At 46.7% G+C, this 143,609-nt stretch overlaps 6 protein-coding genes across 17 annotated transcripts; 4 read left to right on the top strand and 2 right to left on the bottom strand.

Annotated features, from left to right (window-relative positions):
- The first annotated feature begins 9,630 nt into the window (after window positions 1-9,630).
- LOC119463412 (uncharacterized) lies at window positions 9,631-28,710 on the top strand. 11 transcript variants are annotated; one of them, XM_049655990.1, is made up of 5 exons: window positions 9,631-9,865; window positions 14,120-15,572; window positions 23,631-24,418; window positions 24,548-24,700; window positions 25,088-28,710. In XM_049655990.1, the coding sequence occupies exons 1-5, from the start codon at window positions 9,841-9,843 to the stop codon at window positions 26,395-26,397; spliced, it is 3,729 nt and encodes a 1,242-aa protein (XP_049511947.1). In that variant the 5' UTR covers window positions 9,631-9,840; the 3' UTR covers window positions 26,398-28,710. The 11 variants fall into 11 exon arrangements, with proteins under 11 accessions (XP_049511947.1, XP_049511948.1, XP_049511946.1 ...); XM_049655989.1 differs by having other exon boundaries at window positions 9,636-9,865; window positions 24,548-24,829; XM_049655984.1 differs by having other exon boundaries at window positions 9,636-9,865; window positions 24,548-24,958.
- A 5,360-nt stretch (window positions 28,711-34,070) lies between these two features.
- LOC119463413 (peroxynitrite isomerase THAP4) lies at window positions 34,071-47,996 on the bottom strand. 2 transcript variants are annotated; one of them, XM_049655993.1, is made up of 4 exons: window positions 47,453-47,996; window positions 45,549-45,636; window positions 42,198-42,305; window positions 34,071-42,127 (listed from the first exon to the last, which is right to left on the bottom strand). In XM_049655993.1, exons 1-4 carry the CDS (start codon window positions 47,777-47,779, stop codon window positions 41,985-41,987), a joined length of 666 nt encoding a protein of 221 aa, XP_049511950.1. In that variant the 5' UTR covers window positions 47,780-47,996; the 3' UTR covers window positions 34,071-41,984. The 2 variants fall into 2 exon arrangements, with proteins under 2 accessions (XP_049511950.1, XP_049511951.1); XM_049655994.1 differs by having other exon boundaries at window positions 34,071-34,120.
- A 284-nt stretch (window positions 47,997-48,280) lies between these two features.
- On the top strand, window positions 48,281-76,360 carry LOC119463410 (uncharacterized). Its single transcript, XM_037724260.2, has 5 exons — window positions 48,281-48,510; window positions 51,749-52,121; window positions 55,431-55,647; window positions 60,157-60,375; window positions 74,668-76,360. Exons 2-5 carry the CDS (start codon window positions 51,793-51,795, stop codon window positions 75,376-75,378), a joined length of 1,476 nt encoding a protein of 491 aa, XP_037580188.1. The 5' UTR covers window positions 48,281-48,510; window positions 51,749-51,792; the 3' UTR covers window positions 75,379-76,360.
- Window positions 76,361-87,601: 11,241 nt separating this feature from the next.
- On the top strand, window positions 87,602-104,411 carry LOC119463409 (uncharacterized). Its single transcript, XM_049655575.1, has 6 exons — window positions 87,602-87,662; window positions 89,205-89,601; window positions 92,642-92,762; window positions 96,448-96,552; window positions 100,109-100,333; window positions 103,124-104,411. The coding sequence occupies exons 1-6, from the start codon at window positions 87,605-87,607 to the stop codon at window positions 103,787-103,789; spliced, it is 1,572 nt and encodes a 523-aa protein (XP_049511532.1). The 5' UTR covers window positions 87,602-87,604; the 3' UTR covers window positions 103,790-104,411.
- Window positions 104,412-116,069: 11,658 nt separating this feature from the next.
- LOC125939862 (uncharacterized) lies at window positions 116,070-124,153 on the bottom strand. Its single transcript, XM_049655365.1, has 4 exons — window positions 124,124-124,153; window positions 121,453-121,695; window positions 119,048-119,442; window positions 116,070-116,202 (listed from the first exon to the last, which is right to left on the bottom strand). Exons 1-4 carry the CDS (start codon window positions 124,151-124,153, stop codon window positions 116,070-116,072), a joined length of 801 nt encoding a protein of 266 aa, XP_049511322.1.
- Window positions 124,154-139,378: 15,225 nt separating this feature from the next.
- Window positions 139,379-143,398, top strand: LOC125940329 (uncharacterized). Its single transcript, XM_049656385.1, has 3 exons — window positions 139,379-139,645; window positions 142,271-142,411; window positions 143,071-143,398. Exons 1-3 carry the CDS (start codon window positions 139,526-139,528, stop codon window positions 143,344-143,346), a joined length of 537 nt encoding a protein of 178 aa, XP_049512342.1. The 5' UTR covers window positions 139,379-139,525; the 3' UTR covers window positions 143,347-143,398.
- Window positions 143,399-143,609: the final 211 nt, after the last annotated feature.

The raw sequence follows: 143,609 nt of genomic DNA, 5'->3' as shown, positions 1-143,609 counted from the left end.
AGCAGATAATAGTTTCATGCTACAAGTTCCAAAAATGCCGCAGAAATTCTGAGAATTGTCTACTAATGCGTAAGCATTCTTTCGCCCGGTGTCAACTTCGCTTTTGCTTACGTGTTTAGCTGCATGTCTACCCATCGCTACCATGTGTTAACTTGACCAATTATGCATTTATGTTGCAGATATATCTTATCAACTGAGCTGAAACGTCGTCACTACCGGTAACCAGGACAATGATAACCCGATCTTCAAAAAGGCGAATCAAGATAAATCGATTGTCTAGTGTTGCGCACTAACCGCAGCTGAAAACAAGTAGTTCTGTCGGGTTGAGTCCCTGGTTAAAATTGCTACTGCGTTTTTCAATGATAAATCTACGCGCAGAGCGAAACATTAAGAAGCAGTCGATACATATTTACGTTTATACGGCTTGTTCAGGTCTCCTGATGTCCGCACAGCATGCCTCTCGTTGACGGCAGCCAAGGAACTCTCAAAAAGCTTAAGCTCATCGTGTGACTTCAGGTAGCCATGTGAGTAGCCGTCTTCATGATGATGTAACCCTTGGAGGTACTTTTCAATCACCTTCTGTTGGTCAGGAGGCTCGCTCATCGTTGCATTCCGCGCTTTTACAAGCGAAACAAAACAACGCGCGCCGCGAATATGATACGCGCGCCAACTTCTCGCTCACGTGGAATCAGCCGAACTGAGGCGCCGCACACCGACCAAGCCGCCAAACAGAGAGGAAAAAAATAACAAGTAAAAATTACTCCATCTCCCGCTAAAGGGAACCATGTGTGGATCCGAAGCAGCGGGGAGATGGTTAGCTTGAGCGGGAGATGGTTTCGCGGCAGCGGCCCGAGTGCTAATCGCGGCGCTGCACAGGAGAGAGAATAGGCGCGCGCGCTCCGTCATTTTCATACCGCGGAACTACCGTGGCGCCCCCAGCGGAGTATGCAGCTGTCGCACCACCTGTCGAGCGCGCCACTGCGGATTCCTAGTGGAGAGAAAGGGGGGAGCGTAGGAGAGGAGAGAGAGAGGGGGAGGGGACGCGCATGCGCTGTGGGGGTGTGGGACGCGGGAGCGACGGATGGAGCCGCCGGCAAGAAATGCTTCGCATTTAAAAGAAAATGCTGATACGTCATCGAGGCGAGGCGCCCCTGCACGGATTTGTTGTGAAAACAGTCGCACCCCAGCTTCCGGTGCGGCCACCGGCCACAGCGAAACGACGAGAATGCTGCCAGTGAAGCTCTCGCTACAATATATGTACCGTTAACAGCGAAGCTTAAGCCAGCCGTAATTTGTGATTCGTGGCGCGTATCAAGAAACTACCAGGAAAGAAAAGAGAAGAAAGATTCGAACCCGCGTACGCCCGGTCCCAAAGCGAGCCACGCTTGCAGAACATGCATTTATGCGAACCATATGATTGATGATGATGATGATGATGATGTCCTCAAGATTGGCTCGTACCCACTTAGGGGGATTGGCCAAGAATTGAGCACCTGAACTTTTAGATATGGATTCTGAAACTACAGTTAATGTGCAATTTAGTAATCAGAACAGACAGATTAATTTTCTTAAACTGCATAATTTATAATATTAATGCCATGAATTAAAACTGAAATATCTCTCAGAGAATTGTAAAACTAGGGATTTAAAATTTTATTCGTTCTGTTGATTGAATGAAACCACAAACGGCATCAAATACGTCCCTGTGGCTAAAGCCAAATACCGAGGCACCGAAAGTGAGTACTGTTTCTGATGTTAAATTTACCCCTAATTTAGCAAGCGGTATTTCAAGAAGTGTTTTTCTTTGTAATTTATACCGACGACATATTAAATAATAGTGTTCTACGGTTTCTATTTCTAGGCAGAATTGACACAGCGGCGATATCGCCAGACCAGCTCTGTGTAAATATAGGATTAATGGTGGGACACGGCAACGTAATTTTGTAAGGATTTCTTCCGAATGTCTTGATAGACACCAATGAAATTTCCACGGAAATTTTAGGCGCTGAAATTCAGTCCATGATGTTATTGTTGCCATGACATCTCTACGAATTGTATATTTCCGATATCTGATCGCTGTTATTTGTGCCACCACTGGAAGGACCGATAGTATCGGTCCATTCAGGAATGCTCGCGCTAATGAATCGGCCATGTCATTGAAATGTAATCCGCAGTGTCCTGGTACCCATAATATTTTTATAAGATTCAGCTGGGGGGGGGGGGGGGGGGGGGACTAATGTTAGAAACGTCTTTAGAGCTGGTGAACTTGGTGAAGCTGTAAGCGCAGTACAGACAGAAAGGGAATCTGTTATAATAACCGCGCAGGATTCATTTAAAGGGAGTTTCCGCAAAGCTAGAATCATTGCTAAGAGCTCAGCTTCAAATACGGGAGTAAAATCTGGCAGTCTCAACGAGAATGACCAGCCAAGCGAAAGCGAGAAAATGCCTACGCCCGCCTTTTCGTCGTTCACAGAAGCGTCAGTGGCTATTATGTTAATTGTGTGTACGTGTGCAAGGTAATCTTGCAACATATTATTTAATAACCTGACTGAATGAAACTTTGGGTTCTGAGGAAAATTTTCATCGAATTCAATCTTTAAATTCTGATTTGAATCATATGATGGAATAACGTCTCGAATTTTTACATTTAAACTGTCTAATTGCTTTTGTACAAAAATAATCTGTGGGGTGTGAAAATGATTGGGGGGTGTGAAAATGTGAATCTGTGGGGTGGCCAATGAGCAAAAAAGAAGGAGTTTGGATCGTTTAAAATAGATGTTCAGATCGTCTAACTGGAGAACTGTAAAATTTTAGAAATGTTTGTATCGTTAAGATGCGCAATCTGCAGGGCAATGTAAATTTGGCGCGCTTCCTGATAAAGAACATTGTTTGCTACAAACCTGGGGAGTCCCAGGCACAGGCGCAAGGCTTCACGCTCAAAAAAAAAAAAACCAGAGGCTTAGTTTTATAAGCAGGGCTTCCCGAGAACAATACACAGCCGAATTCCAATAGTGGACGCATGTACATTTTGTATATCATTATGAGGGCTTGCCTACATAGCCCATATTTTCGGTTTCTCAGTCTGCGTAGTAAACCTAAAGCACGCTGAGCCTTAGATGCCACGTTTTCTATATGTGGACTCCAGTTGAGTTTTCCGTCATAAATGATACCTCAATATTTAAGAGACTCTCCCTGCGGAATGTTTTCTTGATTATAAAATATAGAGACTGAAACCGGATCCATAAGTGGGAATACCAATATTGCGCTTTTACTTCCGTTTAATGACATGCAAATTGATTGAAGCCATACCTCAAGCATACTCAAGTATCTGTGCAATTTTTGGTATAAAGAATATATGTCGTTGTCGGCCGCGAAGAATGCAATATCGTCTGCATAAACGTAAACTTAAAGTTATGGGGTTTTACGTGCCAAAACCAGTTCTGATTATGAGGCACGCCGTAGTGGGGGACTCCGGAAATTTAGACCACCTGGGGTTCTTTAACGTGCACCTAAATCTAAGTACACGGGTGTTTTTGCATTTCGCCCCCATCGAAATGCGACCGCCGTGGCCGGGATTCGATCCCGCGACCTCGTGCTCAGCAGCCCAACACCATAGCCACTGAGAAACGTAAACTTGCACGTCCTGACTGGCTGGAATAGAGCTCCTTAATATGTTAAATAATATTGGAGATCGGACTGCTCCTTGGGGGACACCACGAGTCTGTTTGAATTTAGACGAAGAGCAGCCATCCTTAAAGCAATAAAATTCTCTTGGTCTCAAAAATTCTGCCAACCACGCAATAATATAGCCTGCCGTGCCGAAAGCTTCGGAAGAAGCCTTAAAGGCCCAAAAGAAGCTCCTGTGGGCAGTGGCGCACCGACGAGGGGGGGGGGGGGGGGCATTCGGGGGTTGTAACCCCCCCCCCCTGAGGCCGACTTAACCCCCCCTTTTGTTGAACCCCTTTTCTTTCCTTACGCATTTGAGTACTGCAACTGAGATGGAAGACGCGCAATCGTGTGCACACTCGCAAAAAGCGCATTTTTTTGACAATTTCCCGTGAAGAAATCGAAATTGGTGCTGTTTAGATAGTATTGGCAAACTGTCGACCCCCCCCCCCCCCCCCCGGCAGAGATCCTGGGTGCGCTACTACCTGTGGGACTTGAAAACGTGTGGAAACACCTGGACCGGCTATGCAGACTCCAGAGAAGTATACATGAAGAGCTTCTGAGGGACCTCGCCGCTGTCAGTGTGTGCTTCCAAACTGAGCACTCCGTGAAGCCAAAACGCATGTTCAGCGCAAGCGTGTAGTCGGTACGTAGCGCGTCCGGATCGATGGTACGATGGTACAAATATTTATTTTATATCAGGCAGGCTGATGTTCAGCATTCAGCGCGGACATGTGGTCGTGAATGAAGACATGCCTTTTAAAGTTGTCCAAACCGTGGACAGGTGCGGCCTCTTGGTGACCTTCACAAGGTGCAAGATTCAAGAAGTGCTCGACAAGTACGTGACAATTGCACGGATACTACATGGAGCCGATAAGGGTACAACGCGCTCATATGTCTTACGCACTGAGCGTGCAAGCATTGGTATGTCGCAAAACATTCTCCTTATGCACATTCACGATAGCATATATGCAATCCGCATCACTGCCGTGAAATAAGGTTATACATTTTTTTTAGGATTTAAATGGGAATGCATATACAGAGGGAGGTCCCATAGTCAACAGACTTCACAAGGAACCTTCCGTTAGAGATGAGTAGAAAAATTGTCACAGTTTCACCCGAAAAGCGAAGCATCAATAGCGATAGCAAATTAGTAGAGAGCTATACGGAGTAAGGATAGTAGTTTTATCAGCCGTATAAACTTGGACATGCAACAGCACCAGCACTGCGCAGAACTGTTGTCGACGCCGTCGGCGTTTTGCCCGCGTTCGCACCGAACGCGCGCGGCGTTGGTGACTGTTTCCGGTGCCTCTGGGGGCGGCTCGGAGGTTTTCGACGAGACAAGAACGGGACATTCGTCGAGCAGCGTCGGAAATCTTACCCACCTTCTCGCCTTGCAACGTTTTTATATAAATACGCATTTTGTGCCGCAGCCAAACGTCGCCTCCCCTGCCTCCCTCCCGTCCCCCCACGGCCTTTCGCGCGACGGAAGAAGTGGCGTTTGCTCTCTATATATGGTGATCGTAAAGGAGGAAAGAGACGCTTAATTCTGCAGCCCTTCAGGGAGCACGGCGCAGAACGCGCATTTGCTCTCCGACGTGCGTTCGCTCCCCGTGAAAGCGCGCGTCCCTCGCGCCCTTTCACTCGCACATACAGCGTCCGGAGCGCGGCGACGATTTCATCGCCTTTGACGTCATACGGAACCTCACGGTGACGGCGACGGCAACGCCGACGGCATAAATCTGCTTTGGAGTGTACATATAATTGCTATCGCAATAATAAGTAAATTCAAAGCACTATATGCCACACAAGACACTGCTCAAAATGAGATAATATAGGTAACACTGTAAGGTATTTTATTAACACAAAATAACTCGCCGGCTACGAAGAAATGAGCCCAGACTACCCCTGCTGCCACCTTACGCAAAGCGGCAGTAACTCGAGTGTTGTCACGTAATGCGTGGCGCATTGGCGAAGCGGCGCTGTTTCGCAACCTCTCCTTTTGAGAATTTGAGGCGCGATTGAGAGAAATGGCAGAAAAGCGGTGGGCAAGGAGAGTTTTCAGTTATTTGCACGTGAGGAATGTTCACACAAAATGGAGGAAGCTGACCAGAAAATTGTCAATCAAATATTTGGACTGCAGGAGGGGTGCAAACCAGGAAACTGCGGTTAAGAAAAAGATTAAAGAAACATAGGGGGTTCTATGGAAAACAGGAATGCAGACGAAATCAGCACTGGGAACATACAGAACTTTGAAGCAAGAAATTGCCAAAGAAAATATCTATGATAATTCTAGGGGAACCTCTTTGTTGTTTGAAGCCAGGACGGGAGCATTGCGGACTAAGATGTACCGAGTCAAGTACCAAGGTACACGTTGTGCGGTGCGTGTGGAGAGGAAGAGGAAACGGCTGAACACCTCATTATTTTCTATAAATGGCTCAAAGAGACACTAAAGGCAAATATTATTTCAACGTGGAATGTTAAAATACGTTCACGGAAACCTCGAAACGGTTGTTTCGTGCCAAGAAAAGACTTACTTTATGAGAAAATGTCTGAAGCGTCCGCGTACCTCTAGCGCCATTCAAATCACCCGCCCTCCCGAGCGAGAAGTGGTGACGTCATGGTCTCATAGTGACGTTGTGCCGCCGGTGAGTATGGTAAAAACAGGAGCGCTGACTCCGCCGCCGCGCAACGCATTCGCTCGGGACAAACCGTGTAACGCTAAATTAGTCATCGTGTAGCGCAATCTGTCGAGGTGCGTGGAAAACACTCAACAGCTTGCTTCCATGTGCGCATGCGCTGAGTGGCGGAGGCCGGTGGCGACGGCAGCGCGGAATCGGCAGGGCGGCACGCGTATAGCTTGTCGTCTGCTAGAAACGTGGGCCTTCGTCCGCCTCAATGTGACAGCAATAAACAGAAAAAAATATATGCGCACAAATAATGAAACCGCAAATAAACACGCGGTAGCGCTTTTATGCATGTATGCGAAACATTTTTACATGTCTTTAGAAGAAACAGACGATAAATGATGTCGTACAAAAAGACACAACAGAAGTACTTGTTTTTCACTCCTCAACGCCTGCACGGAAGCGAAGGTGCGAAATTTTCGTCTTAGTCGCTTTGTTTACCATGTCTGCAGTATGTTTATTCATGCCTGACGGAACAAGGTATGTTGATACTTGTGCGTGAAGAGACTGAGCAACAGGACAGTGTTTTGTTCCCGGCTGTAAATCTGGGTATGGCAAAGGACGCGACAAGTTTTCGCTCTTCGCGGCACCATCTGATCTGCAACTACTGCACCAGTGGCATCAAAAAATTCCTGAATGTAAGCGAGCGCTTAAAGCAATGGACAAAATATGTGCGCGACACTTCGAGAAGCAGCTCATTTTTGATAGTTACTTCAGCAAAGACAAAGGCGATGTCCTACTAGATGTAAAGAAAGTGCCTCGACTTCGAAGCGGAGCCGTTCCTTCAATTTGTTTAGGGAAGCCTGGCGTAGCTCAATGATGCTGAATGCCAGGAGGAACCAGAAGACGCCAATGCGGAAGGACGGGAGGAGCTCAATTTAGATTTGTCTACAACTACACACAGTGCAGGTGCCTTTCCTTGTCCAGAGACATGCCGTAATGGAGAGAGAAAGAAAGGGGGGGGGAAAACAGAAGGAGGTTAGCCAGTGTAAATACCGGCTGGCTACCCCATGAATTCTCAGCCTTGCCTTCGAGATGATTCTCCCAGTTATGCAGACACATAATCAGAGCTTCTCTTGTGAAATAATAAGCAGGAAACACTGGCAGGAATTCCCAATTATTATGTTTAATGAGAATGTGGCGATTCTGCTCGCAAGAGAACAGGGCGACACAAAAAGCACCGCGAGAAACAAAGAAGCAAGCGAAGCATCTTAGCACTTGATGCGTGTTCTGATAAAAAAACGTGATAATTAAACGTCAGCTTTTGCATAAAAGCTTCTTTTCGCTGTCGTCTGTCATTGCTTGAGACCACCCGAACTGCCGTTATATCGCCTTACCATTTGCTATAGTTTTTCTTTCCGTCTTAGTTTGCGTAATTTGTTTATTTTCTGTTCCTGTGCCTTGTAAAGTTCCCTGTAGGCCACCTGACAAATGCCCTGCATTTGGCCTTATAAAATAAATTAAATAAAATGATACAAGACTTGTTTCTCCTGCTAACGTCACTTCGTGAACCGCAAGAGCTATGCGCGCTACAGGCGTCAGGGCGTGCGCAGAGCAGGCGACAAAACGGATAGGCAAGCAGGCGCCGCGAGAGAGTCCCGAGTTTATGTTTTTTAGGCTTAGCTCACCCGCGCCTTTGCTCCTTCGGTTTGTCGGGCCCGTCTCTCCGCTCCAGAGTTTTTCTTCATTCGTAGCGCCATTTGGCGAACACGCTGTGAAGCAGGAACCGGTGTTTCAGAATGTGTCCTTTCCAGACGAGCGGAGTCGCCGCTCCTGTCTTATCTTACTCCGTGGGTAAAACTCGTGGAGGAAGAAAACATTTTTTCTACCTCCATGGTAAAACTATAGTGCCTAGAATATTGGCCAGTATATTCTAGGCACTATAGTAAAACTAGAGTGTACTGGACAATGGTATTCTAGTACACTCTAGTAAAACGCCGCCCTCAGACGGCGCTACGGCTTTTTTGAGGAAAACGCAGACGCGCGGCCAGAAACAGCCAAGACTGAGCCGACGGCAGTGCGAAAGTATGGCGGAAGAAAAAGCGTGCGCCGAATTGTAAACATGATGATCGTCGACGCTCGTCGCAATGGACCTTGTTGACGACACTGACAACAGATTGGCTCGCGATGCCGGCCTCGATTTCCGTTGAGCGTGACATGCTGCTGGGGGCTCGCGCTGCCGGCGTCGTTGCGTACTACGACGGCGGCCTCGACACCGGCTTCTCCGAACGCGATAGCGCTGGTCACCGTCTGGACGTGCCATCGCGCGGACCGTTCGGGCATACCACGACATCACATGGACGTGGCATTCTCTGAGTCTGCTGCTTGCAATTTCAAGTGCGAGTTTGGCGAGCCAGTAACACCAGCGCAGCAATACGCGATAACGGAACTACTGAAACTCGAAAGCGCGCGGCGCAGAGTCGAGCGAAAACGAAACCTTTACACCACCCATGTCGTTACCAAGGGTAACGCCAAAAAGTTATTTTTTCTAAGAATCTAATAGCAGTAGGCAAGTAGCATTTTCATCCGTCTTATAATCCAACGAAATGATGCTTTTAATCCGAGTGGTTGAGTACTAGTGCCATATTTTTTTTTTTTTTTTTTTTTTTTTTTTTTTTTTTGAGGAGTGCCTTCGTCATCGGGTAAGTACCTAAATTTCCCTGGGGAGTCTCTTATCGTGCCCTGCATTTACCTCAATTTCTGGATTACTGAAGCTCTGTTCGCAATTATATTGACGCCTTAGACGTTCTAGAGCATTACTCTATCACTTTAGCTTGACTTTTTATTTGCCTTTAGTGTCCCTTTAACCCTACAGTGCAAAGCAACGGGGCTGATTTTTTCAACGCATTGGGTTTTAGGGACAGTGGAGGCAAAATAGACTTTAAGCGGGTAGAAATAACCAAACGGAGGTTATCTGATTGGTGGCTAAAATCGCGGCAGGGGTGAAATTTCACCCACCACAAAATACAAAATGTGTTAATAGTCACGGCTAGGCGGCGTCTGCCACCGCCCCATTTAAAGGATTCAGCCTCATCCATCAATCCATCATGATCTACCACCGTGCGCGAAACTATTTTTTATTTTTTATTTATTTTTTTTTTTCAGGGGCTTTAACCGTGACTACCCAATGACACGCCCAAACTTTTCTCTGATATTTACTATCACCTTTTCACCTAAGAAAGTGCATTCAGCCAGAATTTTTTTTTTTTTTTTCACCCTTAGTAAGGTGGCAACAATCTTGCTTCAGCTGTGCGGCGGCTTTATTACTCCAGAGTGTTTTTGCTTCGGTTGTAGCCTGTTGCGTAGTTTTGTGGTGCCTCCAGCCAACGCTCAGCATATGTAGTTGTGGGATTTGTTGTGCCAAGTTTGTGCTTTGTATTTTCTGTGGCGGTGTTGTCGTGTATGTCAATGGTGGTGTCGTGATATTTGTACATAGTCTCTCGTGTTTTGAACTTTTGACCGTAATCCGAAGCGGTAACACCGTGATATGGCCCCTTCCCTTCGCAGCTCAGGTAAATTGCGAATGTTTTCGTTTATAACGCCACAATTAGTGCCAAGAGGCTGGTGCCGTAGTAGTTGGTAGAAGTGCTACATCGATTCTGCGCGGCACGTTGTGACCACTTCCTGGAAAACGTGCCCGTGTCAAACGTCTCGGTGCTACCAAAACTCACCAAAAGCTATCACTCGGGTGTTATCTAAAGGCGGTACTGGAATGCCTGGTTGTTACGATGTAAAGTTGCGAACAACTTGCCGTCGTTTCGTGTGGTACGCACGGGCAAAATTTGTGTAGCTCGAAAAGGAAACAAACTGGCCTATGTTGGTCTGCACTAAAGTCATTGCGTTTCGCATCAAACGGCGCGATGGACGTCACAAGATGTATCTGCTGCGCCGATATAAAACGACATAAAGATGTAGACAGCTGATATATTGGTAGAGCGGTTGGATCGATATGTTAAAAATTCGATGCCGGTTTGCCAATCAGTATGGATTGAAGAGGATTAGACCGAGCCATTTCTGAGTTGATATATGCAGTCACAAAGCCGTTGCCCTAGCCCGCCGATAAAAACTCGGTAAAGCGGCTGTACCGGGTGCGCGAGGTATTTGAGATCACAATGCAAGGCTTCATGCAGAGAAGAATGCCTTCAGCAAAAATAGACATATTTTCACCAAACTTTGGGAAATACTTTTCTAACAGTTTATTTCCACAATTACTCAATATATCCGCCATCCACAGCAATAACCGATTCAATTCGGCTTCGGAAACGCATGCATGCACGGGTCAGGTGGTCCTTAGAGATGTTGGCCGTTGAGTCAGCAGTGGCAGCCTTCAGCGAGTCTTTTGTATTATGTGGCTGTCCATTCGCCTCTCTCTCAATGATGCCCCAAACATAGTAGTCGAGCGCATTGAAATCTGGAGAATTAAGAGGCCACAAGTTGGGAGTGACGTGGTCTTAGAATTTGTCAGCCAACCACTTCTGGGTGACGCAGAAGTGAGCAGACGATTCTCCTGAGTTTTATTGAACATGAATTGCCCCCTCCTCATGACATAGGAATGGTACCTCAAGTCCTCGTGCACAGCAAGCTTGACAGTCGACTCTGCAACTTGGAACTTTTTTGCAATGGCCTGCATTGACTTGCCTGGGTTGTCACTCACAATGACTTGCAGTCGCCGGAGAAAATCAGGGGTTCTGACAAAGTCTGACCGCTGACTGTGCTTTTTCCTTTTTGCCACAGATGCCATGTCACCGTCAGAACACATCAGTTCTGTCTGCACCTTTTAAATGAAAGACTTCGCTACATTCAGAAAGGTGGCAATTTTCAAATCGCTGTCATGTGCGGCCAGGGCGACGAGGGCCGCATGGGGCATTTAATTTCCTGCGTCAACCTGTACGATTCCATCTTTTAACTGACAGCGCGGTATAAATCATAAGGGGTCAACCAACAAGCAGCTGCACGCCTAGACAGATATGATGAGTCTGCTGGTGTCTATGGCAATAAGGAATAGTGTTCTCAAATACCTCGTGCACCCGGTATATCATAAATAGCTAATTTAATCCCTTACGCCATGACGTGTGTCATCACAAAAACGCTGCAAGGATAAACATAACACCTACTACATTATTACCGCTGGCCAAGTTCACTTACTGCTTGGGAACATCAGCAACCCTTCAGCTCTGATAAGTGCCGTGAATAATAATAAGCCGGTGACACAGGCCCTTTTGATCACGATTGACCCCCTTCTGCAGCTTGCACAAAAGGGAGCCGATCGCGATCGAGCCCAATCGGGATATTTCTTGATCGCGGTCAAAAATGCCCTGTGCGAATGGGGTATTATTAATTTGCGTTAATGTGCCGATAGTGAGGTGTTGCGTGCATAGAGGGTTGGGATGACATGTAACCAATCAACTAGCTGCAAGTAGAATGCTAGTCCAATTTTGTTTTTATATTATTTTCTTTATTATGTATATATATATATATATATTTGGTGCCATTTTAGCGCATATTTGTGCCTTGCATAGATCTTGTTCCTATCCTGTTGTGTTGCTGCAGCCCATGTTGCCCACACATGTCGCCACCAATCTTCTGGAATGCCAATGTTTTCTACCCTTTACATATGGGCAATGTTCAATAGCTTGGTAAAGAAACTGAGGTTTGTGTTCGATAGCCTCTTCAAGCTGTGTAGGGATGTGTTAATCAAGGCTAAGTACCCACGGGTTACCCTAATCATGAGAAGTAAATTTTAAGATGAAAAAAGATGGGCCGCACGGTTCGTACACCTTCTTGAAGTCCTTGAATACCTTTTAATTCAGAAAAAGAGATTCAAAGGCCCTTAAAAATAAGGGTGCTCCATGAATTCCTTGAAAACTGAGGTTGGGGGCGACTATTGAACATTGAAAGTAACAAACTACATTTAGACTGTGCCATGAACATTGTCTACCGAGAAATCATTCCCGATGTTTCGTGTTCAGAGTGTCGCTAAGCGATGCAATGTGGCATCTCCACAGCTGCCTGTGACAGGCTTGTCTAAATTACTGCTGCCATCATGGAGCTAGGCGAAGCCAGATCAAGTGACGAAGCCGTACCACTATTTTTGTTGATTGCTAGTTGGCTCAGACTGCAGCCATCATGGCTCCGTTTTTGGGCCCTATACGCTGTAGAAACTTACTAAAAGTCAATTTCAGGATTTTGGCCGTAACGCGATGAGTATCCTCTCAGCTGAAGCCGAACATCACGCTAGAAGATAATAGACATCATTAAATGAGAAAGTAAACTTCGGAAAGCAACCTGAAGAGCTTGAAGCATGTGTCCAACTCAGCAGCTGCTTGTAGCAGCAAGATGTAACAATTAAGAAGGATGTCTCACTATTTTCGAGGGTATGTGTACAAATAATGTTTGTTTGCCCTCCTTGATTTTTGGCCTTTGGCATCCTTGAATTGATTTTGAGTCGAATGTTCTGTACAAACCTTGGGCTGGTGTTGGCATACGACAGACAGTCTGGCCTCTGCGTGGACCGGCATGCAGATTTCACCGAGTGCAGTCAAGATTGTTGTCATTGCAAAGCCTTACTTCTTGCACTATGTGGTGTTACATTCATATAATTTTTTTTTTTTGTTTACAATGCTGTAAGTCAGCCCTACTCGAAATTTCAAAAAGCTGGGTTGTGGTAGAGCACATGGCAGGCGTTGGCCAAGTAATTGATGGCTGCTTACCTATATGCTCAAAAAGGAAAATATACAGTCAATGCAATTTACCATTGTCTATATGGGGATGAAATTTTGAGGATAACCAAGAACCTTAAGAAGCTAAGGAGTGTATAATAAGCAGCAGAATGTAAAAATGATGTGTAATTTTAAAGAGGCAGGAAGAAAGTAGCGTAGATTACAGAGCAAATGGAAATGGATAATATGCTGTCATCAACAGAAGTGGAAGAGGCAATTGCGAATGTAAAAAAACTATGCAGAACCAACGCACATATTGGTATCTATGCGAAGTGAAGTTATCATGAAGCGATTAATCAAACGCGATAAATTTTCCAATTTCATTCCTGCATCTTTACTGTAACGAATACTGACGTGTGCATGTGTTCTCGTGCACCCGCGCTACACGATGTGACACACTCGTCGATCGTCTCAAGGAGCTAATTGGCGTTGGCTCGATAGAAGTATACATGTGATTGTGACCTAATGGTTGTGACCACATTGATTGTGACCTAATGGAGCATCAAGCTGCTGTGCTGAGGGACTATGGTTCGATCCCACCATCGGGCACGTAATGCAGTTTTCGTTGCAAGTGTGAGCTGTTCAACAAGACAGCAGCAGCAGCCAAGATCAGGAAAGTGTTGTAGGGTTGGCAAAGAAATCCTCACTGTAAAACAAGATCCCAGTACAAAATGCACAAGTTCCCATATTGACCAAGTAGTGAGGAGTGGTAAAAGCGCATCATGGTTGTAAGCAGGGGCGATGCATCCTGTGGCATTTCAGTATCCTTGTCTCAAAATATGATCTACTTTGTGCACATGACGTGTTACAAATTAGGCTGTTAAGTTGCAGTACTCCGAGACCTCAGCATATATTTTGCATGTTTTTTGTGTCTCTTTTATACAGAGTGCTTGCACTCTTTTTAGTGCATGTGATGGTACATATAACGGTTATTCTTGGTAACTAAAGAGTCAACGATAGAAGTAGAGAAGACAGTGTGTGTTAATGTTTGATTCCGTTTGTCAACAAATCAGTCCCTCACATTCCGAATGCTTTATTCCTATCCAGCGAAGGTTCCCAGACGAGCGGCACGACTTGCGACTGCCAGGATAGAGCAGTCAAGCCTCAAGTATAAGTTGCTAATCAGACAATCGCAGTGGCCGAGCAGCGGAGATCTTTCCAGCCAGAGAGGCGTCCAGCCTTCAAACCTGCAACATGCCACGCAGAAGGTACCGAGACCTACTGGTGATTCCTCCACTCAGAAGGTTCCCAAAGCCGTTGGCAGTCATCTCGAAAACTCCGACGATGATGTTGATGTCCCTGCCCAAAGCAGCAAGAAGCCAAAGTCACAAGAATCACCTGATAGGGTGCTGCAGCAACCTGTGCTGAAGTCAGACACCGAATATTCTGATGATGTTGACGACCTGGTCCAAAGCAGGAACGCTAAGTTACAAAAATTGCGTGATACAGTGCCAAAGAAACCCATGTCCAAGTCAGACGCTGAAGAATCTGATGATGTTGATGACCTGGCCCAAAGCAAGAAGCCAGGGTCACAGGAATCACAGAAGGTGCCACGTAAAACCGTGCTCAAGTCAGACACTGATGACGTTGCTCACCCAACCCACAGCAAGAAGGCAAAGTTACAAAAATCATGTGATAGGGGACCACAGAAAACCGTGCTCAAGTCAGACACCGAATACTCTGATGACGTTGACGACCCAACCCACTGCAAGAAGGTAAAGTTACAAAAATCAAGTGATAGGGGGCCACGGAAAACCGTGCTCAAGTCAGACACCGAAAACTCTGATGACGTTGACGACCCAACCCACTGCAAGAAGGCAAAGTTACAAAAATCAAGTGATAGGGGGCCACGGAAAACCGTGCTCAAGTCAGACACCGAAGACTCTGACGACATTGATGACCCAACCCACAGCAAGAAGGCAAAGTTACAAAAGTCATGTGATAGGGGGCCACGGAAAACCGTGCTCAAGTCAGACACAGAAGACTCTGATGACGTGGACGACCCAACCCACAGCGAGGAGGTAAAATCAAAGAAATTGCCTGATCAGGTGCCACGAAAACCTACACTCAGGTCGATTAACAGAGCCAATCGCGGCATGCAATTAAGACAGCCTGGGAAGGTAGACCTTAAGAGATCCAGCAGGCTTGCTGGGAAGCTGAAAGAGCCACAGAACACTTGCCTGCAATGCAAACACAGCCTAGGGGAAACGGCACAAACTAGCAAAGGTCATAGGGCAACGTTCAAGCCGATCAGCAGCAGTTCAGGCATCATCCAGCAGAGATCCAGCAGGCTTGCTGGGAAACTGAAAGAGCCACAGAACACTTGCCTGCAAAGCAAAGACAGCCTAGGAGAAACGGCACAAACTAGCAAAGTTCATAAGGCAACGTTCAAGCCGATCAGCAGTTCAGGCATCACCCCACAAGCACACGAACAAGTTCCTGCTGGCATCTGGCACAGTACAACAATGACCATTGGGCTGCCGCTTTTTAGGAAACCGGAGTAAGTTGATAAACTATTTTAGATTACACTTTTGCAGCATGCTTCACGAAATGTCCAAAGGGACACATAAACATGAGAAAATGGAAATGATTGCTTATACAGCCAACCTCATAAGTTTTCGGAGCAAGGAAAATGATAAGTTAAATTTTCTCACGACCTCGCTACAGAGTCTGTAACGTATGTCAAGAATAGGAAAATTGTACGGAGAAGTATTAACTTTACCTTTCGGTTTGAGGATGTGTGCCCAGGCTGTGGTAAAATTTTGATTTTACTCACACCCTGTGTTCCGAAAACTTTTGCGGGGGGGGGGGGGGGATGCAAGGTGGATGCCTGCTACATCCATCTTGCAGTTATTTGGAAGCCTTTGAGTTGATTGTCTGTTGATCCAGCAGTAATACAAAAATGTAAAGGTGGCTTTCTAGTTTAGCTTTGACAGCAGCAATGCTGATAACTGATGTAAAAGTTGAATGTTGCCCAAGTAATCGTCATTTCAACAGTGAGCAGGTCACCCTGATGATGGGCAATGATGTGTTGCGAGAAAGCCGCCTTACCATTTTGAGAGGGTTTCTTAGCTGCACCCATGGGCTTTCAAGTTCATAGATAAACGCAACGTCCATTAAAGAGACACCAAAGCTGTCAAAGGTGCTGGAATATCTCTTTGAGGATAGCATGCTTTCATAAACATCAAATCAAAAGTGTGTCAAATTAGCGCCATTTCAAAACATTGCTGCCAGGGTCAGGACCAGGTTGGTCCGTACTCCTAGCATCTGCGGATTATTACCGTTACTACTATTAAAACGCTAAAGGGTCCTTGCTAAAGAAGCCTTCCAACCATTCTTTATGCATTACTACAAGTTGCAGATGTAGTTAGAGCTGGTCATCACCGGTTTGCTCCATGCTAACGGTCTGTGCATACAGCTCGGTTCACTTGTGATCGCATAGCCAACTTGTTTGAAACTGTCTGCCATGACCTATCATGAACATTGCAGATGTAGCCCTGTAAAAGTTCACTCTGCTTCTTGGTGATTCTCAGCAAAGTATGGCTTCTGTGATTTTGCTCGGTATGGACTTGTCTGCTTTCTAGTACCGTGCTATCCGAAATTGTCAATGGTTATTACTTTTAGCCAGCACATGACCCAAGATTATCAGAATCGGTCAGTTTTCATTCAGTGCACGGACATAACTGAGCTAGACAGAAGCATGGAGTTTACCGCAAAAATTATTAAAGGGAACTCTGTCACTGCTATCACTCAGCTCCCATTGGAATAATGGTTAATACATGGCTTTGTCTCATCTCCATGCTTGTACGGCTTCGTATGTTCTTGTGGCATTAGTTATAACACCTTATATTTCTTAACTTCTCAAGCAATCATACTTTTATAAACATAGCAAGGTAACAAGTCTCTCCGCGCACGCATTAATTGCAAATGGCATTCAAAAAGGCAATATTTTGTTCACAAATAGGTTCTGTGGAAGCCCCCTAGGTAGCTTCATGCTGCAGGAGGGTGGATGACAGTTTTTTTCCTTTCTTAACATTTTGTTGCATATAATCAGTTTGCCAAGTCACAAAGTCATCCTGAAGGACGAGGTTTATGTGCTCTATATCACACGTTCACAGGCAGGCTGAACTGCTATGTTCGCAGCTCACATACCTGCTATCGTAAGGGTGCCCTCTTGTAACCTTTGTTGGAAATTCTATATAACAGGAAGTAGTCAGTGAGTTACAGTAGTTATCTAGTTGAGCAGTGTACAGCAGATGCAGATTTTAACAAACAAGCAACCAGATTAACATATGGTTGGAGTATACTTGGCAAACTCTACCTTGTGCTTGAGTAACAGCTTATTATTGTCACTGAAAAGGAAAGAATATATTTTGGTGTGTTATGCCAGTAACTAGGAAAGCTAACCGTGAAAACTTTAAAGGAAAAATTATGCAGGTGTGGCACAGGTGTTGAAATATGTGTTAAGCGAAGCTTTCCTGAAGTGGTTAATTAAATGCTGGAAAGCTAAACGCAATGTGTGAAATTGTGTTTTACTTTCATCCTATGCATTGTGCACTCTCTTGCAATGTTTATACACCGCATAGGTCCGAACTTTGATGTCATGCAATGCTTACCGTTTGCAAGCGATGCTGAAGTGCAGACAGCAGTTCATGCAAGCACACACTGCTAGACCTCGACACAGTGACACCATGAGGACGAAGCGATGTTTGATGTTTGTCGAAGGAAAAGTAGTGAGGAGACGTGTACGCAGAGAAAAGAACAATGCGAGATGCAGTGGTAAAGTTGACTTATTATTTGTCTGTCTAGCAACTGTAGCCAAATCGATACTGGCCTGTGGACATGTGTGCCCGCACAGATGTGCTATGCGATGTTCTGAAAGAGCTATGTGGCACAGGCATGAGAGAACTATACATTATCTCGATTAAGCTCTTAGTACCTATGTAGAACCAAACAATAATCGGCGTGTCGTAAGCTCACGTCAAACGGCAAGAGTAGAAATCATCCCATTGGCGTCACACAATCGTTGTCACCGTTGCTTTGCTGCTATTGTAATGCACATGCTCACGTCAGACACATAGCAACTTGTCTTGCACAGACATATTGGTCCACCTGGTAACGCGTTGCCTAACCTCAAACAATGCTGGCTAGCCAGTTACTCGCAAAATGGTTTGCATAACATCGATTTCACAGTGTGTGGGATCTGCTTCATTTTTTTTTCTCTTGCCAAAGGTTTCATCCTCTGGCAAACATTGTTGTAAATCAGAGGTTTGGAGAGCACTGCTGGCACGATATCCAAATGCTGACAAAAGTGGCAAACGTTCGAGGAGATCAAAGCAGGACCCACAGCCATGAAGCCTATAACTTAACTGCGCATGTGCAGCTGTTAACATTGACGCTATTGGACAGCGTAGCATCTACAGAAAACTGCGCACTGCGCTGTTCACGTTTCATTTCGTCGTGCTAGCACGATGTCACCAAAGTCTTTTGGTAAGAGGATGCCAATCATTGTGACTTTATTCGCCGATAATAGGTTTCATTTGTCAGTGGACAGTGCAAGAGGATAGTTCTGGAACATTTTTGTTCACGCAAGGGTGTGTTTTTCTTTACACGCACTATAGACATGCTGAAACATGAGGTGCCACATGGATGTAATCCTGAGTGGTATGTTGCTGTGTTAAAAGGGGTAGAAGAGTAGCAAGCAGGCATATTAACTTTTTTTTTGTTTTGCCCTGGGTGGAGCGACATGGCAAAAAACACATAGTGACTGGGTGCTCTTGTCAATAATGTCAGTAATTATCACTTGCCTGTGTTGGGATATTCAGGCTGCTGTGTATGTTGACCGACAAGTTACATGTGCAGTAGCGGCCATCAACGTCTCAGTGACTTATTCACGGGTCCAATTTACTAAATGTATGTGCTCAGTGGCTGTCCTTTCTTGTTATACATCTATGAGTTTTATTATGTACCATACTATATGTGAGGTTTGGCAGGAGGATGTGTGACTGTGTGTGTGTGTGTGTGCGTGCGTGCGCGCGTGTTCGTATAGTAGCTTATAACTGTTTTGGACCATATATTATTCAGGTTCATATGATCCAATTGTTTGTGGTACAGTAAGCTCCCATTAAGATGAACTTGGTTAAGCAGAATTCGCAGATATGCCAAACAATATGGGAACGTTTGGTTGGTTTTCCATAGACTCAATGTAAAAAAAAATTCAGAGCCCTTCCCCTGTCGAGAAAATGAGGGTAAGCGAAGCTTGTGGCAAGATGACGCTGTTGCAGGCGTTTCGCTTCATTTGCCCTAAACTCGGGGTTGGCGGCTGACATTTGGCCCAACATTGCACTCTCGGAACTCGGGGGTCCACGGCTCTTCGCTGACATTTCCCCTGGGCTTTGGAAGCCCTCGCGCTATAATCGGCACGTCGACGACGAACCCTTTCCCGAGTGAGTTCGCGGCGCCGTTGCTCAAATGCAGCCTGCTCCTTGGCGGAACGCGCCATGTGATGCCTTCCCATCCGGTCGCTGAAACTCATTTGAGGCGAGGGAAGCCCAGCGGAGCATGCGCCAACCCCCTTTCCTTCCCTTTCCCACACCGAAACACACCAAACGACCCTGATTGGTAGCACGCGTCATGCGACCCGGCACCGGCGCAGCTTTCCCCACACCTGCTCGGTCTTCCTTTTCTTTCCTTCTTTCATTTCTTCCTTCGTTCTTTCGAATCTTTCATTATTTCTTGTTCCTGGCTCATACCTGCATATTCAATGCGGGTATGTGCCACACGTGACTTTTTGCCCGACTACGCCGCCACCGAAATTTGTAATGCAATACAAGCTTCGCTTGAAAAATTCCACTTATACAAACCGCGCTGTACATACTCTTCGGTTAAAACAAACTTTCACAGTGACCACCGATAATGGCGATTCTGCGCAGCACTGATCGCAGTCTTGGCGGGACATCTGCGGGACTGGACGGAAAGAAAAAATTATCTCTTCCTGGTGCAAGGCAAATTCACGCTGTGGAGGGAGGGAATGAGAGAAGTGAGAAAAAGAAGGTGCTCACCTCTGTGAACTCTCTACGAAAGAGCTCGCAACAAAAAATACCTCGCAGCCTCCACGCAGCATCGAATGCACCTCAAGTACCTGGGGTGTGTTGGCTGCATTCCTTCAGGTTCTTAGTTTGTCCGCTTGGATAAATTTATGCGTCGTTTATTTCACAGAAACGTACCATATTGTATCAGGATATGAAAATTTCCCAATGGGTCCGCAACTGTTGCCATGGCCCAGTGGTAGCCGAGCGTGGTTGTCTTGGCTTTTATATCCTCCAAGGGGGCATGGCTGCGTTAACCCTGCGAATCAAGTTAGTCGCTCATGTCAAAATCATTTATTGAAAAAGAAGACACTGCTTAAATGCACATAATGTACTCGCAAGTCAAAAGAAATCACATGCTGCATTGCTAGTATATCACTAGCATCGCTCTGTGAGCCGCCAATTTTGTTTTCATAACCTGCAGAGCGGCGGCGGCCGCCGCGGGTTCGTTGGCCCGTTGTCATCCCGCAGTGAATGCTGTCTCATAATTCCTGATACGATACGCTTCCTTTTGCATGCTGCGCTCCTCGTCCCATGAAGATACGCTGTGCATTGTGTTCACCTAGTAAGGGCAGCCATGTCTGGTCAGTCGAGCTTTAAAAGAAAACCTATTGCGCTTTCAAAGTAGGCGTAAATATTGTCTGAAGTAATTGCCGGCAAGCTATCAAAGACTGAAATAGCTCTCAAGTTTGGAATACCTAAATGTACGCTAACAGTTATCGTAAAGGATGAGGTTTGGGTAACCACCGCTTTACACGATGGCAATTTGGCACCAAAGCAGAAGATGCAAACGGCTGCGCACAAGGACTTGGAAGACATTCATCTCGCCTGGATGCTACAAGCTTGGTTGGAGCGCCAATAAGCCTGTTCACAGCATTGTCTTGAAGGCCAAGGCAGAGGGAGTTGCACTGCAGTTGAATGTTGAATTTTCGGGCAGCAATGGATGGCTCGACCATTTCCGCAAAAGACATAAACTGCTTTTTTTCGGTCTATTGTCAGTGAGGCTGCCACCATCAGTGAAGTGACCTGCAGCGGCTGGAGGCTGACAAAGCTGAAGGACCTTTTGAAGGAATATGACCTTTGCAACGTCGACGAGACCGCGCTGTTCTATCGGCTGCTTCCCCAGAAAATGCTCACACTTGTTAATGAAAGCAGCACAGTGGGCAAGCATAGCAAGGTTAGAGTTACCGTTCTAGTTGGCGCAAGACAAACTGAAGCTGCTAGTTATCAGCATGTCTAAAACGCCACACTGCCTCAAAAACATGCAAACACTGCCAGTAACCTACATGGCTAATGCCAAATCATGGATGACGCAGTCAATTTTTTAGCAGCGGCTGCGTGACATGGATTGTTGTTTCCTGAGACAGAAGGGGAAGGTTGTGCCCCTGGTCGACAACTGCCCTGCGCATGGTCACGTCACAGACTTAAGCCATCCACATGGAGTTCTTGCCCACAAATATCACTGCGAAGCTCCACCCTATGGAACAAGGGAGTGATAAGCAGCTTGAAGAGACGCTATCGCCGATCGCTTCTACAGAGAATGCTGCTTTGCATGGAGAGCAGCAAGGTGTACCCAGTGAATCTCGCAATGTTCTGCACCTGCTAACAAACACTTGGAGCCAGGTGACCGAAGCGACTATAGTTAATTTGTTCCACCATGCGAGGTTTGCGGTGCCTGATCGCTCGGCACGGGATCACTGCGATGATGACATGGACGAGGTGAGCCTGGTTTCCACGCTGGGCAGTAAAGCTGTTTCTGTAGACATGAGTGCCTATGTCAGCATCGACAAAGGCATGGCAACCTGCAGAGCTGGCACCGTAAGCACACTCATGTAAGAGGTCCTTGAGGTGCTTTAGAGGATGCTGCTGAAGACGACGAGGACACTGGCTTGGCGCCTGCACCAATTAATTACATGTGATGCAGCAGATGCCTGCCTAAATTCCTTAGTGCAATTTTTTTCAGCAGCACGAAGGCACCGAAGGGTTTTTAAGTTCACTAGGAGAAATGGGTTCGTTTGTGCCAGCATGCCGGTTTGCGCAGCAGCAGCAAGAATGCATCACAGATTGGATTAAACAGAGCGAGAGTGCTTGAAGACACTGTTTTCAAACATGCAAAGCCAACTAAATGCTGTTTTTGTAATTACCTTCCTGTTGTAAGGCTATCGTATTCACTGTTTTCAAGTAACAGGTATTTGGACGTACCTGGTATGTTGTTCAAAGCTAAAGTAACTACAGATTACCAACCTTTGTAATTTCAGGGAGCACCACTACAATGGGCAACAACAATCAGATTCTTAGGTGTAATTTTTCATGAGAGCCTTTCATGGATGCCCCATGTCGACTAGCTAAGAACTGACGTCTCCAGAGCTATTGGGCTAGTAAATAAATTAAGGCACTTCCTCCCGTCAGATGCCAAGCGACAAATTTATTATGCCCTTGTGCACTCACGCTTCACATACTCTTCTCTGGTTTGGTCGAGACCACTGAGACAAACTTCTTATTTCTCTTTATAAAAGCGTGCAATACGAGCAGTTGGAAGCATTCCCTGTACTGAGAGCATAATTCCGTGGTTTAGTTACGATAACATACTACCAATAAACTAGAACTGTCACTGGAAATCATGCGCCAACACAGACTTAATAGAAAAATATCAGGTTAAGCAAACACCATACGAACTTCGAGAAAATGTAATATCGAAGTCCAGAACACATACCAATTATGGCTTACAGAAACTAACATCACCAATACCAGAAGTCCTGAACAAATACCCCAATATAATAAACAATTTAAGAAAGTTAAATAAATATTACTTTCCTAGGTCCAGGTTTTTTGCTGTATGTTGTATTATAGATCTCATTTTGGTGTATGATATGTGTTTACTATCAAAATATGGTACAAGTGTAAGATCGTTTTATTTGTTCTCCTCCTTATTCTTCTGAACAGAAAAATTAATTGATGTATTTGCATTGATGTATGTACCTCATTGTGATTGTATGATGTATAACAAAAAAAAATGATCACACTGCTGCAGCTGTTGTCTGGGTGGCACAGCCTAGTCAGGCACTTTCTGGGCCTCTTGCTCTGCCTCCCAAGACAGTTTGTATAAATTGTCTTGAATAAAGAATGAATAAATGACTGAATGTTGCCACTTTTTTGGGGGGTGAGGGGGGGGAAGGGCACTTTTGATAAGCCAAATTTCTGATTGGACGAACAAGTTTTCGCGATCCCTTCAAGTTAGTCGTAAGGGGAGTCTACTGTATTTGTACCAATTACACATCTGCAGTCCCTAGAAGATCTTAATGCGAGTTCTTTGCATTTGGTATTATAACTTGAAGATCTTTGTCCTGCAGTTGACATCATACAGCTGGCAACGACCGTTATGGTAGATTGTCAGTAGCATTCATGTTGTACATACACCATGCTGTTATTTAACACACCCACATTTCTCGTTTTGCTTACTCTCACTGCAGTGGCAAGACGAGGAACCGCCAATACAAGTGCTCCGTGAAAGGATGCCCGCACACCTCCAATGATCATATCGGCTTCTGGCTCTTCTCTCTCCCCGATGAAGAAGATGAGGCATCACTGCATTCTGCATGGCTGCAAAGCGTGCCTATTGACTTGGATATCAACAGGCCACTCAGCCCACGTGTGTGCTTTAAGCACTTTGACGTAAAAAAGGACTTTGTGTCGGTGTGCAAACGTATGGTTGGACTCAAGCCAACCGCTGTCCCCTCCAAAGTACCACGAAAGGGCCACCAGAGTCAGTCCATGACAGCTGCTGAAGCAACACAGAAATTAGAGTTCACAATTGACACTGACGTGGGACGTGGATCACAGACCACTACAGCCACTGACAGGGGAAATGAGCTTGAGTCGACTACTGTGGTTGCAATGAACCACGAATCTCGACCTACGACTGGTGCAGGAAAGGGACAGGAATCTGAGCCCGTGTCTATTGTTGGCACAGCGCAGGAGTCGCAGACCATGACTGCTGCTAGCATGGACTCAGAATCACAGTGTACAAGTGCTATCACTTCTCCCCCAGAATTAGCATCAGACAGTAACTCAAAGTCTGCAGCTGAATCGTGGCCCACTCTCCAAGCTTCTCCAGCGCAGTTGACAGGGGAGAATTCAGGGGCAGGACAGCTGAAGAAGGATGATGTTTGTGCTAGTCCAGTATCAGGAAGTACAGAGAGTACAGAAGCAGCCAAGCACTGTCCCACAGTCATCACAGAGTCCCTTCTTCAGACAGAAGGTACAAACACTGGAACCTGCGAACCTCTGGCCTCTGACAGTGATTCGAAGAAATGTGGAAGTACACAGAGTACAGAAGCAGCCAAGCACTGTCCCACAGTCGTCACAGAGTCCCTTCTTCAGACAGAAGATACAAACACTGGAGCCTGCGAACCTCTGGCCTCTGGCAGTGATTCGAAGAAATGTGGAAGTACAGAGAGTACAGAAGCAGCCAAGCACTGTCCCACAGTCGTCACAGAGTCCCTTCTTCAGACAGAAGATACAAACACTGGAACCTGCGAACCTCTGGCCTCTGACAGTGATTCGAAGAAATGTGGAAGTACAGAGAGTACAGAAGCAGCCAAGCACTGTCCCACAGTCGTCACAGAGTCCCTTCTTCAGACAGAAGATACAAACACTGGAACCTGCGAACCTCTGGCCTCTGACAGTGATTTGAAGAAATGTGGAAGTACAGAGAGTACAGAAGCAGCCAAGCACTGTCCCACAGTCGTCACAGAGTCCCTTCTTCAGACAGAAGATACAAACACTGGAACCTGCGAACCTCTGGCCTCTGACAGTGATTCGAAGAAATGTGGAAGTACAGAGAGTACAGAAGCAGCCAAGCACTGTCCCACAGTCGTCACAGAGTCCCTTCTTCAGACAGAAGGTACAAACACTGGAACCTGCGAACCTCTGGCCTCTGACAGTGATTCGGAGAAATGTGGAAGTACAGAGAGTACAAAAGCAGCCAAGCACTGTCCCACAGTCGTCACAGAGTCCCTTCTTCAGACAGAAGATACAAACACTGGAACCTGCGAACCTCTGGCCTCTGACAGTGATTCGGAGAAATGTGGAAGTACAGAGAGTACAAAAGCAGCCAAGCACTGTCCCACAATCGTCACAGAGTCCCTTCTTCAGACAGAAGGTCCAAACACTGGAACCTGCGAACCTCTGGTCTCTGACAGTGATTCGGAGAAATGTGCCCTTGAATCTGTTCCCATGCAGGCCACCAATGGGTCAAAGCCGGAGGAACAGAAGCGAGATGGTGCCTGTTCTTTGGCCAGTCACGGTCCCGTTGATGATGCAGGCAGCACTACTGCTAGCCATTGTGCAAGCCCAGAAGGCAACCGCGACTCTGATGTCGATTCGAATGTGTGTGGGCTGCCGAAGTGTGTTCCTAAGAAAATGTGCGATGCTTTGACTCAACCTGTTTTAGTTACTGACAATGAGACACAAGATGCCATGCTCAGCAAATTACAAATTGACTTAGAGGCACCGCCACAAGTATCAAAAGATGCTGTAGCATCCTCTGTATCTGTGCAGATGTGTTCTACAAATAAGCGTGCTGATGCCAGCAATGACAGAATGGACAAAGAGGGAATGAAAATCACCACTGAAAGACACAATCTTGATCCTCAACATGTTAAAAGCGATCATAAAAGCGATGCTTCCATCACTGCTATCCGCACAGCTGCCAAGGTCCACCCCACATTAGATGCACCAACAAAGCCACTGCTTCGAAAAGAAGTCACAGTGTCTAATGTAGCTATGCTGAGCCGTGGTCCCAGCAACCTTGTTCATTCCATCAACAGTGAGATGAAGAGAAATGAACAGGACGGAATTTGTAAAAGCAGACTGCCGAATTTTTTTTCGCAGAGCTATGGTTCTGATCGAAGGGATGACAGGCATGTCTCGAGCCATGCCTTCAATTTGCCTGTTGTGAAAGCCGCAGTAGATGCAAAAAGCTGGCCAAATGTTTCCGAGGAACCCAGTGCATCTTGCTCAGCCATCGTGAGGCACCGTCCCGACTTCCCTGGCGGCAGCAGTACTGATGAAGCAGAGAAGAGTAAACCGACAAATCCTGCCACTGCAAGTCATCTGTTTGATCCTTCCCAAGGGAGGTACGTTCTCAAGAAAGAAGTCTTGCAAGATGGTGATGAACTTGGCATGAGCGCTGTTCTGTGCACGGTCGTCTGGGTTCCCAAAGGAGGCGCCAACTGATAGGATAGGATAGAAATAAAGTTTATATGTCCAACGGTTATGGCTGTTGGTGCCCGGGGCTAGGCTGCCAGGGGTCCATCGCCGGAGAAAAATCTTCCGAGATCCTCGGCAATAGCCCTGGCCCGCTGGACGGCCCACTCCTGGTGCTCGGGTGCCTCGCTGAGGAGGGCGGCTTGCCATCTCTCAGTGAGGCGCCCGCCTTCAGAAGGTCCTGCTGTTGTCTTCTGCCTTCCTCTTGGTGCTTCTTGCTCATGGCGTTGACATTCTCAAAGCGTATGGGCCATATGAGCCCGTTCGTGCTCACACCAGGGGCAGCCGGGCGATGGGTGCCGCGCGGGCCACAGGCGGTGCAGGTGGTAGGATAGTATCGTTGTAAATGTGCCAACGAATTCTAGCATCAAGTGCCTTAAGCATACACTCTGTTTCAAGCGCAAGTAAAAAGGAAGAAACGGCTATGTAGAAACAGTAATAGAACAGTTCGTAGCACATGTAGGTCTCTGTGACCAACGAAGCCAAAGCCAGAAGTGTTGACGTGTTGCAAGTCCCTTTTGTCGTTTGTGGACATTGTTAAATATGCCTCGAGTGCTTGTGTGTGACTGCTGCAATATTTATTGTTATTAATGTGTGCGTGTGTGTTCTGTCTTTGGACACAAACATCACCAGCCTTCCAAACCTTGTGATTGTGCCTACATACAGAGGCATTTTGTAAACTCTGCATAGGAATCTGTTGTTCTTTTCAAACAAGCATTTCTTCTTGTTTCTGGGGTTTTACGTGTCAAAACCAGTTCTTATTATGAGGCACGCCGTAGTGGAAGGCTCTGGATTAATTTTGACCACCTGGGGTTCTTTAACGTGCACTACAACGCAAGCACACGGGCGTTTTTGCATTTCGCCTTCATCGAAATGTGGCTGCCGGGATAACAAGCATTTGTTGCATTATGTGCGTATGCAGAATTGCCATGGTGGTCCTCCCACTGCTGCAGTAAAGACTAACGTAAAAGCACTTCAATTGCAGTGCTAGTCGAACGAGGGTGCATTGAGGAAACATTGTGGTTGCACATCCATTCAACTGGGACCAGTAGAACTGCAGGTAGGAACCTCTATGCATATGAATGTACTGTTGGCATCCAACATTCATGGGACACATGATCTGCGCTAAAGCTGAATCTTTGTGGACTTTTGCAAGTCTGTAGGTCAGACTTGCAGTCTCCAACAGTACTGGAACTTGCTTATACAGCTTAGCTGTCAATAATGTATCATTTGTAAAGATTGGCATGCATCTGTGGAGGATTTTTTTAATGTGACGCATTCTTTGCCTCATTCCAGGCACTTTGCAATAGGTACAGCCACCGACCAATAATTTGCACTAAACAAGGACTGGCAAAAAGTCGAATAATCGGGAGTCTGTAATGCCGGATTCACCCAAAAATAAGTGACTTCGTTCCACAACTGGCCAAAAAAGATGTGCTGTAATCTCGGGCCGTCACTTACGGGGATAACTTCACGTTCGCGTGACTAGCGCAAGGCACATGGGCATCTACAAGCTACAGAATTCTCGGCAGTGCCAAGCAGGTTATTGCAGCAGAGAAGCTGCTGCTACCTGCCGACCTGTCCAATTGTAGTCACGTGAAATATCTCAAAGATGAAAGTATCTTCCAAGTGGTCGTCCGGTTACACAGTCCAAGTTCGTCAACACTTTGATACACCCACATGTGTTTCCCTTTCGCCTAGACTGTCCGTGGCCGTGATTTTCTAGCAACGCCTTTTATACTGTTGAATGTGAAGCATTTCTTGGCAAACATTTGCCGCTTTGACAGTATCTATCTAGCCGCCTACGTCTTGGTGCTCTCGTGGTCGTTTCGTTAACTTGGTAGGCACGCTGCTTCGCATAACATCGATTCCCACAGGGCGTCGGATCTGCCGGCTTTTTCTTTTTCACACTTTTTGCACTTCGTCACTGGCCAGAGCGACGTTTCGCACACGTTATCATTGGAATCAGCTGGCCATCTAAAGAGTAGCATGTAATCGAGCGGAAGGCGCTGTTACAAAATCACAGCCCTTATCTTGACCATTGTTATGATGTTGCTACAGATACCTGCCGCGTTGGCTCAGTCAGCTAAGGCATTGCGCTGCTGAGCCAGGAGGTAGCGGGATCGAATCCCGGCCGCAGTGGCTGCATTTCGATGGAGGCGAAATGCAAAACGCCCGTGTGCTTGCGTTGTATTGCACGTTAAAGAACCCCAGGTGATCAAAATTAATCCGGAGCCCTCCACTGCGGCGTGCCTCGTAATCAGAACTGGTTTTGGCACGTAAAACCCCAGAAAGAAGATGTCGCTACAGATAGACGAAAGTACTGTAGTGCATGCACCGCACTTTCATTGGCCACTGCTATATAGACTAGGCTTTGCTAGTTTTGGTATGGAGGAGGCGCTGGCGACATGGCTGACGACTATGCTGGCAACGTATCAAAACGAAAATGTCTCTATTTCTGCTCAATTCTGTGGCTAAATTAGCACACGGTCATGTAGTCGGAGTCTGATTTATCACACATGCTGTAAGGTGTCTGAAAGTTTGGTCATCCTTATACATTAAGTCTGTGGTCATTAAGTCTGTGGTATTAAGTCTTATACATAGTGGAGCTGTGGACTAATTCCATGGCAGTGGCAGTTGTGGACTCGGATTCCTATGCTGCCCCCAGCAGCGGTCATGGACATATGTTGTAACATCAGCGAAAGCCGTCGACTGTGGTTCCTGCCCCATGCCAGCAGTACCTGCAGACTTTGATTTTTAATTACAGACTTTTAATAAAAATTTTAATTACCTGCACTGCTTAATAAGTGAGCTTCACGTACAACACTTTCTTTTTCTGTGATGATCCCAGTTTCTGTCTTATTTTTAACTGCATTGCAAAACGAGGTGCAACTGAAAGAAATTAAGCCCGTTTCATGCATGTGAAAGGTGATGAAACAGTGGAGCTCTGCAAGTGTGAGTGTATAGCGCAGTAGGGTGTGACGCTTGCCTTTTGGCCGCGAGTACCCGGGTTAAAAATCCCGCCTCTCTCTTTTTCTCTGTGCGTCTCTCGTTCTCATTTTCTCTTTCAAGTGCCCATAGCAAGTTGTGTTACAATCGTTAGTACTCCCAACGAGCCATATGATTGCATTGTTGCTAGGCATGTTCTGCAAGCGTGGGTGTATAGCCTAGTGGTTATGACGCTCGCCTTTGGACTGTGGATGCCCGGGTTTGAGTCCCTTATCGCAAATAAATTTTATTACGTTTTATTTTATTTCTCTTGCTCTCTGTCTCTTTCTTTCTCTCTCCTCATTTCACACTCTCTCCACTTCGCTTCAAACTGCGAACACCATCGCTCCGTAGGGATCAACCTCGACCTTAAACAGATCCGCTGTTAATATGTTGTCCGTGAACTTGGCTGAGCTTGTTCCACTGTACAAACATTTCCTGCACGACGACTTGTCAATATGCTCCCTTTCCGACCCGCATTTTAGGAATTGTTAGCTGATTTATGATCTTTTCAATTAAGACTTCCGACTTCTATATACTTTTCATGCAGTTTATTTGGTTCGTGTTGCCAATGTTCGGGGGTGCAGGCACTGTCAAGCCCAACAGATGCCGTTTCTTCTGTACCCACCGTCATTGATGCTGAAGTAAAATGATTGTTTGATTGGCAGGTGCGGGAAAAATGAGCACAACAATGTAGTCTCTCATCACACCGCATGGTAAGGTTGAAGAAATATCTGCCTAGTTCACTGTGACATGTCCATGCATCACAGCACCCGATGGAGTCGCATACAAGGCACTTGGAAACCTTGGCCAAAAAGCCCGCAGTGTACTTTTGGAGATATAACGATTCCTGGCGCCAAGGATTGATTCCTTGCGAGTGGAAGGTCAGCCGCCAAGCACATTTACTTAAGAGCTCTAAATCTCTATTAGACTTGGCATCGTATCGTCCCATCGCTCTTGCCAGTTGCGTTGGAAAAGTAATGGAAAGGATGGTGTTGACACGCCTTCAATGGTACTTGGAACATAATGAGGTCGATCCGAATGCAATGGCGAGCTTCCGGCGCGGTCTGTCATCGATCGATAATGTGCTTGATTTGGTAACATCTATTGAGCATCAAAAGAGCATGAAATAAATAACGGTGGCGATGTTTCTTGATGTCAAAGGCGCATATGATAATGTAGCACACCAAGCAATCCTCGATGCTTTGACCGATGTGGGTATTAGTGGCCTTGCCCTGCGCTGGATTCATGGCTATTTGGAGGATAGATTCTTCTTCGTGCTTACAGAGGATGGAATGACATCCCACCATTTAACCAGCAAAGGTGTGCCGCAAGGCGGAGTATTAAGCCCCACGCTCTTCAACGTAGCACTGTTAGGCCTTGTTCGATCATTGCCAAGAACGGTGCAGATATCCATCTATGCAGATGATATCTGCATCTGGGCGTCAGGCGTGACACGTCCACAAATACAAGCGTCACTGCAGAAGGCGGTCACACAAACATCGTCTTACCTGCATATGAAAGGCATTGAACTATCCTCGGGAAAATGCCGATTAGTCGCACTTACGCGCAAAACAATGACTGCATATATTATACGCATAAGTGGACAAGTAATTGCTTACGAAACAAAGCACCGTTTCCTTGGAGTCATCATCGACCGTCTTGGATGCTACATACTTCATATATAAAAAAGAAGTTGACTGCAATAGCCCATGCATTCAAGTTCGTCGGCGGAAAGTCTTGGGGCGCATCTGTAGAATCGATGATGCAGCTGTACCATGCGTTATTTATGGGCTTCCTAAGATACATTCACCCTGTGCTAAGTAACACTAGTAAAACGAACGTTCTCATACTCCAGAGTATACAAGCCCAAGTTTTTCGGACGTGCCTCGGCCTGCCTAAGTGTGCATCCACAGCAGCCACAATCGCCATAGTGCGTGACCACCCTATAGCAATGTACGTTGCGGTCGACGCTCTAAGAGTGCACTTTCGACATGTTGCAAGGGTACCCTTTCACCACCTTGCTTGCCTGCAAACAACTAGGCCGTATAAGAGTTTTAGCCATCTCCTGACTACTCACAGAGAATTGCTGCCATCGAATTACGTCCCAGCAGCATGACCTTCGTTGCCACTGTGTTCTCTACATTCACCTCGAATATGCCTTACCATTCCGGGCGTCAAGATGTAGGCACAAGTGCCGTCAGCAGCATTGAAGCAGGCAGCATTATTGCTACTCCATGAGGTCCACAGTGACCGCTTACATGTTTACACCGATGGGTCGGTCATGCAGTCCAGTTCAGCAGCTGGACTATTATCCCTGCAAAATCTACAGTGAAAACATTCAGGATATCGCACCCGACATCAACGACGGCTGTCGAACTTGCTGCTCTGCATGCAGCAATTCAATTAATCAATCGGGAAACGCCCCAGAAATGGTCCATCTTCTGCGATTCCAAAGCCGCCCTCCAGAGTTTGCTCTCTGCATTATGCCGTGGACCCCACGAACGACTTGTCGCGGACACGCGAGAAATTCACCATTGGTTAGTTGACAAAGGACATGAAATCGTATTTCAATGGCTGCCAACTCATTGTGGTATCCTTGGAAACGAGCAAGCAGACGCAGCTGCTCGATCTTCACACACGAGTGCCGATTGCGTCACTATCCCCATGTCCCGATCAGACGCAGTGGGACAGCTCTGTACGCTTGCTCGCGAGCTTACGTTAGCCCAATGGAATTCAGCAGACTCTAAACACCAGCACCTTTATTCCCTGGCTCTTGATCTGAAGATCCACCTTCCACATGGCTTACTAGGACGGAAGGTAATTCTCATTTGTCACCTATGGCTTGGAGTAGCGTTTACAAATGCGTACTCCTACCTTATCGGAATGGCCACAAGTCCAGATTGTGAAGTTTGTGGGTGCAAAGAGACGATAGCGCACCTTCTGTGTGATTGTCGTTTTAGCGCGAAGAGAAGTCGTCCACACCACACTCTACAACATTGAGAGCCATCCCCTTACAGAAGCCAGAATTCTTGGACCCTGGTCCCAGCCGGCATCGGCACGAACTGCTTTAAAAGCGCTAGTGCGCTTTTTAAAAGAAACGGGACTTATTCGAAAACTATAGGATGTGTGAACTGATGCTTACCTTTTTTTTTCAATCTTCTTTTCTAATCTTTTCTGCCCTTACCCCATCCCCCTGTGCAGAGTAGTCAACCGGACACTTAATCTGGTTAACCTCTCTTCCTTTCACCTCTTGTTTTACTCCTCCTACATGTGCAAAGCACAGCGTAATAACGGAAAATGTACAGGGTGTTCATTTTTAAGTTTTCCGGAATTTTTAGAAATCGCCTGTAGGCGAATTCACATCATTGAGCTGGGTTATTTAATTAGGTGGACATAAGTAGCACGAGAAATCGAAACACGTGTTCAACTAATTAACAAAAATGCACTAATTTATTAGATAATTACTTTACGACACATGTTGCAATTTACAAAGCCGGTGAGCTTGTCAGTTGTTATTAAAAAGTTGATTAGTCAATCTTCGTTAATTAGTTGAGTATGTGTTTCGATTTCTTGTGCTACTAATGTCAGCCTCTTCAAATAACCCAGCTCAGTGATAAGAATTATGCTACCTGCCACAGGCGATGTTTAAAAATTCCGTAAAGCTTCATTTTGAACACCCGGTATATATTTTGCAGAAACTTTTTTACTCATAGGGAGAACACCAGGGAGAAAACACCCGCCGGGGTGGCTCAGTCAGCTAAGGCGTTGCGCTGCTGAGCCAGGAGGTAGCGGGATCGAATCCCGGCCACGGCGGCCGCATTTGGGTGGAGGCGAAATGCAAAAACGCCCGTGTGCTTGCGTTGTAGTGCACCTTAAAGAACCCCAGGTGATCAAAATTAATCCGGAGCCCTCCACTACGGCGTGCCTCATAAACAGAACTGGTTTTGGCACGTAAAAGCCCAGAAAGAAAGAACCAGGGAGAAAACTTGAAGTGGGCTTCACCCCAAGCCACCTATGCTTTCATTAGGAATTTGTACTAGCAGTTATATGTAACCCATAGGTACACATTTCATTTGCTCACGTGCATTTCATTTGCATCACATGTGTGATGCCACTGCAGCTGCAAATGTTGCATCGGTCTGTTCCCTCTAACTGCACTTTTAAAAAGAAAGCAAGTTGCGTGCCAAACTTCTTCCTCTAAACCAATAAATTATGCATGCTGCCTGTGATTCAGTGTTGGCGGAAGGCATCTAGCGAGAAACTGGTAGTTGCCTGTAGGCAACACTCGTCAATAAAAGGTTAACTGATAAGTGTCCCAGTGGAACATCTTGGCAGATCGGGAAGCTATTGCTTGACTTTTACGATAACCCTCCCGGAGGATAATTGTTGCTCCGATGGTTTCTGCTCAATTTAAAAAAAGAGAACATAAGCAGTTTCATTTAACATGTAAAACAATGCCATTACCATAGTTTGGGAGCTGATTTCGTTTAATCGTGGTGTACCTACACCAGTCAAGTATAACGCATGCTGTACAAACACAGGACTACATGGGGTGTGGTACGTCTTTATTTGAATTTCCGTAGATTTCGCTGCTGGGTGTTCTTGTAGTCCGAGTGCCGGACGGCAGATGCAGGCAAGAAAAACTGCAGAGCGACTAGCAATATGCTTTTATTTTACAGGGCAACAGCTTCAGTACCAGAGTCTGTGCAAAAAAAAAAAAAAAAGAAGTGAAAGGAACACTCATTTCTTGTGCAACATGGGTTAGCTCACTGGTGTGGTCTATGGGAGTCCGACAGTTTCCATGACAGCTTTTGTGTCTTTCTTTTTTCTTGCATTTTTGGAGTAGCTGATGATAATCTTTTACATTCAGCCAACACCACGTTACCATTATCACCACTAAGTGTCTTTCATACAGCTATTGCTGTAAAGAAGATTTCGGCACACTAACACACTTTCAACAACAATGCATAGTAATCCAAGATCCCAGAAGGTGCTCGAATCCACACTTGAACCCCCGACTTAATCGGAGATAGCTAGCATTGCCCCTCACATGCATGCAACAGTATGTTGGAGAATAGTACAATACATCACATACCGAATCTCATTTTTCTACAAATTGCACTTAGCATTTCACTACAACATTCGCTACAGTCTTGAATAATGAAGCTTGGCAAGTTGGGGCAAGCCAAGTTGAACAGAATTCAATAAGAAAAGCTCTGATTAATAAGAGAACCAAACAGGTTGAGAACCCGAATACAAGTTTAATACAATACGATAATGTATAACCCCTTTAAGCTTGGTGAACACATTTGAGTAGTCGACTTGTTCCATAGCCAGTTCCCAGTGGTAGGAAGGCAAAAAATTCAGTGGCGATTTTCTGTGGATTTCGACAACGCTTTATGGTCCACATCTTTTTTTTAAGTGCTGCACTTAAGTAAACAAACAGCTGTCACAAAACAATGCATGGTCCCTTCAGGCTCTATACGCGCAACTGTGTATGCCAAGATAGTGCACACTCCGCCTGATGCATTGATGAAAATAAAAGCACTCATGCACGCATCAAGCACTCAAGTGCGCTTACAATTATCTGAAAGGCAACAGTGTTAGGTAAGAGATTAAACGTTCGTTGTGTTCACAATACCAGGTGCGCGAGGTATTTCAGAACACTATTCCTTATCGCCATAGACACCAGCAGGCTCATCATATCTATCTAGGCGTGCGACTGCTTATTCGTTGACCCCTTATCATTCATACTGTGCTGTTTGTTCAAAGATGGAAGCGTACAGGTTGACGCAGGAAATTAAACGCCATGCAGTCCTCGTCGCCCTGGCCACACACCACAGCGACTTCGAAATTGCCACCTTTCTGAACGTAGTGAAGTCTTTCGTTTACAAGGTGTGGACAGAACTGATGTGTTCAGGCGATGACGCGGTATCTGTGGCGAAAAGGAAAAAGCACAGTCAGTGGTTGGACGTCATCAGAACCCCTGATTTTCTCCGGCGGCTGCAAGTTATCGTGAGTGACGACCCAGGGAAGTCAATGTGGGCCATTGCAAAGGACCTCCAAGTTGCAGAGTCGACTGTCAGGCTCGCTGTGCAAGAGGACTTGAGGCACCATTCCCATGTCAAGAGGAGAGGACAATTCATGTCCAATAAAACTCTGGAGAATCGTCTGCTCCAGTCCAAGCGCTTGCTAAGCAAGCTGAAGAGCCCTGAGGAGCCTGGAATGCTCTGGTTTTTTGCAGATGAAAAGAACTTTGACCAAGACCAAAACGTTAACCGCCGTAACGACAGGTGGCTTTGCGCAAGCTCTGATGAGGTGCCTACAGTGATGCACACAAAATTTCCATCGTCTGTGATAGGGTTAGCTGTCATCATGCTGCTACACTTTTTTGCAGAAGGACTTCACGTTAATGCTGCCGTGTACATGGAGGTCCTTGCCACCGTTGTAAAGCCCTGGATAGAGACTGTTTCAAAAGGAAGACCTTATGCCTTTCAGCAAGATTCGGCTCCCGCCCAAACTGCCTGCACCACCCAGGAGTGGCTGGCTGACAACTTCTACAACCACGTTACTCCCAACTTGTGGCCTCCTAGTTCTCCGGATTTAAATCTGCTCGACTACTATGTCTAGGGCGTCGTTGAGAGAGAGGCCAACAATCAGCCACATAATACAAAAGACTCGCTGAAGGCTGCCATTGCTGACTCAATGGCCAACATCTCTAAGGACCACCTGATCCGTGCATGCAAGCATTTCCGAAGCCGAATTGAATAGGTTATTGCTGTGGATGGCGGATTCATTGAGTAATTGTGGAAATAAACCGTAAGAGAAGCATTTACCAAAGTTTGGTGAAAATATGTCTAATTTTGCTGGAGATATTCTCTGCCTGAAGCCAACATTGTGTTCTCAAATACCTCGCGCACCTGGTATACAGCTGAGAATGTTAAGAATGATTCTATTGTAAGTAATGGAGACCCATTAAAACAACCGCTCTTTTCCTGCTCGTTGTACTGATGGCTTCATGTTCACACTACTGTTCTTCCAATGTAACAAACGCATAGCCTAGTCAGAAGTGAAATGTTGTCGATCCCTTGCAAACAGATGACGAGGCGAACTCGCCAGTCAATTTTTGTCACCTCATGTGGGCACATCCACAATCTGCGTAATTCTGTGCGGTTGAAAAACAAAGATCAGTTTCATTGGCTGAAGTCCTCCTTGTCAAGGTATTTTATTTTACTCATGTTTCTGGATTGCATGTAGAAACATTTTTCAAGGGCCCCAAGCCACCTCTGACATTTTGATATACTCCTCTCTACCACGTGACTGGCTTCCCACATTTCATGCACACACACTTTTTGCCGTTTTGATACTCCTAATGCGAATGCATTAAAAATCACTGACAATAAGATACACGTAAATTTTACCCCATGCATATGCAATATGGCCTCATTTCACTTGAGTGGGCAAAGTATTTGCTACACATGACCGTTTTACTTAAAACGTTGCCATGTTTTATTTCTTTCATCAACTATGATGAATGAACAGTTTCTTGTCTCATAATGCCTGCAGGCAATAACTAACTAGTGGATGTGCTCTGGGTCAGCAACTTAATTATTTTTACGAGAAAACGTGACATGATTTACAGTATGCTAAATCGATATATCATTACTTTGTAGTTGCAATTACACACTTGAAAGTGTGCAAGGCATCATCTCCCCACCCTGACTTCCATTTAATAGAGTATGAATGTCTTGCAATAAAATTACACACCTTTGGCACAGTTTAACATGCTTATATAACATGCTTATATGTCACACATTAACGTGCTTATCTTTGCTAAATGTGTCAAATGTGGGACAAATGTTGTGTGATAGACTTTCACACAGTCTATCATAGTTTACGGTTGGAAGGGGTGCTATTGCATGTGCAGCACAGTTCAAGCGAAACACATGAGAACTTTTTCTTGTCACACTACCATAGGCGCCGACTACGGGGGGGCTCCGGGGCTCGAGCTCCTTTCGGAGCTCTCCCTGCCCCCCCCCCCCGCGATCCGTAGCCTACCCCCCCGCCCCTAAAGTGTCATTACCGAAGTTCTGTTACCCACATAATTTGAGGATTCTTTTGCGTGGCCTCTCACTTTTCACTTTTGTTGTAGCTGAAAGCTTACAGCATCATTGGTGGCGTGGATGTGCACGACCTTTAATTTATACTTTCGCTTTATTCCGGCAAATCCTGATAATAGGAGGACAAGCGCATTAGAAGCACCAGCGGCTACCTCATCCATGTTTCCTCACTTCAACATTTTTAAAATTTCCACTGAAAACACCATGCACAGGCACAATATATCTAAATATATACACAGAACAAAGTTTATTATATTTTTTTAAAGAGAAGGAGGTAGCCAACTAAATGGATAGCCTATGCCTAGAGAATGAATATGTTGATGCATGTTCACCTCACTTCAAATTACTTTGCGTGCTTTTTTGACCCCCAAAAAACCTGCAGAATTCAGTGACCCCTTCGGCAGAGTCTTCTATCAATGGCGTGTGAAAAGCATGTGAGTGATATGTGTCTCAATATTAATTCTCTTTCCAGTAGGCAATGCTAACGACTGGCAACAAAAAAAGAAAACAGAGCTTTTCTAATTATTCACAACATTTACACATTAGGGATGGAAACATCGCCTCTTGCATGCAGAGGCCATAAATACGGGATCTTTCAGCAAACACTTTCAAAAAATATTTAAAGGTTGCCTGTGGCAGATAGCACAATTCTAGTTCATGAGCTGGTCTACTCGAAGAGGCGGACATTACTTGCAAAAAAAATTGAAATGCATAAACAACTAATTAACATAATTAGTTAGGGCCATAAGGTAATTAGCTAACAACTTAATTGGTTAATTTTGTGAATTAGTCAATTATGCATGTCAATTTTTTGTGCAAGTAATGTCCGCCTCTTCGAGTAGACGAGCTCATGAACTAGAACTGTGCTATCTGCGCAGGTAACCTTTAAAATGTTCTGAAAGTGTTCGCTGAAACACCTTGTATATAGAATTCACTCAGCAACCAAAATGATGCCAAGCCAGATTCACTCAAAATCAGAATAAATAGAAGTCTAGAAGTCATGCGCAGCAGCGCATATACTCAGACTCAAAGTACTAAAAAAAAGAGTGCAGTTTGGCCGGGAAGGCGAAGCAGTATTAGTGATAGCGAACTAGAAGACAATTACATGAAGGAAGATTCTTACCATTTAAATCTGTGTAAGGATCACACCCGTGTAAGGGCCGCACCCGCAACTTGACAGCCAATATTTAAAAAAATAGGGCTCAACAACGAATTGTCGCATGCAGCGTACTTTCACACGTCGCAACTGGATGTCGAGAGGAGGCGAGAGGAGGATGTCGAGAGAAGACAGCCCGGCAAAAAACACAGCGCGCATGAAGTTAGCAGCCATCCCTGCTCACCCTTTATCGTTGCACCCACCAATTATTACCAACAATTAGATATGGCACACACACCGCATAAGCGTCAACCGCGCACAGTCATTCACAGCTTCGGCAGGGCTAGAGAGGATGCGTGCTCTCCTTCCCATTCGCGTTTGATCATGTGACCTACAACTAACCCGAATATTGAGTGCCCCCGTGGGAAGATAATGCCCATCAAGCCGCCATCCTTTTCGGCTCACTGTTACGTGCTTTTTCCTGCACCCACATTGTATAGGTCGCTCATTGATATGGCCTTCGGATTTAATACGGAACATCACGATGATGACACCAGCGATAATTTGCCCGGAGTGTCGATATAATTGCTTTCAGCATAAAGCGAGAAATAGAAAATCGTTAGCAAAGGGTAGATATATATATATATATATATATTGTAAAAGAGACACACAGCACCCGTTCACTGGGCCGGCTGTTCTATATCCTCTTTCGTCCTTCGTGTCATTTGCCCCCTAGCTCCCGGTGCCCGAGCGCCCGAGCCCAAGTGCATCTCTTCACTCTTTACATTCAGCCATGCTGCAAGTTTCCGGCGCGCCTGGAATCACGCAACCCGTCCAAGCATTGAAGTCGTCATCTGTGAGCTGCCCAGCGCACAACCAGCTTTTCTGGCGGGCGGCACTGACTGTTGCGCGCTGGTCGCAGGTCTCGCCGACGACCATCCCACCGCTCAGCGCTGTCCGTCACACCAAAGCCGAGGAGATTCCCTCAAAGGGTGCTTTGTTGATCACAGCGAGTGGTGCGACTGCTACAAGTCCTTCTCCGCCTCTCCTCGGGTTTCCAAGGACTATCACAGGAAGAGTTGGAGAGGCTGTCCAAGGATGGTGATGCTCTGAATGACCGGAGGGCACAGTCTGAGCTATTTGAAGCGGCGCTTCGTTGCGGTGGCCACTGTGCCTTGGGCACCGCACTGACCCTGAAGGGAGCACCTTGAGACCTGCATGGATGCTACGCTTAACAGCGACAGCGCCGACAGGTGCAGCAAGGGCATTCTCGGAAATAGGCGACCGTGGTAATGGATGGCTCTGGTCAATGGCCGCTGACGCTTGCCTGAACACCAAATCAGGATCTCTGATAGCAGGAATCGGAACTGAAGGATTGCCACCGCCACTGCTGCTGGAACTACAAGGTGTCGGGCTGGTTGCTGCTGAATACTAGAAGATACCGAAGTGCTGCAACTGCTCCCCTGGTGTGGTGGTGGCTTCGGACAACAGGCATCCTGCAGTGAAGGCTGTCTTGTGATGCCTCCTTTGTAACCTGGTATAACTGACACTCCCGAAGACGAGCATGATGACGGCACCGGGTAGAGTGGGCCTGCATGTGGCTGCTGCTGCAGCCCAGGGAGGATGATTGCAGGACTCTGGGCCAATCAATCCAGGCCCTGGTTGGGTTCTCGCTGCTTGAGACATAAGTCTAACGCCTGTCTCGTAGACTGGGCTGGCAGGCCATCTCATTGGTGGACTGAGCCCCCTTTGCGACAGGGGTGGCGTGTGCTGAAGTGGGGCTTTTGTTGCGATTATCCTCGGCCCTCAGCAGCCGTAGAGCCACGGCGGCTGGGTCCGTGTCCCAAGGGTCGCCGTACTGCAGATTGCCCGTGTCGTCGCCGCATGCCTCTGCTTCCGCCGCCGCTGCAGCTTCTTCCGCTGTCTTGGAGGCCTTGCTGCCGGGTACGCTATGGAAAGCGGAGGACGCCGACATGGAGATGCTGGAACCGGAGGCCTGTGACTGATGTGGTAGTGGCTGAGGGATTTACTCGCTGCCGCTGTTGCTGAACCATTGGTTCTCGGTCACTGATCTTCGACGACTGAGCCACAGCTGATGCTCGGGGATGTAGGGGATGTGCAGGCATAAGGAAGTGAGCCGAAAGCAGCTATAAGAGCTGCACTCCATTCAAGCCAGGACCCCTGCTTGATGCCTTCGTACTTGTCCCAAGCCTTGGCGGCACCGCAAAGTCGGTTTGCCGCAACCAGCCATCTCTTTTGGTATGGCCAAAATGATGGTCACCCATGGCATTGATCGCGCGAACCCAAAGGATGACTTCATCTTGAAAGCCGCGAAATGGCGGTATTTGTACGAAAGCCGGCTGCTGGAAGTCGCAACGTATCATCTCTGCCAGGCTACCTGTCCAGCTGCCCGAGGAACCAGGGCCGGTATCCACGGACAGTGTGGTCGCTGTGGTAGTCATGGCAGCCGGTTCTACCACCAAGGAAGCACCAATGGCATACCTTGGTGTCTGAGAAGTCGAAGTGGTTCTCATGATGATATTCTTGCCAAGGGAAGCGTGTATGGCATTCCCAGGCAGGACAGGTCCAAGACGGTGGGGCCGAAGTGCTGTCTCAGTGTGACGTGCAACGGCGCAACCACCACGGATGCAAAGGTGTTCGTCAAAAGCGCGAGCTGGTGATTCAGCTTGGCGATGGTTTGGACGAGATCACCGGTAGAGTCCTGCCCTAGAGCCACCAAGGAGGCTTGGATGCCGTCCCCGGATGGTGCGGTGGGTGCTTGCGACGGTGGTAGGGTGGCCGGCTCCATAACCGAGGAAACTTGGACAGCATCCCTTGCTGGCTGAGAATGCGATGATGTCATGGGGCAGTGATCCAGAGCACGGGAAGTGTGGGCAGCGTTCCCTGGCCGCAGGAGGCACCCACGATGGCAAGGATTCATGTTCAAGGCAGCGTGAACGGCATGCCTTGGGGGCTCGGAGATCCAGGTAGTCCCAGGTGCAGCATCCATGACAAGGGAAGCGTTGACGGCGTTCCCTCGCCAGGAGGACCCTGGACGGCAAGATGCCGGAAGACCCAAGGGTTCTGCAGTACGGTGCTGAAGGCTGGAGCGCCTTAAGACTGGGCTTTCGTTGGCTACGCCATTGTAAGGAGAGACACAGCAGCCCGTTCACTGGGCCGGCTGTTCTATATTCTCCTTCTGCTCGTTCGCCCCCTAGCGCCTGGTGTGCGAGCGCCCAAGCCCAAGTGCATCTCTTCATCCTTACAATATATTTATATATATGGGTAGGTTTCGGCAAGCTGGTCGGGCCCCAGCCCCCCCCCAAATGAAAACTTTCCGCCTATGCACACTATGTTAAATACTCAATTGTGTTCCAGAGCTGAACAGTTTCTATCTCCTTTGTACATGCCCTATTTTTCCTTTTCTTTTTGCATGTGAGCTGGATGCTGGTCAAGGTTGTTGTCGGAATGACTTCTTTCCCAGTCTGCACAGCTGCAAGGAATAGAGAGAAGCACTCTGCAGTCATTGCAATCAAAAACGCGAGACAGGCAGCCACCATTACCTGCATTTCGAAGCATGGGCCTCTCTGTCATCAGGCCTTGGTCACGCTTTGGGTTGTACGTGTTTGTCCCAGCGGATATGGACTTTCTTTGGTTCACTTTGTGACAGCCTGCAGAATTCATGCTTTTTGTAAGTGTCGCATCTCACGAGCATAAGCAAAATGCAATTATCGATACAAGAATGCTCTTCACTCTTATGGCTGTAACTGCGTACAGTAATTTGTTAATATGTAACGAACTTCACGAAGTCTCATCTGACACAAAAATAGCTTCGTTATATCCGATATTCGTTATAAGCATGTGTCTCTTACACTGTATAACAGTGGGGCAATTTTTATTTACTTCGTTTATATCAGATAACTTATGTCATAACCACGATGATGATTCGATAATTTGTTATACCTGTGTTTGACTATTCCAACAGCTCTTGCCATCTCGCAACTTGCAAGTACCGGCACATTTTTCAAATTTGTAGAAGCTTCTTGCATGTGAAACGATGACAGCAAGCATTAATGTTGAAGAACACCTGAAGAATATTTCGATTTGATAAGAAGGCTGCGTTTAAAATGCCCCAGCTGGCATCAGCGCCATTATCTTGACATCATGGCACCTCAAAATTTGCTGACCTGAAGTGATAAGGCCAGGTGAATAAAGAAGTAAACAAACAGGCTGTGCAGATTGTGTTTCTGGCTATGCTCGTGCATGGCAGCCGCAGCGATCAGCGAAATGAAGTGGGCCAGCTTATGATAGCGTTACTTATCCACCTACACTGTAACATAGCCGAAAACTGATTTGTAGAGACAAGTATTATAGTAAATTATTTACTGTGCTAGCAGGTATTTTTTTTTTCAGAGTTTAGAGCGATTTGGAGCGTCATTTAAGATATAACACACAGGAAATTGACGTCAAAAATATTCATGACTCCTTAACTGCAAATTAATCTTCACGCTTTACACATGAAGGGGTCATTGGCCAGAGCTCCTTGAAACATCCTGGGCTTCATGAAACTAAAGTGGATACAAAATTAAAGATTATGAGAAACTGATGTGTGGTAATTAAGACTTAAAGGTTTCAAATTCAACATAACAAAGCCTGCTGAAGGAAGTTCCATGATGTTGATAAGCACTCTTAGCGCACAGTTTTAGTATGGTCCTAGCGGTAATTGACAAATGTCTGCACTTACATTGCAGATACAGTGCTGCCCACTTATAATGGCTAATGATTAAGTGAAAAAAATGTATAATCAGAAACCACTTCAAAGCAGAGTGGCCAGGTTTGTCCTGGGCAGGTATAGAAGAAAGGAGACTGTTGCCATGATGAAGCAAGAACTTAGTAGGGAATCGCTGTCTTTATGCTGAAGAAAACTAAGGTTAAAGCAATTTTTTCAAATATTCTACAATAAGGCTGGAATTCATAAGGAAACTTACCTAAAGAAACCGTTTTGTATTTCCTAGCGCAATGATCATACCCTCAAAATATGTGATAGTACTGGCCCAGGACGCGCCTGTTCGCTAGTTCCTTTTTTTTTTACAAAGTGCATAGTAGAATGGAACAAGCTGCCTGAAGAGCAAGTACATTGCCAAATTGAAGAGTTCTTTATACCTATGCTGTAACCCCCCTGCTGTAACGCCCAAGGGCAATGCAGGGTCATTGTTGAATAAAGACAAAAAAAATATCATCTTGATTGTCTATTGCTGTGTCCTGACTGACCTCACCCACTTTCATATGTTAACTTACACTGAAGTGCATGTCATTAACGGTGTTCATGTGAATGTGGCTGCTTTCTGTTGTACTGGTGAATTACAACACATACTACTATAAACTGTCTCTCACGAGGGAGAGTATGTAAACCAGACTGCGTGAGAATATCTCAATCTCGAAAGCAAACATGCTCCACGTGCACAGCGAAAATGTCCTTTAAGGTGATTCTGCCAGTAAAGAGCCTCGCAACCTTGAAAAAATAATCGTGCTTTGTCAGAACCAACTTTTAATCTCCTCGGTAAACAACAACAGGGCGAAAGAGATTGGGCCGCAGCTCCATGGACTTGCAACTTGGTGCTCAATTGGCTTAGCATTGCTTACACAAACAAAGTTAGAAAGGACGCCAAGTCCTGCAAAAATATAGTAGTTTCCTTTTTTTGATATTCAGAGTAGACAGTTGTACTGATAAATTGCAGTGCGAATAATCACAGCACATACAATGCCTGCAAGTAAGTTAATATGTTTTCAGTTTAAAGCACTTCCCGAAGGGTGATCTAACAATCTATATTTATCAACATCGTCTGCCTTCGGCACCCCTTTAATGACTCCAGTGAACTGTACTGGGAGTCACCATACAAATATAATGTGCAGTGATATCCCAGGGTCAGCTATAACTCTCTGATTGCTTAAGTCAACTTATGGCATGAATTGCAAATGTTTGTTTTGAGTGACATTTTTGCCTATGTGGCACAGGAATCGCGCACTGTGCCAATATTTGCTAAGGATGGCATAACTCCCTGCACATTTTTGCCTGATTTAAAATGGGGGAAGAGACATGCTGCTTTCAGTTGGTATTTGCACAGCAGCTAGGTCACATTTTAGCAAAGGACCAAACTCAGAGGCTGTCACAAGTGAAACAAATTGTTTTAGTTAAACTTTATAATTTCCTTTTCTTATCACAGATTACATGCAATAAATACACCATCACTACACACATTAAACACATCATGCACAAAAAAACTTGGGAACTTTTGCATAACACACTGTAGATGGGCAATGCTGACAAGGTTTATTGTACACACAACATTTGTAAGAATTTACCGTTAAAACACACCTCCATTGTTTGGAATCCTCATTGCTCACACATATCCCAATCCCTTGACACTCTACAATATTACAGGATACCAGCTCATGCTAAAAATTTATACACATGACAGCAACTGCACACCAGTTTTGAGCATCCAAAATGTGAATTGCCATCACACATCATTGCTTTTCAATTTCTTTAGATTGTACCATCAGTCACATTACTTTTGCCCTCATGTTCTGCATCCTACGTGTCCTTGCTGACCACCAATTAAAATTATTCTGGCCTTTTGCCAGGACAAATAAGTACACAAACTCCTTTCTTCTCATTGCAATTAGGTCATGGAATATATAACCCTTGAGCAACATACATTGCCTGCATAAACAAGTTGGACTGTTTTTCATATGCGCTGTATTTGTTTATAATCTATGCTGTTTCTCATATGCATTTGTATGATTATGCATTTCGTACTCCCCATTGTGGAGTACTTTTTGCGGGTTCCTTTGGGGGTGTGTAATTAGATATCAGACAAGTAAACAAGTAAATAATAGTAAATGACACATACATTTCATATGCTTCTGGCACAAGTGTGATGTGGTGCTTCGAAGTGCTGCAGGAGATGATTCGTAAGCCTTCAAGGCCTCATTGACGATCTAAAGAGAAATAGTAAAAACATTTGCTCTTAAAATTAAATTCTAGGGTTTTACGTGCCAAAGCCAAACATTTGCTCTTTTCGACATTAACCAGTGTATCTAAGACATAAGGCTGAGTGTACTTTTGGAGGAATAGACAACACTTTGACATGCACACCTGTTTGATGGCCTAGACCAGAAAAAAAAAATATTATGTGGATTTTTTTGTCGGTGTTCTCTTTTTTTTTTTTTTGCCATGCCTCTTCTCGACCAGATAGGATTGCATGAAATGCTGGATTTTCATAAACTCTTTCTGGTCCACATCTTGTCTTTCAAGTGGCGCTGTCACAAAAGGACACAACTCTGCGTGCCAAGATAGTGCATGCTCCTCCTAATGCACTGATGAAGATAATTGCATTTAAAGTGTGTCGGAAGCATCTTGAAATGCTTTTGATTGGACCTGAGCTGCAAGTCTGATTATACACATAAGGTCTTTTAGTAAAATGAGTTGGAGGTTAGACGTTTGGGTGTTCGCTCTCAGTATGTCATGATGTAGCGGGTTCGCTTTTTTCGTGTTTTTCACAATATTCAACATCCAACACACATTGTTTAAGTGGCTGAGCGGGTCCTTTCCAAGTAAGCTAGACACGAAATAGTTCATTTTCTTATATCTGACATTCCTGCAGATGGTGCTCGCATGGAGTTCACATTCTGTAAACCTGACACACTCACTGGAGAACAGAAAATTGTTCATCCGTTCTGCAGGAGTATGCTTTTCATGATGCTGGTGCAAACAATGTGGTGAAACTTGCACACCATAGGGGCCAGGAAGCTGCACGATCACACAGCATTCCAAACGTATGTGAAGCAAGCTCAGAAACACATGAGAATCAGGTCACTCAAGTCAGGAAAGTTGAGAGCTTCCCTTCGTTCTCAGTGTGCTAATATGATCACTAACAGACACCCTGGGTTAGTTCAGAGCTTCATGGATTCTGTTGACTACATCTGTTGAACCTACACTATCATTTGTACCACTTTTAGTTACCGAAGTATGCTTATTGCGTAGCTGCAAGTTGGAAAACGAGCCTAGACGCCAGCCTGCATGATTGCTTGTGTGTCATGACGGCTGGATCAAAATACCTGTTCAGTACAATTTACGAGTCCAGTTTTGTGATTGCTTATATCCAAGTAATTGATCTGAGTCATATCCACATTAGAAAATGTCTGTACTGAATATACATCAAAGACTATCGTCCCTTTATGACATACACCTGGCCCATGTGGCCTGTGCATTCTGCACACTGAAGGCACTTTTAACCTCTCAAGACACTGGTCTTAGTAGGATGCATCAGTTAGTTTATATGTTGCATGTTGCGGTATGTTTTGTGTACGCTGTGTCTTAGTAACATGCACCATGCACGATTTTATTTGTCATAACTGGAGTGGCATATGTTACGCGTGCTGCCAGGACATCCTCTCCGGTATTCTATAACCCTGTAATGCCCAACCTATCACATATGCTAAGCTGAGTTTGATGCCTCAAAATTCTGATTCAAGCTTGCGAAACTTAACGCAAAGCCCATAGTTGCGTTTTCGTATGCTGCAGCAAAGTTTCCGTAACATAATAAACAATCTAATTACTAATGAATTACTATGCTAATTAAGTTTTAAATCAATACCAACATTCCATCGTTTTTTTAACACAGATGTACTCTCCATGGCTAGAAATAAAGGCAAATACTAATTTCCCTTGATACGGAACTGTGTTTAGGCATCTCACAGGGTTTAATAAGACCCCTCTCTCTCTCTCTCTCTGTGTGTACACCGATTCACCCACCTCCTTTCGCTGGCGCTTTACGAAAGCTCCTCGGAGCTTGTTCTCTTTGCGATTGTGCTCGAACACGGAGGGAATGACGCCAGGCTTCAAAAGCTTCGTGAATGGTTCTATCCCCATTCGCAGGGCAATGCTCGGGTCGTGGACGTAGTCCTCGTTCCTGAAGTGCGCCGAGCAGAGTCTACTGCTCGGTGTGGGCTGCCAGCAATCGCGCTTCATGGCCAGCACCCACAGCCTGCGCAACTTGGGACTCTTGGGGAACGTGTGGAAGCTCACACCGGGCATCGGTGGCATGTTCCTGCACCCGACCGCGGAGCAGGTCGTACACATGGCGCTATATTCCGTAAATATTGGAAACAAGGCCCGCCCGCCCAGCTGTCATTGGAGAACAACACAGACGCCTCCTGAAGGTAATGCGTCACATCTGACGGGCGCCGCTGTTGACGCTACCTCCCGCTAGGTGCTCGCGTCGTCTGCTGCTGATATCCATCTTGCTAGAGCGTTGTAACCGTACCCGTAGTACCCGCAATACATAAAGTCAATAAGGTCGATGTATCAAAAATTACGTGTCAGAGCAACATTTTTAGCTCAACAAAAACGTGTTCACAAGCGATGCTCTGTTTTGGCATTCGTCATTTTTTTTTTCGTTTTCAACACGTGCTTAAATTACAGATTCATCCATATACTGCCTGCACAAAGTATTGAATTTTTATAAAATATTGTGGCTATGTAAACATTTTTTACTTATTTAATGCTTACAACGTGCTTACAACAATATCACAAGCCGCACAATTACCCCGCGCATCCAAGCCAATTATCAATCAAATCCGATGTGCGCGATTTGCAGCATGGCGCCAATGGCGCGGTTGTGTTGCTGCGTGACCACCCACGGGTGCACACAGGCTGTCTGCAGTTTGCACGCCAAGGAACTACGTGGTTCGTGCGACGTAGCTAAAATGACAGTATATGAAAGTGGCCCGCAGTCTTCCACTGCTCGACCCGAAGCGTTAAAGCGGCGTTGGGAAGAGTGTCGGTCATCATAGTCGACAGCAAGGCTAGCAGTGAGTTTGTTCGGAGAAATCCAATTTTGATGTGCTCGTGTGAGTTTGTTTACCTGCGCAACTTAGCTCTTTTTCTGGTTGGGAAGCCCTTCTAACAGCAGGGATTGTTGTCCCAAGTGGCCCTTTCACACGCCTCGATCACTGATGGCTGCGTACTTTTGAGCTTGATTTGAAATGGGTGTGATATTCCCTCTTAGCGGTGTATTTGACGAGCAGGAATGTCATTCCGAAGAAAAGCAAAATTAACACGCATTGTTGCAGCCGTGCACGCATTTGTGTGGCCTGTATTTTTTTACTCTATTTTTTTTCTTTAGTATAATTGTGCTAAAGATCCCCAGAGAGAGGCGTTATATTGAACAGGGCGCTGTCACCAGCGATTGCACCTGAATGCTATTTCTAAATCAGTATTAGTTTAAGCTCTACATTAAACGTTTTGAAGTACCAGTGAACGAGAAAGGCAGTACAATAAACTTGGTAATGAATAACCATTTAAATAAACTTGTTAACCGGTTCAACGCACCAGTTAATGAATAATGTTACGACCACTTTCGCAATACAGTCGACGCAGCCCTCGTGAAATCGGTTTATTCGTCAACCTTCACGGAATGGTGCACACGATGCCGAAATGAACTTGAGAGAATGAGAGGGATTTGGCCTTCGTGAGCTGTGTGAAAGAAAGGTTTACTCTTTTTGAGTTTTGATTAGTGTGTACATGTCAGCTATGCTATTTGAACGTCGTCTGTATGTGCATATTTACAGTTGCGCCCTGTTTCGAGTCTTAAATACCATTTCTTGAAGTTAGCACATGTGTCCGCGTTTCATTTGCGCTGTTTCGTTGCAACATGTTCAAATGGTTTTGCAGCTGCCTTTGCCTCGTCTGTCTACCACCATACCCAACCTCTATATGTGTGTCACGTGGGTAAATTTCATGCTCTTACGTGCCAGTACCTTAAGTGTCAGTACCATTGAAGTGCTGTCAGGAAAGTAGATTTAACATTATACCAGAGTGCTACTAGGCTACAATGACGATTGCTCGGCTTTGTCAGCCCCGCATAGCCCCTGTGCTATCTTTGGAGGCCTCGAACCTAAGCGTCTGGCATCAACGACTGCGCTTAATGTGAAATTTCGCGGCTGTTCATTATCGCCCAAGTGCACTGCACTGTTGCCAATTTCTGCCAAATACTTGCATTTGGTATGCACAGCATTGTTGGTATGCCACCCACTGCTTTCTGGCTGCTATACACTGCCCTTGTGTTGCTTATCCTGGAGTACTGCTCCGTCATGTGCCTATCCCAATCCGCGACCCTCCAAGCTCGCATTGCCAGTGTACAGCATTGTGCCGCCTACACATTCTACAGTCGCAGCATGGTGAAAAGCCAGTGGCCCAAGTTGGGACTGATGCCCTGTTGCAATTCACGTCCTGACAGCCTCTTACATCTAGAGTTAAGGCTGCCGCCGTCTGCCTCCTATGCTGACTCCACACTCCCGGCCACCAGGCAATAGTGGGGGCATTGCGTCTGAATCACTGCGCAGCACAAATCGCCTCATTTGAGGCCCAAACGGTCAGGCACGATTCCTCGTGGCTACTGCATGCTATTGCATTGCGGTGACGGCTTCCAATGACTATCGCCAGTACATTCCCTTCCGGAATGCAAGACATCGGGCCTATCTTGAAGTCTGCAAGGCGTTTACGGTAGCCTTGAGAAGCCACATTCAGTCGTCACCACAACCCTTTCACTTTATTTGCACATTTTAGTGCGATAAAGGGTCCCGGGTTGGGCACGCAAGCCACTCTGGTATGGCTAGTTATGCCTTCTGCGGCCCCGTATGTCTGACCACAGCCTTTCTGAATACAAATAAAATATTTTTAATAATCTGGGGGCCAAGTATCTGTGTGTGTGTATGTATACATCTAATGTTTTTCCCACCTACCTGGGTCACTGGGTAGTTCGTTGTCGAATGGGTAGTGCATCAGGCTGCCGTGAGGCAGGAATGACGTCCGAAAGCAACCGTCGGAAACACTTAGCGGGGGGGGGGGGGGGGGGGTCACTAGGCATGTAGCAATGTGTACAGACGTGCCACTCTTCAACGAACTTTTTCATGCCAACGTGGGCCACAGTCAATGCGGGAGTGGGTAGGTACTGATGTTTAAAGAACATCTTCGACGCCGACTTGGAGCACTGGGTACGTGCCCCTCAGTCTGCGTTGCTCTTAATGAACCTCTTTGATGACCGAAACTTGGTATGTGCCAATAGGTGCGTGCCACTCTTCAGTAGGCATCTTTGCTGCCAGCTTTGGTAAACAGGTATGTGCCAGTGGAGAACGTGCCACTCTACAATGACGAAAAAGATCCCTTAGATTTCTCCTATGCTGAGTGGAATCGAGGTCACGTCACGAGAGTTCTTTAAGGACAGCAACCCGACGCTTTAGCAGGCTGCGCCACAAATGCACACGGCATGTGCTGCTTTTCAATGAACGTCTTTCACACCAACGCTTCAGAGAGCTGTGCCATGAATGCACTCCGTATGTGCCAGTCTTCAATGAATTGAATTGAAATTGAACCTCTCACCAACTTGGGTCACGGAGTGTGCAGCAAGCGAGGGAACAATTCTAGGCGTTCGCAGGCATCGACGCGCCACGCTTGCCATCTCAGAGTCCATGCGTGGAGTTCTTGGCCACGCCACTAGATGGTGCAGCATGTCCAGAAAGAAGCGCGAGTGAGGAGCGCGTTTCTAAGCGTTCACACGCACTAGTGCGCCATGCATTTCGAAGGCCACGTGCAGACTTCGCGGCAGCAGTGCTAGATGGCACTGAGTGTTCTTAGCGAAGCACGAAAGACGAGTCCTGCTGTAATGCACCCCTCTTGCATAACTCGTTTCAACGGTGGCAGTACATTATGTCGCTGTGTTGGTTGAATGCTAAACGCATTACCGTTGAGTCATCGTGAGAAGGGTTCAGCCATTTCTTTTTTAATTACTAATGGTGCACCGACTTTCAACACCTCATTAAGACCGTAATGCATAATTCTAAAAAGGTTCTTGGGATTTTAAGAAATGCCAGCTCCAGCATCTTGAGAACCAACCTTAGTATCAATTTTAAAACTTTTATGTGTTTCCCAACCATAATACTTGCTAAATGTCATCCTCTTGCGTGCAAAAAGCATGTACTAGATTTTTCACAATTTCGGAAGTATGCGACAGTACATTTTTAACATTATAACTTTTTCTTTTCCTCGCAGAAACCAGAGTTGGTCTCCAACATCGACTCGGAACCAACTTAGCCATGGGCTGCTGGGAGGACATGATGCGAGCTGTTAGGGAGATGGGGGACCCCGACGAGCTTGCCAACAGCGAAAGCCTTGTCCTGTTGAAGCTGGAGAAGCCGTTGCCAAGTGACCGTGCCATCCCCCAGCAGCTGACAGCCAATGCCAGCCGTTCTGTGCTCACGACCGACCAGGAAGGTCTTGCAGGCTGCCGAAGCTTTCTCAATAAGCAGTGCTATTCCACAGTGCTCTTTGCCGGTCTACCCTCGCTGAGGTCAACGAAGAGCTTCCTCGCGGCTGCAAAGGACATTGTCGGGAAGGCACAGGAGCTGATCATCGTGCACAACAGGCAAGCTCAGCCATGTGTCCCTTATTTTTACAGTGCCTGTCAAGTCACTTCACTGGTCCACTCTGGTGGTGCCAGGTTCCCAGGCATTTCATGCCTGTTGTTGCTAGAGTGTGGACAGCTTTTGCTGAGTGCTGCTTGTGCTCCCTGCTCACCACAAAGTTTCCTACAAAAATTACTCAAGGGAACCCTGGCACTGCAATTGTTCAGATACCATGGGAATAAAGGGTAGTACTACCATGTGCGAGCCACGGCAATGCTCTCGATAAAAAAAGTGGAGAGGGTTTTGCTATTACAACGACGCACATACTCTCTGCTTTCCGTCGTCTGCTTTCTTCGTGGACGATAATAAATTCACCCGCCGAGCAGCTATCGCTCCATCATCGATTCTATGCGCTGTGAGAATTGGTTTAAGGGAAGGTTTCATTGGTTTTTGTTAATAATGGTGTTGCTGCTTGGTGACTATTTGGAAGTTGAGACCACAGGACCCAACTGGACATTTCCACTGGGAACCGCTTTGCTCAACATGAACATGTTGCGCTCGATCATGCACCTGACACGCATGACGATGCAACGATGTCAATAAAATGATGATGAAGGCATGAAAATCACTGACAAAATGACCACGATGGAATGACCCCGACAACATGATGACTGCGTAACAATCAGGTATGATGACCGTTAGATGTGTCTGGAGTGGTAACGGTTGTATGACTGACGATTGCATCACAATCATGGGATGACGATGCTCAAGGAATGACAATGGTATCACGACAACGGCATACCGACTACGGATTGGCTATGGTGACATGTTGACAATGGTGTGGTGACAACCATAGGATGACAATGCTGGAGCGACGATAATGGTGTGGCGACCACGGCATGACGATAGTGTGATGACAGCGCGCCAACCATGAGATGATGACACTGGTGCGGCGATGGTGTGATGACAACTGCATGATTACGAGGGTGTGACCGGGATGGCGTGACGACCACACGACGATGATGGTGTGATGACAACAGTGCGCCAGCCGTGGGATGATGCTGGAGTGATGATGGTGTGACATTCACATGATGCTGATGCCAGAATGATCCCAATATTATGACGACGATAGTGCGACCAAGAGAATGACTGAGCTGTAATGACAGTGGAATCACTACAACAAAGTGGCGACGATGAAATGATCACGACGGCAACCCCGTGATGACTAGAGTGGCATGAGATTAATCGAATGATAACGAAACGTTGACGACGGATTGAAGACGGCAGTGTGATGACGATATAACTCGGTGACAGGCAGCTGCAGGCTGACCGTTCCTGCAGCGTGCATTGCGGCTCGGATGCACTGAGCAGTCGTCTCCAGTTCGTCAAGAGCCATCTTCTCCTCACCGTCCTACAGCGACGCGTGTCCGACGTCGTGACGTCATCGCCCCTCACTCCCGCAACCTGACTGTGAGCTGTTACATCTTTCGAATGGACTCCCACCAGCTTTAGAGCGTGTTATGTCATGTGCGACGGGTGTACTTTGCGTGATAAATGTAGTTTGCATTTTGATCCCGAGTCAGACTGGCTTTTCCTGCGTCCTTTTTCCTCATCGCGCGGCACGACAGACGAGTGTGACGAACGTCCCCTTCGTAAATTTTCTTTTACAATGACAATATAACTCGGTGACAGCGGCAGAGTGGAAACCGACAGAGTGGAAACGACACAAAGATGACGATAACATAACAGCGAAGCAAGGATCACAATGTCATGAAAGCAACAAAATGACTGTCAGCATGACAACGATGGCGTGTTGGTGTGGCAGCTCACGTCCGTGCTCATGTGCATCACTTGTCGTCACGGGCCACATTAATTTATACTATATCTGGTTCTTGTTTGCACTATGTCTGGTAACGGCCAATAGGAGTGTCGTAATTTGCAGTATATCTGGTGTTTGTTTGCATCATGTCCAGTACCGGTCAGTCATGCAAAACTGTGGCCAGGAGCCCACAGTGATGACAATGGTAGGTCGACGATGGCGTGAAGACGACATTACTTTCAGTATGGCCCAGTATTTAGCAAGCAAGCAGCCAGCAGCAGCAGGAAAGTCTAAGGAAATGGCAAAGAAAGCTTCGCTTAAAAAAACGAGAGCAATTGCCAGGATAGCGCAGCGGTGCGCCATGATGAAGCACACTGCACTTAAAGGCTATAGACTTCCTCACTGCTTGGCAGGCCAGTGTATTATCGCTTCATGACGAAAGCAGGCAACAGAAAGCACGGCGGTCTACGCACTGCTGGAATGATAAAACTCTCTCCACTTTTTTTCTCAGGAGCATCAGTTCTGTCCACGGTTCATGCACGGCAGTTCATATTGTACATAGTAGTACATGGATTTGTCTAATCTTTGTACTTGTGGCTTCAAACGTTCTTGTGACTATTTATTATGCCTCAAAGGAACACCCTGATGTTGTGTTACCGGTCACTCTCTCTTTATTTCGTGCTGCACTTAAGTACCTTGCCCACTCGTACACACGACATCAACACGTGAGGTAACCAGGCCAGTCTTAGCCAGCTCGCTTAGCGCCACCTGATCGAGGAAGCACATACTTCACGACACAACACCTGAGTGTCGGTTGAACGAGGAAGCTTTACCTCAGATGTTTTTATTTAAATACGTGGGAACGGGGTAATCGTTTTTCTCTGCATCCACAGCACCGAATTTGAATATGTATATTGCACCTGAACGAAAAGGTTAAGATCTAGAGACTCTTGAGAGTATAACTTTAATCTGGTCCGTCAAATTTCTTTAGATAACTTTAATATCGCGGAACTTCTAAAAACTCCACTGACAAGTTCATAAATCTAACTCGGCAATGAAAAACTTGCACTTATATTCAGACATCCGAAGTGGAAAAAATTAATGTATTGTACACCACTGATCTAGGGTGGAGCTGTTGCAAAGCCCTCACAAGCATTGTAACGATTTCATGTAAGCTGTTCACTCATGTATCAAATTAGTCCGTTTCAAATGCTCTAACAGATACAGGTTATATAACTGTGATGGCTGTTGCTGGTACTGAGTTAGGCCTTTTCAAGCTTTGAGCTTCAGTTTATTTTTTAGTTGTTGACCTGTGGCACTTTTTCTACTTAAAGCCCTAAGTCAGAATTCTGCTCTTAAATGCAACAAATGTCATTGAAATCGGTTCAGTGGCTGTGTAATGAGAACATTTCACATGTATCTGAATGGGGAAATCGGAGTTGGCCCTGTAGTAAACTTTCCTCTTGGGCCCAGTGTTACTGCCCAGTGTTAAACAGCTAGGCCCACGCAGGGACCTGGTAGCAGACCTGATGTCCTGGTTCTCCAAGGTGACTAGGTTGATCCTGTACCACGACCTGATGCTGCAGATGGAGAGCTCAGACCACGTGCGGGAGATGGCACGCGCATCGCGCCTCTGCCAGCTCTGGGGCACCACACCGGCAGTCGGCACCGAAGGGCTCTTCCTTTGCCCTCTCACGCTCACCACACTGGTTGCAAACTGTCCCACGGTGAGATGATCTTTTGCATTGAGGCCTCATACGAAACATTGATCACATCCGAGACAGTGGGTCTGTTCAGTTCACACACGGCTCACTGTACCGCGTGCACCAGTTCATGGCGCGTTGCACCACAGCTCTTGATTCTCCGGTGCAGAAGGTGATCAAGTGCGCGCTGAGGGAGGCAGGTGAGCATGTGTCTCCTCCTCTAGTCCGGCTGTGGCTGCACATGGCTGTCAGCGCAGCTGAGCACGTCGTCATCACCCTTAGCGTTTCGATGGTGTTCCGTAGAAAGTCCAAATGCGATAACATTGCGGCCGTGCACCGTATTTTGTAGGTGCAAGCGAAAGCTTGCAAGGGTGAAGCTGGTAAGGATTGCAGCTTGATGCGATGGTGTCTTCTCACGCTCTCAAGGGAGGAAGGTAGGGAGAGGGCTTGCTGTCTTCTTACATGCGCTAGGGAGGGTAGTCCACCTTCAGCCGCGGCGACTCCGAGGACTCCACCACTGCGTTTGCAGACAAACGTCTGCTTTGAATTGTCAGCATAAACAGAAAGTCACAATCAGCTTTGTTGCGTGTATGTTCAGAATATTTTGTTTCCGGTGAACACACGGTGACGAATTCGGCACCCATGGTCAAACTAGGATGTGAACAAAAGATGCATATTTGAGTTGGTGAACTATTGTTAGTGGATGAAGTCAACTATTTCTTCATGCACGCACATTAAAGTTATTCTGTTCAAACGTGTTCTAAGATTATCATGCTTGGCATACACGTAATAAAACTTATTGTGTCTTTCTGTTTATGCTGACAAAACAAAGCAGATGCTTGTCTGGAAATGCAGTGGCAGAGTCCACGAAGTCGCCACGGCTGAAGGGGGACTTCACATTCACTTCTGAAAGTTATTTTTGCAGCTGAATACAGCGCAAGGGTAGGCCTTTGACCTTGAGTCACCTGTCATCGCAGCAATCAGATGGAACACGTTAAAATCGCACCCATTCACAATGACACAACTACCATTGTAAGCTGCCGCTAGAAGAAAAGGCGATTAGCACATACCTGTGCGAGGAGGAGTGCGGTGTGGCAGACTGGTTCAAGGCTACGTTTCTCGCCGACAAAACACTGTAGTTGTCCCATAATTTTGTATCACTGTCAATGCTTCACCTTTAGAGTGAATCTGCTATGTTTCAAAATTTATTACATACTGCTGACCAAACTGGTGATACAGGGTGGACAACACAAATAACAAAATGCGTGAAGTACTAGGTATTTGCAGTATGGAGACAATGCTGTAAATGATCAGCATCTATCTGCACATTGGGTCATGATGCTCAGTTAGGCTATTGCAATCGGATACTGTATGTGCAAATAAAGAAAACCTAACAGCTATTGGTCCTGGCAAAACTATGGCATTTCGGAAGTTTTTAGGAATGGTAAAGCACCACGAAGCGGCATAGGCTAAGGAAAATGTAAAAAACACACTTTTAACCATCTATCCTGAGCTTTCGTGCTGGTTAGAAAGTGCGTTTTGTAACGTAATCGTGGATGTCGTGGACAATGAGATAAGGTGAAATCAGTGATCAATATTCAATTTACTGTTAAGGAGCCAGCTCAAAAAGTTTTGGTAGCATTTTCTTCTCAGTTCAATCGATTTAGTCTTATTATTTACCTCGAGTTCAGTGGCGGAATTCGTGTGTTCAAAGACAAACATGCCGAACCCTTTCCAGTTTCTTAATGCTAGGTCTTGTTATATGGGTCCTATATGAGGCTTACGTGAACGTGAAATAGCCAAGAAGATTAACACTACGAATGAAATTTCAAAGTTTGTGTTTTAAGAAACAGTTTGTGGTAAGCCGAGGAGCAAGTGCTGATAATATGCGGGCCCATATTCACAGAAACCTCTTACACCATAATTGTTCGTAAGAGAAAATTTCAGCCAAACCTGATGCTGGACATATTATTACCGAAGGCGGCCGGCCAATGGCAAGGAGAATTTACGGACAAACAGCTTTGTGAATTCGACCTCTGATTCCAAGAGAGATTATTTGTTACACTTGTAACAGTCAACATGTGTGAAGGGAAAAGAGTCCGGACTATATAATATACAGTAGAATCTCGATAAATGGAAATCACTTAAACGAAATTGCCGGCTAAATGGAACAGCTTCTAAATTGGTTGTTTTTGTACCTATATAATGGAAGAAAACTCATTAATCGGAAGCGAAATTTTCGCAACTCTCAGTTAACAAAACTACAGAAGCAAGCTTTAAAGCAAGCTTTTTTTTTTTTCAGGAAAATAAAAAAAGAAACATTTTGTGACACCTGTCTTCTATGCAAAAAGCCATCCTTAAGAAACTGTGGCAGGCTCAAGCAAGCAAAGATTCAATATTGATACTTGATGCATGTTATGTGCAATCCCAGCAACTTTGCGGCCACTCGCTCCATAGATGGCCGAAATAAGAACAACCAAAACACCGTCTGATAATTTGTGGTCCATCAACGTGACCTCGTGCCAATTCAGCCACTGAGTCTAGCAGTAAAAGTAATGTATCTGCTTTGATACGTCGCTGGTGCCTCCTCTAAACCAAAACTAGCAAAGCCTAGTCAATCGAGAAGACTGCTCAAACCACGGGACAAACTAGCTGCTACTGCTTGATGCCTAGCATTTGCAACACTGTTAAGACGGTGTATTGCACACCGTGCTGCACCCCTGCACATCTTTCAGTTAACGGAATTCCTGTTTATCAGAACCTATTTATCCACTCCCTCGAGGTTCTGTTTAGGGTGTGTACTATACGTATATTTCAATAGAGCTTTCTTGAGTGTTATGCAAAGATAAATGGTTGTATTGTCCTTTTTTTGTATGTGTGAGTGTATTTTACAAGTGTTGTAAAAGAATCATGGCCTAAATCTAAATATCTGTTCCCAGAATTGTGTATATATATATATATATATATATATGGTCTGAAGCAGACTACTGTCAGTTACACTTTGATCCTCGGAAGAGGCAGGACACGTGTCGATTGAGCTCCTGAACAGTTTGCAATATGGGGAAGACTGTTTAAATCATTGATCCTGGACATCAGAGAGGTGCGACATAATGCTGACGCATGTCTATCATATTTGCTGCTGAATCGGCACTGCTATTTTTTTAGAGCTCAGCGCTTAGGCACCCGTTCCTGCGGTGAGTGGCGGCGGCGGCGTAACTGAGCGAACGAGCACAGCGAAAGATACAAAAGCGAACGCGAAGCACAGCTTTTGTATCTTGATGCAAGAAGGAAAGCAGAGGAGGAGGGTATGGCGGAAGTGTGAGAAGAAAACCGTAGTGTGGCGACAATGGCTACGAGATGGCACCAGCGTAGCGCGCGTCGTCTGGGAGGTCTTTCTGCGGCAGCTGTTGTGAATCGCGCCACGCGTCACCTCTGCGCTGCCTCTTACTATCTCCAGATTAGCGAGGCAGTGGCGCCACATTTCACTCCATTTGCAACATGCCGCACGAGACAGATTGTCTGCACCAGCCAATATATAGCAAAATGAAACATGTGTAGAGATGCACTCAAATTTCGCATTAGGCATTATCGTAATTGTCGGTGAATTTTTTTTTTTCTATATCGGAGTTTCAGAGGTAAAGCTGCTCCTTAAAGGGTCATTAAAGACAAATACTAAGTCGACTTGGACTGTTAAAATACCATTCCAAAAATGTAGCAGCGCTTGTTTTGTGCCACGAAAAGACTTAGTTAACGAGAAAATTTCGTCTGAAAGGCCCGCATACCTTTAGCGCAATTCAAATCACCCACCCCCGAGTGGGGAGTGGTGACGTTGCCTACGTCATCACCACCCTTTACTGTTGTCAATGAGTAAAATGGCGCCCGACAGATGGTGCTATGGTTTTCTGTGCAAAACGCAAATGCGCGGCCATGGAGAAACCGAGCCAACACAAAGCATTGGATTCGCCGCAGCAGCTGCTCTTGGTGAAGGGGCGTGAACCATTCGGTAATCCTACAACATCACGTGGACATGGCATTCTCTGCTACTTGCAGTTTGTGCAAGTTTAGCGAACCACCAAAGCCAGCACAGCACTACGCGATAACGAAACTACTGAAATGCGAAAGCGCTGGCAGCGCCGAGAGGACAAAACGAAACCTTTCGTCTGCTCGTATCGTGGTCAAGGGTAATGTCAGTCATTTCTTTTTTCTAGCAATCAAATAGAACAGGACGAGTAGCATTTTCTTTCGTCTTATAATTCAATACAATTATCTTTTTTTTACGAGTGGTTGAGTACCAGTGACAGAAATATAAGGACGAGTGCCTTCGTCATCAGCCTATTACTTGAATGTCCCAGGGAAGTCTCTAATGGTGGCTGGCACTTACGTATATTTCTCGATGACTAAAGCTCTGGTCACAATAGTATTGATACCTTAGACGTTCTCAAGCACAAGTCTGTCACTTTAGCTTCACTTAATATTTGCCTTTAGTGTTCCTTTAAACATTTCTTGCGCTGTTTTCTTGCCTTGTTTTCGCAGCTGTCAGAAATCCAGGCACCACTGGACGAGATTGTGAAGCGTGTAGACCAGTTTCGGATGCACTCACCGCATCCAGTGCCCCTGTTCAGCGAATGCCAGGAGCTGACACTGGGCTCCCACTTCCAACGGCCGAATCGCAATGCCATCATGATGAGTGATGCAAGCCTGGCTTGCATCAGGAAGGCACTCGAACAGTATCCCCACCTCGAACAGCTGCAGGTAAGGGTGCCTCTGCCTGTAGCTAAGGCATGTGTCGCAGTTTAAACTTTATAGTCAAGTCAAGCAAAGGTACCGTATTTTCGCGCGTATAACCCGCCCTTGCATATACCCCGCACCCCTAACTTTGAACTCCACGAAAAAGAACAAAAATAACCTCGCATATAACCCGCACGCGTATCCGAAAAAAATGAGGACTAGGAAGTTACAACTACACGCAGTCATCATTTCATTTTCAAAACAAATTTATTTCAAAACGACTGCTGCAACGTTGTCAGTGCTGTCGTCCGATTCACCCATCCGAGGTTTCATCGCCGCTCTCAAAGACGTAATCGTCTTCGGAACCATCTCTCAGCAGCTCTATTGCTGATTTCTTCAGCAGCGGCTACGATCTTCAGTTTCTTTTTCACTGTAAAAGACTGCCGCCGAGACACACTCGTGCAAACTGGGCTTACAAGAAATGGCACCTGACTCATGCGAAAAGCGTGCGAAAAGCATCTAACCAGACTATGGATGTGGATCTGGCTATAACCTGTGTTGGCCTCTTATTGGCTTAACACACGTCGATGTCGATAGGCATGCGGACAACGCGGACTCTGCACGGTAGGCCGCGCGTTGCCGTGAAGCCGACCCCCACCCCCTCCCTTCGCGAATCTTGGCAGATAACCCGCACCCCCACTTTTTAAGCCATTGTTTCCAATTTTTGGTGCGGGTTATAGTGCGAGAAATATGGTATGCAGTAGAACCTCGCTGGTGCATTTCTGCTTCATAGATTTCCTTTTTTCTTTCTTTTCATTCTTAGTAGCAAACATTGAAAATACGGAATAGGCCGCCTATGGGACTGCGCGGGACTGCCGAATTTAATTCGTTGATTTGAATTATTGTAGCACTGAAAAATCAATATTTACATGTCAGTAATGTAACACAACGAAAATTACATACCTTTGCAGCAGGTGCACGTAATGTATGCAAATAATAAATGAGAACGCTGGGCACAGTTTAACTACAATTTATTGCTTGAAGAAATCTGTAATATTGTTCTGCCGAGTAGACAGCAAGCGCTGCAGGACGAACGCCTCCACATCCTCGACCTTTTTCTGAACGTCATCGGGGACATCTTTACAGAGCCCGAGGAATGATTGCGTCTTTTCTAGAAAAACTAAAGCATCCGAGCTGGAAACAGTCTTTTCCTCCTTGTGTGTTGATTCAGTGTTGGCATCGTCTTCGTCACTACTGCAATCTTCTTGCTCAAGCACTTTATTCACGATGTCTTCGTTGGTGAGCTCCACAGGTGTAGCCGCCGCGCTGTCGCTGTCAATGTAATCATCGAATGTCACTGCGGTGCCGACGGGGAGCTTCCCGGTAAGCTCATTCCAAAGTTCTGGGTTGAGCTCCTGTGTGTCCTCGCAGTCTTGTGGCGTAGGTGAAGCCTTTAAAAGGCCTGCCTTTCACCAGCATTTGCTGATCGTGCTTGCCTTCACGTTCCACCACGACCATGTCAGCATTTCTGCAGCTTGACGTATGTTTACCTGTGTGGGCAGCTTCAGTCGAATATTGATCAGGAGGCGCTGCACAAGACGCTTCCGAAATTCGGCCTTCACACATCTGATGATGCCCTGGTCCAAAGGTTGGAGCAAAGAAGTACAATTCGGGGGCATAAATTCAAGTTGCACATTGCTCAATCGCACATTCACAATATGTGCCGAGCAATTGTCAACGATGAGAAGAATTTTTCTCTTTCTTTGCCTTTGTGTCGTTGAGCTGCAGCAGCCACTAAGTGAACAATTCTCGCGTCATCCGCGCTTTTTGTTGGCTCGGTAGTCGCAAGGATTTTTCAAGCAGTGCGGCTTAGCAGACTTGCCAATAACTAGCGGCTTGAGTTTTTCCGTGCCCGTAGAGTTGCAGCAGAACAGAACCGATACGCGGAGACGTGATTTCTTTCCGCCCTTGCACGTGTCACCTTTGAAGTTCATTGTTTTATCAGGCAACAACTGATAAAAGAACGCCGTTTCATCGCCGTTGAAAACATCATCTGGAGAGAAAGACTCGACGATCTCTTGAAAGCGCTCGTTCCGCGAGGCACCGACCGCACTGGGCATCTGCTGCCTTCTCTTCGCCACAAGCAGCCTGCCACGCAATGCCATTTCTTTGCCGAAGCAGTAAAGCCATCCAGCACATGCATCGAAACCGGAGATGTCCAAGGCGGCCACGAACTGTAGCGCCTTCTCTTGAATAATCGGGCCTGACAAGGGCACATTGTTTTGTCTGGCATCCTTAAACCACATGAGGACGACGTCGTCGACGTTCTGATAGTTGCCAAGCCGCAAGCGTTTTATTGAGGGAGCCTGCTGTGACTCTATGCAATTTCATAATCTTCTCCCGATCCTTGAGCATCTTTGCCATTGTTGACGTGGGAATATCACGCTCTTTGCACAGATCGTCTTGCTTTCTGCCAGCATTCAGCTGCGTCAAAATGTCCACTTTTTCTTTGAGCAAAAACTGGCATCGCTTCTTTTTAATGCGGGGGCCAGGAGAACTCATTGTCAGCAAAGCGAATGCACAACACAATCACAGCACCGATAACTTCGCAGCTCCTGCCAGATCGCTATCACCGTGGTGACGCTAGGCCTACGACGTAGTAGGAGAGTCCGAACATGACAATACGCGACGCTCACGCTGATGCCGATGCTGCTGGGGCTATACCCGTTGAAACGAATTCCCCAGCGCATGGCTGCTGCTGCTGCTGTGGATGATGATGATAGGTGTAAGCCTCGGGAATTTGGTACCGAAACTTCAACGGAACTTCATAATAATAAAGCATCTTGGTGATTACGGGATTAAATTACGTACGTTATTGTGAAATATTCAGTAATCTGAAATTCGTAGTACTGAAAGTTTTTTACATTGAAAATATAGGCATTTTGGCGGGGATATAAAAAAAATCGTAAATCTGAAAAGTTCGTTATTGTGGTTTTCGTAGTAACGAGATTTTACTGTATTAGACGTGCGGCACCATAACCAAAACAACATTTTTGGATGGTTACGCACATGCAAAACACGTAGGCCAAGCAGCCGCCCATATCTGAGAGTCGAAGCATGCCTGTTTCCATTCGTTTTAGATTTACGAACGTTGAAATGTTAGTCTAAAAACCCGCGGTCTTCACATGAAGCAAAGTAACACAAAAAGAAACTACATAGAGGAAATTAAGTCGCCGACTAAATTTTGCAGACCTCGCATATTCAAAAGTTCCCCACAACACTGCCACAAACTCCACAAAACTAATGTAGAACAGCGACTGAAATTTCGGACACTGTACAGTGTCTCATTCGATTTCTCGGACTGATCCGCTCGCCACGATCTGCAATGTCAAAAACATGGCAGCCGCGAACCAAGTGGCCGCCATTCGAGTGTTGCCAGTTCCATCTGTGCACTCACTTTCGTTGTCGAGGTTATTCCTCCGCTTTCCAATGGCTGTAGAGCCACTGCGACGTATTTCGTTCACTCGGCACCAAAGAGCAACTTTGGTCGGCTACTCCCGACGTCGGACACTGTACTATGTCTGACGTAACTCGACGAGATGCGCTGGTTAGGCCTAGCCACCGGTGTGCCAGGTGGCATGCCGTCACAGAAAGCTCGCCCTTGATATCTTCGTACCCGTAGAAGATAGGGTTTGTCATCATGCGCATGAGCTGAACTGACAGCAGCCTGTGTGAATCAGTTTGGTTTGTCTGGCGATCAGCCATGGCAACTACTGCAAATGCCTACCAAGCTTGTATGTGCGCATACTGATTGTATGTGCACTTGCAGTAGAGCCTCGTTCATACATTCTGGAAAAAAATGCAAGAGAAAAATGTATTAACTGGAAGAATGTACGACCCGAAGTCACCAAAAAATTTGACCACCTCAACTGGGCCATATTCTGATATGAACCGCTACGGCGGTACTATCGCCTCATTGATAGTAATGTTCGATAAATCAACCGGCTGCTTACCCGTGACATCAGCATGCATTACCAACACGCGCTCTCGAATGCTTCACAACCACAGTGTAAGAACAATAAAAAGAGGTGCTGACACTTCCCCCCCAACACACGCAAAAGCACCGCCTGCTCGTGGCCGGAATATGTTCGACTCGGGTACAGCTTGGTCAGCGCCGTCGTAGAGGGCGCTGCAGAATGCGGTCCCAGTCCCGGCTGCAAGGCGCATGCTGCCGCTGCTGCGTCTTCCTGCTTGCATGTACGACCGCGCTGTTTTTAAGGCACACTTTTTGTTTGTGTGCGTTTCATGAGCTTGTGCATTGGTATTGTTGCCACGAGCCCTCGACAAAGGTGGCAGCGGCCTTCTGAGGGGCATTTGAAACGGGTCGAAAGAGCTTCATTCCGAACTGCAATTCTCGATACCGGACTTCCGCGAAGCGGGTGCCTCTATTCAAAGTGCCGTTCGACAGCGGTCTAGAGCAGTGGCGCCGTGCAAATCTGAGGGTAGACTGAACTCTAATGCCTACCAACCATGTCTGCACCAAGCATTTTTCAAAAGTTATGATATCCACGGCAAATTACGCAGAACTCGATGAGAGGGTGCTACTTGACGAGCCAAAGTTGGGACACTATATATATCTTATACATGCAGCAAATGTGCAATATAAAAAAAGTTACAGGCCTGCGCGGCACAGTCACAGCGTAAGCTGGTGGAGCGGCTTAAGATTAGCTCCAATTTCGGCACCATGCACACCAGGGTTTTCGCGACAGTCTCTTCGCCTCGCTTTGACGAGAACTATCTGAACTGTCCGCCCGGCGTCGACGGCGAGGTGCAGCTTTAATGCTCTCTGCACAGCAGTCTGCTGAGCCAAATGATGCCTGGTTGTATCCGCGCACGTAGCTCTACGACTCGCTTCTTCAGCAGTGGTTCGTACCTTGCGAGGAGACGCCATAACATGGACCGAAGAGGCACGGCCGCTGGGAGAGGTATCCAGAATACACGGCGCACATCTCACCCCAGAAGTGTGTTGATTATATATGGTGATTATGAAGGAGAAAAGAGACGCTTAGATTCTGCAGCCCATCAGGGAACACGGCGCAGCCTCGTAGGGGGGAGGGGGAGTAGGAGGTAAAGAGGAAAGAGGCACCTCGTCTGAATCGCATCTCGTCGTCTGCAGCCTGCGCACACTACGTTGGCGCCACCATACTGACGGAGGGTCGGGTCGTCCAACGGCGGCGGCGGCCAACGACGTGAACCAAAACTGCTATTAGAATGAGCCCATAACAGCTTACGCTGTAAAAAGTCTATGAGATTATTGTGTGGTGGGTTTAAGTGTACTTGTGGACACGCTGTAGCATGCATTGTCAGATACGCTTACATTGACACATATGCAATTTAAGAAAAGGAGTCACCTCTTTTTTTTAGATCCTGCAAGAGTCACTCAGTCTTCAGTGGACGAAAGCCAAATGAATAATATACACGGTCTATGTTAAATGGAACTGTAATAAAAAAGTAATTTGCTCAGGTTTTGACCAGTAAACTGTATTAGTGATGCAGTAATCCAAGATAAGACACCTGCGTTCGTCCCGCCTAATAAATTCCCATTTGAGTTTTTACATACCTATGTGCATTCTCATCATAAGTTCTAGCCACGAACAGTCACTTTGCTCTAGTGTGTTGCCTATCACAAGCTTGCGTCGTTTCATTTCTTAATTTATATCGCGGCCTCACTGAATTCGCGCAACGATGCTTGAACAGTTTGCTAAGTGTGAATGGAAGCAGCGATAAGCATGAAATACAACATTTTCCGGTGCATTCACTGTTTTCTTCGATCGAGGGGTAGCACGCGGGCTAATGCTTTTATTTTTTTATGCTTGGATGAAGGACTAGACCGGACGAAAAAAATTGTGTACGCGAGCGGCACTCGAGTGGGCTCTGACTGCTGCCCGATCGATCCGTGTTCACGTCATTCACGCCCTGTGCAAGATACTTTCATGTTACACTTTCATCTTACACAGCCTGGTACACTTATCACTTTCATTTCAAATAACAAATTTTCTTCACGGTTTGAGTTTTATTAACTCCACTATGAACGAAAATTTAGGGGAGGCAGTGACAACACCTAATTATTCTGGCACCGTGTTCACAACGCACGAGAGAGCGCACCGTGTGAGTGCAGAGCAGCTTGGGTGTGTTGTTTTCAAGTGTATTGGCCACAGTACGGCGCAGACATGTTTGTTTATTCAATATACCGTATTTATTCGGATCTAGGCCGATAGTTCTTTTCGAATAATCATATAAGAAACTCTATGGTCGGCTTAGATTCGAGGATTTTAAAAAACGCGCCAGTTTTTGACTGAAACTGATAAATATGGTGCATAATTAGCGCCATCTAGAAAAGTCAGTGTTGCAGCCGCTAGTAGCCGCGCCAGTAGCCAACTGAAATACACGAGGCACGTTGCCATTTTGACCTGTGTCGTATCGGTATGGTGTAGCATTGGTGCGCGGCGTCGCATTATCATAATGGCACCAAACAGACGATGCCACTATAGTGCCACTTTCTAACGAATACCGTATTTACTGGAATCTAACGCGCACTTTTAACACGACCCTACATCTGCATTACCCTATAGCTGTCGGCATTTCAAAATGGCCGCCTCGCACGTGCGTCGAGCCTAGCTACTTTCTAGCCTTAGCTACCGTAGCTTCCTCCGTGTGCTGCAGTACACGTGCTTAGGCAATATTCTACCGTCTGTCTTCACATTCTCCACATCTGCTCTATCAGCATGCAGTACCGAGTTCATCATGATGCCGCATTTAAAAAAAAGTGATTACGTGTGTGGAGACGGACGGAAATCGGGCCATATCACGGGCGTGCGGAGAATCCGAATCTTGCATGCAGGACTGGCGCAAACAGAGGAGAGGATTTTCGCCAGCAAAGCAATGCGGAATGGTTTCAGTGGACCGAAGCAGGACGTAATCTGCGACGATCCACTTTGGCGATACGATTGCCTTGGCCCAATTTTGAAAGCAATCTGCGATGGGGAAAGTTGGGGAAAGTCTGCGGCGCACCGTGTTTTCGCCGCTTATGGGCGTCTTGCACTGGAGTTTGAGGTATAGTAGCGCGGCACCTGGTGGCAGCTTGGGCAGTATTGAGCCCTGGCTGTGGCAAAGCACATTTCTAGCCCAAGTTTTGCGTCGATTCGCACTTTTTTCTCCCCTGTTGCGAGTGCAAAAAGGCTCGTCACTTCTCACAGACCACGCCGACCACGCTGCGAGCTGGCCGCAGCCTGGTTTAACGAAAACGGACTCTCCTTGTGCCGTGGGACGTAATGCTGGAAGCAGAAGGAATCAGCGACACCGATCCGGAGAAACCTAGCTCAGCCTCGAAGAAGCATCACTGTCGTTACTGCTGCGTCATGAGCTGCCACGAGCAAGAAGGCCTGAATCCCAACATCAGATTCTACCGTTTTCCTTCAAGGCCTCACGAAGCGGAGCGTCGGGCGCGCTGGATAACATTACTACTCCACTATGAGCAGCACATGTTTAGAGTTAAATGTGCTCTTCCTTGACCTCATGCCAGCACGTTGAAGCAGCGCAGCAAGGCAGTATTGATTACAGCACATCGATGTTCAAGCGCTGTCATTAAAAGCTATATCAAGTGAGCAGCGCACGAGTTCGTGCTGCAGTGCAATTCACACGTAGTACGTTACTGCGAGCTCATATGCATTGCATCAGTTGTTTATCAGTTGCTAAAGGGACAGATGGCCGCTACTACAGTGCAGGCATAACTACTTGTCTAGCGGCATGCAGTCAACATAGATTGGAGACCCACCGTTTCGCGGCATGCTGAAAGACCGCTGCCGTCGCGGCGCGTACGATCGTGTGCTCGAGCAGTTCGTACATCACGGCATGCTGAAAGACCGCTGCTGTCGCGGTGCGTACCGTCGTGTGCTCGAATAGTTCCGTACACATGATGTCTGCTTATCGCTGCTGTGAATTCATTTATAGAAAGCATTTCCTCGCGTTTGTGCGCCTGAATCTACCAGCGTGCAAACCTTACCTGAAGTTCAACTTCGTACGCGACTCGCTTTACTTACGATTGACACCGCACTAAAACTTCGCCGCTTATTTCTTGAATGGCGTACACATATTCGGCGTTGCATAATTGCTTGCCTTTATGCAGCGTGCCACCCCTGAAAAAAATCTTCAGTGCCCGATATTCGGTGCAGGCCATGGTACAATACAACCGAAAGTGGCGGGTCCATATTGTAAACGTGCTTTCCGACGCAGACGATCGAGCTTGGTACTACCCAGTTCAGGACAGAGGGCGCTCTTTAGCACCATTTTCGCAGCACCCCTGGGTAAAGCAGGAGCCCCATAGGTCATGTTAAAGCGAGAGGCATGCTAGCACGAAGGTCAATTCGCTCGCTGCGCTTTGTCACTCCAGCGCTTTGACAGTTCGTTTCCGCGGTCAACAAGCGAGATGTGTTCATGTTTGCTTGTGCGTGCGTGACACCGTGCTTGTTAATTTATTTAGTAAGCAAATGTTTGCAAGTTTATACGACCGATAAAAGTGCTATCCTTACTTCGTATAGCGGTCTACTAATTTGCTATCGCATTCGATGCTTCGCCTTTCGGGCGAAACTGAGAATTTTTTTATTCAATGCAACTTACCGCATTTACACGATTGTAAGTCGACTCGACTGTAGGTCAAACCCCCAAAATTGCATGTCTCAAAAAAAAAATGGGGCGGGGGGGAAGAAAAACCATGCTAGTGCATTTCACACAAGGGAAATTTATTGATGGGGTTGCTAAGACTACTCATCGTCATCAAGTGCGAGTACAGCCGCCCACGCAGAGAGGACCCACCCGCACACAGTAGCCAGGCAGGCCAAATTTCCTCGCGCTGAAGCTGCCACTGCCGCACCACACGTTCACTGACTCCAAACTTGTGTCCCGTTGTGCACTTGTTAGTTTCCTCGGCATGGAGGATAGCAGCCCGCTTGAATGCTGCTGTGAACGAGCACCAAAAGTTTTTGGCACTCATGACAGGCGCGACGATTCAGCACAACAGCAGAAGTGACAGATGTGCGCGGCCGTCGAAAACAATCGTATCTCAAAGAAAAGTTCTGCCAACTACCAATACCCCCCTGACGGCGGCTCTTCCTCCAACTACCAATACCCCCCAAACGGTGGCTCTTCCGCCCACTACCAATACCCCCTAAACGGGCGGCTCTTCCATGATCGATGCTCCCACAAGAGCCATGCGCTCGTGATGTGCGCAATCAAAATGTATGCAATACGGTAAATTAATACGTTACGCTTCTACTGTAACCATCGAAACGTAGGTGCAAAGTTGTAACCACGCCGTAGTGCCCCTGATTTCTCGTTTCTCTTGCCGTTACTAGCGGTACACGGTTCGGTTTCGATTCTAAGTCGACCCCCCAACATTGGATTGCCAAATTTGAACAAATGGGTTGACCTACAATTGTGTAAATACGGTAAGTGCATCGGGAGGAAATCTGTTTTTCCAAATGACAGAAAGTTGTATTTCTGTTTGAAACATGAGGTGCGCAGTACTGTAAAGGTCTATTTTGTCGTCACGGAAAACGGGTGTGCGTTACAGTCGAGGGCGCGTTAGAATCGAGTAAATACGGTAGTTGTGCGAGCCGTAGAGGCATCGTCAAACGTTCAAGCTGGGTGGGACTTTGGCATCGATAAGAAAAACGTTCGTCGGTGGGGGGGCCACGGGAGATGCTTATTGCGTGCGCCAAAACAAGGATGGCAAACATTGATCGTGTGTTCCTTCAAAAAGTGCAGCATCTCTAATGCGCTTGATGGTACTGAAAATAGTGCACTGTTTGAAGATCAAAGATAGCGACGAGGCTAGCAGCGATGGTGACGTAAATGAGCTCGGCATGTTCATATTTAATAAATGCGGTTTCATTTTGCGAATGCTGTCCTCGCTTTTTTGTTCAACCTACATTCGAGGTAGTTTACTTATTTTTCTTTTTTCTGGCTTCGATTTTTGGGCGGTCAGCTTAGAATCGGATTGGGCCTAGATTCTAGCAAATACGGTAGGTCGGGAGTACCCAACGAAACCGTGATATCAAATTGACGTAGACCGGAACTACTAGATGGCGCTATTATTTTCCGGTTTTGCTAAAACAGCCAATCGGCACCCGCCATTGGCAGAGGCATGGCCAAGGCGAGAGTATCGGCGAAGTGGATAGTTTCAGAATGCGGCTCCTGTAGTTAACATCTACGTAATAAGAAGCGTTGCACAAATCATTGCAGCACGAGACGCCGATGCGTGCAGAGCTGGTGGGATCGGTGTGGCCCGAGATGCACATTGTAGTTTTTGCAGCTTCGGCAAGCTTATGTTTGCACTCCTTGAATTTGGCCAGGGTCAGCAGCTTTCTCGAGCGGGGCATTTTGGCTGGAAGTTTTGACGTGCCCACTCGACGCGAATCATTGCCACCATGAGACGCCGACGCATGTCAACTTAGTGGGGTTCAAGTGACCTGAAACACATGTTGTTTTTTCCTATTGTGTAGTGTTTTAAGACAGCGACAGGAAACTGAAGTGAAATCGAGCAGGTGCGGAACACCTGAATACGATGCTTGCGATGTCACCAGAGCAAAACATGACACTCACTTCATGTCGCTTGCAGCAGGAAACAGCGGTGTGTTTGGGTTATTGGCTATTAAACGCGCAGTTCGCTTCCAACAGGACTATGCCCCATGTACTGTAAAACAGAATCTATGGTGATAGATGCAGTGAAAGGAACAGAATCTGGCGGCGATAGTTGTGAATGCGGCGTGTGACAACCCTTGAGTAATTTTGCTGCTACTGGAATAGGAAACTGAGGGTGCGCCGTTGTTCTCACGTGAGACAGGTGGGCGATTATTGTGGAGAATCTGCTGCGGCAGGCGGCTACTGTTCTCGATTAGGATTGCGCCTTTTCTTGTTTACATGGTCGGAAAACATAAGATAGCAGTTTGGCGATGTATTTAAAGTTAGTGCTAAAGGATCATGTTTTCTGGGAACATATGGACCAGTAAAGAAAGAAGCATAATGTTAAGGGGTCATTTTTTGCTGTTCTTGATTTGTGCCAGGAAATTGTACGTAACAGGATCATATTGACAATTCGCTTTTGTATAGCCTTCCTTTGCATGGGATAATGTCTCTTTGAATTTTGGCTATATTCATGTTATCACTGCACACTCATGGCAGCGTCATCAGCGTTCATTTCGATTCAGAGCTGATTCGCAGCACAGGCACTTGCTCTCCATACTATTTAGTTTCAGAATTGTCCCAATGCGCAATCACTTGACAAAAGACTTTATGATCAGGTGATTCCGCACATAGGTTGGGCTCATTGTCAGCATCAGTGAATCATTCAAATGTTATCTCATTGGGAGCCACAACACCAGCAGCGCACAGGTTGTCATATAAGGGGACTCATCGGGCACACTGTCGTTATTTTCGGATGACATCGCCATCTCAGTACCGAGTGTGAAGCACGTATGGCAAAAACAGTTGCGAAGTGTTCTTATCAGCACCTTCCGCGCATCCGATTGCATTCCGACAGCAGACCCAAGATCAGCATTGTAACTTTTGCCACTTTCAAGATCTTCACCTTATTTTTGAAGAAAGAAATCCAAAAACGTCTGCTCGGCAATGTCAAACTCCTTGCTTACGTCTGCTTGTGGCTGGCCACTCTCAACTTGCTTGATGATGGCGGCCTTCTTTTGTGTCATCAATCTGTCGTAGTGCTTTTCACACTTCAAAGCCATCGGCAAGGATTATGAGTGCTGGCGATGGCTGCCAGCGGATTGGCTTGCAAGATAGCTCTTTCAAGGCTGCAAGATAATGAAAATGGTGGCAATGCTTTGTTCGATTTAATGCAGTTTCAGACATATGATCACGGCGAAAAATCCAATAAATCGGATGGCGAAAGGGTTTCAGCGTCCGAAATCTTCTAAATATTTATGCATTAGCTCTGTCTGTGGCAGATGTGGCAGTGCCATGAAGGCATCCAATTTATCAGCCATGTTCGAAAAATCGCTTGTTGCCTGTATCTATCCATCTGTCTATGTTCCTTTCATTCATTCAAGGTATCGCAAGGTTATACTGTAGGTGCTGAATTCTGTGGTTTCACTGGATAACTCCGTTTCTCATTTCTTGTATGTTTAAAATTATGATTTTTCAAGTTTGCTAGGTTTGATCGCTGGCAGGAAGGAGATTTTGCAATTTTTACCACAATATGATGTCACGTTCTGAAAAGCTGTCCTTAAAACATGCTCCCACCATTGAGCAACCCGTAGCTTAGTACGGGTGCGAGCCCTTGCACAACCTTCCATGGTGGCTTAGTGGCAGTGGCGTTCTGCTACATACTGAGCGCGCAGTAGCGGGTTCGACTCCCAGCCATGGTGACTACGTTTTGGTGGAGATGAAATGCAAATACGGTCATGTACTTAGGGTTTGGTTGCATGTTGAAGAAACCCCTGTGGTCAAAAAAATGTCCAAAGGTCTCAATTATGGCATTCCTCATGACCCTCTGCGCGATTTCGAGACGTTAAAGAGATAAACGGAAACTAAATGCAAATAATAAGTCTGCGTGGACTGTTAAAATACCATTCCAGAAACCTCGCAGCACTTGTTTTGTGCCAAGAAAAGACTTAGTTTACGAGAAAGTTGCATGTGAAGGGTCCCCGCGGACCTCTGGCGCAATTCTAATTGCCCGGCCCCCTGCGGGGAGTCGTGATGTTGCATACACCACCACTCCCCTTTACTGCCGTCGGTTAGTAAAATGGCACCCGACGGGCGGTGTTACAGTTTCTTGCGCGAAACGCAAAAGTGCGGCCAGAAACCAAGCCAAAACAGAGCCAACAGTACAGAAAAGGGAGGGAAAGTGCATGCCGAATCATGTACATGATCTTTGACGTTTGTCATGATCAGCCTTGTTCCCTGCTACTTGCAGCTTCTGTGAGTTTCGTGAGCCAACAAAACTTTGACAACGATGCAAGCGGTCGAAAGGTTTTGTTCTCGCTCCGAGTCGAGCAAGAACAAAACCTTTTGACCGCTCACTTCGTTGTCAAGGGTGTAACCAAAAAGTAATTGTTTTCTAAGAATTGAATATGAGTAAACAAGTCGCATTTTCTTCTGCCTCATAAAGCAATGCAATGATCTATACTCAAAATGCAAAAATGCCCGTGTACCGTGGACTGGGTGCACGTAAAGAGCCCCAGGGGGTCGAAATTAATTCGGAGCCCCCCGCTACGCCGTGCCTCATGATCAGACCGTGGTTTTGGCACGTAACACCCCAGAATTTAATTTAAATAATCTATACTCTATACCATAATCAAATAATATAATATAAAATAATATAGGATAATCAGAATGAACGACTTCTATCTTACGAGAGTACTGTCTTAGCTGCAAACTCTCAAACTTTCTGTTCATGGAGATGAATATTTCCTCATAGAAAAAGGCTTATGAAACAAAAAAAGGAAATGTGGAAAGTTCCTCATTTTCTTACTAATTATGGCTTCCAAATGCTTCGGTGTACTTTTCGACGAATTCTAAACTATTACAATAGCAAAGAAATAGCTGTGTCATTTAAGTGCAGAAGAATTAGTGGCTCTTCTTATAGTATAAACTAGTAATTTATTTAAGTGCTGCAGGACTTAGCGGCTCTTTCTTGTATAAACTGGGTAGTGTTTTATTTAAGTGTAATAGAGTACAGTGGCTTTCGTCGTTGTATAAGCTTTGTTTTTCCATTTACTTTTTATGGTTTGATGATTACTTAAAACAATGTGTAACTTAAAAAACACATTGCTGTGATATTGTGCTGTCTTTCAGCTGCTGTCATTGTTAAAAAAGGGGGTGAGGGACCCCTCAAGCCGTCGTTTGGCCTTTCCCTCCGCCTCCTGTTACACTGTACTGTGACGAAGCAAATAAAGCAATCAAGGAATCGATCAATCTTTTTATTATGAGTGGTTGAGTACTAGGGTCAAAAGTAAAATGCGTCGCTACGTCATTGAGCTAGTACTTAGATGTCCCAATGGAGTCTCAAATCGTGTCTTGCATTTACCCCAATTTCTCAATTGCCAAAGCTCTATTCTAGATAATATTGATGCCTCAGATATTCCCAAACATTAATCTATCACTTTAGTTCGACCTGATATCTGCTTTTAATGTCCCTTTAAGCCCCACAATTTCTTTAATCAAGTGTGTTCTTAGGGCATGTTTAGTTACCAACTCGCCCAGTTTGCTGTGTTAATTCAGTTTATTTAATCCCTTCTGCAGGTGACGACAACATCCCGGAAAGTCCTTACCTGCATCACGGGGTTCTCTCGGTTGAAGCGCATTAACATAATGTACGCCGCCCAAGGTGGGATGTGCCCTTTCGACCCTTACATCACCAAGATGCTGCGAGCGCTGCCCCTGACGCACGTGACGCTAAAGTATTTCGAAGGGGCACATCTGTCGACCATTGCCCGCACCTGCGAGAACCTCGAGTGCCTCTCCCTGCTGGGCTGCAACATTTGCGACGAGAAGATTCAACCCGGCATGTTTTCGAAACTGAAGTCGCTCGAGATCAGCGACTCCATCATGGACAATGCTTTCTTCACCCTCCTGAACGTCGCTGAGGGCCTGACTAACCTTCACCTCGATGGCGAGTGGATCATCTCGGCGTACGTCGGCGGGCCGCCCGACATCTCGCACCCACGGCCCATCCATCCGGCCATGGAGGAGCTCACCCTCGCGACAGACTGGACGCTGCCACAATTGTGCGTGGTGCCCGAGGAAGTGCGCAGGATGGTCGAGTCGATGCCGGCGCTCAAGCGGCTGAGCACTGACAGCTACGACATCCGCCTGTGCGTGCAGAACTACTACCCGCGCGTGACGGTGGCGTGGACAACATGCACGACCTGCACGGCCGAGTTCCCAAAGGTTGACGTAATGCAGCACGAAATCTGGCGCATAGCACACTGTGATGAGGAAGACAGAGAGTAGCCGTGAAAAAGCATTGTGCTCTTCATTGAGATTATTGGGCTTGTGTCAAATCATGGCAGAATCTTAATTGACGAAGATGATAAACAGCGTCATGGGAGCGTTGCTGATCATTGTGCAAACACCTCCACAACAGTGCACAGGGGTTTGGTGCCATGCAGATTGATGTCATGCGTAGCACGCAGTAAGCAAGCAGGGGACTGAACGCCCCTCTTGAAGCCTTCTGGTGTCCATTTGTGTGAAAAGCCTTTGTGTGCTTAAGCATGGAAACATGGGCATCGCACCATTGATGTGAACTGCTGATGGTTCAGGAAACATCAGCACAGTGCAAGGCAGCAATCTTATGCACAGACCAAGGAACTGAAAGAAAAGTGCTCTTCATTACTCTGTTAATTGAGCCTGTGCTTTGAAAGTGTAGGAGTCACTATTCTTCTGGATGGCAAGCAGCATCAAGGAATCATTGCACACCATTATGGCAAGTGTCTGTATAGTTGCTTCCGTGAGGCATATTGCAAGAGGTATGGAACTGCTTCGACAGTGAAAGTGTAACGAGTGTCCAACAATCAGGGGCGGGTGTCTCAACAAAAACAGGATATCCTACATGGCCTGCTCACACAATTGTGTTCCTGGAGGCTGGTGCACAGGACATTTTCCAGATCTCGTAGTAGTGTACGGTAGCTGAGAAGAGTATTAGTGCCTCCGCCCAAAACTCTGTAGTTCTTGTCCCGAGTTGCAAGCCAAGCTCTCGGCAAGGTCATCCTCAAAAACAGATACTTATAACCAGCTGAAGGAGAGAATCATGGATGAATTGCTGATGATGTGTGAAGGGCTGACAATGTGTAGCATGTCACTTGATGAAATTGACAAAGCCACTGGGGGAGGGGGGGGGCGATCACGATCTGTAGGGGTGTGCAAATAGCGAAATTTTCTAATACAAATTGAATACAAATACTTATTCAAATATTAAATCGAATAATGATGTGCACATGCACTTATTTGCGAGTTGGGTTATTTTAACATGTTGGAACTTCTTTCTGTTGAAACAGGTTGGACTGTTGCCATTTGGTATTGGCGGACATGCTGGTACAGTAGAACCCCACTGACAGGTTTTTCACGGAACCATAAAAAAAAGTGTAAGGGCCAGAAAACGCAAGAGCCGAGAAATAGTAAAAATTGAGAAATGAGAGTAGTGTTGAACAGCACACAATATTATTTTAATTATTATGTCTAAAAAAAAGTTGTAGTTTCGCCCGAAAGCCGAAGCATCGATTGCGATAGCAAATTAGTAGACAGCTATACAATGTAAGGATAGTAGTTTTATCATCCGTATAAACTTGTAAACATTCGCCATATTAAGAAGCATGGTGTCGGCGGCCACAGGCAAACATGAACACATCAGACTCGATGAGCGCGGACATGCGCTGTCAGACGCTAGCGTGCGGAAGCGCCGCAGCAGCAGCGAGCGAAGTGACCGTGCTGTTGTCTATTGCTTCGATGCAAACTGAGCGCCAAGAACACACAGCACGCACAAAGCTACGAATGCGACGCACCTACACTGCCTAGACTCTGCGCCCAACACAGATAGCTTTCAAGATACGGCCAGCGCGACCGTGCGCCGCTGCACAGTACGCAGTTCATGCTAGAGTACAACGCCGCTCGCTATCCCTTCCTCCCCCCTCGCTCCCTTGCCGGTGCCTCGAGCGCAACGGAAGAAGATACGCTCCCTCCCTGCTTTTCTTTCTTGCGCGCGCAAGATTTAGATGCGTTCGTCGGCTCCCCTCACACGCTTTCACTCGCGCATACGGCGCGCGGCGACGGCGTTATCGCCCTTGGACTTTATACGGAACATCTATGTGCCAAAACTAATTTTAGGGCCACAGCACATCATAGACACCATCTTTAGATAGCAAATACAGATTTCAAAGGCCATACTTTTGCTGGCGGAAACCAAAAATGCATCACAGATGTCGCCCCCGGCACTTTGGGCGGCCAATGCCAGCAGTCAAGCCACCAAGTCAAGCGACATGAAAAGTCAAAATGGCCCTTCGGGCCGGCGCGGGGTGGCAGTTCGCAATGTATGATGCGGGTTGCGATGCAACAGCATGTTTACCAATGCATTGGGTTCTATGGGAGCTGTGCAGGGACCGGCCGAAAACGATGTAACAGCCGGGAAAATGCAGCACCCGGGAACGTAGCAGCGGGGTTCTACTGTACCTTGCCACGGTTGAGTTATGATTGGCTGGCGTGTTGGTACCTTGCCTTGGTCAACAGTTGTGATTGACTAGCATGCCGGTGCCTTGCTTCGCAAGGTGCGTTGTTTGACCAGTTGGTTCATGATGCGGAATAACTGAACACATTCACTGCAGCAGCACTTCTTGAAGTCTCGATTCCTGTGCATGACGACCCACTGGTGGGTAACATGTCATATTCCTCTGGTGCGTCATGACCTGCCAGTGAGTCACCAGGGAGTTATGCTCCTTTGAAACTTCTTCGAGGGGCAGAGAGATGGCGCCACAACGCTTCAGATCAGAACAAGAATGTTTCCTCTCTATCGATTTCTGACAAAGCTGTCGCTTGCGCACTGCAGGGAATCTCTACACATCCGCACCAGAGGGAATAACTGCCGTGACCCACGTCGCAGTGAATGTGTTAAAAGAGTGCTAAAAAGACACAGACACGACAGGGACCAGCACAGGCATTCCCTAACAACTAATGTATTTCAGGATAACCATGAACTTTCCTTTTACTTCCTGAAACACATCAGTTGTTATTTAGCACTTCTGCTGTTCCCTATCCTTTCTATGTCTTTTTTGCACTCTCTTAACTTATTCCATACCTTGCTTTGGTCGACTCTCTTACTGACAGCTGTGGTGTGCTTCTGCCAAGCAGTACACCCTAGCGCCTCATCTTGGGTGACTCATTCCAGCTTTGCACCGATGTCACGTGATCCTCTCCATTGCCTCCTCTGGACTGATGCTTACATGTACAGCGCTGTCATGTGTTGCACTGCAGTTCGTCCCCTCACTTGCCCCTGTGCGTAATTTGTCACACCACGAGTCTAAGTTGTGACATAGTTGACAGTGTTTGACGAACTAACTTTTGCTTGTAGCGTTGATGCTCCGACACATTTGCCATTGCGTGAACGTATCAACTTGTCACTACCATGTCCAAGTAGACATTCCTGTCATTTTCAAGATAGCAGCACCTTTCTATATAACCCTGTCACATGGGCAAATTTTGCGTCACTTTGAGCGAATGCTCTGTACTGTTGCGTAAAATAAGAAATGTATAATGTGAAGGCTGACTTACTGAACAACTAGTGCCATCAGTTCCTAATGATACTTCTCATTCTCATCTAGCTGCGTGTTACCAAAGTGACGCTAGCTGCAGCGAGGTGTACTCATTGAAATTGCCACTAACATTGCCTGTCTGACTGGGGTATTACTGCAGTGATTGAGAGGTTCTGCTATGCTGTCTGATCTTGGTTGGACAGCAGACTGAAAATCGTGACTGAGAACAGTGACCCTCATCTGTACTTGAAAGGGCTTTCTGCAGACTGTAGTGTTCCAAGCAATTAATAGTTAATGTCACATATAGCAGAGCCGAGGACCTTTGGTTGCATTACTCTTACTACTACATTTGTTTCTAGTAACGTTGCTTTGTCTGCTGGTGTAGTTGAACCCTTTTTATAGTAATGGCCCTACACATAACGATATATTGCTTATAACTAGTGTTCGGCTTTTAGTTTATTTCCAAAATTCAGTGTGCTATTTCATTAAATTTTATTTTCACCTAAAATTTCACTTTTCTAGTGAATATATTTTCCTAGGTGGCCATCCACCAACTTTTGTTTAAAAATGTTTCACGTCGAGTTTTAACGTTTCTTTTGCATGAATGTATTGTTCGCTACATGAAGCTGAAACTTGTATGACTGCTCATCCTGCTTCTCAGCCCCATAGTTGCATTCAATGCACAGAGTGACAAAGTTTCTGAGAAACATTCAATAGGAAGGTCATAATGCCATACGATGTTGTGGCTGTAAGAATTATGCAAGTTCATTTAATATTCGAGCACAAATAGAATGAGACTTTATTTATAGCATTATGCGGGTACAGAGATGAAACAAATTATTTCAAAATGACAAGGTAGGCACAACACTTCATTACCATCACTGAACATGCCCGCTTCATCTACTCCAGTGAACGTAACGCAGAGTGCAAGGGTGTACTCCGGATCCTGCACGCCCGCATCTTCCTTACTATTAATTTTCGTTGCAGAAATAAACAAAATGGAAGCATAAAAAAAAGATAAATTGCTTTAGTGGCAGGCTGAAGCGTGACTTTGACCTCACTGGTTCCATGCACCGGATTTCACTACACAACACATTGCTACACAGACAATCACTACACAAAACATGGCACAGTCAGCAACTGGATAGTACCGAGCTTTGGCCTCATAGCATATAGAGATTCAAGTGGCCCTAGGGTGCCTCGATGGCCTCCTTGCTCGCATTGAGGCACCCTAGGTGACCTCGGAGCATCGCTTCCCTGTTAGAGGCACTGGAAAATAGTGAAAATTGAGGCAGAGAATGTACGTACAGATGACGAGATATGTAGCAGGTCTGCTTTTGTAGGTGGTCAGTGAGGAAGCATTACATATAGTTCACAAATTTAGAGCTCGTGATACGGACAGAACTCCTGTGAAGTTGTCAAGTGTTTTGAAGAGCTTTAGGGAAAAGGGGGGGAGAGCGATGGGACAGGGAAATGAACAGTGACACAAGCACTTGCTCACTGGTTTTTTATTGAAAAAGGCACACAAAATATACAGTCATGACAGATAGCCCGAAAACAACTGAAAAAAGAATTGTGTTTAGGGGCAATCTATCATGATTGTATATGTTTAGTGTGTGTCTCCCAATAAAAAACTAGTAAGCATTGGGGACATCATGCCTTCTGTTGACACTCTTTTTCACTTGGACGCCTTGCCGACTTGCCCAGTTTGACGATCCTTCTGATGTTGAAGAATGTTGCCGACTGAAGAAAAACGAGATGTTGAAAATATACACGTTGTGGGGATGCACGACTCTCACGCGTCCCCTGGTATTGTTCTTCCCGCATGGCTCGCGTCTCCTGTAATCTGGCTTCACCGCGGGGCTTTGTGCCGGCGGCAGTCGAGGTGGTTCCAGGACTAGTACGAGAGATGGCGCGAGTGTTGCGCTGCTAACGCCCCCTCACGGCGGAGTTACTCGGGTACAAAAGGCAAGGTGCAAAAGGGAGAAGGCTGTTCCTATTTGGCTTGGAATCGGCGAGCGGCGCGGACGGTCCGCGCGTGCGCCTACACGCTCTCTGCGAGACCGTCTCGCGAGGCTTGGGAGCAGGGCACCGAAATGAACAAACACGATCATCGCTCGAACGCGCCACCGTTGGCGTGACCGTACACGCGAACGACTAGGCGTTGGTGTCCACCTCCTCGACTTGTCGCGCGCCCATCGGCGTAGTAATTCGGCTAGCAGGCATTAGTGTATGAAAGGTGCAATAAATGCCCTTTTGATTCTTTGCACTACTGGGTTGTTCCTTTGTCCCAAGAGCACGTGTGAGGTCCCACAACGTTATGAACTGTGCGGAAGGCAGAACGACGAGCATACAACTTTCTTTGGCATATGTCATAACGAAAGCACATTCATTTGTTCTCAGAATCATATAGCTTGTTTCATAATAGAACAGATTTTATACGGGAAGGCCAATAAGAAAATGTTATGCAAGGCTTCTACACGAAGCTACCGTCACACTAGGGAAGGCGTGTCAGATGTGCAAGGCATTAGGTTAGTGCAGCAGAGGAACTCGGGTTAGGTAAATTGCAGCTTATTGAATGCTGCTTGTATTGAAGATACAAATAACGTAAAGCGACTTTAGACGTTGCTTTGGTGCATAGCGCTGCAACCACGATCAGAGATGGCTTTGGAATAATGCGGGCTAAGTTACGGGGAAAATTTCGGTTTCCTGCATGCTGCTTGAGTAAGACAAACATGCTGATACACTGGCCATTACAAGCTGTTCCCATGGAAACTGGTGACGTTTAACAGAAAATTAGCTGCACGGCACCACAAAGGAGCAATCTTCCTTAGTGGCATTTGAGAGTGATGCTAATTTCTACTATAAGTTAACTTGCTTGTCAAGGCACAGCTACATAGGAGTCCTAATTGCGGCAGCAGCTTCAAGACATGTTACCCCTTTGCCAACTTGCGGCATGTTGCGTGGGACTTCGACGCATCAATTCTCCACAGAGCCTTCCTTAAACAGTGTGGGGCGAAACTATGTGGAACTACGGTATTTTTTTATCACTCCCCATCCTCCTCTACTTTCCTGTTTTCCCCCTTCTTCTTTACCCCCATGTGGAGTAGCAGGTCAGAGACAAGCTCCTCTAGTTACGAAAAGAAGGTATCCACGATCCTCCGGCCAACCTCTTCATTTTTTTATTTCATTAAATGTTTTCCCTCCCTAAAGAACGGGCTCTGCACATGTTCTCTCGGTACAATAACCTCTCCCTCTTGGTTGGCTGGTTCGCCTCTATAATTGACTCATACCCACAGTGGGTTATTGACCCTTTTCGCGGCGATCCCGTGGGCGCTGCCATGTTTGATCACGTGGTGACGCGCCCATTGCTTGCCTCAACTGCCTCCGTTGCCTCCTTGTTTACAATGGAAGTGTATGACGCCGGCGCGGCTTAGAAAACCTCTGTTTTCGGAGATATCGTAGACGGGGACTAGGTGGACGACACGAAGCTTTGATCACAGCTTCAGAGAACATCCAAAAGCGCTTTCGGAGCTGATTAAGCTATGTCCAAACGGCGCAAGCAGCGTATATGGTGCTTGTTCTAAAAGCAGGGCTAAATATGTATTCTAAGCTATCCCAGCTTTCCGATTATGAATTCAGTCAGGATTAGTGTGTTTTGCTCTTTGTTCTTTATTCGGCAAATATTTTGAAGCAGTAGCTTGTCAGTTTCTGACTCAGTGAAGTTACTCGGTGCGGCCACCATCCGATTATTTTCTGCCTAATCGCTCGCGGGTGTGCTCAGTTCCGATAGATTTGTTCTTGCTGCGCACAATGCTTAAAACGTAGCTGTTTTGTACATTGTAATACTTTGTAGCAAATATATATTACAGCTAGTAACTCGCTTACTCTTGTGGACCGTCGCGAAACATTCAGCTTCGACCATTCGTGCGCCATAGGTGTAGTCCGTCATTTATTGTGCGTATATACAGTGCGCATATATTGAAGTGTGCGCCCATTCACTTATTCTTGATACGTCGGCGATAGAGTGAGCGTAAGTTTTCCTGCCATTTGGGACAGATGTGTATAGATAACGTGCGCGAAACTTACTATGACAGAAAGCGGCGCTACTCCCTTTGTCATTGTTTAACGAGTGGTACTGACTCTTGCCGGCGTTCTGGGGATGAAGCCCTTTCATTGAAGGTTAGCGATACAAGGCTGGCGGATGAGCAAATTTCTGCATCCTCGAGGAAAGCCGTACATCACGAAGTGCCGGCAACACGTTCGGACAGTTGCAGCAGCGGTCCGCGAACTTGGCCACACAGATTCATCCTATTCCTTAACATGCCAGTCAATATTTTTCCAGCCAACTACTGCACACGTATTCAATCCACATGATTAAATCTAGCATGATTGGAGCACAGTGTGTTAGCGAAAACTCAGTTGCATTTCCGACAGCTGAACGCACAGAAGCAAGGTAGAAGCAGCAATGGTTTCGTATTCGTGCGCGGTCGCTGAGGAGAAGTATGGCGCGCCGCCGTGAGCGCCATCTCGTTTCTCTAAAACAAACTGCTCTGCGAAAAGGGTCAATTGGCCAAGAGTTAGATCGAGTTGTTCGTATTTGCCCTTTGACCTTCGAGATTAAGGAGCGGCGAGCTAGTGCTTCTGGTCTCGAAGGCCACGATTTGACTTTTGTTCATTCCACGTGCCATGTGCACGACCGCGCGCACGAACAAATGAGAAAGAAGAAGCGAAACGAAACGGCTGCCGATTCACGATGAAGACGCGCCTCATCCTCTACGGTATCACGATCGGCGTCATGATGTGGGCCATGACTGTCGTCGCGTTCTTTTTATGCTTCGACAAATCCAACATCCTGATCCAGCGGCTCCGGGGCAGGACCCGACCTGGTTGACAGCCCTGGTTCCTGCTCGCGTAACCCAAGCTTGCTGTCCAGTGTCCCGCAGCGCAGAGTTCTATCCTACGACTGCCGCGTACCGGATGCAAAGTGTCGACTCTCAGTTGGACCTACGGTGACTACAATCCCGTCATCTCGCTGTCCTAATTTGCTAGCGCGATCAACATACGTCGATCACCGAAGCAATGCACCCGCAGCTTAGGACAGTCAATTGACGTGGGTCTCATCGCAGCTGGACGCATATTGGACAAGATACCGCCGTGTATCTCTTAGTTGACGATCCATCTACCAAGTACCGTACGCGTGTTGCTACAGTGTCCATATAGTGTCTTCGAGTTTGAGTGTACCTCGTCGCTCGTTAGTATGGCGATAAGAACGCCGACCAGACTTCAAGTGCCAGTGGTGAGACAACAACAGCTCGGTGCAATGCCTGTCCGTCATGTATGGTTATTTTGGCAGCTGACGTACGTGGCCGTGTCGCAGTTTCTGGTGAATGCCGTTATGTTGCGACGAAAGGTAGTTTGACGAGACTTGCGCTTCGCATTTGAAACCTACGAGTTTCCAGTTTATAACCGTGTCCGCGTTGGCTGACCATGGTGGCATGCACGTGACCGTGAGAACAGCTATGCAAACGAAGCTCGCGGCGTTTTTTTTTTTTTTAAGAGTGGCCTTGGTGGTTGTTGAATGTTCTTTTTTGTTTGTTTTGCATGCCAGTGTATCAGCACATAATTAAATGCATATATATCAGTATTGTTTCGTAAAACAAACGGCGTTGCTTAATTTGCGTACTATTTCACTTCACCCAGTTTTTCGAGACAGAAATAATATATGAGGAATTGGTAATGATCGACTTCCTTCTGGCCGTTAGGCCGCAAATGGTTAGATATTTAGCCCAGCTCTATTTACCTAAACGAATTGCATGAGCATATGGGATTTTACTGCGGGTTTGCAGTGCATATGCAAGAGGGGCATTTTCAGCCGATCGCCTTATAACGATGTGGTTAGGGCCTCCGAAATAATTCGTTATGCACGTCGCTTCGTTGAAAGGGTCGCGCACCGCACAGCTCACAATAGAACTGGGACACAATTGTTCCTTCGTTATACGCGTCTTTTCGAGGAGGTCCACTGTATATAGATGCATCCTTTGTTGATTGAAAAATGATAGACGTACGTTATAATCTGACGTTGTATGATTCGGATGTGGTTACACATATGCGCTCCCTCGAACATATATCCCGTGTATCCGCAGGCGCGGTGGACCAGAGAGAGTTATCACGACACATGTTCGAAGGATATTCGATCCGATGGCTACCGGTGGGCCACTGATGTGTTTCTATAACCAGTACGCCTTATATGAGGAAGGCGCAGTAGCCAAGAGCCTGGGAGTCTTATTCCAGTAATGATGTGTCACAAACGCACGCATTTTACGCGCGCGCATACGCATATGTTTCGTCGATACTTATTGATCAGGCCTGATCTACACAGAGTTACTGTTCTCGTATATGCTACCAAAGGTAACTTCGGTAGCATATATGGTCACTCTAGATCTACTCAGCGCTGCGCGCCATCTGGTTCGTTGTAAAGACTGCGACATTTCTCCCGTGATATTTACATCCCCGACTAGCCATGCGCAGACACTTAGACTAATCTTATATTGCAAGCAGATGTGAATAGCTTTCTTTAGGTTTGGTAGTCGATCTACCAAAGGAAATGAGCATTACATGAATGGGAAACATGCATTGCGTAAAATGGCGAATCGTTTGATGTTCATCCTGATATATCGAGCCTTGCTTTGCCCAAAGGATCATGGCCGTGGTTAAATCTTAATAGGCACATAGCCCGGCATGCAGGGTGTATCTGGGAAATTAAACATGAACCCTCACACTTGCTAAAACCGAGTACAATTTGAATTTCGCGCTGTCTGCATGGTCCAACTCGGTCGCCTCAGCTTTGGGCGAGTAGGTTGATTCAGGTTTGAGCCACGGTGGTGTTTGAATGATGCGAATGTAATGGGGTTATATCTAGGAGAATATATATATATATATATATAATATCCTCCAAGGGTTATATTAACTTTATGTAAGGGGGGGGGGGGGGCGTACAATCTATACGAGTTCGTGAGCTCGTTTAATGAATAAAGTGAAAGTAATGTAGAGAGGATTCTTTTCTCTTCATGCTTTATCTGTTTTTGACTTCGTATAATCCAAAATGAATCCGTAGCCAGAGCCTCTTGAACTCAATTGTTGGTGCCCCATGCCGCGCACGATGCTCTCTGCGTGGTTGTACAGCCTAGAGCTGGAACGTGGGATGTTAAGCTGTCGCATATGTAGTTCAAAGCAAAAATAGAATCCCGCCAAGCTATCAAATTGTCACTGATAAACGAAGTCTTCTTTCTGCGCAAAGTGTCATGAAGTGGAGAAGAACATTACTATTCAACGTGCTGAAGTGTCGGTAGTCCAAGCGTCAAGCCCTGTCGAGAAAAGGGGGGTAAGCGAAACTTGTCGTGTGTGTACCTGACCTACTACTTTTCCTTCCCTTTCCTACTACTTTTCCTTCCCTTTCGTACTACTTGTCCTTCCCTTTCCTTCTACTTTTCCTCCCCTTCCGTGGAACTTTTCCTTCCGTTCCGTTGTATGATTCTCTGCTCGTTGCTAATGTCGCTTGCGTTCGATGTCTCGAGTTTGCTCGGCGGCGTAGTTAGCAGCATTCGCCCGCCATTGCCGCTTGCAATTCTTTGAAATTGAATTGCTTGAAAGTTACATCTGTGCGTCACGTGAGACAATGAATGGCTCATACCCCCTTAAGCAACGGCTCATACCCCCGTAAACGCAGCCTCCCCATTACGATGACAGAAGAGAAGTGAAATTCTACGCTGGAATGATAAGCGGCAACGGAGCCAGCTGTAGAGAAGACTACGACGAACGCGGGAGCAGTGGCACGAGCGCGTGCCGGGCGCGAGCGCGAACGCAACCGGAGGGGGCGCCAACCAGCCAGCTACGGAAGAAGACGACGCTTGAGCCAATGCTGATGATGATAGTTTTCCGCGTACACCCACCCCGACACAAGTGAGCCAATAAAGCTTTGCTTAATAAAAATAGAAAACAAAACGACAACAGCATGCTGACATACCACACAAAAGTTGGCATATCATGCCGAATATACGCATTCACAACCCAATGAAGCCATGCAGAGAAAGTCCAGGGTAAATTATTTATTGTTTTAATAGGAAATGTAGAAATGATAAGCTAAAGGAAAATGAAAGTGGACGTAGAAACTACTCACTGCCGATGGCAATTTAAATACTTTTGTCTTGCTCTCCCTTGGGCCATCGGCATTAGGGATTGCCCTTAGGAATGTATTTGTCGCTGTGTGCGATTTCATTCACACAGCAAAATGTTTGCCATGGTATTTCCTACTTCCCTTACTATCCCTATTATAATTGCTCGACATTTTTCGAAATTCTATTTCGTTTAAATTCTTGAAATTATCCTTTTTATTTTAATTGTGATCATCTATTCACGAGCATTTAATAACGCAAATAATGACGATTTTAATAACGCGTTATTAAACGCTCCCTAGATCACCGCCGCTTTACACCTAGAATACAGTTTATTAAAAATACTGGTCGCGAAATTTAACTTGGAAAAGGTCGCCTCTTCATACAGAATATGGCGCAACTCGGGCGACAAACTGTAGGCTCCCTAGAACGAACCGGGCGATATCGCCGTGTGGGAATGAAAAATTAAAGCATATTTTGCCCTAAACAAGAACACTTTAGCAAGATTTTGGTTAAACTTCTCGGCAACAGGTGTCGCGACACATGTTGCAGGCTAGCTGTTCGATTAAAAAAACGTTGTTCTTCACAAGTTAGACAATGGTATTTTGTTCCAAGTTCTATATTTCTAGTTTTTTTTAGATTCATTTCCGTAGTTATTACTTGTGCGTACAACACGATTATTTGCCCATACCTCGGTACTTGCCATGTTTTGAAGGCTCATGATCATCGTTATCGGAAATAGAAGAAGAAGAACACCAAGAAGAGATGGATACCGCACCGATAAAATGCTTCACATATTTCCTTGGCCGATCCCTCGCTGGAGGTAAGTGCCATATCTTTATTAGGAGGAGAGGAATCTAAGCCAAAAACAGCGCGCCGGCGGACGGCAAACTTGCACGAGCGGCGGACACAAGCGCTCGGTCACATATTGTTTCAAGATGAGAAGCAACCAGCGGGCAGATCTTTTTTACCCGGGCGACGAGTCTGGTGACACGTAGCGTCATTACGTTTAGTCAGTGCAACTCTGTTAATTTATGACAATCGCAGTCGTTTTGTCACGCATTTCAGTGACATGTCAATTCGAGACAACTCGGTGTAAGCGCAGCCCTTGGACAGAAACTAACCGAGCCAATTCAAGATCTTGAACCAGTCGCGATAGCTCAGTGGCTAGGGCGTTGCAATGGTGACCAGGAGGAGATTGCAGGTTCGTTCCCCACCGCGACAGCCGCCTGCCGATGGGGGCGGAATACAAAAAAAAAAGAAATTCGCAGTTTCACCCGAAAGGCGAAGCATCAATTGCGATAGCAAATTAGTAGAGAGCTATACGGAGTAAGGATAGTAGTTTTATCAGCTGTATAAACTTGGACATGCAGCAGCACCAGCAACGCGCAGAACTGTTGTCGACGCCGTCGGCGTTTTGCCCGCGTTCGCACCGAACGCGCGCGGCGTTGGTGACTGTTGCCGGTGCCTGTGGGGGCGGCTCGGAGGTTTTCTACGAGATCAGAGTGGGACACTCGTCGAGCTGCGCCGGAACTCGCCTCGCAAGGTTTTTATATATATATACGCATTTGGTGCTGCAGCTAAACGTCGCCTCCCGTCGCAAACGCGACGCAAAATGTCGCGTTTGCTCTCTATATATGGTGATTGTAAAGGAGGAAAAAGACGCGTAATTCTGTAGCCCTTCAGTGAGCACTGCGCAGAACGCGCGTTTGCTCTCCGACGTGCGTTCGCTCCCCGTGAAAGCGCGCGTCCCTCGCGCCCTCTCACTCGCACATATAGCGTCCGGAGCGCGGCGATCATTTCATCGCCGTTGACGTCATACGGAACCTCACGGCGACGACGACGGCAGAAATCCGCTTTGTAGTGTCCATATAATTGCTATCACAATAAAAACATTCGTGTACTGTGCGTTGGGTTCAAAAAAATTGTCCCAGGTGGTCGGTATTAATCGGGAGCCCACCACTATTGTGTCCCTCATAAGCCATTGTGCAGTTTTGGAAGGTTAACCTCACAATTCATTCAAATTGTCGAGTTCCACACGAGTCAGAAGTTCACAGGATGATGGTGACATGAATGGTCCGAACAAGGAATGCCTTATAGGCTAGACCCAACGTTGTGACAAAGGCGTTTGTCAACGTTGTGACAAAGGCGTTTGTCTTCATCAAGGCAACAACTGAGCAGCTATTCGATAAGGGGAGTTCGTTCCTTCGTCAGGACAAGTCAGTTGCTTCCCTGGCCTAGACAAAAAGTCCCTTGTCGAAACATTGGCTCCATCTTGCGACATCAGTTGTCCCAGCCTCGGACATCCCTTGCTTGATCACTGTTGACCAAAATCTTGAGCTGCCTTCTGTTGTACACCGTGCAGGAGACATGCCAAGACGCAGGAAGTCTGCTTCCGTCTGCGACCCGCTGGAGTGCAGACCCGAGAGCAAAGAGGAGAAATCCGTCGATCAGTCCGGCTTCCCCGATGACCACCTGGACGACCTGGACACACTCGCGTCGGCTGTGGACACCGTCGTCTTGTGCCTAAACGTTCCGCTGGACCACAGGCGAGTGCCGGATGGCTGTACCGTGACCCCTGACCTGAGACGCGTCTTCACCGAGCCCAAGACCCTGGTGGCCCGCAAGGGGGCCTTGGCGAACCTCGGCGTTTCGAGGGCCCTGTTCGCCGGCTGCGCGGCGTTCTCGTCCTCGAAGCCTTATCGTCGCGCTGCCATGTCGGTTCTGGCGGCAGCTCGCTCCCTGTGCATCATCCACAACAGGTTAGCGTTGTCAGCATCATCATTACTCGGGGTGTTTACATGAAGCCCAGAAAAACGGGTCGAGTTGACTTGTGGGGCTGAGACAACGCCTCCTATTTATAGGAGGCGTTGGCTGAGATTTGCCTGTCGCGTTCATGTAGCGTTTACGTGAACGCTAGCCGGTCGGGCGGAGCGAGCGTCGAATCGGTCTGCGCCAGCTCGATTGAACGGAGTAGGTTGACTCATTCAACGCCTCCTATTTAGGAGACGTTGACTCATCCCAACAAGCATGCAGCGCGCACGTGAACGCAGGCTGGGTCAAAGGTGGGGTCGTCGTTTTCCAGCCAGCAGCGGGTCTCTTCGATTATCCGTCCCTGACAGTCCCGGATTGTCCGAGGGGGTGCTTTCAGCCGATGAGCGTTGCGTATGCAGCATCTCGGACAGTCCGTGACTGTCAGGGACGGATAATCGAAGAGTCCCAGTGATGAACGGGACAAGCTCTGTTCTGTCTCACAGCGACGCAGGCTGCCGCAGCACTCTAGACCCGTTAGGTATGCGTGCTCCCTTAAACGCTGTCGCGTCGGGCTGTCCGATTCGGACGTTTGACTCGACGCGCTCTCGTCGCGTTCATGTAAATGTAGCCGCTGTTGAGATGAAAAAGCTTCAGAGTGTCCGCGATTGCAGCAAACGCGGGCAGTTTAGGCGGATTTACGTGTGGGTAGGGGCGTAAACGTCGGTGGCAGGAGTGGTGCAGCCACATGGTGAGCCACATGGTGGCCCATAGCTCAACCAGACAAATGCGGATCTAATATTGTAGTAAGGAAGTATATTCTACTTCGCTGCTGGTGCAAATTTTCTGCAGCGGTGTAATCATGACCACGATTACGCAACTGTCGAAAATTTGCACTGGCAGCGAAGAAGAATTTACTTGGCTCTGTGTTTATATGGTTGAGCTTTGCGCCACGTGATGGCGCCACCAATCCTACCGCTCGCGTTTGCGCCCCCGCTCAGCCGGCAAACCGCCCTGGTGGCGCCACCAATCCGACCGCTCGCGTTTACGCCCCCGCTCAGCTGGCAAACCGCCTGCGCTGGCGGGAATACCGGACGCGCCAAAACTCTCTATTGACGCTCTTTACAGTGCAGACGACAAGAATAGCGACGATGGAAGACGCGCCCTGGGTACTATTCTGCACACCATCTATTCCGCCATCTTTGCAGCCAGTCAGAGCGACCCTCAGAGCCAATGAGAGTTGATAAGGTGGTGAACTTGACTGTATTACGCTGTAACTGTATGGCAGAATTTGACAGTGTCCGAAATGGAATCCATGGACAAGTCTCTACAGGACCAATATCGTCCTTGGCCTTTTCTGCACTGCAAAAAAAAAAAAGAACCAACCCAAGCTCAAGTTTATTCAACTATCGTTTATTGATGCGAAAGCATCAAATGGCCCATTGGGCGCAAAAGCAGGTGTCTGTAGCAGCGAAACAGCACCTCAGTTCCCATTGGCTGTGACGCCATGTCACGAGGCCGCCTGGACGGAGCAGAAACATGTAACCAATAATTGAGAAACGTTTCAATACAGTGTCGGGATTAACCCACTGCTAAACACCGAGGCCGCACGTTTCAGCTTTGCTGGTTAACCATCTGTACGGAGTGCTTAGGCGGTGATTTTTTTTATTATTGACGTATATAGAGTCAATATACTGCCGAACAATGGTCTCTTCTGAAGCCTATGACCTCTCTTTGTACCAACAGAGCCTGTTGGAAAGAGATCATTTGATTCGACATTCAGTCTACAAGGGAAACGTATAGACGTAACATAAGCGATAGAAAGACATCATATAATAGCAGTTTGGACATGCTACTACGTCACGATGTAACTGAAACGCCTAAAAGAGAGGACAAAGAGGCAGCTGCTTGTGCCCCCTTCCTTTGCCTTTTTGTGTTCAGTGTCTTTGTCATTACGGCATGTAGATTTCAGAAAAAAGTGCAGGTGGTTTTAATAGCAATACCTGTAATTAGGCCCAATGTAATGGGTAGACCGAAAAATTCCGCAGTTTCGCCCGAAAGGCGGTACATCGACTGCGATCAAGAATATTAGGCAGCTACACGAAGTAAGGATAGTAGTTTTATCGGCCTTATCAACTTGTAAAGATTCGCTTACAAACTCAATTAGCAAGCATGGTGTGACGCGCGCGTAGGCAAGCATGGACATTTCTCACTCGATGACCGCGCACACTCGCGGTCAGAACGCTGGCGTGAGGAAGAGTGGCAGCAGCAGCGAGCGAATTGGCCTTCGTGCTTCCTCTCGCTTCGGCGCGAACTACGCGATGAGAACACAGCGCACACGAAGCTATCAGCCCTCGGCGCACCTAGACTCTGTACTCATGGCAGATCGCTTTCAAGATAGGGACCGCGCTACCGCGCTCAGTCGCACGCACCCGCCGCCGGAGTAGAACGCGAACTACCCAAAAGAGTATTCAAATGAGAGTACTCCAGATGTAAACCTTCGCTGTTGGGCGCTAGCGGATTGACAGTACTCGATCTGGTAGTGCAACAACTCCTGAAAAGAGAGGAGTCAAATGAGAGTTCTTACACTTCCCATGCAATGGAGCACAATGCCAGTGCTATGAGAACTTTCGAAAAGGGGAGTGAAATGAAAGTTCTGGAAATTACTGATAAGTGCACATGCAGCCCTAGGTGCAAAAGAACTGTCAGTACACCCCAAGAAAAATTTGCACACACTAAGGCTTATTATGTGTCCGAACAATAATCGTCATCTAACTTGCATCTATTTACTTTCTTAACGCTGCGCTCCCGCTACTTTCAGGTCACTAACAGCACGGGATTATCAGCGTGACATAGCGTTCCTGACGGGAAAGCATTGTGCGCGCAGCGCTAGAGAAAGGACGTGCACCAAGATGAGTGTTGTTTGGGGAGAACAAATGCGCCTAAGAGTGTAAAACTTTAAAATTGTTATCCATCTCGCAGTTCTCTCCGTTTCTACTAGCATGGTGTAAACGTAAGTGAGGTTTAGCAGAGTACGCCCCACATGCGCAGGGACAGCGTGTGCAAGCTGGCGAGCTGGTTCCCCTCGGTCACGGACTTGGCGTTGCCGCACAATCTGGCCTTCCGTGGCGTCTGCAGCCGTCAAGACTGCGAGGGTCACTGCGACAGAAAAGTACGTGCCCGCACTTTATTAACAGCTGAACTGTTTTTGTCGACCCTTCGCCGTCTGTCCGGAGGAACGCAGGTCACGTGAGCAGGAGAGGATGAGAGCCGTGCAGGGGAGGGCAGGTCACGTGACCAGCAGAGGAGGAGAGGCGCGCTGGGGGAGGAGGCGACCAATGAGAGGGCGCGCGTAGGGGGGAGGAGGCAACCAATGAGAGGCCGCGCTGAGAGCGAAGAGGCGATAAGAGAAGGTGTTTTGTGCGGCGAGCCCTTTCGGATAACGCGCAACGCATAGAGCTGCTGCCTACGCCGTCCGCGTTTTCCCGCGTTCGCACCGAACGCGCGCGGTGTCCATGACTGCAGCCGATGCCTTTGGCTGTGGCTCGGCAGGTTTCGACCAGAGAACTGGACACTCGTCGAGTAGCGTCGGAAGTCGCTGCCTCTTCTCACCTCGCAACGTTTCAATATAAGTTCCTGTTGTAGATCTGTGTTTACACAATTGCATCATGTGCAACACATGCACATGTAAAACTCGTAACACTCCTCGGTGTAACTAACACAGCTTCACTGTTCGACCACCGTCACGTAGTGGAAGGGGCGATGATTTTTTTTTTCGAATCGCAAGCTGCTGCTCCTTCCGAAGTCCTGTGCAGTATGACGAAGTTCTACGCCGTTTAGAGTAGAACATTGTCACATAACGTTTTCGAGTTGTCATATTTTTGTAGCAGTAAATGAAAGTACGAACCGGAAGAAAAATACTGGCAAGCAAGCGTCAAAGCGCCATCAATAATATATCGTATCACGTGTTTCTACAAACCAGTTTTGGCTTCGGCTCCAGGAGCTGACTGCGTTATGACGTCACAATGCAGTGGCTCGCTTCCATCCTGCAATCGCTGCAGCTGCCACACGTGAGCGCAGCGAGATCGCGCTCATTATTGTGCATTTTTTATGAGTGATTATACGTCATCGTACCTAGGTGTGTTGCTTCGCGACGTCAAAAAAATTTTGCTCTATGTCTCGACGTCACGATAATGTCGATGGTGCCTTGACGTCATAGATTGTGACGCCGTATGCTCGGATCCGTAGTCGGGTAGAACTTTACAAGGGAGTGGCATTTGGCCCTCAAAGGTGGATGCACACGAGCCTACACCAATGGGCGCGCACTCTAGACTGACGTCATGGGCCGGACGGCTGGCGACCCCACCAACAGAAAACATGGCAGCCCGCGCTTCGAGCTGGGCCGAGTCGCGTCAGCGGGACTCTTTCTTTAGTCGCGGAGGCAATCGACTGCTGCGCTTCGGTCATCGCCTCACCTGTATCCTTAAGTTGTACCCGACTGTAGTTATTTTTTAATAGCGAAGCTGTTTAAGATCGAGGTCGTCCGGTGGTGTACGCCCGAAATGTGGGCTGATGCTGAAGGTAGTGCAGAAAGGGTCCAAGCGCAATGGCACATACCCCTGTGAACTAGCGAAGCTGTTTAAGCTCGAGGATGGTCTGTCGACTGTACGCCGCAAAACCTTCGCCTGGCGATGACGCCACTAGCGTCGCCTAGCAACGCTTCGCCCCAGCTGCGCCGACCGCGCCGAGCCTTGCCACAGCTGCGTGAGCCGTGACGTCACCGCGCTCGCCGTATCGCTTCGCCTTAGCTTTGCTGAGCCATGACGTCACCGCGCCGTGCGGAGTGGTTGCCGCGGCTGCGCAGAGGCGGAGCTAACCCGTGACGTCAACGAGCCGACCCACGGGATATATAGTTCCACGTCGCCGCCGCGGCGGCACAAAAACCCCGCCGTCTCCGCGCCGAGCCCATCGGCGCGAAAATGGGGCGGCCGAAGAAGAGCGCCACTCCCGAAGAAGAGGAAGAGTGGAGCGAAAACCACCGCGCCGCTACTCAATAGCGAGTGAGACGACTTCGGTCCGATCCCGAGTATCGCACCGCCGAAGCGGCGGCGAAACCTCCGCGATTCGCAGAAGATCCGCAGTTACGAGCCCGCGAAACCGAGCAAAAGCGTTTGAGCGTCCAGAAGCGTCCAGATACTTTAATGACCGAGTGTTCGTTGCTCCTTGGGCTGTCGATGATTCCGGAGGATCTTGCGCAAAACGTGGCCGAGTCTCGAAGCATAAGCCTCGCAAAAGCTTGGCCGAACCGGGATAAAGCTAGGTGGGGTCACCAGCTACACTCTTTGCGTAGTCTTCGCACCTGAAGACTGCGCAAACACGCCTGAAGCTGCCCTAATTTTTTTGTCGGCGATCAACTTCATCGTATTCTAAAAGAGACAAAGACTGCAAATCAGTGTCGTCAGACCGAGGTACTGGCGCTTAATTCGTAAATTCGTAAAATGACACATTGGCATTCATTTTCTCCTAAATTAATCGACGCGTCTCCGAGAATTTAGCCAAGATAAAGTTTTGAAAGAACACTTTGTAAATCAAAACAGAGTCACTGTTTCTGAAAGGAAAACAGAGAAACGCTGGCCAGAAAGGAAAAAGCTAAAAAACGTCAACGCAGTTTCTTCCGAAAGGCGAAGCATCGCTTGTGATAGCAAACTAGTAGACAGTTATACAAGTAAGGATAGTAGTTTTATCGGCCGTATAAACCTTGTAAACATAGGCATACTAACTAAATTAACAATCATGGTGTCACGCGCACACTAGCCAACATGAACGCAACTCACTCGATGAGCGCGGACACTCGCTGTCAAGACGCTGTAGTGAGTAAGCGCGGGAGCAGCAGCGAGCGAATTTACCTTCGTCCCGCGGCTCGCATCAACGCGAACTAAGCCGCGAAAACACAGCGCAGGGAGGAAGGAATCTGCTCCCGCTGCAGACAGGCGTTTAAGATACAGCCGCCCGGGAGGGATACAGCCGCCCGGGAGATACAGCCACCCGGGATACGCGGCCTCCCCCCTCCGCACCCTCCTCCGGAGCTTTGCAGAGCGCCGGGCGCGTGCGGTCGCTCGGGCGGCGCGGAGTAAAACGCCCCCCCCCCCCCCCCTCTTCAACCTCCCTCGGCCCTCCTTACCCTCCCTCGGGAGCTTTCTCCCGGCCCCCCGCACCGTCTCCCGGCCCTCCCTCGGGAGACGGTGCGCTTCATTCCCGCTTCCCGCCTGCGCGAGATCGACCCGCGATCGCCGGCTCCCTCGCACGCTTTCACTAGCACATAAAGCATACAGCGCGCGGCGACATTTTTATCTTATCGCCCGTCGACTTTATAGGGAACCTCACGGTGACGGCGACGGTAGAAAAGCGCAGTGTGTGTCCATATAATTGCTATCGACTTCAAGACGTTTCGGCTTCCGTACGGAAACGTCTTGAAGTTTTTTAAACCCTTTTATCAACTTCATCGTATTCTAAAAGAGACAAAGACTGCAAATCAGTGTCGTCAGACCGAGGTACTGGCGCTTCTGTTTCCTCTAATTCTGTTTTCCTCTAATTAAGCCTCCTCCCGACCAGACAAATTATCGTGGAACCATCGATTTCAGTTACTGTTTCTGTTTAGTGTCCCTCTAAACGGCACGTCCGGCACTTGGGGGACGCCGAGATGCGCACGGAATTCCTCGCAGGAAAGTGTCGGACGTGCCGCTTTAGCGCTCTTCACGCAACCAGAGCTCTCGGACCTGCCTATAGAACGCCGTAAGAAACCAGCCCGCCAATTCTCGGTTAACATTATTACTGGACCTTCCGTCCGCTGTCCCCAGCAGTCATCCCTGGAGCGGATCGTGGGCGACGCACCGGCGCTCGGGTCGGCCAACCTCGAGCTGGACGAGCCGCTCCTCTCCGACTGCCTGCTGATGCTTCCCAATGTGAGTGAGCTCAGTGAGCTGGAGCACTGGCGAGAGGAAGTGGAAGTTGAAATTGAATATGCCTTTATTTCCAGAAACATCCAATTTAGGGGGGATTTAACGAAAAAAGTTGCACACAACAACTTGACCGGCCTTAAAACGCAGTCTAAGCGCAGCAGCGGCAGGCGCAGGCCCTGATTCAGGACCGACAATACAAACAATGCATCACAATACTTTACAACACAATACAATGTTGACCCAAACTTGTGCCAGTAAAGAGAAATGCGACTTAAGAAAACGCTACAAACCAAAAAATGCCAAGCAAATCGCAGTATATACACATGAGCAACAAAAGCAGTGAAAAAAATGAAACAACAAATTCGGTCATGTTCAAATATCGCAGAAAAATTCATGCAATTGCCAAACAGGACATGTTGGTTGTGGAAGCGCCGCCGCCTCTCGATTGAAGTAGTCATTGTGGTTCAAAGCACCTCCTCAGCCATTCATAGCTGTGGTGAGACGCTTCTCGTAAGACGCTCCTTTACTCGTAGATTTTTTAGTGGACACTGGACTCGCCGCGCTAGCCGAGTGGCTGCGGCGTTGTGCTGCTGAGCTCGAGGTCATGGGTTCGATGGCGGCAGCCGTATTTCGATGGAAGCGAAGTGCAATAATGCCTTTTTGTACATAAATTCAAGAGCGCGTTAAAGGACCCCGTCTAATCAAAATTAATCTGGAGTCGTCCCCCTCTATGGCGTGCCTCATAATCAAATCGTGGTTTCGGCATGTGCAACCCAAGAATTTAATTTTTCTTCATCGGACACGGGGCACTAGCTTCTTGCTCATTGAATGAACCAGAAGCGTCAAGTAAAGTACAGTGGCCACTACGGCCAATGACCTTGAATTTTATGGAGTGTAGCCGAGTGGCTGTCTTTCAGTGTACGAGAGTGCAAATGGTGCGGCGTAAAGCTATCTAACGTTGCCTAAATGTTGCGAACTTACTGAAAAGCTTCCATTTTCTGCCGCGGTAGCGCTATACGCAAGCTGCCCCTTCACAAGTGCCTATATGTGCTTAAAATCGGATCTTGTCGGGGCTCGAAGTTAACAAAAGGTTAGTTAGCCGATTGGCATTGGGGACCCATGGTAAAACCACAAATAATTTGGCGCAAGGTGACATGGGGTGGGACTCTTTTGAAGTCACAGAAGTGCAGAGCAAAATCAGTTCTGAAGAAAGACAAATGTGCAGTCAAATTGACCAACTATCTGTATTTCAAAAGCATGGCCAAGAAATGGAGCAAGGGGCCTAGAAAGTTGGCAACCAAGTACAGGGCAATTGGAAGTGTGAATAGACAACCAGAAGTCATCAAAAAGAAAGTGACAGAAACAGAGACAGTGAATTGGGCGCAAAGAACGGAAACAAAAAATACCTTTGCGATTTACATGAATGGGAAGGAAGAAATTACAAAGGGAAATCTGAATGATAACACTATAAGGGCAGTGCCTTGATATTTGAGGCCCTAGCTGCTTGCCTGAGGACAAAAACATACCGTAGGAAGCATTTGAAGGAGGATAAAGCATGTGTTCATTACGGAAAAAGTCCGGAGATGGTTTGGCAGGTTGTAATGGAATGCCAAGATATTCATTCACCCAGCAAGAACTGTAGGTAATGTCCACTTTCCAGAAGCACCGGGATTCAAAGTGACTGGGAGCATAAGTGGTCAGTAGCCAGGGTCGTTAGAGGCATCATCATCATCATCATCATCATCATCATCATCATCGTCAGCTTAGTTTTATGTCCACTGCAGGACGAAGGCCTCTCCCTGCGATCTCTAATTAACCCTGTCTTGCGCTAGCTAATTCCAACTTGCGCCTGCAAATTTCTTGATTATCACTCACCTAATTTTCTGCTCTCCTCGACTCCTCGAATGCGAGCCCTTCTCTTGGTATCCACTCTAACTCTAATGGTCCACCGGTTATCCATCCTACGCATTACATGACCTTTCCAGCTCCATTTTTTTTAATATGAACTAGAATATCGACTATCCCTGTTTGCTCTCTGATCCACATCACTCTCTTTCTGTCTAAACTTTACGCCTAACATTTTTCGTTCCATCGCTCTTTGCGCAGTTCTTAGCTCGTTCTCGAGCTTCTTTGTTAACCTCCAAGTTTCTGCCCCATATGTTAGCACCCTTCGAATGCAATGATTGTAAACTTTTCTTTTCAACGACAGGGGTAAGCTCCCAGTCAGGATTCGGTAATGCCTGCCGTATGCACTCCAACCCATTTTTTATTCTTTTTGTGAATTTCCTTCTCATGATCTGGGTCCCCTGTGAGTAATTGCTCTAGATAAACGTACTCTTAATTGTACAGACTCTAGAGGCTGACTGGCGGCCCGGAAAGCTTGTTCTCTTGCCAGGCTGTTGAATAGTATCCTTGTCTTCTGCATAATAATCTTCAACGCCACTCTTACACATTCTCGGTTAAAGATCTCAATCCATTCATTTGTTGTAATTATTCCCCACTGTTGCTGAACAGGGCAATGTCATCTGCAAACCGAAGGTTGTTGAGATGTTCGTCGTTGATCCTCACTTCTAAGCCTTCCCAGTCTAATAGCTGGAATACTTCTAAGCATGCAGTTAGTAGTATTGGAGAGATTGTGTCTCCTTTTCTGACCCCTTTGTTGTTAGGCAATTTTCTACTTTTCTTGTGGAGAACCAATGTAGCTGTTGAACATTTGCAGATATTTCCCAAGATATTCTTATATGCCTCCTGTACTTGATTACGCAGTGCCACTGTGACTGCTTGTATCTGTACTGAATGAAATGCCTTTTCATAATCTATGAAATCCATATAGAGAGGTTGATTGTACTTCACATATTTCTCAATTATCTGATTGATGACATGGATGTGATCCATTGGGTAATATTCCTTCCTCAAGCCAGCCTGTTCTCTTTGTTGATTGAAGTCGTGCTGCCCTGATTCTATTGGAAATTATTGGATTCTATTAGTTAGAGACATAGGTAACGGCAACGTGTAGATTGAGGTTTTAATGAAGAGAGAAAACAGGGAAACATAGGCGAAATGCTAGACTGCAATAGATGTAGGAAGACTTGATTACCTCGAGCAGGCCAGGTGTCTATTTGTCGTTACTCGTTCCTAAGGGGACGCCAATTGATATCATCATCATCATCATCAACATCATCGGTATGGGGCGAGCTAGGCTACTGCACCAATGTTAGACGTCCTCCTCCAGTAAGACCTAATAAAATATATTTAGACAGTCCATAGAAGATTTGTAAATGTTTGTTTATAAACTCTGTAGACAATCCTGTAGAAAATTCCTATAGACTGATCGATAACCGATTACACTATTTATCGACTCTTTTTTGTAGACCTTATCTACAGGTAATACCTATGGACTGGTGTGCATACGTTCGGTAGACTTATAGACTAGAATTTTTATTGACATTTATCAATAGACTGTCCATAGACGATTCCTATAACCTTGTCTATAGAAAATCAAAGGCTTGTGAGTTTACACTTTTTGTCCACTGCTGTCGCACATGTTTGTATTCTTCAGATAGTCTCTGTTCATTCCGCCTTGGATGCGGTGCTTCACATATGGGATGTCCTGTCAGACGAAGTCGTGCTGGATGACGTGGACTACGCCTACTTGCGCAAGTGTCCCGAAGTGATCCTAGGAAGCTGGCGCGAGCTGCCTGGCACCGCCCTGTCGTACAGGGATGTTGGTGTCGCCGAGGTCACAGGCGCCAGGAGTTTCTGCCCCGCAGTTAGGAAACTTGAGGTAAATGTTTGTGTTACGTTTGGATAGTAATTACGCACAGGACCAGACAACGAGCAATGAAAAAGGGGATAGCGAATTCCATGCATATGTGCGAATTAGTGATACGCACAGCTTTCTTTGATGTTTACGGAGATGTTATTAAAGCATCTCTGATGGCTCACATCCTGACTCTTAAGGGGTCAAATTTGACAGGGACAAACTAAGTTCTCTCTTTTTTATGACATTTTGTGGTAAGTAAACATCACAGTTTGGACAAACGACGCAAAAACGGAATTTAATCAACTTCTATATCTGTGGCTGTAAACTTTCATAATATAGATAATTTGTTGAGCACCAGGTGGTGAGAATTAATACAGTTTTCAACTTACCGCTTCTCGCATCGCAGGTGTAGTTCAAGCTCGTTGTCATGTACAATACTTTTTGTTAGTCTTAAAGGTAAACGTGCTAGCCATGAAACAAACGAACACACTTAAAGGCATATAATTTCTCAGCGTGCACAGAAGGAGAAGAAATTGCACGGCATTGAAAGGATAACTTTGCTGGAAATCACTTCCCACAAAGCGCAGAAGGCTTCCATATTTAACATGCCATAGTGTGACTGGAATAAAAAAAAATATCTTTGAGAACCTCGCAAAGCATCAAGGCGTACTGATCATGTTTGCGAAATCCTAGGTTACCAAAACCAAGATGAACATGTGTGCTAAGTCCATTTTAAATGCGTAAGCACTTCTATGCCTACCCAACGAGGAAAATTTGTCCGTCTGACCTTCCGTCATGTAAGACGATCGCTTTCAAGATGAGGCCCGCAGAAGCGAGCGAATTCACCTTCGTGCTGGCTCTCGCTTCGGCGCGAACTAAGCGACGAGAACACAGCGCACACGAAGCTGTCAGCACTCGGCGCACTCTGTACCCATCGCAGATAGTTTTCAAGATAGGGCCCACGCAGCTGCTACTGCGGCTGCCGCCAGAGTCCGGTTGATCACGGTTGATAATGGTTCGACGCGGATGGATAAGGCGCTAAAGAGCGAGAACGGCTTATAGTGATTGGCACGTGATCAGCGCACCTGGCGCCGCCGTCCGCAGCGCTGTCGTTTATACCGGTTGGATCAAGTTTTAGAGCATTAATGATGACACCAGACTGCGTGGAGATAAGCAAGTGGCACAGTGCTTACGCATACTTAGACAACTCAATTCTTTAGTTGTCTGAACAGTAAATCAGGGGTAGAGGCTGACTGAAGAGCAAGTGCACGGTATAAATGAAAGTATATTCTATTTGTTGCTGTAATTACCCTGCTGTAACGCTCTTGGGTGCCGTAGAGTAATCACTAATAACACATTGTTGCGTGTAATATATAGTTTGTAAATTGCTAATGTGGTTTTTATTTATAAATCAAGTTTGTATATGTGATTTACTAAGTTAGTGCCTTTGTTTTTCAGTGATTGTAATCGCATTATTTCTTCGGCTATGATGTTCTTAGTTCTAATTTTTCGATGCTTTCTTGTTGCTGTGTCAGTGCTTTTATTATTGCTTTCATTAATGGCTAAGTTTCTGCAAGGGGCACAGACTCATAGTGAAGCTTCTGTAAAGGCTTTTTGTCAGCGCTTCTAACATTAGCTGTGATATGCAATTCCCGTCCCATTACAAGGGTTAATATGCATTAATCATGGTCCCATGGGTTATGCTATGTGTTTTCTGTATCATGTGTTATGCTGTACTGTGAACGAAATTTTGGACGCCACTTATTTCAGTCTACAGGCCTCATTGAAATGTAGAAACATGGAAGTAGACTTTTATTTCGATTCCCTTCAACTTTCCAATGCAAACATGTGCCGTAAAGTTTGTAGCTAAGAAGCAATTTATTGTAATTAGTTTATTTAGCGAATGAATTTATTTGGATTGTCTTCGAAATGATGTCCGCCTGGGCAGATAGAGTAAGGCGCCCAGCACTAAGCGATATCGAGCATTTTGACAGGTTCAGCCAGCATAACATTACGAACACCATTGATTAACGACTTAATTTTATCGAAAAGACGTAGATTTTTAAGAAAGATATATAACGACGCAAGAAAAAGAAAGAAATCGGCGCTAATGCAATGGTAAACTCGGCGGTAATGCAGTTCCACTCAACGTGAAAGCTGGGGAAGTGCGGAGCAGTGATTCGCCGGTGTTTACCTTGTGTTTTCCCTGTGGGTATCTTGTTTTATCCTTTGTTTATCTTGTATTTCGCAATCCATCCTCCGTTTTGACACCTGTGCTAAGGCACAACTGGTGGTAAACCGCCACGCACATGGAGCCAAAGCCTTTGCTGATGATAGAAGTGATTTTAACGAATTTCTGTTAATTAATGCACTTTGTGCTTGATTATTACTGTCTTTTAAATTATTATGTATCATGTGAGTTTATTTTGAAACGGTTTTCAACAATTCTGCATTTGTTTTGACACGGTTTTGAGCACTTGTTCTTGCAGCGTGATCACGCGGCAGACGCCGACGCCGACAGCCCGGGCCCCTAAAGTGCTTCCCGCCTAAAACGCTATAGAGAACAGGTAAAATGAAATTGCGCATATAAATGATATTGCTATCCGAGACCTTCAAGGGTGTTCTCGTGTCTTCTTTTTGTCGTTCCTACATAAAACTATGCTAGCCAGCCAAGCCTGTCGATGTGCGGTAGAGCATTTTTTACGGAAATTGTGACTCCGCGATTGTCAAGGTGGGACATCCGACTGGCTTACGCATGAATCCCACTCTCAGCAATTCTCTTCCACATTTTCTTCTCATGCTCCGTCGCAGGTGGTGTTTGAGAAGAAAGAGGCCCTGACCGCGGTCGTCGACTACAAGCAGCTCACGAGCCTGTCCTTGATGTTCGCCGGCAAGGGCAAGTGCCGCGCCACGGAAACCGAGCTGTCGAAGATCGTCAGGAAGTTTGTCGACTTGGAGCGACTCGACCTGCAATTCTTCAGCGACGTCGACCTGCGGTCCATCGCCGAGCACTGCCCGAAACTCACGAATCTCTCGTTGCACGGTAGCGCTCTCGCCTCCATCGACGTCGACGGCGCACTCCTGCCCAAGCGTCTCACGTTCCTCCGCATGGGACCGCCGATCGAACCAACAGCAACGTTCCTGTCGCTGCTGGAATGCAATCGCAAGATTCTCGACGTGCTTCGGCTAGAAGGCGACGACGCGGCCGCGGCGTTTCTCGACGTCTGCGCCGAGACGGAGTTTCCGAGTCTTCGACGTCTGACGTTGGACACGAGTCGGCCGATACGTCAACTGGGCGTCCAGCCGGAGGACTTGCACGATGTCGCCAAGAACCTGCCCGCGCTGAAGTGTCTGGTCACCGACAGCTACGACCTGCGGCTGTACTTCGAGTACTACGTTCCCTCGGTCGCCATTTCGTGGTGCATCTGCACGGTTTGCATCGCCGAACGGTCCAGGCAGCACGTAGCTGGCAGATGAAGATATATGGTTTGCGACGCCCGAGTCATTCGCAGGCACCTGGCTTTGTAGCCGCGGATGACTTGAACCCAGTACACATGATACCCGCCCTATTGATAAAAACTCATGTACCATATGGGGGTCCCATATAAAAACATGTTCCAATAATATATCGTATGGGTCATGCCCCCCCCCCCCCCCCCATTTGATGTATGGAACAGATAGGTTTCTATATGGGATTCCATGTGTTTATTTGGTATTATTAAATGTGGCACTTATAGGTCGTTCATAGAGCTGAACACTTGAACGACGTAGCAAGGAACCTGCTGGCGTTGAAGTGCTTAGCCGTGGACAGCCTACAGTGTGCTTCTTCGGGCTACGTTTCCTCAATAACGCTTTCGTGTTGTCTGGTACTGTCATCTTTGTCGATTGGTCCAGGCATCATGGGAATGATGCTGTAGGTGCTTTTAAATTGTACAGACCAGAATTTATTAACTTTGACACTCGCGTTCCCGGCACGACTTGGGACGGTTATTTGTCGCGGCAACTTTCTTCAAGCCGCAGCTGTGCAATATTCAAGTTCTGAGAAATGGCTTTAACGCGAAAACTGGCTGTCAAGGTCGACAGGTTGTTTTAAGAGGCTCTAGCGACTCTTTGTGTTTATTGCTTATGTAATATACTGTTCCATTCTCCTGTGACGTTTCTGAAACACAACACCCACAAGCACAAGATTTGTCCATGATGTACTTTGCTTACAAAAGTTATTAATAAACGCAGTGACGTTTATCTATACTATAGGAAAACCGTAGTCGTCATTTAAGATTAGAAGAAACGTTTGGTACATAAAACCACAGCAATGGAAACCACGACATAGAACGTACACTTTACCTGAAGAAAAAGCAGTAGCGTAACGTAGCTTGGCGTTCGCCGTCGTGTGCAGGGTGTACCTAACGGAAGAAAATGCCGGTTCCGTTCGTGTTCAACGTGCTCCGATATTGTTCGGTTCATTTTCGGTTCGGAGAAGTTTAAAATTATACCGTTTCGATAACCGGTTCTCAACGCTGAACCGGTTCGCCATAGTTCACTTTAACCTCGCTTTTGGCAACACGTTGCACAGTGCTCTGATATGTGCACATGCGCAAGTTTTGTCAGGTGGAAGGAGAGATGGACTTCCTGGAATATGGAAAAACAGCAGCTGATGTTTTTACATGATAGGCCTTTGAGCCAACCCTTAATAAGAACATTTTTATCATCATCACATAAAATTCACTTAACGCAGTTCGGCATTATACAGCTACATGGGGCACACGCATAAACTACACTGAAAAAAGTGGCCGTTCTTTTCACGCATTTTTTTCCTGTTAAGATCCTTGTTGATTGGTCCAGGCATCATAGGAATGATGCTGCAGGTGCATATAAATTGTACAGTACAGCCTCCGCACTATGGCTGTACTGATAGAAAACGGCGAGATCCCGTATATCAAGGCACACGCATGCGCACTGTTTCAAGAGGGAGAAAAGACGAGCAATAAAGGGCGAGGATGCCATGCCTGCAGCAAGACTTGTGAGGGCTCTCGCATGCGCAGTATGCACAGTTCTTTCGGCGCCTGCCCTCACAAGCTTGCGTAGCAGATGCTGCAAGAAGCGTTTTGCATTGTCCGCTCTTGGGTGCAAAAAAAGTGAGCGACTGAGCCTGCAAGCGGTGGCGGCAAGATGTTTCTATTGTTTCACCAACTGACTGGACCTAGTATTATGCCTTCTACGTTTGCCGAGCAGCTACAGCTTGGTGAGTACGCTTTGAGTTTGATAGTGTTTTGATAGTTGCGCTTACCTGAAAGCCTTGGTGCTAGTGAAATTACGTGCAATCTTTTGCATTTGTAGTACGACACACGTGAATGTCGAACTGGGTGTTGCGGTTGCGTGCCTCGAGGACATGGTTGCCGGTGAGGGAGGTGTCATGTGACTGCCATGCTCTGGGATTGATTGTTCGCGTAGAATGTTTGTTACGTTTTTCCTTGACTGTTTTAAAATTGTGTTAAACTGCGCCAGCGTGTTTCTTCGCTTTACGCACCACGGTGCGTAGCTCGGACCATGCATCCATGATTTATTTTATTAACGAGAGCTCTCTCGTTATTCGATAACGAGAGCTGTTATTCCACCTACATATGCCTTGCGCTTCTGCTTCCTGCTCTAGCGAAATTGTGACTTATCTTATGCTGCGTTGACGTCATATTTTTCGCATTCGCAGAAACGACGTTCAGGAATGCAGTTGTTCAGACTTGAACATCTATGATCGACCTGTGGGGAACAATAAATAAAGTGCCTATGCTATTGAAAATTTTTTGCGTCTGAAAAGGTAACTTGTGATTTTGTTCTTGTCAGAAATACCAACTTAACTGCATCAATGGGAAGTAAACTAGGTTCCCTCATTGCAGCTTAAGCTTAACCAAGAGTTAGGCGTAACAATGTTTATCAACGAAGAGGTCAGTGAATTCTTCACAGCATCAGAGGTTTGTTCTTTATCGATGGGGTGTGGTGCATTTCATACGCATTGTCTGCCATCGGGCTTGCTACGCAAGAGCTCAGGTTTTACCATATTGCAGCCTATTTCACAAACTTAAAGACATCGACTTAGTTCCTTTTTCAGTCGGTTTGCCTCCTTCCGAAATACTCATTGGGATCAATCCAGGTCGGGGCACAAAATCAACGGCAGTAGCACGGGGTCATAGAAAAGTGGTAAGTCTTTTAGAATCGGATCGTAGGACCATTTTAGTATGTTTTTTTCAATCTCAAGCATCTTTCTTCAAGTGTCAAAATTAAGGTGAATTGTGGAGTAATGATAGTGCACTGAGCAAAAATTTTCATGCCCCATAGCTTATACAATGTGTTCATTTTCTGCCCCATAGCTTAAGCATCACACCATTCTCCAGCGTGGACTTCACCAATTTTGAAACTGTAGCCTCAAATGCTATTTTTATTCAACACTGCCAGCAAACTTCTTTTGTGCAATAAACCAGTTACTTTCTACCTTCTCATTTATTTAACACAGCAGTCTAAGCCAGCAGTCTTTCTGCTGATGCAAACGTCACCGAACACACAAAAAGCTTGCTATTCACTATTCCTCTTGTGTATATTGTAGGACCCGAAAAGTGTAATATTACTGCCAAGAAATCGCAATAAACTGAGACATTGCTGGACATTATACATCGTTCTAAACGCATACTCGTACATAGCTTGCCGATCGGAGATGCTAGTATTTAGTGGTGCACTATAGCATAACACCAAACAATTACCCTGGTTCGTTATTTTGTCTATCCATCTGCCTTCTTTATTTGCCTAGACTGCTGCCCGTCTTCTTCCTTGAGGTTCCGGGACTTTCAATATACTTCAAATAAGGGCTAACATACTTTCATGTTGGAATCAGCTGTTGCTTTGGTTTTATTGCCAGCCACCTCTTTCAGAGCGTTGTTATTTCAATATCTCTTGCTTGAGATGCAATGTTTAACCAGTAAACTATCACGTGACTGGTGCCTGGTAAAGCAGGAAGACTCTACAGCAAGGGGTAACAAAGAACACTTTTCCAATAAACGGAATATTCTAATGATGGTGAATAATAAATGTAGCGGTTCTTTTTCATCGAAAGGTACAGTTCAAGAATTTACAGAAAAACTGTTAAAATTGTAAGCATGACGTACGGTATGTCATTTGTGGTGCTGTGCAATTACATTACGGGAGCCAGTATTTTTTTTGTGTAGGTAATTGCTGTAAACATGATGGCATGTTATTGCGGTGCTATATGGAATAAAATTACAGACGTCTGTATTTTTTACGCGAAATTCCCGTAATAGTAGTAGTAGATAAACTTTATTACAAAGATAGAGTTTTGTCTTGCCCCGAAGGGGCATTGCTAATGGTCGGGGCTCCTAGTCCAGGGCTCCGCTGGCTCTTGCCATCTTCTCTGCTCTCTGGATCAGCTTGAAATTCCCGTAAGTGAGGCGGCGTGGATTTGCGGTGCCGTGGAATGAAATTACGTACGTATTTTTTTTAGAGAAATTACTGCAAATATGACCGCGCATTATTGCAGTGCTTCGGAATGAAATTACGGACGCATGTACATTTACCGGAAATAGATGACAGCCCAAGCTGCCGGGAAAAGTCCAGTAAAAACAGCGGCGCATTGTTTTCCAGTGTGGGGGTACGGAAATAGTATTTTTTGAGACTGCATCAAATACGTATAGAATAGTGCCAAAAGTGGATCGAATACTGAACATTTAATAATGAGCAGTCTAGTACATTATAAACTTCGAGTTTCTGTCGCTGTATTATAAAGATACGTTTCACAAAAGCACAAATGAGCATTAGCAGCAAATGCGCATTTCATTCTCGTATACATATATCGCCTCGCTCTCTCTACGACGTTGCGTGCTCCAGTACGCTTTTCTCGTCCTTTACGCTCAATATAGCCGTTAGGATGAAAGTAATTGTAATTTAGCTCCATTTTTTATGCCGGAATGCGCAGAGTTGGCGCTTTAATAATGTCGGTTCTTGAAAACTATTAGAAAAATAATCGTACTTTCAGATTGTGACAATTCGATTCGAAGGCCGGATCGAGTAATGCACTATTCGATTTTTTTCTTAAGTTCTGAAGATTCGCGCACTCTTAGGGGCAATAGTGCGGCGACTTGAAATATCGGCCCCCGCGCTCACCCTTTCCCGCTTTGCTTTATCAGCATGCATACCGAGTACACAAGTGCAAGCTACAGATATCGGGCATTTTGAAACACAAAATTTCACGTCGTTAGCCGAATCGGGCGTTTGTTCGTAAATGGCACATTGCATTTTAGCAATACAACGTCGCACACAAATAGAAGGAAGAAGTTTCTGCCATTAATGCTTGTTAATACAATATCTTTAGCCTGATACGTACAACATGCAAAGTAATGACAGACGACCAATGTTGATTGAAAGTGGCGTAAGCTACTCCCAGCATACAACCTTATAATGCCAGGACAATGTTATTGAAATCGTTGAAATTAAATCGCGAGAAAGTCCGTTCGGTACGTCCGACGTACCTTTAGCTTCTGGGATTCGCGCACGTCCGACGTACCTTTAGACGCAGAGATCGCCAACAAACACATAAACAAGCGTAATCACTCCGCAATGCCAGCACGCACTAGGGACAAATACATGCAAACGAGCAAAGAAACATCTCCTTTGTGAAAATAAAGTTTTTCATTCATTCGTTCATTCATTCATTCATTCATTCATTCATTCATTCATTCCTTCATTCATTCCTTCATTCATTCCTTCATTCATTCATTCATTCATTCATTCATTCATTAAAGGAGCAAATGGCCCCAGGTTTTCTCTCTCGCACACGCTCGTACTCGCGCCTGCGCACAAACGGCGGGTGATTCCTGAAATGAGACAGTCGTGTGATTTCTCACTGCGCGTAGCCGCGGCGGTGAGAAAGACCAGTGTTGCTCGGCGACGCATTCGACGCGGAAGTTTTGAACGGCCGCGGCGAACGAGTGCCGAACCCCGCGGAGAGAGATGTACGTACTCGGCGCACTGCGGTCACAAGGATGTGTATTTTGGTTACGGAGACGAATCTAGTCCGTTATATTCATTGGCAGGACAACTTCACTTCGTTAAAACATGGTTTTAAGTACAGTGGATCTCTATGGGGATTTCAAGAGAAACTTCATTTACTTTGTTATATCCATTATATCGTTACGTCCCGTTTTGTTATAACGAGGTTCGAGTGTATTCAAAAGGTACTTTTCTAGGGAGACTAAAAACTGATTTAATGGAAAGGAAGAAAGAGTACCCCCACTGTAAAATTATTGTACGTGGACAAAACATTCTCTTCTGCAAAATGCCATCTATTTATCTATATACAGACAGGTATATATATATATATATATATATATATATATATATATGTGTGTGTGTGTGTGTGTGTTTATACGCGTGCTATATCTAGATGGATACATATCTACACACCATATATAAACAACTTAGTGGTGTATTTTCAACTGTTCTTCTCGTCACGGACCACATACATTTATAGAGAGCAGAATAGCCCTGACGATCATCGTAATCATAAAGATGAACGTTCAGTTAAATATTCGTGTGATTGTATTATGAAAACATGTTAACGATATACCGCGTATATTCCGGCTAACGAAAATCCTCCGCCCCCAGATTAAAAAAAAATTGCCATGAAAAATAACGGGACTAGGGGGGCGCCCCCTAACGCCAGAAGGAACACCTATGGCCGGACCACATGGCCTGGTTCACGGAACAGTGGAACGCCCTGGCGAACAGTGCCGAGTTCCTCAGCGCCCCGTTGACGATCATCTCGGCGTCGCGCTCGCCACAGTGGTTCGTCGCCCAAAGCACGAAGAAGAGCTCGGCGTTGCCGTAATTGCTGTGCAGGCGCACGCCGCGGCCTAACTCTTCGTGCAGGCGCCGCTTGTAGAGCACCATGAGGGGCTCCAGCAGGGCCGACTCGAGCGTGGCCTGAGCGGCGAAGGCGCGGGCCTCTATGAAGAGAAGGGTCGTCAAAAGCCGATCACTCATTCGGTCGCACAGTGGCGTAACAGGCGTCTCTTTGTGTTGCTTTGGAAGTTAAAACCAATCAATCAATCAACCAATCAATCAAGCGAATATATATATATATATATATGTAATTGACCAATCAAACCAATCGATCACGCACCTTTCTCGCTGTCGGTGTCGAGACCCGAGGCGACGCAGTTCACCAGCGCCTGAAAGCGCCGCTCGTTGCGCGAGCGCCACGCGTAGGGACCCCGACTCGTCGGCATTAGAACGCGCATCACCTCCCGGCCCAGCGCGGGCACCAGCACGGGTTCGATGACGGCCGACGCGTTCAGCAGGAGACCCAGAAGACCTAGAGGCACGATCAGGGTCTTGCGCTCCGCAACGTACTGGGCCTACGGGTCCACGCCGAGGAACGTGGGTTTAAATGGCCAGAAACTATTCGGCAAGAACTTCGTCACGGCAGACACGCGGTTTCTTTGGATTTTGTGGCGATGGCTAATTATATGGACACTGCAAGGCGGATTAACGCCGGCGAATGGGCGCGGTACCCAGCGCCGAAGTTGTAATTTAAGGATTCACGCTCCTTGTGTATAATCGTGGTACATCCGTTGCGGGGGATTAGTTAGCCAACAATGGGCGCGTACACGACTGTAACACGTACCTATCGGCCCAAGCTGTCTACGCTGCAGGACCAGCATGCACCCAGTGGCCCAAGTTGGCTATATGCATATTCAAAAATATATTCGGGGAGCAAACGACGAACGCCAAACCACGCGTACGAGCCCAAGAAAGCTTCGCTTTAAAAATGGAAGCGGGAACACTGACGCTAGTGTATATGCGGCAGATTCAAACATGGCGGTTCACCTAGCACGATAATGATGGTTAGTATACATGGATGTCCGTAACTTCATCCTTGTGGCTTCAAACGAATTTGTGACATCACGAGCTGATCATCTTCAAAAACGCGTGGCGTTTTAAATGCGACAATTTGCAATGATTACGCGTGTGTGCAGTCTTATGGCATTCTGGGTTTATAAGAATAGGTTTGTTTAGCAATTCGGGCCAATAGAGCCAGATAAAGCGTCGTAAATAAAGGCGCACGAACTTCTGATTCCACAAGCACGAAGATCAGACAACTCCGTGCATTAGTCCTTTAACTGGAAGCTCAATGATATTGTTGACCTAACGAAGGTGTCTGCAAAAACTAGACGAATCCAAATATTAGTATGTGCCTTTCAATTTACCTTTATTTATGCACCTGCTCAACAGTGGTATTCAATAAAATGTGGAGCGTGAGCAGTAGCTGATGTATTGGTCATAAAACCCGAAAGCTTCGTCGTTATCTTCTTAGCGCACTTGGGGGCCATATTCTCGCAATCCCCCTCCCCCCCCCTTTTTTTTTTAAAGCGAACTCTTATTTCCTAACTTCATAAAGGCACATCTCAAGAACGCGCATTGACCTTGCCAAAGCAGGTGCCAGGGACCAGTTTTGGAGCATGCATTTACCTTTCACCACATGATCAACAATAATTTTGACCTACTGTATCTCGCTTATCTTTAAGAGAAACCGTTTAACATTTCAATTGGCACGTATTTGAGCTAAGTAAAGAAAGACTAAAACAATAAAACCATTCTAGGTCAAGTCTTTCTTATCTTGCCAGTAAAAGGGTTAGCCATCATTTCCATTCACGCTGAACAATCGCAGCGCCAGTGTCTCATCTAGCGATAACGGTTTGAAACTCTAAGGCGTGCGGTACGTGCCTGCCAGGCGTAGGCGCTAACGTTAGACAGCGGCGGGTTGCCGGCGTTGTCGTCGTGCAGTAGGTGGACCTCGATGGCACCGAGTCGCTGGGAGGCGTGTTCGTGGTCCGCGCGCCGCTCATCCGGTTCGTCTTCGACGGTCGAGTTGGTGACGTTGGGACCAACGTGGGCGAGCCAAGCCGGAACCAACGTTCGCATGACCTGCGACCAGGCGCGCGACACGGTGTTAGTGTCATTGCTATACGTGCTCCAGAAGAACGGGAATTCGATTACGACAACAATTATACGGACACTCCGAACGGGCTCGCTCCTTCGGGGACATTTCCCCGACGATGGCATGCGCCACTAAAATGACAGTGATGGCAGGCGCTATTAAAGGTGACCACGAACCAAGAAATTCCTCGAATGGTCCAACAAATTTTGAGGAACGAGTTTTTGAGAGCCAAGCCGCAGATAGGCCTCGAAGAGGAGGGATGGGCTCAGAGGATCGAAGTTTGTTTGTCGAGGCATCATGTCTGGCATCATGAGCCTTGCTTGTTTTTTTTTTCCCTCATTGTTTCCTACAAACATTTACTAGAGCAAACAAGGGATTCTGTGATCGTTCAGGTATATAACAGGTGAATGACATTCAGCTATATTCTGGATTAATTGTTTGTTCATCTTTGACATGGGAATTTGCCTAATATTTGTGCTTGTGGCGTCAAACGTTCTCGTGACGTAATTAGTTACACGTTATTATTAATTTCCAAGCACCCATAGTTTGTTAAATGCAGCAAATAAATTTGTTCGCACGTGAGACTTTGAAAATCTTTACCTTTATAACGCACGATTTTGTTGAATGTGATCAATTTGTTAAGTCCGATGGCCGTTTGAAGCCAGAAAGTCAAAGTTTAGGCAAATCCTCATTACTGGCCTTGATTCCTACGCTGGCAGAACCATTATACACGCAGCTCCGGTAGGCGCTACAGTACCATAGTTCCCTCTAGTAAATTTTGTATGAAGCTCTAGGCTTGCTCGAACACTAGCGGCGTCTATATATGTTGTTGAAACTTGCCTGGCCGGCCTCCCAGACGAAGTGGGCCATCGTGTCGTCCAGGCTGTCTACGGCCTCTGAAAGCACCGTCCTGGCGGCCTCAGCCGTCTTCCTGCGGGACACGTCTTCGGCGATCCGCAGGCACGCCTGGACCTGGGGCTGCGGGGAACGCCTCCGGTACGCCTGCTCCACTAGCGGTCGAGCCTGTGTCAGCGCAAGGCGGACAGTTAAAGGGACACTGAATAGAAGCGCGAACTTTGTTTTGTCTTTACAGAATTCTTTCGAGACTATTTTGTGAATTTCGCGTTAAGAGGTTCATTATTTGAAGAGAAACTGAAGGTCATACCTCCATTGGTAATATCGAGAGAGGTACTAAAGGTGGTGTTGAAATCCAGCGCCCAGCGACCGCGTCCTTGGAGTGACAAAAACAGATCTCGAAGGCGATGCTTCTACGGAATGAATGCGCCGGAAGCAGGTGCAGAGCCGGAAACGCGTCACAACCGCCATGTTTTGGACAGCAACTACTACTTGCCTTGTTTCCCATGAGTGGCGCGAAGTAGAGGACCTTCCAGAGCTGCTGGTAGAGGGCTTGCGCTTCTGGACGTGGTCCGGGTCTTTGATGACGCCTCTCCAGGTGGCAATGCGAAGAGAGCGCCACCCAGCGGCAGATCCTTGGCATCCACCTCGCGGAAGACGGCTTGGAAGACGCTTTCGCCGCTTTCTGGTGCGAGCGCTTCCTCCAGCTGAGGTCGCCTGCCACGCTGTCGAAATCGTGCCGGAGGCGTCGTGTTTAAGTTTTCTTACAAAAACTATTCGAGGCAACTCTGGAGATGCGGTTGTTTAGTAGTTACCGTGGCAACTAGTTGGCTAAGACAGACCAACCGAAAGATAAAGCCGAATAAAGCCCGGATTCTCTATATCGAATGCACGAAACGTACTGGCCGACACTCATGTAAAACAGCTAGGTATCTCACAAAAGAACTGTATCGGTCTTCGCGCTGAATTTTTGTATAAAAAAGTGAAATATCTTGTACCTGACTTGCTTCAGTAACATTTGTTTTCTACTCTTAAAAGTTTGCAGCGTGCCTGAGATACACTTTTTTATGTAATGCAATCACTAAACATGTGCTTTTGCACATGTTGATATAGAATACACCTTCCTTTTATTCTCTCGTTTCGTTGTGCGTATGCGCGTGGCGTGTAATTTCTCTCGATTGACAACTTCATTGTGAACTGTGTAGCCCACCATTGCCGGGCACTGCCTCTCAATCCCTTTGTGACTTTGGCAGGCCCAAAATGTATTGGTACGATAACCAATAAATGCATTATTAATAATAACCTTAATGCTAATCTACACGTCGGATATATAATAAACTTGGGTCGTCCGCTGTCAGTTTCCGAACGCACACAGCCACACACACATAGAATTACTTAGGTGCCTTATGTATGCGAAATTCAAAGCGTAATGGAATAGCGTCCCGCACGTAAACTACGCTATCACGCTATACTAAAACTGTATTTCTGCAAAGTTCGTTTGCGAAACGGTAACGCTATTTCCCTTAACCCCGCTATTACGCTAACGTTAAACTAAAACGGTCTATTATGTTTGCACTTTCTACGGAACATCACGGTGACGACGACGGCAGAAGTGCGCTTGGGGTGTCCATATAATCGCTATCGCATTAAAACTCCCGATACAGCTTTCTGTTGCTCAATGCGTGCTACATAAAAGTGTTTTTCCGGGCGTACAAGAAGCCCGCGAATAGCATAGAGCGGTCAGTCACGCGGTAACTTTGCGTTTATTCGCCGGCTTCTTTTCACGCTCGGAAAAACTTTTACGTGGTACGCATTTAGCAACAGAAAGCTGTATCGGGAGTTTTTATGTTGCCCTACAATTTTCTCATTGACACTTATCAACTAATTATAATATTCGAGAAGTTGATTAACTCAGACTAATTATGTAATTAGTGTGTTAACAACATTACCTTGGTTCTGTCCAGCTACGTGGCATTTCCATTTAAAAAAATCTTGGTGCGTGATAGTTGGGACGCCCTGTATATAGTTCATCTATATACCCATGTAATGGATGTTAGTGTGATAGGATAACAGAAAACACTTTTATTTTGCTGACAGTGTTTATTCATTGCTTGCCTATCGGGAAAGAAATTTTATTGCGATAGCAATTATATGGACACTTCAACCAGGATTTCTGCCGTCGGCGTCGCCGTGAGGTTCCGTATAGATTCCAAGGGCGATAAAATCGTCGCGGCGCGCCGTATGCGCGAGTGAAAGCGCGCGGGGGACGCGCGCTATCACGGAGAGCCTACGCACGGCGGAAAGCAAACGCGATTGTCGTGCGAAAGGCCGTGGGGGTATGGGGGGAAGGGAGGCGGGGCGACGCTGTGCTACGGCACCAAATGCTTATCTTGCAACCCAGCGCAAGGGGAACTGGCAACGCAATCTCCCACGTGAAAGCAAAAAAAAAAAAAAAAAAAGCGGGGAGGCAGCGCGGGAGGGACGGGGGGGGGTGCAGCTTCTACTCTGCCAACAAATACGCTTGCACTGGCTGTGGTGGCCGTCGCCCGCACCATCTCTTCTCTCCACACGGCTCTGACCTTTGTATGCGCTGTGCATTCGCCGCTCAGTTCCCGTTGAAACGATAGACCGCACGATTCTTCGCCCGCTGCAGCTGCTGCGCCAGCGTTTTGACAGTCGTTGTCTGCGGTCATTCAGTGTGATCTATTCATGTTTGCTTGTGCGCGATGACACCACGCTTGTCAATTCAGTTCGAAAGCGAATGTGTCCAAGTTTATGCAGCCGATAAAACTACTATCCCTACTCCGAATAGCTCTCTACCAATTTGCTATCGCAATTGATGCTTCGCCTTTCGGGCGAAACTGCGACATTTTTTTTTTTTGTGAGCAACAAAAAAATGATGCGTTACCTTTTCAGGAACACCGCGTAGTCGTAGACGCTGGCGTTGGGGTTGTTCTCGAAGAAGTCCTCAGAAATGCGCAGTGGGGCCTCTGGAGCTGAGTTTGGGCAGACCATGTCGTGGGTGTCGCCACAGGCGCTGAAAAAAAGTTTTCAAATAGTTCATTCCTTTGCTTAAATACTTGAGAAATGCAGCCACAACGCGGATAACTTCTAGAGCGCGATAGGAATTAATGATACTTGAAAGTGGAAGTTTATTTATCACTTAGGTACACAGGTGATAAGCGGTGTGGATGGCAGGATATATATACTGCATAACGGCAGTTTGACTTAACTACCTGTGAAACCAGGCAACAACATGGCAACATAGGCTAACGTAGAAACCCAAGGCAATGCCAGAAAGCCCTCAAGGCAAGCGCAGAATAATTAAACTAATTAAACAAGGAGTGGTGGCGAAAAAAAGGAAGGAAAAGCATACAACGTAATCAACACATGGAAACATCCACTGAAAGACTTGCAGTAAAAGCAAGTAATTTGCAGTAACAAGCCGAACTTTCGCAGCCACAGTGTACGTCTGCTTCTCGGTTGTATGAGAGAGACGGATTGGTAGACATGGAGCAGGTGACTTTGCCATTCACACCAGAAGCGAATGGTCGTTGTGTGATAAGAAAGAAACACAGATAAGAAATAAAAATTTCTTTAGGATTTATGAGTAAACTACGCTTCTACAAATGAAAAAAAATAGAAAAAGCTATTCCTATCACTAGGAGAAGCCTGATTAGGCAAGAAAAAGAAGGGAAAACGAAAGAAAGATGGCATCGCCATTTTGAAGCTCCCGCACGAGCTTGCTGTGACGTCAGAAATTTGTACGGGGTGTGTTGGGGCCTAGTTAATGTTTTGCCGGCAAAGATCGACTACACTGTATGCTAAAAAGACCCGCAGACTGAATTAAGCAAGTTTCAAGAATTTTAGGGAGCAACAGTGGCCCAAATAAGAAAAAAAATACTTCAAAATTCGTGACGTCAGACTAAAGTATACCGCTGCTGGGATTTGGGCGCGAAAATGTAAAAACATAACTTCGACCTTGATTTTCTATTCTAATAATCAACATATTACCGCAGAAATATTGACTAGAGTTTAGAAATAGTAGTACACCAGTCTAAACTATTCCAGTATTGTTTCTTTTTTTATCCGTTTTACGGTTGTGCGATTATCTCAAGTTTTCGACCGAAATTGAATATTGCTTGCTCAGCGAGTCGTAGTCGATTCGAAAAGTCACTATTCCAAGTTGTCGAATATTTTGCGTCCGAATGAAAGGGATAGTGACAATCCAGTTTACAGGGAGAAAGCCAGATATATACAAGTGGTGACTGTTCCAAATGATTCTTAATTCCCGGGTATATTACATGCCGAAACCACGATCTGAGTGTGACACTCCCGAAGAATACTGACCATCCAGGGTTTTATAACGTGCAACTAAACCTATGTACAAGAGCGGTTTTGCATTCAGTCCCTATCGAAATGTTGCTGTCGCGGCCGGCATCTATTCCACTAGCTCGAGCTCAGCGATACAAAGTCAGCCACTCAGCTGCACAGGAGCCCCAGCTACTGCGGGAAGGCACCAGTGGCTGATCGAACGCATGGTGTTACTGAATAATGTCCTCAATGATTTCAATTAGGATTACTTGCCTTGAGGCACCCTGCGAGTTTTGTGTTTAGACAAAGCAATTTATTTGGACAATCTCACCATGTTTGATTACTCTCATAGCTAGGATGCGCCAGACACGAGCACATTTTAGTTGTTTCTCGATTGCAAGCTCCCCACTTGACCGAAAGCGTAGTTGTGAACGGAATTAAACGTATGAAAGAATAAAAAAAGTGTTCATTTTCTTCTCTTCTTTATCAAACGGACTACACGCAACCTCGATATTTCAGTTTGCTAGAAATGAGACAACGTTCGGTATTCTATTTGATATTCGAAGGTCTTTTTTTTTCTCGAGTATTCTTATTCGGTTACGAAATTACGCTATTCCAAATACAGCGATTTTTTAAAACATTTTATATAAACCACAGAATTTGCAGTTCATGTAGGTGGCAGTCATCTTTTGCAGGCGACTGCAGGGATTGGCGGAAAGAACGGCCGTGACAGCGATCACCATGTTCTTATCGCATGCTTGCCACCAGTGTTCGCTCGTCATGGTTCTTACGTCAGCTGCGTTGTCGTCGGTCCTGAGGTGCGATTCGGGACATTGTCGAATTTTGTCATTTTGTCGCATTCTGCAACGGTGACATTTCGAGCCCATCAGAGAGGCCGTAACAGCCATCAGGGCCAATCAGAGTTGCAAAGATGGTGAATTCGACGATATGGCGAATTTTGACGACGCCCAAAATAAAGCCCCCCCCCCCCCCTCGCTCTCTCTATATATATGCAGTCCCAGCGCGGGCCACAGCTGCATGTGGTGACTGGGCTCTAGCTTAATTATGCGTCCTCTAATCGTGGGTGGATGAATAAAAATGCTGGTCTAGGCCCTGGAGGGCTTCCGTCTTTGCCCACTGAGGCAGCCAGCTAAATTCATTCGCTTTAAATCCATTCTTTCATACCAGTAGGAACGGATTTCCCCAATTTTTCTTTAATTTCTTTTCATAAAATCAGGGGACCAGAGATTACCAGGGACAGAAAAGGTAATGGCGAGTAGGAGGAGGGCATTAAAACATTAGCCCACAATTTTTCAGCATTTTTCTCCTGCACATAACCACAATATTACAAGTCAAGGTCGCCGTAAGGTATACGACAAATTAGAACTATTATCTTGAGACATTTTGCGCCTTTCTTTTGTCTGAAAACGTAAAAAGACGCCTTTCCGCGTATATTGAAACATGAAATCACGCGTTTTGTTTCGGTGCAGTTAAGGCACGTGACCGGAAGCTTCTTGAGGTAGCGCGCTGGCTGCTGTTAATGCGCGCGCGATACCGTCAATACAGACCGTGCTATGTCGTCTTCGGTGACCACTGTTGCGCCATCTAGGCATCGCCGCAGGAGACTCGCAGGCTCCATCTGCCGTTTCCGTTCGGAACCACCCTTTGCTGCGTCACTACCGTTTCCACCAGCCCGACTGCGCGTTACCAGGAGGCGCGCCTTCACGGCGTCCATGAGGCGGGCGACGCCGTCTTCGTAGATCGACTGGCGCCGGGATCTGCAGACGTGCTCGTGAAAGTCGTCGCAGGGACCCGGTGGGCTGCGCCTCTGGCTCTGGATGTTGCTCGAGTCGCTGCCTCCGGAGCGGAGGTAGCCTCGAAGCCAGAGGCAGCCCGCCGTGTTGCACAGGGGGTCTCGACGCCGAGAGACCTCGTGGCTCAAGTCGCGGGGTGAGAAGTCTTCCTGCATCGGCGGACACGAACAAAGGGCATGAACATCAGAACTCTCCACTCACGCGAGTTACGAAACTGGAGACCCAGTTCCTATGGCTTTATTTTTACGTTTCTGTGCAGTACGTGTGGCAATAAGATAGCCACGGTATACACTAAACATTCTAGCACCCTTATGGGTTTATAAAGAGTGCTTGGTGTGTCCCATGGCTAATAGCCTCAATCTTAAAGGGTGAGATCGAATCGTTGAGTAACGTAAGTGAAGTCTTTTTGATGCGTTAGCATTAGGAGTATCAAAGTGAAAAGATGCACGTGTGTGGAGCACTTCGCAATGTGGTGAACGCGGTGTTAATCATGGAGCCGGAACCTCAAAGAGGTGTGACGTAAGGCTAACGCATTTCTCTCGCATTTACCGCTTAATCGCCACCGAAAGTTTTGCGGCTGAAGGGAGAAAATAAGCACCGATGATAGCTTTAGCAGATGGCATGACAAATGCATGGGTTTAGTAGCTGCGGCTGTGAAACTCTCGTGCCAAACATATGGGTGCGCGCCAATTTGTCAATGCATGCACAGTTTTCAACTATGGATCCTCTCACTGCATGCATATATATATAGTGTAAACTCGATGTAGTGTACAATAAACATTTTACATCTTTCTAAGTGGAAAGGTGTTAGCCGTGTGGGAAAAACCAGCCCTGTTAAAGGTGTGAACATTTTTATTGTGTAGAAAAATGCACTGACGTCATTACCACAGCCATATACGTTGGGGCGAAACAAGCCCATGAAATTCCATCAACCAGCTGTAGTGAGTGGCAGTTTTAAGACGTATCGAGTTAAGTACATATATTGTAATGAAGAGAAAGACGCACTGAGGCTCGCGCACTCGGACGGCGGGCTTGGGCAGGCGTTCTGGCGTTCTGGCGGACGGCCGGCTGCCTGCTTCTCTCATTCATATTATTGTTGACATCACCTTTATCTCCAAATAACCCCCCCCCCCCCCCCCGCTACACACACACGCGCACACACATGCAAATTAAAGGAGTACAACGTTCACAATGACACATTCAGGTGCGGTCAAAAAATGAACTCTTTAAATTCAGCAATAGTTTTCTCTGCGTGATTGCCACCCTTCATCATCAGCCTAAATTTATGTCCACTGCAGGACCAAGGCCTCTCCCTGTGATCTCCAATTACCCCTGTCTTGCGCCACCCTTATTACTTTATAAAAACATGAAACACAGATGACGCCATTTACGCTCCCGCATTACTCAGCAGTAATACTTTTTCTTCATGCGTGTAATAGTTGCGCACCTCCAGCCGTAACTATGGTAACTTTTATACGATATTATCTGCATAACTTTAGTAACATTACTTTTTTATGTACTAGTCTACTGTTATACTATAGGCTCATACTAGTATACTGTTCAAGGCTTTTAGTTAACTAAAAGCCTTGAACTTTAAAATGTCATTGTGATTCTTCAACACTTAATGTGGGTTTTAATGTGAAGCTTTCTTCTCCGACTCAACACCGTTTTTGGGGTGCATCGAGCCGTTTTTGTGAGCGGATCTCCCAGATAGTGCAGTCTAATAATATGCGCCACTTGGTACGAGCCACTGGGTTAATGCCACTCTTCAATAAATCTCGTTGGCATCAATTTGGGTCAGTGGGTATCACAGTAGCAAACAATGCCAACGTAGCGGCATCTAAGTAATGCTTCTCATTATGTAGATGCCAACTGGAATTGAGCGTGATCGGATCCTTGCTTTTCTTCCTGCTTTACCAAGCAGCATTGAAAGTTTGTTCCCTTTGGGTTCAATTGGTTATACGACGCCTACCTGCTTTGGTCTCTTTGAGACTGGCAGTATCGCAAGTCAACGAAGGTAATGTACAGCTAGCAATGGGTTATAGCTGCGCGTTACCTCTATCCGCTTATATCCAACAGCGTTCTGTAAGCTCTGAGACAACAACATGGCCGTGCTCGTCACGTCATGCGAGTATTCGAAGACTCGCCGGGTCACCCACCAGGAGCAGGTAGGAGTCCTCGCCCTCACGCTGGTAGCGGTCCGGCACGAACAAACGTCGCGCACTTTTTGTAACCGTCTTGTTGATCACCGTGGGCTTGGACGTGAGCCAGAGGTAGAGCAGGATGGCGTTGATGATGATCAGCAGCACCATGGTCACCGCTCCTACCCTGATGATCATCTGCTTCTGCTGCCGAGAGGCCATGCGTTCTGAGGCCGTCCCGCTTCCCGTGGCCGTGGACACCTGCACGCGATCGTTATCATAATTATCATCACCTTCATGCTATCTTACGTGCTATTGTATGCATTGTCAAATGCGGCCGTATTGGCAAATTATGTTATGGCGGCATTTTGAGCCAATCAGAGAAGTTGTATCAGCCCTCTGGGCCAATAGAAGCTGACACGGTGGCGACTTTGATATGGCGGAATTTGATGATGTCAAGAGTAGGACCCTTCATGTCCTCTGCAGGACGAAAGGCCTCCTCAGCGATCGCTGATCTGACTGTATACTATGAATGCTAATTTCCTAATCACGCCGCTCAATCCTCTGCCATAGGGGCTATATGAATGGACGTCATTCAGGCTGCGATAATGTTGTACAGTTACACGGTGAAAAAGTTGCGCGTTACATCTATTCGCCTGTCTCGAGCAGCGCACTGGAAGAAATGAAGGTCGGGCTAGTTGGTTGTGATTCATCTTAAGCGCTGTCCGTGTGTGCCTCTGTCAGCTTTGTCTTTTCATTGCGCTCAGAAGTTCTTTGAAGACGAAGCACACTGGACGCTATGAATAGGACAGCAGTGCGGAGCATGTGATGTCACGTGAATACTCCCTATAACACTCGTTTCCCCCGCTTGGCTACTGTAATAGATAGACCAATTATACGTACATTTTTTCATACATACATGCATACATAACATACACGCAGTATATATTATGTCTTGCATGTCATATATGCTATGCATGCATGTCATTCTTGACATGTCACGTTATGCATGCCGAGCATGTCATACAAATGCTGAATGATACAGTTAAAGAAATGACCACGATGGCATCCCGACGGCATAAGAAACTAGACCATGACATTCATGTTACTGATGTCATTATTATCAGTTATGCCATGGAGTCAAGTCATGCACATCATGAATAAGTCCAGCTTAAGGTGACTTAGTTTAAAAAAATTCGTCGGCCCTTCCACTCCGTGAATATGGTTAACCAGCGAAGCTGAAATGTGCGGCGCCGGTGTTTATCACTGGGTTAATCCCGAGGGTTCATTAAAGTATTTCTCAATGATGAAGTTACACGCACGTTCGGCTGCGATGGAGAGAAAGACGTCAGGACGGTATGCGCGCAGTCCGCCGTCGTCGCTTGCGTTCGATGTCTCGAGTTTGCTCGGCGGCGTGGTTAGCAGCATTCGCTCGCCATTGCCGCTTTGCGATTCTTCGAAATTAAGTAGCTTCAAAATGACATACATCCGTTACGTAAGACTATGAATAGCTCATACCCCCTTAAGCAATGGCTCATTCCCCCGTAAACGCGGCCTCCCTATTACGACGACAGAAGAGAAGTAAAATTCTACGCTGCAATTATGAGCGGCAGTGCAGCCACCTGTGGAAGAAGACGACGACGACGAAAGCGGGAGCAGTGGCACGAGCGCGTGCCGAGCGCGAGCACGAGCGCAACCCGAGGGCCGCCAACGGGCCAGCTGTGGAAGAAGATGACGACGCTCGGGCCAATGCTGATAGTTTTCAGTACACAGGCGATTTTGCCTAGCCATATATGATTTCGCTTCGACATACAAAGCTTCGTTTTAAAACGACCATTACGTGCGGCTTCACGACGGCGTAAGAAGAGACACACACACGCACCGTGCCTAATGTAGTCAAAAAATGCTTCGCATTATTATAGCATGGCGGCAGAAGCGTATAACGCTGTTCCAAGTTCGGCTCCTGCGCGCGCGATGAGTGGCTTTACCGCAGAGCGTTGGAACAAAAGGCGCAGGTATGCGCGACACTGCTCCCTTTGGGAACATATGCAGGGACACTAGCAGCTATCGTGCGACTAATTTGTAGCACGTGCCACGTGGATTTGCCTAATATTAGGGCTTCTGGCTTCGGACGTTCTTGTGGCGTGATTTACCAAGCTTTGTTTCAAAATTTCTGTGAAAACAAGAGTTTTCTAAATGAGCAAAGGCAATAGCTTTGTGGGATCATGCATATTTATTACCAAATGTTGAACTTACAATGCACTATCTTTTCAACAATGATTATTTAGCAAAGTCACGACGTCGATTGCTACGAGGAGGTGCAAGTTTTTTTTCTCATTTGTGTGGCCAATCGCCCTCGTGGGTATTTGTATGTTAAAAAGGCATCGACATGAACATCAACATCAACGAACTGTTCTGAATACCCATGCTCCCAGCTCCCGTATAGACAGTAACGCCAAAGTTCATCCAGTAATTTTCGTAGGACATGTTTCGCCGAGGCGTGAATGGGACCATCATGCTTTCATATATACAGAACTATTGGATTAGGCACTGTTCTCCCATGGGCTGTCTCCATCCACTTCCTGTTACTCGATTTGCCCGCGCTGGACACACTGGCCGCAAGGCCTAGCCACCGACCAGCTTGACGGCACGGCAACCACCACGTTCGGCGCGTTAACGGAGTCCTTACCTGAGACAATACATCGCTCGCTTCGGCCATGGTTTTCCCTCGATGTCTGTTAATATGTGCAAGATATCAAACGCTGGAACGGGCAGGGCTGGTTGCTGTGTCCGCGAGGAATCGAAGCGAGAGCAACAATGGCCACTTCTTGTTCCCAATCGATATAACTTACCCACTACGCAGAACTGGCCAAGAAAAAGACGATGATGCTGAAATTTTCAAAATTTGTATTTCTTCTATTTTTGTTTATAGTATTGTTATCGTAACATTGGCCGACATTTTGCGTCCTTTTTAGCTGGGAATATGCTTGAGCTGTATGCGTGTTGTAAATTCTACACATCGGGCTATTCAGGCTCCATTCAGGTCATCGATGTGTGGTGTATTGGCTAGTAGCTGCTCAGTTCTCGCGTACAACACTCACTGCAATAAATTATATTCTACTCGCCGTGTTGGCCTAGTGGCTTTGGCTTTGCGCTGCTAAGCACCAGGTCGCGGGATCAAATCTCGGTCACGGCGGCCGCATTTAAATGGAGGCGAAATGCAAAAACACCCGTGTACTAGGCATTGGATGCACGTTAAGGAACCCCAGGTAGGCAAAGTTATTCCGAGTCCCCCACTACGGCGTGCCTCATAATCATATCGAGGTTTTGGCACGTAAAATGGCAGAATTTACTTTTTATTTATAAATTCTGCGTAAAAACAAAAGCGCCCTCATCAGAACCAACCATAGCCTGGCACACAGTTGCCAATAACGAACCCTGTAAACTAACCTGTCTTTATTTTTAAGCCACGAGCTGGCTTACCGCATAATACAATTAACTAAACGCGAGCCTTCTTCGTAAAGAAGCTGCCTAAGTGACCTGTGGAACTTGATGACTAGAAAAAATGCAGTTCCACTCAACGTAAAGCTGGGAAAATGCGCAGCAGTGATTCGCCGGTGTTTGCCTCGTGTTTTTCTTGTGTTTATCTTGTTCTAACCTGTGTTTATCTTGTGTTTAACGATTCATCATCCGTTTTGACACCTGTGCTAAAGCACAACTGGTGGAAACCGCCACGCACACGGAGCCAAACCACCACGCACATAGAGCCAAAGCCTTTGCTGCAAGTGCGGTTGCACTCAGAGAGACCTGGCTCCAACAGCGCTACTCGTAGGTGTAAGGCGGTAGGCCGCGACGTCACGTTCACGCAGCGACACCATTGGCTGGAAGGGGGTTGTTTGACGGGGAAAAGCCGCATTTCTCTTTACTTGTATCTGACTATAGCGTTTTATCCGCATATGTGTCCCCTGGGAGAAGAGATTTTCTGGCTACGAATGTGGAGCGTGGGTTTAAGGGAAGGTGGGTGGTTAGGTGAAGGAGAGTCATTGAGTGACCTTGTAGTGCTTGTGACGGGGACTCCGCACCGAGGGGCACATGTAAGTGCACTGGGAGGAAATGTGACGCGTTCCTCAGCGCAAAGCTGCTGCCAACAAACGAGAGCACATTCTAATAAACAAAATCAATGAATGAATGAAACATTGGGCGTCTGCCGCTGTTCAATAAATATCTTGATGCCAACTTGGGTCGCTGGGTGTGTGCCGCCTTTAATGATAATTATTTAAAACGAGTCACCAACAATTGCCTTCAAACCATAAGTTAGATTGCTAATAGCATTAATGTCGCCACTCATGTCTAAATGGTGGACGCGCCGCCATTTTTTCGCCTCTAGAGAAGCATTTAAATTACTCTTATATTCGCGATTAGTTTCACCGTCATTTGTCACCACTGAGTGCAATTTATGTACTCTTTGCAACAAACTTAACTCAGCGTCTGGCACTAAATAATATCATTACATTCGTGCATTTCCGCACTGCGCAAGGTTTGAATTGTCAGTCGTTTCCGCGTCTTAAACCCGTGCTACGCGCGCGATGTTAATGCCATTAAAAGTGCAAGGCCTCAAGTTTCTTAATGCCATTATATCCTTTTCTCTACCGAAAGAAATGTGGGAAAGAAACTGAGTAACTGTTCTTAAAGTTCTATTTCAGACTATTTCAGGAGCTCACAGAAAAAAAGAAATTGGTGACATGAAACGCACTTTAAGCCAGAACACCGTGTTCACAAATGTGAACACAAGTTGCGAAAACATATTGTGAGCAGCTTGCAGCCATTTTTTTAAATGCCGCCTCAGACAACATATGGTGCCGTATTTTACAAGCAGGATAAATCATGATGCAGGCTGACAAATGCATTAAATTTGAATGCCTTGGAACTTTTCGCTGCGGCGCACTTGTTTTAAAAAAGGTGTCTACAAATGTGGTCAGCTGGTAGCGAACAGCAAGATTTGAGGGAATGCTTGCAGTGACCTTGTTTTTGTTTCTCTTTTGTATCTTTATTTTCATAACGGGCGCCTCAGCCTAGATATGGCGCCCTCTTTTGGATGCTGAGTAAGCCACGGTCCAGGTTGAGAAAGGCGGGCGATTTTAATGCCTCCCAACATGTCACTCACGAGTACATGGCTTTAGACGAACTGTACACACATGTGGACTGTGGTAGCGAAGAGCTAGTTATATAACTGCCTGTAAAACAATGAGTTTTGCAAAAAACTTGGAGTACGCTTGAGCTTCGCCCTTAAGAGTGGAACGTGATAGCACGTGGACGGCCTGCGCGGTCGGGGTGGTTGGGGATGATTTTCTCCGCCACATGCCGACATCGTACGCCGGTTGCCGACGCCAGACTTTCTGCGACACGGGGCCCTTAACGCGCAGAGCGTAACTGAGTCCGAGTTGGTCGTACGCCAACGACTTTCTGTCGAATGACTACACGTGACGTCAGAACCGGGCTTTCTCTCGCTAGCTGAGACTCAATATGCCGCAAATTTGCGGCAACACACTCAATATATTAACATATACTTACTTACGTATATGCACCTCCCACTCCGCCCTCTCTTGTTCCGTTGTAACAGGTTATGCGCCCTTAGGATTAGAAAATGAGGTGAGGATGACGATACCTTATTGGCAGCTCTTGACGAGTTCACTCTAGTGAACTCGTCAAGAATCGGGTGAGTTTCAGCAATTTGTTCGAAGTCTGAGGTCAGAAACTTTTTTAAAGTATCAATATTCGGTGCAACCGAGTAGAATATTGACACGTGTACATGTTTATCTTTCACTGGTTAACAAAAGTTAAACGTTATCGCTAGGCACAGGACGTATCGGAAGTTTCTCGAACGTTATCGATGCTTCTATCCGTTGTCTGTTGTCACCGACGCTTATGTAATCTGATTGTATACACATATGAGCGACGCAAATTGTCTGGTACTTTCTAGAAGACACGCGGGCACAAGGGATTAATCTGGAACCTTCGATGACTCATGTATAAAAGGCGACGCGTTTCGCCGCTGATCAGATTTCGACGATCGCGACTGTGTTCGCCGCTATCGTTCTGCTTCGAGTGCAACTTGCTTTAGTGGGCACAGGTTCGCCCTACAAAAAGTCCGTTTCGTCATTCACAGTTTTGCGACTGTTTTCTTCCCGTCACTACTACGTGACAATATAGACATCTTTTCTTGGACAGTCGGTAAGCTCTCGTACAAAAAAAAATTAAATAAAAAGGAAACGAAACAAATACTGAAAAAAAAGGGGGGGGGGCACCCACGCCGCGTGCCTTTGGGAAGAAGAAGAAGAAGAAGCAGATCGACGCTGGTACACCAGGGTTCCGTATCAGGCACTCGGCTACGTCGAACCACGCGAGAACGTCGACAGCGCATTTTGCAGTCGTCCGGCGGTGCAGGCACGAGTGGAGAGGGTGGAGTGGAGAGCGTCCGACGGTCGCGGTTCGGCGGAAGCCGCTGTACGAGCCGCCACAGAAGTCCATGGACGCGGGCAAGAAGAAGACGGGCAGGGGTGCCGCGAGGGGCGGCGGCAAAGGCGTCAAGCCGCGCAAGGCGAGTCAATCAATCAATCAATCAAGCAATCAATCAATCAGTTGATTTCAGTTTTACTACAAGATAAACTGAAGTTGGCAAGAAAAGAGCTATCTCAAAGACTGCTTGGCATGCCTTCTTTTCTTTACTAAATTTATTATGTAGAACGGAAGGCATCCGGACACCAACAACAGGAACAAAGAAAAAAAATCGGCTTTAAAACCGAAACCGCTCTTAACGTTTCGGCTCCCCCACGGAAGCCTTGTTCCCAATGAGTGAAAACAGGCACAGAGCTCGGTTTTTGTGTACGGCGCACGCCATGATTAAGGCATCCGGAATGAACACGGCTGGAAGAATATACCATCCTCTGCGATTAAGTGCGTGCGGCGTGGTTTGGATGATCGATGACTCCAGATAAAGTCAGGCGGATAAATTCTTCTCCATGGCCGTCGCTCGTGCTTCTCCCCAGGTTGACGGCATGCGACGTAGTTGCGCAGTGCTTCGCCAGGGCATTCCACGCAACTTGTTTGAGGGGCGAAGCACCTTAGGGCCGAGCCTTGTCCCTCGTAGTTGTCCGTTGTCCGTAACTCTGGTTTGCGTGTTTACTGTGTATACCAGAGCATGTACATGTGTACTGCCTGCACGCATGTACAGTATATATATGTATAAGTGTGTGTATATATATACACTTTTACATATATATACTGTACATGTGTGCAGTACACACACACACACACGTGTGTGTGTGTGTGTGTGTGTGTGTGTGTGTGTGTGTGTGTGTGTGTGTGTGTGTGTGTGTGTGTGTGTGTGTGTGTGTGTGTGTGTGTGTGTACACAGTATATGTACGCCAAGCTCCGGCTTCCGGTTCCACAAGCCGGAACCCGACGCCGGCTTCCGGAGAACGCTTCCGGCGTTTTGCCCGATCCCCCGGTGCTTCGCCCACTCATCATCATTCACTTCGTGGGTATGCGGTGTTTTTTTTTTTTATTTTTATTGACGTCGTATCCTGCGCTGTTGAAATCGTGTCCTGAAGTTGCCGGACTCGCATGTGTAGACGTGTGGGCAATCTGCACACGGCACGACGCATGCGACGCCTGGAAACTTGAGGCGGTCTTTCACGTTTGCTAGCTCCTGCTCGAGTTCCCGAGACGTAACGTGCGCTGCCTGCTCGTCATCCGAAGGGAGCCTACATGCAAGCGCTGTTATAGGGTGGTGACAGCCTTTGTAAGATTTTATCGCCCGTGGATTTTATACTGAACCTGACGGCGACGCCGATGGCAGAAACGCACCTGGTGTCTCCATATATTTGCTATCGCAATAAAAATCAAACGTTTTCCATCATTTTCCTTTTTGATAAACGACCCATTATGGCGAAATCAACGAAAGAAGATGTCTTCAAGAAGACTGTAATAATGTAAACTGTTAGAGTTTCTCTTTAGTGTCCCCTTAAATCGCGTCCTTACGTTTTAGATCGTGAAGAACAAAAACTTGCCCAATCTCCGATGGTGTGAATGGGAATTAGCTAGACCAAAGCCAAAGTTTTGACGCGGTCGTGTCTCCATTTTCTTTGTTGCCACAGGCCGCAGCAGACGACGTCGGGTTCGACCTCGGTGACAATCTCCCGTTGCCTCCAGCAAAAGTCGGTTTCGACGGCGCAACATCGGCGTTTGTTACCAAACGTCGACCTTCGATACTGGATATGAAAAAGAAGGTGCGTCTCCTTCAAACCCTCCTTTAAAGAATTTTTTCAAGTCTAATGATGGCGAGCAGCTAGGCTCGATGTGACGCTCGACCTTGGGTGTTGTCGCCGCTGACACTGGTTGCACGATTTCCCCGCGCTGCAGGGCCGCTATCGTCGTTGATGGAACGAAGGTGTGCGAAGAAAAGCGTACGGCCAATCAAGACGGGCTGTGCGGTGACGATGGCTATGATATGGCGCCAGAGTAATGCGCATCGTCTGTATGGAAGCACAGCACTGCATTAGCGGAGGTGTGTCTGCAACCAGGCGTCACCCACGCGCTGTCTCTCGCGATCTCCCGATTAGCGAGCCACTCGCGCCGCACTTCGCTCCGTTTGCAATGTGCCGCACAAGAGAGATTGTCCGCGCTAGCTACGCTACTCACAGTGTTTATTTCCCTAATAAAAGCCGTGTAGCTACATAATCGCAAGACAAAATATCGACACACGAAATGAGAACACGTGTAGAGCTTCGCTCAAATTTCGCATTAGAAGGGATCGTAATCATGAGTGAATTGTTTTTCAACTCTGCAAGAAAAAAACTCGGGTCACGTATTTGATGTAAAATCGCTTCATTCTAAGCACAACCTTATACGTCTCATCACTTGGATATGGATTTTGAGTAAATTAGTTATCAATAGGCACCATTTTCAAGATCAGTAGATTTTCTGGTAGGTAATAAATGTTTCTCAAAGATTTACCGTTGTGTCGCCAGCTTCGGCCATGTCTACGTTCACACAGCCCTCTCTTTGTCGTCGTTCCAAGGTCGTGCGTGCCTAGTTTCCTACCGCTCTCCCGGGGCGGTGGCACCGTCGTGCGTTGTCGGCAAGACAAGATGCCGTTTTTCATTTTAAGTTTAGCTTCTTTCGTCGTAATGGTGAGGTCGCGTATAGTGCGCGATGGCTTTACAGGGACGCTAAGGGTCCCGTCGTGCAGTTTCCTATACGGACGCCGCCGGCCCTCACCACGGCGGCGGTTGTCCACCAAAACGAACATGTTCAGGGTCTCACTTTCCGTGCCCCTAACACCACACATGCGGAGGAGGTTGCCATAGCACTCGCCGCAGCAGATCCAGAATCCAGAGTCATTATCACCGACTCCCGGGGAGTCTGCCAAAATTTAGAGAAAGGGCGCATCGCTAGCCGCACCGCCCAAATTCTTCGACGATACGACTGCCGAGACCGCCCGGAGACGCGTCTGGACACCAGCCCATACTGGTCTACGTGGTAATGAGGCTGCCGATGCATCAGCCCGCGCGCTTAATCACCGGGCACCGCTTCAACACCCGTCGCCTGACTTTGCCAAGACCCCACCCGGGTATCAACATCCGTGAACTTAACATTACGCAACTTAACAAAACTAATCACGGCTGATTTCCTACCCCCGCCCCAGGCCTAACCAAAGCGCAGGAGCGCTGGCTCCTCCGGCTCTACACTAATACGGTGCTGTGCCCGGCAGTACTTCAATACTTTAACCCGACCGTCACCTTGGAGTACCCGCACTGCGAGTGCACGTTCTCGGATGTGTTCCACATGATGTGGGCATGCCCCTCTAACTCGGCTTATCCCCCCCCCCCCCCCCCCCTCCCTACCTGACAGAGCTGGGAGACTGCCCTGCGGGCTGCTCTACCTTGGAGAGCCAAAGAGCCCTCGTGGCTAGGACCCGAGCTGCTGCGGAAGTCGCACGGGTCCCGGACTTGGGACCCCTCCTACATTTTGTAAGGGACCGGCCCTTGAGGCCGACCCGACTTGTCTGACCGTATATATATATATATATATATATATATATATATATATAGAGAGAGAGAGAGAGAGAGAGATAATAAATGTTTCACCACCACCACCCGAGGAGGAGCGTGCCTACGCAGAGCTACGGCGAAAACAAATTTGTTCATACCTTTGATCAAGATTCTGTGTCACCTCTGCGTCGTGTACTAAACAGCTTCGCTGGTCATCCACCTTCACAGAGTGAAATGGCTGATGTTTTTTTTTTCTTGCCTGTATGTCAGTAAAAATTGCAATTAATGAGTTTGTGATTGCTAAAAAGACTGTTTGTGACCCTTTATTGAATAAACTGCATATTATGCATACTTGAAGTGTAGAGAGAGAGAAAGCAACGATAAGAAAGGCAGGGAGGGCAACCAGACGAGCGTCCGGTTTGCTACCCTACACTGGGGAAAGGGGAATAGAAAGAAAATGGGAGAGAGTGAGCATCGTGTGTGCACGCTGCAAATCGCCTTGAAATCAGTCAAGTTGAAGGAAGCGCCCCGCCGCTACAGATATTTCTTTTAAAATACCAGGGTGAAGTGTTCTTGCAAGTAGCATGGCAATTCACTACTTATAAAGGTAGTAATGACAGATGATATCCTTATATGGGTTTACACACTATAAAATGTGGTCACAATCTTATTAGAAACAATATTTTTGCACACTTGCTTAGCTGTGGCCGTTCAAGAACCTGTTATACTTAAAGAATGCGGTCATTCACAGGAAGGAATGCAACTGGCTGACTTCACTGCACCGTTTTCATTTATTTTTCTTTAACGTGCCGTCTTTTACTGTTTCACCTACATAAGGATAGGCTGTTTGTCAGCTTTTCGCATTGTTGCACAAGTCTTACATGACGTTGGCAGAGGGTGTGTTGTCATTGGGCCACTATGCAAGCCAATATTGTTATGTAACTCTGTTGTTAATTACCGTTCAAAGGCAAAGGATAATACAGGTGCAGTAAGGATACAAAGTACGCAACATATTCAATGTGTATTGGTTTCTGTGCAGAAAAAAAAAAAAACAAAAGAAAGAGAACCATTCTCCATCAGAGAAGACATACAACTTAACATGCATTAAATATTCGAAAACAAATCGATGACGCTGTTTATTGAAGCCACGGAGTTAAATATGCTATCGTAGAAAATTCGTTAGCCTGCACGTTTGGCATGTCGAATTTAATGAGCAGGTGAGGTAAGATAACGTTTCAAGATGCATCGGGAAATTTATACTCGTGACAGGACAACCGGCAGGAAAAGAATGCAACTAAACGGTCGCGCGTTCACCGCAACTTTGAAACTTCGAGTACTTTGCGGTCATGTCATATGCGCTTGCCGAAGTTACAATTATTTAAACTGCTCGAAAAGAGGGACGGCGAGCACTGCTACTGCGATTTCCACACATGCAACGGAAATCTCACTTCCGGTGTGTTGAAAATCGAATCATGGGGAAAAGGCTTTCCACTCACAATTTCATTCCATATGTATGCCCATGTTACAGTAAATAAGTAGAACGTGTTAATGTAGATCAACATGTTTTGATCGTTACACACAGGTATCATTTAGTAAGCGGAACATATTCGCAAAAAGCTTCCACTTCGTGAAGCGAGACTAGGAGTGCGTATACGTATTAAATGCTAATTGCTCTGTCCTTCGACTATCGCTGTCCGCAGAAGAAAGCCAAACCCAAAGCCAAAAAGCCGGCAGAGGGCAGCAGGATATCAGGGACGTCTACCGCGGTGGCAGATATATCGCCGACTGTATCGGCAGCCACATCGATGGTCACCAAGCACTCCGAGGCAGCATCATTCACACCGGGGCCCGCCAGCAGTAACCGAGCAGAACAGGGTGGCAGCAAGAGTGTCGACAAGGCCCACGAGCCGACCCAAGAGAAGCAGCATACGGAAGGCGGTCGCGACCAGTCGCATACCACCCAAAGTCACCCGACGGGCACGATCACAGCGCAGGCCGGTCCGGGCGGAGACACCGGGAGCACGAGACAAAACCCGACCATCTTCTGGGTCTACGCCGTTTCCGTCTTTGTCATCGTTGTCCTGACCGGTGTGGCCGTCCTCCTGATGGTGATGATATGGCGTAAACAGAGCAAGAAATCCGCGGTCGGCACAACCTCGTCCGCCCCGCCGCCGGCACTTGGGCTGGTACTGAGCGCGTGAAAACGGTCGTAGCAAAAGTAGGCCGGACCACGCTGTAGGGCCGTTCTTATTGCAGTGCCCTCATGCCTTTGCCCATTCCCCGCCTTTGTCTCGCCTCCACCGATTTCAGCCGGTGGCTACTCTACCCAAGAGCCACCCACCGACAGACAAAGTGATGAGAAGGTGGCTCGCCTGAAAGGTAGAACAGCTGACCTTCAGGCAACTTTGCCTTGCGTGCCGTGAGAATGAAACGTTGAAGGGTGGTCTCACGTATGCCCAAGGACCGCCAATAGGCACACAAGTGCGGGTAAAAACGGTGTGTACCGATATCGCGATGACTGAAAGGGCAGCGGTTATGGGCGAAGGGCTACCTTAATAGACATTGATATGGATGTCGGGCTACCCGTGGACAGTCGAAGAAAGGTATATGCAATGGTGCTTAGAGTTACGATATGAATTTCTCTGTTGAATTATTGATAGTTTGCGCGCAGTGCTTCAACTGCTTGTTCCCAATTAAACAGTTTACGCCAGTGCAGACATTCTGTTTTGACTTAAAGCGCACACGCCGCAGTGGCTCTTATTATGGCGTTCTGCTGCTAAGCAGGAGGTCGCGGGTTCGAATCCATTCAGGAAAGATGCGGATTGCGAAAATGCTTGTGCAGTTCCAGAGACTCCCATACCTTTCAAAACTGCACCGTGGGAACTGCACAGTGGGAAACATTAAATATTGAAGTATATACTTTCATCTTTCAGAAACACTGATTTAAAGCTGATGGTAGCATTAACTGGTCAACGGTCTAGGTAAGGAAGAGTAGCTTAGAGTATTGGAGAAAAAAAACGGTGACTCAACAGCAGCTGACATGGGGGAGACTTGTACAAGGTCTTCTTGGGCGCATTAGTGTACCATATGGCTTGTTCATTGCATTACCTTCGGGATCGGTCCCTATTTTAAACTGCGGTATCTCTGGTATCGGCCCATCTGGGCTTAATTTCGGCGTTTTGGCACGTATTGCGCATAAGTACTTCCATTATAACCCTAACTTGATGCAGCTTTTTGGTTCCAAGCTTCATTTTGACATTGTTATTGCCCTACCTGTACTAGGACATCTCAAATCGCCTTATTCGTCATGTAAAGTCACACTTTCGGTTCCGGTTTAAGGCACGCACAGTTTGAGCGATTGCATCTGGGTCTCATTTCGGCCTTTATGCGTTAATTAGTTACCATTGCTCGTACGTAGCCATATGGGAACTTAGTGCATCTAATTCGTTCGAAGCTTGATTTTGAAGCATTCCTCGTTGTCCTGTGCTGGTTGTCGAACCGAAAAGTTATCGGGTTCGCTTCGGGTTTAGTTTCAGGTTTATACATATTATCCGTTTCACTACATGTTTAGCTCCAGAGCAAAAATGTAACGGCTTGAACACCTTTGAACCAGTTGACACTGGTTTATAACGGTTCCGAATGAAATAGAAGTGGAAGTTCCATAAAACAACGTTTTGTAGCCCCACTCTATCATGTTCTTGAGTGAAATATAGTTTATTTATACTTTATACGATAGTCCGCAAAAAAAAGCAGGGTACTCAAACACACATGCAAACAAGGAAAAAAGCCGGCAGATCCCACGCCCTGTGGGAATCGATGTTATGAGAAGCAGTGTGCAGGGAGCCTAGCAAATTAACGAAACGACCATGAGAGTACCAAGACGTAGGCGGCTCTTTCATGACCTACATGATACGCATGCCACGACATTCATGTCATGCTCAGGAGTCCCTTTAGCTACACCTAAGAGACCTTAGGGCGAAAGCCTTAGTCATACTCGTGACTATGACTTCTACCAACATCCTTTAGTGTTTCCTTCCCTTAGTACCCACGTCCGAACCCGTTTCAGTGTTTTTCAGTGTTAATGATTTTTTGGCTGAGGCACTGAGGTTTTTTTTCTAAGTCAAGCTCATGACTATGACTTCTACCATCATCCTTTAGTGTTTCCTTCACTTGTACCGACGCCCGAACCCATTCCAATGGTTTTTGTGTGCTAATATTTTTTTCGCTGAGTCATTGTCATTTTTGCTGAATCATGCTCATGACTATGATTTCTACCATCACCCTTTAGTGTTGCCTTCACTTAGTGCCCACGTCCGAACCCATTCCAGTGGTTTTTGAGTGTTAATATTTTTTGCTGAGTCATTGTCATTTTGCTGGTTTATGATCATGACTATGACTTCTACCAGCATCCTGTAGTGTTTCCTTCACTTAGTACCCACGTCCGAACCCATTTCAGTGGCTTTTGAGTGTTAGTATTTTTTTCGCTGAGTCATTGTCATTTTTGCTTAGTCATGCTCATGACTGATTTCTACCATCATCCTTTAGTGTGGCCTTCACTTAGTGCCCACGTCCGAACCCATTCCAGTGGTTTTGAGTGTTAATATTTTTTGCCGAGTCATTGTCATTTTTCTAAGCCATGCTCATGACTATGACTTCTACCAGCATCCTTTAGTGTTTGCTTCCCTTAGTACCCACACCCGAACCCATTTCAGTGGTTTTTGAGTGCTATACTTTTTCGCTGAGTCATTGTCATTTTGCTGATTTATGATCATGACTATGACTTCTACCAGCATCCTGTAGTGTTTCCTTCACTTAGTACCCACGTCCAAACCCATTTCAGTGGCTTTTGAGTGTTAGTATTTTTTTCGCTGAGTCATGCTCATGACTGATTTCTACCATCATCCTTTAGTGTGGCCTTCACTTAGTGCCCACGTCCGAACCCATTCCAGTGGTTTTTGAGTGTTAATATTTTTTGCCGAGTCATTGTCATTTTTGCTAAGCCATGCTCATGACTATGACTTCTACCAGCATCCTTTAGTGTTTGCTTCCCTTAGTACCCACACCCGAACCCATTTCAGTGGTTTTTGAGTGCTATACTTTTTCGCTGAGTCATTGTCATTTTGCTGATTTATGATCATGACTATGACTTCTACCAGCATCCTGTAGTGTTTCCTTCACTTAGTACCCACGTCCGAACCCATTTCAGTGGCTTTTGAGTGTTAGTATTTTTTTCGCTGAGTCATTGTCATTTTTGCTGAGTCATGCTCATGACTATGATTTCTACCATCATCCTTTAGTGTTGCCTTCACTTAGTGCCCACGTCCGAACCCATTCCAGTGGTTTTTGAGTGTTAATATTTTTTGCCAAGTCATTGTCATTTTTGCTGAGCCATGCTCATGACTATGACTTCTACCAGCATCCTTTAGTGTTTGCTTCCCTTAGTACCCACACCCGAACCCATTTCAGTGGTTTTTGAGTGCTATACTTTTTCGCTGAGTCATTGTCATTTTGCTGAGTCATGCTCATGACTATTACTTCTGCCAGCATCCTGTAGTGTTTCCTTCACTTAGTACTCACGTCCGAACCCATTTGAGTGGTTTTTAGCGTTAAAATGTTTCGCTGGGTCATTGTCATGACTTACCTGACACGCATGTCATGTCATTTTTGTCATGACCTATCACTGATGTTCGTCATACACTCCTGTCATAATGTATCAACTTTGGTACCTACCAAGTTAACCAAATGACCATGAGAGCACCAAGACGTAGGCTGCTGTTTCAAGACCTACATGATATGCATGCCATGATATTCAATGACAATTGATCTATGTTCGTCATATACTCTTGTCATAGTACGCCAATTTTGATACATACCAAGTTAACGAAACGACCAAGAGAGCACAAAGTCGTAGGCGGCTAGATAGATAGATAGATAGATAGATAGATAGATAGATAGATAGATAGATAGATAGATAGATAGATACGGTCAAAGTAGCAAATGTTCGCCAAGAAATGCTTCGCATTTAATACATTTGATAGCAACAGTGGCAGCATGAGCAGAAAATGTAAAACCCCAAGGAAACAAACACGAAAACGAGCACGCGAGCAAGCAGTCAGTCAAGCAAAGGAAAAGGAAAAGGTAAAGCTAAAGCAAAAGCAAACGCAAAAACAAAAGCTAACTGTGAATTGCAATTGTCCCGTCATAACTGCGAATGGTCACGATTTTGATACAATTTTAAGCTTTCTCCGGAAATATTAATAAACGTTTAATGCATTTAGATAAAAAATTTACTTTTTGCACCAGATGCTTTCACATGTTTTCTTGATTGGCTAGGCTGTATTGTATTGTTGAAAGCTAAATTAAAAAAATATACTTTAGAACAGCAGTCCGATCACGTGGTTTTCTTGAGACAACATGCATGCATGAGAGGTGAGGACTCGGGTCTAATCAATGTCGAATGCTGCCTGTAATTGGGTTTGGCATATCTACGAAGTATGTCCCCCCGTTGTGTTTCTGCGCACTTAGCGAGTGCAGGTTGTCTTCCTACAGTTTTAGAATCGCCGTGAAGCAAGGCTTAGAAACCTACTGCGTTTTATTTTCGAAGGTCACAGCGCACAGTGCGCTGGAAACACATTTAATTATATTTAGCGGCAGCTAATTGAAGATGGGTAAGGTAAATTAGATATTAGGAAAATGCCTGATTGCAATGGATGAAGTGTGGCCTGCTTGGCTCAAGCAGGCTAGGCAACTCTTCGACGCCGCCGTTTCAAATGGGATCTCGATTGAAAGCATCATCATCGTCATCATAAACGTGTCTGCTGACATTTTTGTCTGCAATATATTACGTTTGCGTCTTTGGCCTAGCTTCTTGGATTTCGGCAGCCCATTACAAAGGGTACGGCTACCACCACCGTCATCATCATCATCATCATCATCACCAACAACAGCGACAATACCTGTAGACACTTAATACGGTGAGGGGGCCCATCATAATAGTATATACACTATTTTGATGGGCCCCCTCGCTGCATAATTGAGGGGGCCCTTTCTTCCATTGAATGTTGGGTGCAGAGTTTTGCTAGTCAGCGATGGGAAGAGCGGTGGCATCTCATTGGGCCTATAGTAACAACGTAACAGCGCATTATTATTCATTAGTCTGCGGCCGCTAAAGCGGCGTCTACCTAAGGACCACACTCCCTTCTTTCTGAGCTACGCAATAGGTCGCTTCGCTCCTCTCGGCAGGAGCCATTGGAGTCAGGCGTGCTGGTGAAGCATAGTACGGAACAAGTACAGCAGAAGTCGAACGAGAAAAAAGAATAATGTAGCAACCTTAAAAAAATTGCCACAACGAAATTCGAACCCTGGACCCCACAATCACGGGCCCGACGCTATTCACATTGTGCTCTGAACAAGTCCCGTGTGCATATCAGATGGCCATGGCCAGAACTTCGGTTGCAAAAATTCACCGAGTGCTTGCGAACTTTATATGGGGATCGCAGTGGGAGCGCACGAGCCGTAGCAATTTGTTTCATAAGGTGACAAATGGGGGTCTAGGGCTCTCGCACCTGTTCTTCAAGCAGTTGAACATATTCTTTGTGCGGGATCAAACTGTTTTCTTGCGTCGCCACAAAACCACACAGAAACGCTCGCTATCACACAGGTTCTGCATCGGCTGCTGTAACCCGTCAGTATGGTGTTATGGTTATAGTAAACGGCCCCCCCCCCCCCCCCCTATAGCCAGATCCAAAACATAACATTACCATGACCATCATCATCAACTATGCAGCCGCGGTGCTCTAGACAGGCGTATTGGGAGCTGAACGCGTGCCACGCGAGACTTGCGAAGAAGAAGACGATTACGAAGAACGAGAAGCAGCATCGACCTTCCCTCTCTCGAGTTCGTTCACGAATCCGGTGAGCTCAAGACTTCCGGCAACGTTGCCACCGGGGCTCTTGGTCGTCAGGAGCGTCGCGCAACCTGCAGCCGCGAGGCGAGAGCAAGCGTTTCCCTCTTCGACAACCGCTATCACCCGAAGGCCATGGGCGAAGCGGTCAAGCTCGATAGGAAGGAAGAGAGGGCACGCAAGAAGCACCATCACCACAAGCGTCCCAAGGAGACCGGAGGCGAAAGCACCAAACACGACGGCAATATAGACATGGTGAGTGCGACGTCATCGTTCCTCGTTCATTCGCTTAATGTAGGCTATGTTTACGGGTCAGAAGTCGGGTTCAGAGAGCCCGACTCGACAACGTTTACATGAACTCGTACCTGACGGGTCGACATGGTTGCGACAGCCTGCGTCGAGGCCAGAGATAAGACAACGCGTCCGGGTAGCTGCTTCTGGCTGCGAACCGCCGGTCTGTACCGTGTGCGCTTACATGCGTGATGCAAATGGGGCCGCCGGAATCTATACACTCCGCGCAGTCGCGCTGGCGCAGCACGACTCGATGATCGCTCAGCATGACTGGCGAGCGTGTATGTACATGTGCGCGAGAGACCAATCCCAGCCCGACAAGCAGACTCGACCCTTTTTAGAGCGCAGCTCTTAAGCCCGTTTCACATGGTGCGATTTTGCAGTGCGTTTTCGCAGCTGTGATTTCCGCAGATGCGAAATTCGCAATCCCCTTTCACATGGATCTACGGCAGCTGCATTTTTCGCATACTCGTTAAGCATTCTGACTGGCGATGACGTATGAGCGAGCCGCCTCCTATTGGTCGTCTGTTTCCACCGCTACAGTGGCTATCACCGCATCTGCGTCTTCGCAGAGAAGTTCAGCACGCCGAACATCGAAAAATCGCACGCACGAAGGGTCCGGCGGCCTATTTCCCGCAGCTGCGAATTTGCAAGTGCGAATTCGCAGACAGAATCGCACCATGTGAAACGGGCTTTAGGCATCCGTTCCTGCGACGAGCGTCGGCATCGGCGTGGGCGTCCTCGGCGTAACCGATCGAGCGAGCACAGCGAAGCATGAAAGAGCGAACGGGGATCACAGCTAGGGATGAAAGATGGCGATAGCGAAGAGGAAGAGAGGAGGAAAGCGGATGAGGAGGGCGTGGCGAAAGCGGGAGAAGAATTAAAAGCGTAGTGTCGCGCAAGACGGGTTCAGTGGCGAAGATAACTACAAAATGGCGCCACAGTCGCGCGGGTTATCTGTTCACCGATGACGTCACCGATACCATACATCGAACCAAAGTGCTGCATGAGCGGAGGTCTGTCTTCGGCGGCTGCTGCGAATCGCGCCCACTCGTCACCCACGCGCTGCCTTTCGCGATTCCCGATTAGCGAGGCACTCGCACCACACTTCGCTCCGTTTGCAACGTGCCGCACGAGACTTTTGTGCTTCAAAGCATAAAGTGACGTTTTTTAAAGAAAGTAATTGGAACGCCAATGCATTTCTCCGCAGAAGTTCGGGAATTAACATCTCGAAACTGGTGTAATCCTGAGAATTTGTTCCAAGTGGATCCGCCTTGCGAACTCCATGGCTAGAATTTGTAAATTGCAACGTGGATCATAAGGTAACTAGTCAAAAACTGAATTAGTGAAATTTTGTTAAGTAGTCAAATGTGCATTTCAATTTTCTGTGCAAGTTATGTCCGACTCTTGGAGTATACCAGCTCATGAACTAGAATTGTGCTATCTGCCACAGGTAACACTAAATTTTTTTGAAAGTGATCGCTGAAACAGCCCTGTATACTCGAATAACCTAGGAGAAAAAGTTTGCACAAGATAAAAACGCACCTCGGGTATTCTATTACTCTCGCTCAATCAGAGAAGAAAGTTGGGCTAGTCGCTGCCTATTCCAGACTTGAGAAAATAGCCCGCGCTAAAATTACTACAAACTGTGTGAATGCTCTGTTTATGCAGACGAGACAGAGACACTCAACGGGGCGTAAGATCGAGATTGAGATTGTGTCCTGCGCGCTTCTCGTTCTCGTCCTACGTCTTCCTTAGCGCTAGTTAAATGTGTCTCCACCATGTCTGGACTACTCTAGCTACTTTTTCCGGTTCACTGCGCGACACGGCGCTGGCCGTCATGTCGTTCAACGCTCCAGCGTGATTGCTAAGATTTTGGAGGGATGTACACGACCATTTGTTTGTGTGCCCATGCATAAATAAATCACAGCGATGGTGATTTATTTTGATGGGGCCAAAATGCAATACACCCATATACCGTACATTAGGTGCACGTTAAAGAACCCCAGGAAGTCAAAATGAATCCGGAGTCCTTCACTACGGCATGCCTTATAATCAGATAGCGGTTTTGGCACGCAAAACCCCGCAATTTAATTTTAAAGCTTGGATGTTAAGAAGATTGAGAAGTTAAGGAGCACGCAACGAGCGATGGAAGAGAAATGATAGGCCTAACGTTAAGTGAGTGGAAGACATCGGTGCGGATTAGGGCGAAAACAGGAATAATCGATATTCTAGTTGACGTTGACAGCAATAAATCTGGTTTGGGAGGACATGTAATGTGTAGGGCAGACAACCACTCGTCTGATAGCGTTGTAGAATGGGTGCCAAGTGAAACGGAGTGCATTCGAGGACAGCACATAATTAAGTGGTCCGATGAAATTTGGCAATTCGAACGCTAAGATGGGGTCAGCTAGCGCACGACAGCGGTAATCGGAGAAAGCAGGGAGAGGTCTTAGTCCTGCAGCGTACATAAATAGACTGTTGTGTTGACGCTGATGATGAAGCTAACGATAGGGCGCGTATGCATGCACCAAACAAGTATACAATGAAGCTATAAGGTAGACGGGGGTCCTACCTCGTACGCTGCAGGTCGCAGCGGACAAAGAAGGCCTGGAAGCCGAAGAAGCTGAAGGACTCCCGAAGCCGGAGCCTTCGAAGAGCGCCTTTGACGCGGGTGGCGGATTGATGGTGACCAGACATGTACCTTCCATACTGGAGCTCAGAAAGAAGGTCAGTGCTCTCTTGCTTACGCCGCAGAGCGATTTTCCTTGCATTGTGATAAGAGTGTGGTCCAGTGCTTGGGAAAAGCTCAAGACAGCACAGCAAGACGAGGAACGCTGCGCTGTCTCGTGCTTCGGAAGCCTTACACAGACTAGCCCAACGTGGCGCACTCTTTAAACACTCACCGTTGACGGCTAAATAGACGGCAAAGTGCAAAATGGCAATAAACAAAGGAGTATAGTGGCACATGCTTTCGAAGTCGTAGAAAACGTTTACGCTTCTCGAACACAAACGGATGATTCCTAAGAAGTAAGAAAGTTATTTTAATTTGATACTAAAGTTGCGCGTCTCGACATGCCGGACCTGGCGTCGTCAGCATTTTGTGACGTCAGGACACAGAGCGAGGTGTGCTGTCACTGTGCAGCAATAGGGCTAGGTATATATGACGTCGTTTCTCATAGAAGTATGAACATGATTGCGGCGTGCGTTTCTTCTGGCGGCGCTCGCATGAACGGAGCCCTTCGGGTAAGCCCGAGCCCGTGCAGTGCTCTAAGCTAGATAGCCGTCCGCCAACCAAGAAAACTGGGCGAAGTAGCTGAAGAAAGCTGTAACTTTGTATAAGGGTTGCAACTTTCTAAGTCGTTCTGTTTCACTTAACGATGGTGAAGGCCCAGACTAAAAGGGCGGCCAAACACAAGAAGGCCAAGGAAGGCGGAAAGGCACCGCCCGGAGAGTCCCGAGGGCAAGGACGGTCCATGGTTTCGTCAGCAGCCATGTCCCCGACCTGCTTGCCCCAGGAAGCCGGCCGCCTCGCCAAGGACAAAACTGCGGACGAAAGCAGTCCCAAGAAGCACCAGCCGTCCGGTAAAGGCAAGGAACCAGTTCAAGTTTATTCGGGCTTTATTACCATTTGTTCAGAAATGTATGTATGTATAAGCTCCTAATCTCGCTCCGCATAGGTACCGCCGAGTGAGATGAACATAATGACAATGATGTTCAACTTGCTAAATGGAATCTATATGGTACGAAAGTTCTTGAGCCTGAGCTCTTCATTCGCTCGAGCTTCTGGTCACTGCCTTAATTGTATATCACTCTTAATATTGTTGCACATAAGTGTCACGAACTAAGCGGACATGTTTGAAAAAATGCTCCACCTGCTTATTAGAATTGAACTGACCATACCACGTGCTTTACGCGCTCATCCAGA

This window comes from Dermacentor silvarum, chromosome 9 (assembly GCF_013339745.2).
Source record: "Dermacentor silvarum isolate Dsil-2018 chromosome 9, BIME_Dsil_1.4, whole genome shotgun sequence".
NCBI classification, from domain to species: domain Eukaryota; kingdom Metazoa; phylum Arthropoda; class Arachnida; order Ixodida; family Ixodidae; genus Dermacentor; species Dermacentor silvarum.
Note: the sequence above shows the minus strand (reverse complement) of the source record. Positions and strands in the feature narration are given on the sequence as shown.

Coding starts and splice junctions, on each gene's coding strand:
- LOC119463412 (XM_049655980.1), top strand. CDS start 9,841: ATGGCCCCTTCCCTTCGCAGCTCAG. Junction 9,866..14,119: donor CCCTTCCCTTCGCAGCTCAG/GTAAATTGCGAA, acceptor ATTCCTATCCAG/CGAAGGTTCCCAGACGAGCG. Junction 15,573..23,630: donor CCGCTTTTTAGGAAACCGGA/GTAAGTTGATAA, acceptor CTCTCACTGCAG/TGGCAAGACGAGGAACCGCC.
- LOC119463413 (XM_049655993.1), bottom strand. CDS start 47,779: ATGTGTACGACCTGCTCCGCGGTCGGGTGCAGGAACATGCCACCGATG. Junction 45,637..47,452: donor TAAAGCGCCAGCGAAAGGAG/GTGGGTGAATCG, acceptor ATTTCTCTTTAG/ATCGTCAATGAGGCCTTGAA. Junction 42,128..42,197: donor GCCCATGCTTCGAAATGCAG/GTAATGGTGGCT, acceptor TATTCCTTGCAG/CTGTGCAGACTGGGAAAGAA.
- LOC119463410 (XM_037724260.2), top strand. CDS start 51,793: ATGGGCTGCTGGGAGGACATGATGCGAGCTGTTAGGGAGATGGGGGAC. Junction 52,122..55,430: donor CTGATCATCGTGCACAACAG/GCAAGCTCAGCC, acceptor AGGCCCACGCAG/GGACCTGGTAGCAGACCTGA. Junction 55,648..60,156: donor TGGTTGCAAACTGTCCCACG/GTGAGATGATCT, acceptor TTGTTTTCGCAG/CTGTCAGAAATCCAGGCACC.
- LOC119463409 (XM_049655575.1), top strand. CDS start 87,605: ATGGATACCGCACCGATAAAATGCTTCACATATTTCCTTGGCCGATCC. Junction 87,663..89,204: donor TGGCCGATCCCTCGCTGGAG/GTAAGTGCCATA, acceptor TACACCGTGCAG/GAGACATGCCAAGACGCAGG. Junction 100,334..103,123: donor CCGCAGTTAGGAAACTTGAG/GTAAATGTTTGT, acceptor GCTCCGTCGCAG/GTGGTGTTTGAGAAGAAAGA.
- LOC125939862 (XM_049655365.1), bottom strand. CDS start 124,153: ATGGCCGAAGCGAGCGATGTATTGTCTCAG. Junction 119,443..121,452: donor AGGACTCCTACCTGCTCCTG/GTGGGTGACCCG, acceptor CCGCCGATGCAG/GAAGACTTCTCACCCCGCGA. Junction 116,203..119,047: donor ACCGAAGACGACATAGCACG/GTCTGTATTGAC, acceptor ACTTTTTTTCAG/CGCCTGTGGCGACACCCACG.
- LOC125940329 (XM_049656385.1), top strand. CDS start 139,526: ATGGGCGAAGCGGTCAAGCTCGATAGGAAGGAAGAGAGGGCACGCAAG. Junction 139,646..142,270: donor ACGACGGCAATATAGACATG/GTGAGTGCGACG, acceptor CGTACGCTGCAG/GTCGCAGCGGACAAAGAAGG. Junction 142,412..143,070: donor TACTGGAGCTCAGAAAGAAG/GTCAGTGCTCTC, acceptor ACGATGGTGAAG/GCCCAGACTAAAAGGGCGGC.